The sequence below is a fragment of the Macrotis lagotis genome, chromosome 2 (assembly GCF_037893015.1).
Source record: "Macrotis lagotis isolate mMagLag1 chromosome 2, bilby.v1.9.chrom.fasta, whole genome shotgun sequence".
Lineage (NCBI taxonomy): Eukaryota > Metazoa > Chordata > Mammalia > Peramelemorphia > Peramelidae > Macrotis > Macrotis lagotis.
The window spans coordinates 142,121,340-142,265,518 of NC_133659.1; the positions used below are offsets into that span (position 1 = coordinate 142,121,340).

At 34.1% G+C, this 144,179-nt stretch overlaps 1 long non-coding RNA gene and 1 pseudogene across 1 annotated transcript; both read left to right on the forward strand.

The window, feature by feature from the left end:
* The first annotated feature begins 53,825 nt into the window (after positions 1 to 53,825).
* On the forward strand, positions 53,826 to 106,781 carry LOC141511191 (uncharacterized). Its single transcript, XR_012475285.1, has 3 exons — positions 53,826 to 53,914; positions 103,577 to 103,669; positions 106,620 to 106,781. It is a non-coding gene; the product is annotated as an uncharacterized LOC141511191 (long non-coding RNA).
* LOC141510851 (serine-threonine kinase receptor-associated protein pseudogene) lies at positions 59,498 to 60,523 on the forward strand (annotated as a pseudogene).
* Positions 106,782 to 144,179: the final 37,398 nt, after the last annotated feature.

Sequence of the window (144,179 nt, forward strand, 5' to 3'; positions counted from 1 at the left end):
TAGAAAAAAACCCTGCTTTTTTATTGTATGAGGTTGCTATCTCTTATACTTTATGTTTCTTCCTTAAGGATATGATTTCTCTTTCATCACATTCAATTTGGATCAATGTATACCATGGAACAATGTAGACTGGCAAATTGCCTTCTGTGGGGGATGGGGAAAAATTGTAAAACTCAAAATAAATAAAATCTTTAAGGACAAAAGGTATAGAGTGGTGGACCAGTGGAATAGACTAGTAGAAATAACAGCAAATGATTATAGTAATCTGCTGTGTGATAAACCCAAAGAATCTAGCTATTGGGATAAAAACCTCTCTTCAACAAAAACTGTTGGGAAAATTGGAAGTTAATAACGAAGAAACTTGGATTTTAACCAACACTTCACACCCTACACCAAGATAAGATCAAAATGGATATAGGATTTAGACATAAAAAACAATATTTTGAGCAAACTATACCTGTCAGATCTATGCAAAAGAAAACAGTTTATGTCCAAGGAAAAGATGGAGAACATCATTAAAAATAAACCAGATAATTTTGAATACATTAAATAAAAAAACTTTTACAAAGACAAAAACCACTATAACCAAGATCAAAAGAAATATATTATATTGGGCAACAATTTTTATGACAAAGGACTCATTTCTAAAATAAACAGAGAACTGAGTCAAATTAAAAAAAAAGAAGCCATTCCCCAGTTGACAAATGATCAAAGGATATGCAAAGACAATTTACAGAAGAGGAAATCAAAGTGATTCACAGTCATATGACAAATTGCTCTAAATCACTACTTATTAGAGAAATGCAAATTAAAGCATCTCTGAGGTACCACCTCACACCTCTCAGACTGACCAATATGACCAGAAAGGAAAATGATCGATGTTGGAAGGGGATGTGGGAAATCTGGGACAGCAATGCATTGCTGGTGGAGCTGTGAATTCAACGAACCTTTCTGGAGAGAAATTTGGAATTACACCCAAAGGGCAACAAAATGTGTATTTCTTTTGTTCCAGCAGTACACTACTGGGTCTATACCCTGAAGAGATTATGAAAAAATATCATTTGTATAAAAATATTCATAGCAGCCCTGTTCATGTTGGCAAAGAATTGGAAATTAAGTGAATGTCTTTCAAATGAATGGTGGTATAGGTATGTCATGGTATACGTGGTATATGATGGTGTCATACATACTGTGGTATATGTAAGTCATGGAACACTATTTTTCCTTTAGAAACCAGGAGGGATGGGAATTCAGGGAAGCCTGCAGGTATTTGTATGAACTGATGCTAAGTAAGATGAGCAGAACCAGGAAAAATATTGTACGTCCTAACAGCAACATGGGGGTGATGAACAACCTCGATGGATTTGCTCATTCCATCAGTTCAACAATCAGGGACAATTTTGGGGTATCTGCGATGGAGAATGTCATCTGTATCCAGAGAAAGAATTGTGGAATTTGAACAAAGATCAAAGACTATTACTTATATTTAGGGGAAAAACTTATCTTATTTTGTAATTTTGCTATCTCTTATACTTTATTTTTCTTCCTTAAAGATATGATTTCTCTCTCATCACATTCAACTTAGATCAATGCATAACATGCAAACAATGTAAAGACTAAGAGACTACCTTCTATGGCAGGGTGGGGGGAGTGAAGCAAGAATAGGGAGAAAACTGTAAAATTCAAGGTAATAAGATGTTTCTTTACAAAAAAAGGACCTCAATTTCTGATATTGTCTCCAACCAGGTGATGTTCAGAATCTTCCTAAGACAATTTAAATATTAGTGATTCTGTTTCCTGACATGTTGCTGGTACACTATCCAGATTTCACATATATACAACAATGAGGTAAGCACTACAGTTCTATAAATCTTTAGTCTGGTAGTTACTCTAATACATCTCTTCTCTCACACACTTTCTTTCAGAGGCTCCCAAATAGTGAGCTCCCAAAAATTATCGACATGTCCTACCTGGAGAATACAATGCCAAAGCAAGTGAATTTATTTATTTAATTTTTAATTAATTTTTATTAAAGATATTATTTGAGTTTTACAATTTCCTCCCACAATCTTACTTCCCTCCCCCCAACTCCCCCACAGAAAGCAATCTGTCACTCTTTACTTTGGTTCCATGTTGTACCTTGATCCCAATTGGGTGGGATGAGAAAGAAATCATATCCTTAGAGAAGAGACAAGAAGTCTAAGAGGTAACAAGATCAGACAATAAGATATCTGTGTTTTTCTAAATTGAAAGGAATAGTCCTTGAACTTTGTTCAAACTCCACAGCTCCTTATCTGGATACTGATGGCACTCTCCTTTGCAGACAGCCCAAAATTGCTCCTGATTGTTGTACTGATGGAGTGAGCGAGTCCTTTAAGGTTGAACATCACTCCCATGTTGCTGTTAGGGTATACAGTGTTTTTCTGGTTCTGCTCATCTTACTCAGCATCAGTTCATGCAAATCCCTCTAAGCTTCCCTGAAATCCCATTCCTCCTGGTTTTTAATAGAATAATAGTGTTCCATCACATACATATACCACAGTTTTCTAAGCCATTCCCCAATTGAAGGACATTTACTTGATTTCAAATTCTTTGCCACCACAAACAGGGCTGCTATAAATATTTTTGTACAAGTAATGATTTTACCCTTTTTCATCATCTCTTCAGTATATATACCTAGTAGTGGTATTGCCAGGTCAAAGGGTATGCAAATTTTTGTTGCCCTTTGGATGTAGTTCCAAATAGCTCTCCAGAAGTGTTGGATGAGTTCACAGCTCCACCAAGAGTGGAATAGTGTCTCAGATTTCCCACAACCCTTCCAACAATGATCATTATGTTTTCTGGTCATATTGGCTAATCTGACAGGTGTGAGGTGGTACCTCAGAGAAGCTTTGATTTGCATTTCTCTAATAATTAATGATTTAGAGCATTTTTCATATGACTATGAATTGCAAAGCAAGTGAATTTATCCATAATATTCAAAACTCCATTTGTTACAATCTATGAATCGATATATGGATGGTCTGGTGATGATTGTTGGAGTGACTGTGTTTTCTTGGTATTAATTGTTAGGCCAAATCTAGCACAAATAGCAGAGAATCAATCCATATATTTTATATCTTGACTTCAGAGGCTGCATTGACTGCACAATAATTGCATCAATATTCTCTCCACTTTGGTCTTGGTAGGTAGCCTTTTCAAGTTGAAGATTTATCATCAATGCAGTAGCTGATCTTGATGCCATCTTAATCCTCAGTGGAGGCTCTTGATAGTTTCATGCTAAAAAGCATGAGATGGGAGCAAGAACACAACCTTGTTTCTCTCAATTGGGATCAGGAAATCAAACATGCATTATCTAGAACCTGGGTGAGCACATCATCACGAAATTGAAAAATAGTGATGAAGTTCTCCAGACAATCAAATTTTGGCATAATTTTCCATAAGTCCTCATGACTGACAGTATCACAGGCCTTAGTCAGTTGTTTTCAGATCACTCTTCTGCTCCTGGCATTTTTCCTGAAGTTGTCAGGCAGCAAACACCATAGCAACTGTTCCTCAACCCTTTTTGAAACTACACTGGCTTCAGTGTGGTGACCATCCTTTAGGTAAAGGATGGTCTATTGAGTCTATTGAGAAGGACTCTGGCAAGAATCTTACCAATATTGACTAAAAGAGAAATACCCCTGTGATTGTCACAAAACATTTGCCTGTGTAGAAATGTGCGATGGAGGCATCCTTTAATTCCTGTGGGCTAACCTCTTCATTCCATATAACCTGGAAAATTTTAGTCAGCTTTTGGATAAGCAATGGGTTCCTCACCTTGTAGATCTCAGCTGGCATAGAATCAGTACTAAATATTACCCCAGGAAAGAAGCTGAATGGCATTCAAAACCTCTTCTTCAGTTGGAACTTCAGGTAGGGACAGACTGACTTCAAATTGAGATAAATAGTCAATGACTTCTGCATTAATTGATGATGATCTGTTTAAAACTCTTTGGAAGTGTTCAGTCCATCCCTCTAGGATCATGTCCCCTATCACTAATGAATGTTTCCCCATCAGCACTAAGTAGCTGAGATGTCCCATATGTCTTTGGCCCATAAATAGCCTTCAGGGCATCTTAATAGCATTTGGATTATTATTAGCTGTATAAAAATTAATTTCATCTTCGTTTTTACAAGTCCTGCCTTTTACAAGTCCTCTTTAAGCTTCATTTGTACTTTACTTTTGAAGGAATTACATGGTTCCTTTTTAGAAATAGATGAACTATCCTGCTGGCAAATCCTGTGGAGTTCTCATTTTTTTCTTCTAGAAGCTTCTGTATTTCCCCATCATTTTCATCCCAAGTCATGATGTTTGTTAGTATTCTGACCCAGATGAGCAAATGTATACCAGTTGACTCAGCTTTCCCTTCAAGTTAGTTACACATTGTTCCTGTTCAGGCAGGCACTTCAATCTCTTGACATCAATGATTCTGTTAACCATTTTGCCTTGGGGTCGCCACTTGGTTGAATGTGAATATTTAGCTTGGAGAAGATGTGGTGTGTGTGTGTGTGTGTGTGTGTGTGTGTGTGTGTGTGTGTGTGTATGTGTGTGTGTTTGTGTGTGTGTGTTATAAGTCCATCGTTCTGCACCACCCATAGCCTTTGTCTCCCTAATATCCTGTCTGTCTCTTCTCCTTATACTCACATAGTCTATTATATGCCAATGTTTGCTGTGAGGGTACATTCAGGAAGTTTTATTATGTTCAGTTAAATGGAAGACAGTGTCTGTGATGAGGTCATGAGATACACAAGTCTTCAGTAATAGGAGACCATTTCTATTGCTGTTTTCAATCCATTTCTCCTAAGGACTCCCTGCCATGTCTGGAAGTCTGAGCTTACTCAAAATTATAAATTTGTTTCCTTTTGTTACCTTGATAGTAAGGTCTTCATAAAATTTTTCTTTGATTTCATCAGGGCTCATCATTGTGGGCACATAGACACTGATGATGGTTGCATGGCATTTTCATTCAAGTAGAAATTTTATTGTCATGAGCCTCTCATTCACTCTATTGTTGCCTGGATTAATTTTAATTGCAAAATTTACTCCAGTTTCACAGTGCTCCCCTTCACTGCAACCACTCCAGAAAACATGTATATCTACCCATGGCTTCAGTAAACTGGTCTTCATTTGCCAGCCTTATTTCACTCAGGACTGCTATGTGGATATGATACTTGCTGAGTTCTTTTGAAATAAGAGCTGTTTGCATTTCAGGTCTATTTAATCTTGTTTTGTCTATGAGCGTGTGCACATTACAAGCTTCTGTGGTTAGTGGAATCTTATTTGAAGCTGTTTTTGTAGACTTTTTTGTGTTTCCACCGAAGGGTGGGATACCTGCCTGCAATGGCTTTTAAGGATGTGATCCTTAAAAATACTGCTCAGACACTCAGGGGTTGTTGAATTCCACTGCTGCTTTCATTGGGAAATGACCCATTGGCCTGGGCCATCTGCATGCAGGGTTGTGACCACAGGTCCCTGTCTATCTACAGGTACTGCTTCATCATTTTCTTGTCACTACAAGACTTTGATGTAGGGCTGGTAAAGTGGTATGGTGGTGTCTTTTGATCAATGATGTAAGGCAGAGTACAAAGTCATGAGCCTCAGTCTTTCCTTCAAAGTCACAATTCAGTGGCAAAACAGTCAAATTAACTGGTGCTGGCACTTAATGAAATGGATGACCTTGGCATCTTCAATATCTAACCAAGCTCTAAGCTCTCCAAAGCACCTGCTTTGGCTTCCTTCATGGGCATTGGAATGAAGTATTTTCATCTACTCATCCCACCAATGGAAGACTTCATATGCTTTATGTAGACTCTCTCCCCCAACACACACACACACACACACACACAAACACAAAACTCACTAATGAATTTGAGACTTCCTTGTTACCCTCCACCTGGTTAAGCCTACCTGCTGATATGGCTTACTGGTGTGTGGTTGCTGTGCATTCTGCAGCTTCTTAGAGCCACAAGTAAGAGTTAGTCGGTTCAAGTAGACATAAAAATTGGAAAAGGGTTTGACAGCTCATCCCTGAGGAACTAGTCTACCTTGAACATACCCTACTCCCCTATCTAAAGTATGGATTAGTGCAAGATATCTTCGCAATCTATTTATGAATAACCCTTCTAACACTCCCACCTCTGTCCCTATTATTCTACAACGCCCCTTAAACAAAATATCTAAGAAGTAAAGTCACTTCTTTATGATTTAATTATGATTTGAGCATCAGAGTACTCTCCCTCCCTCTGTTTTTATAGGAAATACCCTCATAATCTGTATCGTTTCACATCTCACTCTTACCCATATCCTCTAAGTACAATTCCTTTAACTATGTTTAATCCATTAGCTATCCTAAGAGAAATGCAATTCTCAAGAATTAAAAGAATTATCTTTCCTTGTGGGGATGTATACAGTTTAATGTTCTTGACAGGGTCAGAAATGACGTTCTATTTACATTTTAAATTTATCTCTTGAGTATTTGAAGATTGATTTTTTTTTCAGCTTGGTCTTTTTTTTCAGGAAATTTTTGGAAGTCCTCCATTTCATTGAAAATACATCTTTTACCCTGACAGAATATGTTGGATTTTGTAGAGTAGTTAATTCTTAGTTGTAATCCAAGGTCCTTTTCCCTCCAAAATATCATATTCCAGGTCCTCCAATCCTTTAATGTTTAAATGAATAAATCCTGCGTAATCTTGATTGTGCTTTCTTTGCATTTAAATTTCTTCTTTTTTACTGCTTGTAGTATTTTCTCCATTAGTTGTGAATTCTGGATTTTGGCTAGCATAGTCCTTGAAGTTTATATACTGTGGGTCTCTTTCTGGAGGTGTGCCGTGGATTGTTTCTAGGACTATTTTGTCTTCTTGATCTAGTATATTAGGATAGTTTTCCATAATAATTTCCTTAGAGATATTTTCCAGGCTCTTTTTTTAATCTAATTTTAAAGGAGTTTATTTCTTCAGTCAAATTTTCATAATTCTCCTGCATGGGTCTCATTTCTTTTTTATTTCCTGGCCATTTTTTCTCTCTTTCTTTGTTTTGTAAAATCCTTTAAAATTTCTTCCATGAATCCTATTCATGATTCCTTTGAGATTTCCCATGTAGGTAATTTGTCACAGCTTTTTTTCTTCTGAATTTGCATTTTTATTATCTCTATCTGAATAGTAGCTTTCTGTGGTTTTGATTTTTTTGCCCATTTTGATAGTTGAATTCTGTTCCCGGGGTATAGGGAATATAGGCCTAAGATTTTTATACTGAGGCTGGTGCCTGGTTCCTTGCTTGTCACTTGCTAGGGTTACCTAAGCAACCCAGGTATTTCCTATGCAGAGATTTGTTTCATCTTTTATGTCCTAAACTTTGCCTTTACTGTCATTTGTTCCCTGCCTAGTCCTCTCTGTTGCCCCAGTGTTCCTAAGGCTTAGACTTTGCCTGGAGTTGGAAGCTCACTTCTGTCCTTCTATCTAGCTAAGCTGGAACCTGTGCTTCTGTCTAGCTGCCAGGACCTGGGTTGCTGTCTAGTTGTTGCTGGAAACCTCCCACTGGCTTTCCACCTAGCTAGGGTCTTCTTCCTCCTTACTTCAGAAGAGAGACAGACCTTCATTGAAGATTCTCTATGATATCTAGAATTGAGAACTTGTTTTGTTCTTTTTGTGGTGGGATCTGAAAATTTAATGTCTGTATAGAGGCTTCTTTTAACACAATATAGGAAAAGCTCTGGGAGTATGCTAACTTCATGCCCCCATTTTGGCTTCATCCCAAACATAATTAATTTAATGAAGATTTACAATGTCTATTTTGATAAAAAATATCTAGGTGCTGTGGGTGATAAGATTTTCATATATTCACTTTTATTTTTCTTTTATGCTTATTGAAAAGTTTTCTGATGTTTGTTAAATTCACAAGAAATGAGAGAATCAAATTTTTAAAATGTTTGGTTCAGTCTCTATCTTCAATGTGTGTGTCAGATCTTCTTTAATTATTAATGTGAAAAAGTTTCAAGAGAAAATATTGCTATCTTGTTATTTCTCCAATTGATTAGAGATATGGATACACATATATGTGGCAGACCAGAAAAGCTTATTCATTTCTGACCTGAGAACCCAACGTAGAACAGCAGCACAATTTATTTCATCCATCCAGATAGTTTATAGGAGCTATAGAAACCTGAAGCACTCAACCATCTAGAAGCAAGATATATCCCCAGAATTCAAATAATACACAAATATCAGCAGCCCCAGCAGTAAGATAAGAAGAGTACATCACCATATCTGACCTAAAATGCTTTTGACAATAACTTATATAAAAATGTTGTTTTAATTTAGGCTATGTAAAATGTAAATGCCTAGTCAGATTTCTATAATTTTAATACATTGTGTGCTTCCTCCAATGTTATGAATGGAAACTTTGCCATGATATAGTAAAATGTCTTCTAGTGATACCAAAAAACCCATTAAACTTTGGCCAACCTATGAGAAACTTAGCCAGGATGCTAGCACCTTCCAGAGTTTACTTTCCACTGATCATGATGCCTAGTACATTGTGATTGTTTAATGAATGTTTGTTGACTGACTAGAATAGTCTTCAGGAACCCAGAGTTGTATATATAATGTGAAGGAGAATTATTAGAACTCTAATAGAATAAAAACAAAAAACTATTAGTTGTATGGCAACTGTGGTAAACCTGTAGTAAAGAGCGATGTTTGTTCAATTCTTCTTCTGATAGTTATTAGCTTTGTGACCAAGGACAACTCAGTAGCAATATTTGCTCTCATTTTATTCCTTTAAAATGAATTTCCAAGAGGTTCCTGTATTGAGGAGTTTAAGAATAGATAAATTCACTATTACTTAGAGGTGAGAGCATTTAAGTTGTAGGGAAAGACTTGTAAAAATGGAGGGAGTGAGCAGAGAATTATACAAGGTGTTACTTGGGTTGACATTTTAATTTATAGACTGAAGATTTTATAAGAATTCCTGGTTTCAGTTTTAAATCTGTGGTTTTTATTTTTCAGTTAGATTGTTTTGCTTTGAAGGACTTCAACAGAGCATTTTTTTCCCTTTTGTTGGTCAACAACAAAACTTAATATTTGGCTCATGTTCCACTGTTAATTGCTTTCTTATCATAAACACTGATTTTGTTTTCATTTTGGGAGCCAATATGATATAATGGATAGTAAATTGTTCCTTGAAAAAGAAAGGCCTACATTTGGTCCTTTCAAAGATATCAATTAGCCCTGTGACCTTTGCCAAGTCACTTAATCACAGGTCTTACTTTTCATATCTGAAAATGAGGAAACCTGAGTTTATGTCTCCTAATCTTAAATTATGATCTTTTTAATATGATATTAGTCAGTAAGCTATTAAAATTGTTAAGCACTTATTATTTACCTGACATTGTGCTAAACTCTAGGAATAAAAAAAGAGGCAAAAATTTCTATCTTTAAGGGGCTAACAGACAATCAAATGGAGAAAACAACAAACAAACAAATATGTGCAAATACACTATGAACAGGATAAATAAGAAATAAGAAAGGGAAAGAATTAGAATTTTTATTGAAATTTAATTTTTTATTCAAATTGCATGCAATGGTCATTTTTGAACATTCATCCATATGAAAATTTATGAGTTCCATATGCCATACTCCTTTCCCTGTCCTCTCTCCTTGGGAGCAAACAATCTAATAAAAGAGGTACATGTATATTTAGGCTTAACATATTTATATATTAGTCATTTAGTAAAAGAGGAATTAGAATTAAGGGGAAAGAAAAAATATGAGAAAGGAATGAAAAACAAAAGAGAAATATTCAGATTCCATGTCCCCTGGATGTGGATGGAATTGTTCATAGCACATCTCTCAGGAATGTCCTTGATCTTTGAACTGCTGAGAGGAGTTGCATCCACCATAGTTTATCATCTCACAATATTATTGTACAATTTGTACACTACTCTTAGTTCGGCTCCCTTCACTCAGTATCAGTTCATATAATTCTTTCTATGCCTTTCTAAAAGTCCTACCACTCATGATTTCTTATAGAAAAATAGTACTCCATAACAATCATATACAAGAACTTTCTCAACCATTTCCCTATTGATAGGCATCCCTCAGTTCTCTAAATTACCATAGTTAACATAAATATTTTTGAATGTATGAGATTTTCCCCATTGTTTATGATTTCTTATGGATGTAGGCTTAATATTGGTATTACTGGGGCAAAGGGTATGATCAGTTTTATTGCTCTTTGGGCATAGTTCTAGATTGCTCTCCAGAATAGCTGGATCAGTTCATAACTCCACCAACAGTGCATTAATATCTCATTTTACCCATATCATCTCCAGTATTGAGCATTATCTCTTTTTTATGTTCTCTTATATCTTCTAATAGGTAATACTTACAGTTGTTTTAGTTTGCATTTCTCTAATCAGTAATGATTGGGAACAATTTTCATCTGACTATATTTGTGTGTGTGTGTGTGTGTGTGTGTGTGTATAGATATATGTAGATATATTAAAGCTATAGCTTTAATTTCTTCATCTGAAAAGTACTTTTTAAACCAATTATCAATTGAGGAATGACTTGTAATCTTAAAATGTGATTCAGTTCTCTTTATATTTTAAAAATGAGTCCCTTATCATAAACATTAACAGTGAAAATTAAGCCCTAGCTTTCTTTATTCCTTCTAATCTTGGATATGTTGATTTTATTAATGCAAACATTTTTAATTTAACAGTCAAAATCATCCATTTGGCAATTTATAATGTTATTTATTTCTTGTTTAGTCATAAATTTCTCCCCTTTTTAGGTCCTGCAGATAATTTCATGTTCTCTTCATTGATAAGAGCATTACCATTTATGTCTAAATCCTACATCCATTTATACTTTATTTTTTATAGAGTATGAGATGAAGGTCTATTCCAGTTTTTTGCCATATTGTTTTCCAGTTTTCCCAGCAATTTCTGTCAAATATTGAGTTCTTATCCCAGAAACCAATGTCTTTGTGTTTGTCAAACAGTATATTTTAGTCATTTTCTATTGTTTCTTTTGTACCTGCTCTAATCCATTGTTCAATTACTCCTTTTCTTAAGTAGTATCAGGCAGTTTTGATGACTGCCATTTTATAGTATAGTTTCACATTTGAAGAGCTAGGCCATTTTCCTTTGCATTTTTTCATTATTTCTCTTTAAATTCTTGATTTTTTGTTTCTCCAGATTAATTTTATTACTATTTTTTCTACCTTTGAAAATAGTTTTTTGGTAGTTTGGTTTAGAAAAGAATATAGAATTTAATTTGGATGGAATTATGATTTTATTATATTAGTTTAACCTAAAAACAATTGACTTTTCTTCAGTTTTTTAGGTCCGATTTTAATTACGTGAAAATTATTTTGTAATTGCGTTCATAGAACTTCTTTGTTTGTCTTGGGATATAGATTTTCAAGTATTGCATGTTTTCTATATTTACTCTAAATAGAATTTCTGTTTCTACTCTTGTCTTGAGCTTATTGTTCATATATATATGTATATATATATATGTAAATGCTAATTATGTGGATTTTTTATAGCCTACAATTTTGCTGAAGTTGTTAATAGTTTCAAGTCATTTTTAGTTGATTTTTTAGGGTTACCTAAGTATATCATCACATCAATTGCAGAGAGTAAGAGTTTTGTTTCCTCATGGCCAATTCTAATTTCTTCAATTTCCATTTCTTTTTTTTATTAGTAAAGCTAGCATTTCTAATACTATATTGAATAGTAGTAGTGATAATGGACATCCTTGTTGCACTTGTGATCTTATTGGAAGTGGTCTTAGTTCATTCCCATTACTTATAATGTTTGCTGATTACGAGATTGATAGTGTTTATTTTAAGGGAAACCTTCATTTATTCTGATATTCTTTAGTGGTTTTTAATTAGAATGAGTACTTTATTTTGTCAAAGACTTTTTTCATAACTATTGAGACAAGAACTTAATTTCTATTAGTTTTCTTATTACTATCTTCAAATATGTTGTTTTCCCAAAAATCAATCCATTCTTGCCTACCTAGTATAATTCCTACTTGACAATCATCTATTATCCTAGGAATAACTTATTATCTCTTGGTAAAATTTTATTTCAGATTTTTGCATCAATGTTCATTAGGGAGATTGGTCTATAATTTTCTTTGCTTTGATCTTTCTGGTTTAGTTATCGGTACCATATTGGTGAAGAATTTGGTAGAATTCCTTCTATTTCTTAACATAGTTCTTATAGAATTGGAATTAAATTTCCTTAAATATTTGGTAAAATTCACTTTGTAAATCTATCTGAGTCTGGAGAACTATTTTTTAGGGGGTCTGTTCAATTTCTTGTTCTGAAATGGGGTTAAGTATTTTATTTCTTCTGTTATTCTGTTAATTTATATTTTTGTAAATATTCACTCATTTCACATAGATTGTCAAATTTATTGGCAACAATTGGACAAAATAGCTCCAAATTATCCCTTTAATTTCCTCCTCATTGGTGGTGAACTCAAGTTTTTCATGATTAATACTGGTGATTTGATTTTCTTCTTTCTTTTTTTAATCAGATTAACTAAAGTTTTATATATTTGATGGGTTTATTCATTAAACCAACTATTTATTAGATCAATAGTTTCTTTGCTTTCAATTTTAATAATTTGTCCTTTGATTTTCAAACTTTCTAATTTGGTATTTAAATTTTGTTTATTATATATTTTTAGATATTTTAGCCCTCTTTCTCTATTTTATCCATATAAACATCTAGAGACATGAAATTTCCTGTAAAACTGCTGTGGTTGCATCCCCTAAATTTTGATATGATGTCTCATTGTTGATATGTTCTAAGAGGAAATTGTTGAATATTTGTATGATGTATTTTTTGAGACACTTATTCTTTAAAATTAGTTTAATTTCCAAATAATTTTTGTTTTATTATCCTATGGTACTTTATTAAATGTAATTTTATTGCCTCATGATCTGAAAAGAATACATTTATTATTTCAGTCTTCCTACATTTGATTGTAGGTTTTTATGCCCTAGTACATGGTCAATTTAGACATGTGCAGAAAAGAAAATATACTTCCTTTCAATGCCCATTCAATTTTCTACAGAGTCTATAATATAATCTTCTTTAAAAATTCTATTTATCTTCTTGACTTCATTATTGCTAATTTTGTGGTTAGATTCATCCATTTCTGAGAGAAGGAGGTTGAGTTTCTCCACTATTATAATTTTGCTGCCTATGTCTCCTTGAAATTCATTTAAATTATCTTCTAAGTATGTGTATGCTTTCCCACTTTGTGCATATATGTTCAAAAATGATATTACTTCATTGCAAATGGAAAATGTTAAGAAAATTTAGTTTCCTTCCATATCACTTTTAAGGAGATCTATTTTTTACTTTTGCTTTTTCAGAGATCAGCATGGCTACTCCTGATATTTTTATGACTATTGAAGCATAATATATTTTACTCCAGGTTTTTACCTTTACCTCTGTGTATCATTGCTTCAAATGTTTCTTGTAAACAACATATTGTATGATTCTGTTTTTCTAATTGATGCTCTACATTTACAAATATATGGTATAAAAGTTATTTTTTTTTTGATTTTTAACATTTATCCATATGCCTATGTTTATTTCCAAGTCATAAAATGTCCTTCCACCCTCCCCGCACTGGGAAACAGTCAGGTTAATTTTTTATTTACACACTTGTGTTAGCCATGTTTACAGGTTAGTCATTTTTGGAATGAGGAATTAGGATTAAAGGAAAGAAACACAGAAGAGATATTTTTTAAGAAGTGAATGTAGTAAAACTCAAAATTAAGAAAAACTTTCTAAAGAAAAAAACATTAAAATAAAAAATAGTGAATGTAGAGCAGTGGATAGAGCACCCACCCTGGAGTTCGACAAGTCACATAACCCCATTGCATTAAATAAATAAAATTTTAAAAAAAGTGAATGTTATGTTCCTCAGATTCTGAAGTATTTTGTTTTGTTTTGTTTTGTTTTTCTTACTCTGGATAAGGATAGCGTTGTCCATAGCCACTCTAATAGGGTTGAACTAGTTCTCTGAACTGCTGAGAGCAGTTTTATCCATCAAGGTTGATCATCTCACAATGTCATTTTTAATGTGTATATTTTACTTATGGTTCTGATCCTTTCATTCAACATCAGATCCTGTAATTCCTTCAGTACTTCTCTGGAGTCTAATCATTTATGGTTTCTTATAGAACAACAGTCTTCCATAATATTCATGTACCATAACTAGTTTAACCATTCCCCAATTGATGGGCAGCCCTCAATTTCCAATTCCTTGCCACTACAAGGAACATGTGAGACTTTTCCCATTTTTTATTATTTCTTCTGGGTATAAACCTAGAATTGACATTTCTTGTGCAAATGATATGAACAATTTTATTGCTTTTTGGGATAATTCCATATTGCTCTCCAGAATGGTTGAAACACTTGAGAACTCCACTAGCAATACATTAATATCCCAATCCTCCCACAACCTTTCCAACATTGTCTTTTTGTTATCTTAGCCAATCTGATAGGTGTGAGGAGATACTTCATAGTGCTTTTAATTTGCATTTCTCTAATCAATAATGATTTGGAGCATTTTTTCAGATGATTATCTATAGCTTTAATTCAATCATTTGAAAACTCTTTTCATAGACTTTGATCATTTATAAATTGAGGAATGACTTGCGACTTTATATATTTGATACAGTTCTCTGTATATATTTTAGAAATGAGACTTTTATAAGAATTCCTAGTTCATAAAGATTGTTTCCCAGCTTTCTGATTTCCTTCTAATTTTGGCAGGATTGATTTTATTAGTTTTGCACTAATAAATTTAGTTAAATAAATTTAATTAATTTAATAAAGTCAAAATCATTCATTTAGCAGTTTATAATATATTTCTTGTTCAGTCGTAAATTTGTTCCCTTTCCATAGATCAGATAGAGTATTGCTTGGTCTATTAATTTATTTATGGTGTTGTCTTTTATCTTTAAATCTTGTACCCATTTTGACCTTACTTCGATACAAGGTATGAGATGTGGGTCTATGCCTATATTGTGTCATATTATTTTTCCAGTTTTCCCAACAATTTTTGTCAAAATTCTTATTCCAGAAGCTAATGTCTTTGTGTTTGTCAAGCAGATTATTGTAGTCATTTACTGCTGCTTCTTTTGAACCTATTCTAATCTGCTTTTGAACCTATCCTAATCCTGATCTATTCCTTTAATTCTTAACCAGTACCAGGCAGTTTTGATGACTGCTGCCTTATAGGGTAGTTTTAGATCTGGAAGAGCTAGGCGAATTTCCTTTAAATTTTTATTTCATTCATCATTTCCCTTCTATTCTTTGTTGCTCCAGATGAATTTTGCTACTATTTTTTCTTGCTTGGTAAAATAATTATTTGATTGTTTGATTGTGGCATTGAATAAGTAATTTAATTTGGGTAGAACTGTAATTTTCATTAGATTAGCTCAATCTAACCTTGAACAATCGACATTTTTCGGATTATTTATATTTGTCTTTATTTGGAATGAGAAGCATTTTAAAACTAGGTTTGTTTTGGGAGGTAAAATCACTAGTATTTAATATTGTCTATAGTTACTTTAAATAGAATTTCTATTCTATCTCTTGTTCTTGGGTTTTGTTGTTCATATATAGAAATGCTGATGATTTATGTAGGTTTATTTTATATCCTGATACTTTGCTGAAGTTGTTAATTGCTTCAAGGAGTTTTTTAGATGATGTACTTGGGCTCTGTAAGTATACAATCATATTATGTGCAGAGAGTGACAGCTTTGCTTCCTTTTGCAATCCTGATTCCTTTAAATTTTTTCTTCTCTTACTACTAAATCTAACATTTATAAAACAATATTGAATAGTAACAATCATAATGGGAATCCTTATTTCACCTCTGATCTTATTGAAAATGGTACAAGTTTATCTCCATTGCATATAATATTTATTGACAGTTTTAGATAGATACTACTTACTATTTGTTTTGTAAGGCAATGGGGTTAAGTGGCTTGCCCAAGGCCACACAGCTAGGTAATTATTAAGTGTCTGAGGCTGGATTTGAACTCAGGTACTCCTGACTCCAGGGTCAGTGCTCTATCCACTGTGCCACCTAGCCACCCCAAATACTACTTATTATTTTTAAGGAAAAAATCCATTTATTCCTAAACTTTCCAGTATTTTAAGAGGAATGGATTTTCATTTTTAAAATTTTTTGTTTATTTATTTTATATTATTACAATAATCTTGTTGTGAGATTAAACATAAACCCCTCTCCCCACAAAAATAAAGATAGAGAAACCTCAGGAATAGTAAGAGAGAAAACAAGTGTACTTCAGTCTGTATTCAGATTCCAATGGCTCTGTCTCTGGGATAAGTTGTCTTCTTTATCATAAGTCCACCAGAGAAGTTGCTTCAATATTTTTCCCACAGTTGCTATTACTAGCTGTGCCTCTACTCTATTCCTCCCCACTCTCATTTATTCTATTTATCTCCTTTCATCCTGCCCCTGATCAGAAGTGTGTTGTATCTGAGTACTCTCTCCCACTATCTTCCCTCTCTTCTATCACCTACTTCCCTGCCCACATTCCCTCTTATCCCATACCATCTGTTCTAATTTTTTCTCTAGGGTAAGATAGATTTCTATACCCTAATATAAGTCTATGTTATTTCCTCTCTGAGCCATTTCTGATGAGAATGAAGGCTCACTCATTCCCCCTTGCCTTCCCCTGTTCCACTCAATTGCAAAAACTTTTTCTTGACTCTTATGTGAAATATCTTAGCCCCTTCTTCCTCCTCTCCTTTCTCTTCTTCCCAGTACTTTCTTTTATTATCCATTGACTCATTTTCGTACTATATTATACCATTCAATTCAGCTCTTTCCTGTGCATTTTCTTTATGCATGCTTCCTGACTGCTCTTATGAATGAAAAAGTTCATATGAGTTATCCATATTTTCTTCCCATTCAGAAATACAAACAATTCAGCATCATTAAGTTATTCATAATTAGTCCTTCTCATTCATCCCTTCTATGCTTCACTTGAGTCCTGTACTTGGAGATCAAACTTTCTATTCAGTTCTAGTTGTTTCAATAGGAAAGTCTGAAAGTCCCCTGTTTCATTGAAACTCCATCTTTTCCCCTAAAAGAGGATGTTCAGTTTTGTTGGGTAGTTGATTCTCAGTTGCAATTGAAACTCTTTTGCCTTCCAGAATATCATATTCCAAGTCCTACAAGACCTTAATGGAGATGCTGCCAAATCCTGTGTAATCCTGACTGCAGAGCCACAGTAGTTGAATTGTGTGTTTCTGGCAGCATTTAGTACTTTCTCTTTGACTTGGGAGTTTTTGAGTTTGGCTAAAATATTCCTGGAAGTTTTTCTCTGGGTATCTCTTTTAGGAGGTGATTGGTGAATTCCCTCAATTTCTATTTTACCCTCAGGGTGATTTTGCTGCATTATTTCTTTTTTTTCCCTAAGGCAATGGGGTTAAGTGGCTTGCCCAAGGCCAAACAGGTAGGTAATTATTAAATGTCTGAGGCCGGATTTGAGCTCAGGTACTCCTGATTCCAGTGCTGGTGCTCTATCCACTGCACCACCTAGCTGCCCCATGCATTAAATCTTGAAATCAAGGCTCTTTTCCTGGTCATGACTTTCAGGTGCCCCAATAATTTTTAAATGATCTCTTCAGGATCTGTTTTCAAGGTCAGTTGTATTTCCAATGAGATATTTCATATTTTCTTCTGAATTTGAGTTCTTTTGATATTGTTTTATTACTTCCTGATTTCTCTCAAAGTCATCAGCTTCTTCCATTCTACAAATGAAAGAATTATTTTCTTCAGAGACCATTTTTATCTCCCTTTCCAGCTGGCCAATTCTGCCTTTTAAGGCATTCTTCTCCTCATTTGCCTTTTGGGCTGTTTTTCCCATTTGGCCTAAATTAATTTTTAATATATTATTTTCTACAGTATTTTTTTTATATTTCTTTCATCAAGCTGCGCTTTGGTTGTCATGATTTATTTGCATGACTCTCATTTCAACTCCCAATTTTTCCTTTACCTCCCTTAATTGCTTTTCAAAGACTTTTTTGAGCTCTTCTATTACCTGAGCTGATTTTCTTTTTCTTTTGGGGGTTTTGGATACAGAAGGTTGAATTTTGTCATCTTCTAAATGCATATTTTGATCTTCCATGGAACCAAAGTAATTTTCTATGGCCAGATTCTTCTTTTTCATTTGTTCATTTCCTCAGCCTATGACTGAATTAATGTACTTCCACGGCTTTGGCAGGTTTTTGGGACATACCACAGGGATCCTATGTCCTCCAAGGTCTTATGAGAGACTCTGACTGCTCTCTTTCCTGTGCTCTGGTATGTGGATGACCACAGGCCCTCCACTCTGGCCTGAAGCTGTGAGGAGTGTCCTTGCTTGCTATAGTAGTATGGGGGCCCAAACTGCATCCTGGATCTGAGTATGGCTAGACAGCTGAGTCCTGCCCCAGGGAGAGCAGAGAGAGACCTCTTCAGTTTCCCCAGATCTCTATACTGTCTTTGGGCTGCAAGGACTGGAAGCACTGCATGGCTTCACTAATTCCTGCTGCAAATTCTCACCCCAGGGCTGCTCTGAGGCTGGTGCTCTGCTCCAGCTCAATCTGGTGTGGCTGAGTTCTCTCACCACCCCTTTAAGCCGTCCCCAGTGATCCCTGGGCCAAGAGTTCTGGAAATGGCACACCCTGCCATGGACCCAGGCACCCCCAGAAAACCAGATGCCCCCTGGGCTGTTCCTGAAAGGCGAGAGTTGGTTTGCTCCAGCCCAGCAGCACTGTGGCTATGCTGCAGCTCTTTCCAACCTCTGGTTCTGGAAAGGTCTGTTTAGACTTTTCCTAAGGAACTTCTAAGTTGTCTCAGACAGGCAAATTGTATCACTCAGACTTTCTGTGTGTTCTGCCCCCTAAATTTTGACTAGAGTCATAATATGAGGGCTTTTGGGTTTTTGGGGTAATATTTTCTGCCTTCACACCACCATCTTGGCTCCTCCCCCAGGGATGGAAGCTGAATTTTATCAAAGGCTTTTTCAGTAACTATTGAGATAATTCCATGATTTCTATTGGCTTTGCTAGTTATATATACTCAATTATGTTTTGTTCCTAATATTGAAACATCGCTGCCTTTCTAGTATAAATTCTACCTGATTATGGGGTATTATCCTAGTAATAATTTCTTGCAATCTCATTGCTAAAATTTTATTTAAGATTTTTACATCAATGTTCATTAGGGAGATTGATCTATAATTTTTCTCTGTTTTGGTTCTTCATGGTTTATGTATCAGTAACATCAGTAACATAAAAGGAATTTGGTAGAGCTCTTTCTTTGCCTAATTTTAAAATAGCTTATGTAGAATAGGAATTAATTGTTCCTTAAATGTTTGTTACAATTCATTTTTCAATCCATATGGACCTGGAGACTTTTTCTTAGGGAGTTTATTGATGATTTTTTTTTCAATTTCATTTTTCTGAAATGGTGTTATTTAAGTATGTTGATTATTCTTCTATTAATCTGGGTAGTTTGCATTTTTGTAAATATTCATTGATTTAATTTAGGTTTTAAAATATATTGACATACAGTTGGGAAAAGTAGCTCCAAATTATGCCTTTAATTTTCCTCCTCAGTGGGGGTTACTTCACCCTTTTCATTTTTGATACTGGTAATTTGGTTCTCTTCCTTTTAAAAAAAAACAGATTAAATCAAATTATTTATTTTATTGTCTTTTTCTTAAAACCAAATCTTAATTTTATTTACTAGATCAATGACTTTCTTGCTTTCAATTTTATTAATCTCTCCCTTGATTTTCAGAATTTCTAATTTGATATTTAGTTGGGGATTTTTAATTTGTTCTGTCTCTAGCTTTTTCTGTTGCATACCTAATTAATTAATCCATTTTTCTATTTTATTCATATAAGTATTTAGCAATATAAAGTTTCCCCTCAAAACTACCTTGGGTGCATCCTATAAATTTTTCGTATGTTGTCTCATCTTTAGAATTTTCTTGGATATGATTATTGACTATTTCTATGATTTGTTGTTTGATCCATTCATTATTTAAATTTGTTATTTATTTTCCAACAAGTTTTTAGTTTCTCTTTTTATGATCCTTTTTACATGTAATTTTATTGCATCATGATATTTCTTCCTTTCTACATTTGATTAAGAGGTCTTTAATGTCCTAGCATAAATAATAGTCAGTTTTGGTATGGGTGCCATGTACTGCAGAGAAAAAAGGTGTATTCTTTTAATCCCCATTAAATTTTCTCCAGAAGTCTATCATATCTAATTTTTCTAAGATTTCATTCACTTTCATAATTCTCCTGCATGGCTCTCTCTCTCTCTCTCTCTCTCTCTCTCTCTCTCTCTCTCTCTCTCTCTCTCTTTCTCTCAGAAAGGAAATTAGGTTAAGTGATTTGCCCAAGATATCATACAACTAGGTAATTATTAACTGTCTGAGACTGGATTTTGACTCAGGTTCACTAAACTTCAGGGTCAGTGCTCTATTCATTGTATACCGAGCTGCCCCTCTCCACATTTCTTTTTTTCTCTTTTCTTCTTCCTCTCTCCTTTGGTTTTTTAAAGTTCTTTTTGAACTCTTCTATGAGGTTTTGGATTTTAGTCCAGTTCATAAACTCCTTTGAGGCTTTACATGTAGGCAATTTGTCATGCATTCTTCTTCTGAGATGGCATTTTAATCATTCTTATCTGAATAGTAGATTTCATCTTTAGCACTTTTTTTTTGCTCATTTTGTTGGTTGAGCTCTATTACTGGGGTCCAGGAAATATAATCCCAGCAATTTGTGGTAGGGCTGGGATCTGGTACCTGCCTAATTGCTTGCTATGGTGTTGCCTATGCAAAGGTTTGTTTCCTCCCTTATGCCTAGGTTTTGTCTATTAAGTAGTTTGTTACCAACCTGATCCTATCTATTGCCCTAACCTTCCCAGGGTTCAAACTTTGTCTGGGATTGGGTCCCCTGCTTACTGTCTTGCTATCTCACTAGGTTTCTGTGCCCAGACCTGAGTGGAGTTTCTTGTTCTTCCACTTATTTTGAGCTATACTCCCCTTTTACCCCCCAAAGAATCAGTAATTTGCTGAATCTCTTCCATGATAATTTGGCTTTCGAACTTGTTTCAGTCTTTTTTTTTGGTGGGATCTGTAGGTTTAAGGTCTATGTAGATGTTTCATTTAAAATTGTATAGGGGAAAAAAACTCTGGGGGCATGCTAGCTTTGTGCCAACATCTTGACTTCATCGCAGAAGTTCTAGACACCAGAATTAATAGTTGAGAAAGTTTATCTTTTGCAGATAGGATTTTACTTGTGACTTCAAGAAACATTGGTAAGTCAATAGATTGAAAAGAAAAGGGAGAACCTTTGAAGTCATGGGTGATAGTGAAAAACCTAGAAATAATAAATTGTGGTGTTGTGTGCAAGCAATACCAAGGAGGGGAGTGTCAATGATTAAAAAGTAAGTGTCAATGAATTAATTATAAGCATTCTAGGTTATGAAACGTTTTGAATGTCAAATAGAGAATGTATATGAACCTGGAGGTTATAGGGAACCACTGAAGTTTACTGAGTAGAAAGAGACAACATTAAACCTGTAGAAAATCATTTTCTTTGTAAAACAGAGGATAAATTAGACTCAGAAAAGAATTGAGGCAATCATGCCATCATCAGACTATTACAATAGTAGAGACATAATGTGATGAGGTCCTGCACCAGAGTGGGGGAAATGTCAGAAAAGGCAGAGAACTCGAACTCAAGAGTTGTTACAAAGCTGAAGTTGACATACCTTGGTGATAGAATAGCTAATAGGACTAGTGAGTCAGAGGAATAAAGTAGTTGAGGATCAAAGCACCTAAGATTTGAACCTAAGGAACTGGAAAGATGGTTTTAACTTAGATGATAATCAAAAAAAATTGGAGGTGGGGTGGGTTTAATGGGAAAATGATTGAGTTATCTTTTGGACATGTAGGTCTATTAGCTATCCAGTTCAAGGTGGTTAAAAAGTAATTGCATAATTAGAGGCTAGTACAGAAGTTACAGCAGAACATGTAGATTTTAGAATCATTAAGATATAGATGATAATTAAATCCTTGGGATTTGATGAATCACCAAGCTAAGTAGTATAGAAGGATCAAAGAAGAGGACTGAGGACAGAACCCTGTAGAGCACTTGTGGTTAAATGTCATAGACTGGATGAGGATCTGTGAAAGAGCCTTAGGAGAGGTCAGATACATTGGAGGAGCACCAGGAAAAAAAGTAGTGTCCTGAAAATCTAGAAAAAAGAGTATTAATATGGAGAGAGTGTCATATCTGACAGAGTTCAGTGAGAATGACAATTCAGAAAAGTTTATTGGAATGCATCTCTATGATTACTGGAAAGTTTGGAGAGAGTAGTTTGGTGCAATGATAAGGTCAGATGTCATTTTGTTAGAGGTTAAGAATACAGAGAAGAGAAAATAGAAACATGTTTTGTTAACAAGGATGGAAAGCTCAAGCAAGGGTTTTCGGAGGCTAGAGGAGGCTTTTGGTATGCTTGGACATGCATTGCTGCATAGAGATCAAAAATAGTGATAGAGTGAGGATGATAAAGGGGGGTGGATATTTAGGAGAACGTGGATTGAAAATGAGATCTCTTGAGCAGGCAGAGAGATTAGCTTTGATAAGGAGTCAGGGTACCTAATCATATGACATTAGAGGGATAAGGGAGAAACTTGTGGCAGAAGGCATACAGGTGATGTGAGATAAGGAAAAAGATAGAAAACAGAGCTCATGAAAGGTTGTTGCATAATCTGTAACATCACTATTGTTAGCCTTTTTCCAGCAACAATCTTCTTCTTCCTTTACCTATAAACTATATTCATAATCTAAATTTCATTTCTTGTTTTTTATTCAAGAAATCTTCGTTTACTACATTTAACTTGGTGTACTAATCTCTTATCAGCAATAAGCCAATATTTTTCAAAATGCTCTTTGATCACTGTAATATTATGAACTACAAGGATTTATTTATGTTTTTTAAAAAGATTTTATGTACTTCATCTATCTAAATGAAAGTCATGTTTTTAAGTCTCTCTTTCTTACCCTCAGTATAAATGTCATAGGACTTAGAGATAGAAACATAATACAGTCCACTTCTCCAGTTTGCCAAATAAGAATCTGAGGGCTACAGAGATTAAAGCATTTGTTCAAGACCACATGAATGGTAGGAACAAAGCTGAAACTAAACTAAATTATTTATGGCTTTATTTGAGCTTAATTTGAAATAAAAATTATTATGCAGGGGAGAAGTTGGTAAAGGATGAAAAGAATAATATCTCTAGAATAAAAATTAAACTATAAGTCAATAATCATTAAAATTATTTGGTATTGGTTAAAAAAATAGAAAAGTAGATCAGTGAAGCATGCTAGATTAAAAAAGAGAGAACCAGAAAGAACTAACCTCAACAATTCATCTTTGGACAAACAGAAGAACTCCCTTCTTATCAAGAACTTCTAGGTAAACTTCAACACAATTATGGAGAAATTAGGTGTAATCAGTCTTTGACCTCATCTACTATAATAAATTCAAAGTGAAGGATTGGTTTGAATTCAAAAGTCACAATAACCAAGAATTTAGAAAAGAACCAAAACAATTACTATTTAATTCCTTGGGGGGAGAAATTTTAACCAAAGGACTGAGTTAAAAGCAAGAAAATTAAACATTTCAATCTAGTCTAATTTTGGAATTGAGGCCTGGATAAATGAAGTGATTTGTCTAATGTCACACAGGTAGTAAATGGCAGGATTCAAATTCATATCTACTAATTGAAAACCCTGTGTCTTCCCATTGAATTTTAGTCAAGGAATAGAAATAAGGTTAAAAGAATTTCAAAAGATTAACAGCCATATGGAAAATTGCTCCAAATAATAACTTATGTAATTACTCATGGTAAGAATATTGCTAATCAAAAGAATGTTGAGATTTTACATGTATCTGATAAATTAACTAGGGTGAAAAAGATAGAAATAGTCAAGGTAGAAGGCACTGTAGAAAAATAGTTACTAATATATTTTTGGTAGAATTGTGAAGTGGGTCAATTACTCTGGAAATAATTTTGATATTATATAAAGAAGGTGATTAAAATGTCAATATATTTTGAGCCAGAGATCCTGCTATTATACATAAAATGAAAAAATCCTACATAAACTAGAAAACATTAATAGTAGCACTTTTGATAGTAGCAAATTACCAGAAGCAAAACAGATGCCCACCTACAGTCAAACAAATTATTGTATAGCAATGTAATAGAATATTATTTTATATTGGAAAAGGATAAATAAGAAGAATTCTGAAATGTATGGAAGTAACCCTATGAACTTTTGTTGAGAAGTAAGCAAAATTGAGGGCAGCTAGGTGGCACAATGGATAGAGAACCAGCTCTGGAGTCAGGAGTATCTGACTTCAAATCTGGCCACAGACACTTAATAATTGCTTAGCTGTGCGACCTTGGGCAAGTCACTTAACCCCCATGGCCTTAAATTTTTAAAAAAGTAAAAAAAAAATAATTTAAAAAAGAAGTAAGCAAAATTAACAAAGCAACATTTGCAGTGCTTTGAACACTATAAATGGAAAGAAGAAAAATACAGTGAATACTATGTAATTATAAGGACCAAGTTTGTTCTTCAAAAGAGAGGTGAAGATCTTTCTCACTCTCTTTTCAGAGGTAAAAATGTTAGTGTAAAACTTCTCATTTATTTTCAGACAGAACTGATGGATTGTTTATTTTTGATCAACTTTTAAAATATGTTTTTAAATTAATTTAACTGGAATTCTATGAAAGGACTATCATTTTAAGTTCTATGTCCTATCACTTTTACAAAATTTATTAATATTGTTTTTGCTCAGAAACTACCATTTTGCTAATTCACTTAAATTCTCCGATACTGTTGCAGTCCTAAGACATGACAATGTATTTAATTGGTCCATTAACCCACATCTTAGCTGTGTTAAAAAATACAGGGCTGCTAGCCAGATAGTTCCACCACTCAAGAAATCTCTTAATGGACCAATAAAACACATCCTAAAGTGTCTTAATGTTTTAAAAGAAATAATGGCAATCATTTATATAGAGAATTTAATTCCCTGATCCCAAAGTACTTAACAAACTTTGTCACCAGATTTGGTGACTGTCTACTTAATTTAAACCAGAAGATATTTTGATTTTGATTGTGAAATATCAATATGATATTTACCATATTCAAAGTGGATAAAGGCAAAATTGATCCTACATTAGATATCTGAAGACAAAACTACATGCTTGGACTAAGAGAAGCCTTAGAATTAATAGCATTGTTTTAGATGATTAATAGATTAATAAACTCTGGATAAGAGAAATAAATGGCCTTGTCTATGACTATTGTCATAACCTTTGGTTGATTTAAGTTTGGAATTCAAGTTTTTGCCCTTTGTCCTTTGTTCTTCACTTTGTAACAAGGAATGAAAAGAATCCATAGGATAGGGAAGGAGAACTAATCCATACTTATATTATTTGACATATAGACTTAATGAAATTGGCTGGAGGAAAAAGACTACTGTCTGATTATGATAGTATTATGAAGAAATAGCCAAGTGGGGTCAGAGGGAAGGGATAAATTTAAGATATAATATTTTTGAGTTTTATTAAGTGTTTCCTTCAAATCTGCCAAAGATAACAATGAAATGAGACATCTTGTAATGGAGAACTTCTTGCTATTTTCCATCTGATAAGGACAAGGATAATATACACTGAAGATTTCTAAAAGTTGACCATGAAGATATCTAGGCTATAATTTCAGAAACTAAAAGTAAGTAAATTTCTATTTGATAAAAAAAATCATTTACTCTCCTTTGTTTTTCTGGCAGGAATCCTGGAGAATGATGTATGGATTCCACATCTAAGTATGGCATAGATAAATGGGATATATGAAAATGCTCTCCATAAACAAAGAACAATCCAAACTTTTAGGGGACACAATATGGAATATATTTTAATGACCATTTCATAGATGTGCTAATAAAGAAAGGAAAATAAGTCTAGGTTTCATCCAAAGTTGATAGTCTTTACAAAGAACACAAAATATGTACAAATTCATCTATTGCTTTAGTCATAAAAGTTTCTCTCCAAGGAAGATAGCCCTTTTTTTTAGGTTTTTGCAAGGCAAATGGGGTTAAGTGGCTTTCCCAAGGCCACACAGCTAGGCAATTATTAAGTGTCTGAGGCCGGATTTGAACTTAGGTACTCCAGGGCTGACACTCTATCCACTGTGCCATCTAGCCGCCCAGGAAGATAATTTTTGCTAATAGCAATAATGTCTGTTTTACTCTGTGTCTCCCTCTCCTTCCCTGCTCCCCATACACACACACACACACACACACACACACACACACACACACACACACACATACACACAAAACCAAACCTGTCAGATCAGGTACGAGTGAAAAAACAAAAATCAAAAATCAAAAAATATACCTGGTTAGGGATTTGGAAATCTTATGAAATGGGAATTAACATATGTTGCATTCAACAATGAAAATTAGTTTTTTGGTTCTAGCATCTTTTTTTCGAGTATAAAACATAAATGTAAGAGTAATGGCTGCCACATGTTTCAAGCATATGTATACTAGTAATATTGTCAAGGAAACATTTTTTTAAGCTTCATTATATAATTCAGTCCATTGAGAAACTGGACCTTGCCAATGAATGATAAAAGTAGTTAATCCCATTTGAAAGCTTTAAAGTAGGGGAAACAGACAAAACTGAATATTTTATTGCAACACAGCAAAATCTGTGACTCTTAGGATTAATGATCTATAATAAAGTTTGGCTAATCACCAGTCATGAGCAGCCAAACTTTATTATTCACCAAGCTAGAAAAAAGAAGGTATTTTCCATTTCAGTTCTTTATACCTAGCAGAGTCACTCCTTGGCGTAAGTGGGGCATAAGTGGAGTAGTTGACCACCCATGTGGTCTGATTGGAAAGGTAACGTAGTTTCCTCCTGTTCCCAATCATTTCCATGTTCAATCTGTTCTCCTTTCTTGTATGGCCTGAAACACCACCACTGGAGCAAGAGAAATCTACAAAGAATATTTGAAGCCAATGTTCATAACAGAGAATGCAAAAATAATCAGGAATGTAAAAACTAACAAGATAATCATCACTTACCCCTGTCACTCTCTAATACTGATTTACTACTGAGTTAGTCCTTAGAAAGGGGATGGAGTGCTCCAGAAGTGATATGTCTTTCAAAATAGCATAAAAGTTTTAAATGGTGGGTCTCTATCATTTTCTCATTTGTAAAGGTTGATTTATTATGTTAGTTAACTCATCTTGAAATTCAAAAAGAAAATACATCAGAGAAAACATGAGACTAAATAGTTCAAAACAAGGCAAGGAGAATATTAGACATTGTCTGATGAAGGAAAACCTAAATGAAGTGATCCAAGAAGATCTGGAGAAGTAGGTGAGGTTGATACAGAGTTATGTCACTAGTAGTCAACTTTAACTAACTCAGTTTTGATTAGAGCTTATCATGAATCTCAATTTAATGAAGTCATAAATATTTAAAACTGCAATGGACCTTATTTATTGGAAGGTTTCTATTTTATAGATTGAGAAAAGTGAGACCCTTTCGGGATTTAACTCAAAACCTTGGCTATTATTGGCATAGAATTATATACAACTTTAAATCTTGTAATTTACAATTGCATAGAAAAATTTCCATTTAGTTTTATAGAAAATCTGTTTAGGTCTCCCTAAAATTCTAAATCTATTATTATTCTAACTTTGCAGATGAGTAAACTGATGTTCATAGAATTTGAATGGTTTGACTACAGCTACATAAATAGTAAGTCCCAGTGGCAAGAGATAAATTCCAGTCTTCAAGAATGTCAAGCTCTCTATTTTTCCACAGTACTACAGTAGTATTTAGTGGTAGAGTCAGAATTAGGACTTGGGTTTTCTTCCACTAGGCATAATGATCTTTCTTTTATTTTAATTAAAAGGTTGAGTCTTTATTAATTTTTTGCTCACAATTTGCCTTTACTTACCTGTCCAAAAGGAAAGTAAGTGTAACTAATCTTTCTTATATCCAGAAAATCATCCAATGTGGAAAAAAAATGAATGAGGAAAAAAAGGAGTAAATAGTACAATAAAGCTAACCAATGCAAACCTGATTTTAATGGTAAATATATATATATATATATATATATATATATATATATATATATATATGTATGTATGTATGAAAAGCACCATCATTCTGGCTGTTTTCATCATTTTTTTTCATTTCTTTAGAGTCAAACTTGACAATGATCATTGCAAAGTATTGTTATGTTCTTTCTATTTTAATTTTTGTAATCATTATGAATACTGTTTTCTTGGTTCTGCTTATCCACCCTGCATCAGTTCTTTATATAAGCCTTTATAGTTCACTTAAGGCTTAAGTACATTAGTTCTTAGGACATATTAATAATTCTTTGCATCCATAGACTGACTTGTTTAGAATTTTCTGCAATCAAATGACATTGTTGTTAATTATTTCATATTACAAAAAAAGTGCTTATTGTGGATATTTTATTTGGGATCATAAATATAAACATATATGTATAGGAATAATTTTGTATGTATATGTACATATATATATGCATTATATATATATATATCTGTATAGATATAGATATATGATATTTCTTTCTGTTTGGACCTTATAACTAACAGTGAAATCCTCTGGTTAAAGAGTATGGCTATTCTAGTAAATTTTATCAACATAATTCCAAATAGATTTCCAGAATGCTGGGACCAATTCACAACTCAGCCATTTAATATTAGTAAATCTTTCTTTCTGTAACCTTATGCATATTGATTATTAATAAATTTACCAACTTAGTCAATCAGCAGAGTATGGAGTGGGAATTCAGAACTGTTTGGATTTACATATCTCTTATGATGAATAACTTAGAGCAGTCTTTCTTATGCCTGGTAATCATTTGAATTTTTTCTTTCAAGAATAGTTTACTCACAAACTTATAGCAGTGGGTTTTTTTAAATTCAGGGTATCCCAAAAATTTTAGTTCAATTTGCAGCTTTGTTAATTTAAAAAAGTAGGTTTTTTGCAAAGCATTGGGGTTAAGTGACTTGCCCAAGGGCACAGAGTTAGGTAATTATTAAGTGTCTGAGGCCAGTTTTGAACTCAGGTGCTCCTGACTTGAGGGCCAGTGCTCTATCCACTGTGCAACCTAGACATCCCAATTTAAAATTTTAGTAAAACACCTTACACCTCTGACTTTTGGAATTCCTAACTACTTTTGCTTTTCTTCCAATTCTTAATATTTCAGTTTTGCAACTTACTTTCTATTTGTTTTCTATTTATTCTTTGTATTTTTTAAAGAAATTCTTAGTATTTTTAATTACATGACATTTCCTTCTCAACAGAATATAAATTCCTTGAGATTAGGAGCTATTATCATTTTTAACTTTGTATAATTGGAGCTTAAATTGAGATATGGAATACAGTAATAAATTAAGTATCCCTTGAAATGAATTGAAGAATATTGCTACTTTAACCTCAAAATGTGGATCACTTAGGAGAAAGAGAAGTTATTACAGAAATAGTATTTTTTGGATTAATCTTCAAACTCTGAGCAAAAGAGATGGAAAAAATCAAATATATACATATATATATATTATGTTGGGAGTCAAAAAACACATAAATAACAGAGATAAAATTGTTTGTGTATTAAAATTTCCAAAGTATTTTTTAAAAATCAAAGAAAGGCAAAAACTGCTGCTCAATAGAAATAAGTTCTTTTGAAACTGCTTTGAATCTCATCTAAGGTACATGGGATGAACTTGAAGTTCTGGCACTGTTACTAAACATATTATTTAAGCAAGAATTCACAATATTATCTTATCTCACCTTACATTCTTTTTCCCCCCAATATCCCATTCCAAACAAGTGGAAGGGATGCTAAGGGTGTATGGAGAAATATGCCTGTAAAATTGCATATGGGGAGATGTGGTTCTTATATAACTGAAAAAATTCTTAAGTAGAGAGTTCTTTTGACACTTCCAGAGTCTAAGGTTCTAGCTATCCTCCCCCTTAAGTACATTCAGAAAGCAATTGTTCTTTTAAACTTCTTAGAAATGAACTCATTGATTTACTTGAGGAGTTCCAAATAAGTATGATCCAATGCTCCTTTTAATGACTGGAGTAGAGATTCTCCATCCTCAATGGTCCAACTCTACTCTCTTCCCTAGATAGGCTTCTGATAGTATGGGCCAGACAGACCTCAGCTCAAATTCATCCATTTTGCCATAGATTGAATCCAAATTTTAGATAGCCAAACATAGACACATATTTTGAAAGTGTTATCTTGAGTACTATATAAAAAAATCATTGAAATATGATGTCAGGTAGACCTGGATTTTATTTCTGTCTTTGTAAATGGTGGATGGATCAGCAAACCCTTAGTTTTCCAGGATTTCCAAGTATCCATTTATGTGTATAAGTTTTCAAAGAACTGACAATTTGTATCAGAGTTGTAGACTGAGCTATAAGGATTTATCTTGACTGAAGAAATATAAAATAAATCTTACACTATAGAATAGGTCTTTTTAGTATATAATAGAAGATATAGTGTTAGGTTCAGACTCACTCTCTCCTTTCACCAAAAAGAAAAGAAAATAATACTAAAAAGTAAGGAGGGTATAAAAAGTTAAAAAGTAAAGAGATGAAAGGGACATTAATGATCATTCTGCCCAACTTATACATGAAAATGATATTCTTTCTAATATACTCAGCTCATGATAATCTAGTCTGTTGAAGACATAAAAGAAGAGAGAAATTACTTCCACTCCTTAATGCCATTTCCACTTCTGGACTGTTCTAATTTTTAGAAAACTTTATTATTTTTCCATGACATCAAATCTATTTTTGTTTCCATTGAAACTTCTATTTATTGTTCAGAATTCTGTCCTCTGAAGTTATAAAGAATAAGTCTAATTCCCTTTCACACGTAACATTTAACCCTTCAACTTTTAACATAGTTCTCATGCCCTCCATGAGTCTTCTGTTCTCTAGGTTAAGCATCTCTAATTCTTTTCCTCACATGACATGGATTCAAATCCTTACACCATCCTGGGTGCATGATGTTGGACAATCATTAGCTTATCAACATCCTTCTTTACAATGCAATTAAACCGAATACTACATGAAGTCTATTGCCTCTCTCTTCCTTGAATCAAGATTTCTCTTATTACAGCACAAGATCAAATAACTTTTTTTGCTGCCCCCCCCCCAAAATGCTGAATTTTATTGAGCTAGGATATATGCTAAAACCTGAAAAATCTTTTGCAGACCAACTGCTCTCTAACCAACTTGGATTTTTGAAGTTTATTTTTTGAATATGTAATATAAGACTTTAAATTATATCATATTAAATTTTACCTTATTAGATTCAGCCTAAGTTGTCAAGACCTTTTTAGATCCTAACTCTATTATTGTCTGTGTTGGCTCTTCCTTCCAGCTTTATGTCATCTGTAAATTTGATAAGGGCATTGTTAATGCCTTTAGCCAAGTCACTGATACAAATGTTACATTGTATTGGGTCAAGCCCAGATCCCTGTTGCTCCGCTGAGTATCTCCTACATTAACTTTGAATCATTAACAGCTATAATTTGAGTTCAGCCATTTAACCATTTCTAATGAATCCATCTAACTAGATTATATAGAATCTATCTTCTTCACATGAATTGTATGAGGTAATTTTGTCTCCAAAAGCTCTGTTAAAATTTTGGTAAATTTAGTTTACCAATTGTATATAATGGAAATAGTTTTAGTCTGCTGTGATTTATTCTTTGTAAAGTCATATTGGTTTTGTTTGATTATAACTTCCCTTTCTAGAAATTCACTGACCATTTATTATGATCTATCTAGCAATTTTCACATAATTTATCTTTAATTTACATATATAAATATAAAATACACATATAAGCATATACATATATCCATGGTATGTATATAGACATACTCATATCTATGCATTTTAGATAAATATGCATGTCAGTATATATTTATCATATATATGAGCATAAATACATATATGAATACATATATTTGAGTATAGTTATTTGCATTTCGTCTCCTCCATTATATTTTGAGTGACTTGAGAGCCAGGATTGTTTTTTCTTTCTCCTTTTATTGTTTCCCTGGGGTTCAGCACTGTTTTTGACACTCATATTATGTACTTAATAAAGCTCCTTCATGTCATAGTAATAACAATCAAACTCATTCGTCTATAGTTTTGAGACTGTTCTTTCTCACTTTAAAAAATAATTGCAACATTTTCTGTTCTCCAATATTGTGGTAGCTTATATTTTCATATTTTTTTAAAATAACACTGATAATAGCTCAGCAATCACTTCCCTTTTATTTCAATATCCAAAAATGCATTTTCTGGTTCCAATGATTTGAACTCATCAATGGCAGTTCAGTTCTCTCTTTCTATAACCTTATGTTATCTTGGATATCATTTTTATTCTCTTGTTTCCAGTACAAAGGTTACTTTCCTTAGCAGAAAAAAAAAATCAACTAGAGAAACTTTGTCTGCACTTTGATTTTAGTTGTTTGCCCCATCCACCTCAAGTAAACATCATTTTTGTTTCTTTAATCTTCCTTTTTATCCCAATTGCCACAATAATCTTTATATTGGCCTTAATTTTTTATGCCACTCTTAGGTCAATCTGAAAGTTAGCATTTTTGTCATTGTTTTTTTTTTCCCCAGGGTCCTCCACTACTTGTACTTGCTTTTATCTTCTATACTTTTTAAAAATCTAAATTAATTATTGAAATTTCAATGTATCATTAGTTTCTAGACAAATCTAATTTCTTCTCTTCATTGCAATCATTTTCATTTCTATCTTCAGAATTCATTCTTGAGCATTTCCATCCCTCTTGTGCTGATTTATTCTATAGCATTTTAGCCCATTTGCAGCCTAGTTATCTTTTCTCTGGATTCTTAGAAACTGACTTTCCAAAGTTCTAGGCTAGATGCCAGCCTACACTCAGATATCATTTCCTTTCATATAATAATTTTTTGTGTGGAGTACTAATTGCCCGACTCCAAGAGCCCCTACATTTACACTTCAAAAATAATTTTATCTGTGTTCAAAAACATCAAATATAGTATAGATTTTTTTCTCCTTAGTAGTCCCTTGATGTTTTAAAGGATGAAATTTCTAATAATATATATTAAGACATTATTAGCTGTTTGATCAAAAAGAAAATTCTAGCACACATTTTGATAAGTGAAATTACTAAACCTTTTTTTAATCAAGCCTCTGTGCCAGACTTGTGTATTATTTCCCAAACTCTATTTGTCTCTTCATTCTGTTCAATTACTTGTAGAAAAAACAAATGACCAAATCACTTCTATTCCTCCAACCATTGGCCATCATCCAAATATTCTCCATTAGATTTACCCCCCTGAATTTCCTTATATGAATAAACTTTCTTAATATATAATTCTATCCCTTCCCTGTTTTACCTATTTTATTTCCCTTTGTATATAATATACCAGTTCAAAGCTATATTCCAGTCATGCATTTAATTCTCCAAGTCAGTGATGGTTTTGAGGTCAACTAGTTCCTCTTATTTGATCTTTAAACATTCTGAATTTATTTAAGCATTGGAGGCCAAGGACTTAATTATGGATTTTTGTCTTGAATTTGGTTTCCCATATACTTCTAGGTCTTACTTCCTTATTGAAGTCGTTTTGTAGTATCTATATTTTGGGATATATTTAAATAGTCTCGCTCTTCTTTCTGTTCAAAACAATTGGAGAAATTATGTCAGCCATTTAATGTTAACTAGGTAAATGATTTGAAAAGGTTGTTATTTATACTAATACATGCTGCCCTTAATTATTGTCAAATGCTTATCATTATTTTTTAAATGATCCAAGAGGAAGATTTATGCCTCACGTGTAATAAGTTCTGTGGATTTTTTAGTGAGATTGGGAAAGTTTCCAATGAGATTAAATAAGAGCATAAACTGCTATTTCCTTCTTTTTTCTCTGTGGGCAATCTGAGAATCATGAATCTTCTGGAAAATCTCAATCATTACCACCAAACTGAACCACGATTATATGAGGAAAGGGCAGGGAGTATTCAGCTGTTGCTTGGCATTTAGTTTAAAATTAGCACATTGCTGCTATAATATGCATCCTTTTGCTACAATATCAGATTGGTACAGGAGCATTCTTATTAATATGTCAATTAGGAAGTTATTTATAAGATATTTGTTGAATAGTCTCAGAAGAGCACACAGTCAAAAGTATTTTTTTCCATCTGATTATGATACTGTGAAAATCCATTATTTTATGTGCCATTCTAATATTTAGAGCATTACTTCTTGTTTTTTGATTTTTTTTTGCAAGGCAATGGGGTTAAGTGGCTTGCCCAAGGCCACACAGCTAGGTAATTATTAAGTTTCTGAGGTTGCATTTGAACTCAGGTACTCCTGGGCCAGTGCTCTATCCACTGCACCACCTAGCTGCCCCTAGAACATTACTTCTTAACAGACAAATAAGTATCTGTTGATAATAGACTGAATTTATTTTATAAAACCTTTTCCATTTTTAGTTGGCAAGTCAGGATATAGAGTATTGTTTGGAAGAATAGGACTTCATGGTAGAACTTTCAATAGATAATATTAAGTGATGTCATTGTAAGGAACAAGGATAAGTATTTGGGGGATAGAATGTAGTAAAGAGAAATAGACTGGCGTGTAGTGAAGAACAATTAAGAATGTGCTAAAAAGCAAAACAGGCCAGGGCATGCATACTCTTTTTATGATTTTATCTATTCTTAATTTTATCTTAATAATTCAATAATAAAACATGTGAGTACATTTATATGTTACAGATCTTACTATAACTCCCATGCAATGTATCCTTTCAAACCCCATTATGCTCATTTTAGAGATTTCATTGTTTAATATCCTTGAACGAAAGAGTTTGGCATTAGACTAAAACAGTGTATTAGTGGTGAGGAATGAGGGCTGAATCAGGACCTTTAAAAGCTCTGAATCATCTAGCTATAAACCTAAAGTGGAGTCAAGAGGCTATCAAGTTAAAGGTGTTTTTTTTTTATTTTGGTTTTAATGTCCTATTCACACCTACCACTGATGAATCATCTTTCAAATGATTCTATTAAAGCAGATGCAATTAATTACCTGCATTATATTTTGTGAGTGTGGTTAGCAGATTTTATTGTTGCCAATCTATCAAATATCCACAATAAACCAAATGCCCCTTCTGCCTTAGGCAAGGTGAAGTCAAAAGTTCACTGGAGTGTAAAACTGTCATTAGATATCATGTAGAATAAAATAATAAATTCTTTGATTTCCCTGTGTCAGTCTCTCATTGCATAGAGACGCAGTAATAAACTTGTAGGAGGTGGTTTGAGTAGAATTGATAAGCCTTGGGTTAGTCTGTCTGACTCTTGTTTAGTTCTTATAGAAGACTAAACCAGACCTCTATCCAGATCTCCTTTATCCTCAAAAACTTTAATCTTCTGTTCTTTTTCAGATGAGTGTTCTGATAGAAATAGAGAGAATATCTATATTTAGGTCAGCATTGAACTTACTGATTGAAAACACGTATACACACACAAAAACAGGGAAGCAGGTGGGTTTTGACCTATCATCATCTCTTTTAGTTCAAAATGATTTTGCAGTTTTAAAAGTAGTAAAAGTTATTAGAAGTATAATACTCAAATTAGAAGGTATGATTTTAATAAAATGCTAAATATAAAGGCACACAATAATTTTTCTCATTTTTAATAGTATAATAATAATATATAGCAGTAATAAAGTAATAATAGTCCATAATTTTATAAATACCAAAAATTATATGTAAGAAAAGCATTCAAAACTTGAAATATTTTATGAAAAACATTAAAAATAGTCTTTTAACAGGAACCTGCCATTTCCCATTCAAGCAACATCTTTGTCTGAGAATGGTACATTAATTTTAATGCATAGTAAGTGGCCAGATCTCTTGATTTAGCCACACCAAAAAGCTATGTAGGGTTTTGAAAGGAAATTAAAAAATAAAGGAAAAATCAACAACAAAAAACCAAAAGCAAGAAAAAAGTAATTGCTTCAAGAAGCAGGAAATGTCACAAGTTATAAACTAAACTACATACATACAAGCATAAACAAAACCAAATATAGATTTATGATTGTATTATATGAAAAATACATCAAAATAATTCCTTATATTTCAAATTTATTCTCCTTATGGATATATGCAATGGAAGTTATTTTGACATAATTTGCTATAAAGTAGAATTCATTCTAGCTTAGTTTGGTCCACAGAAACTTGATTACTGCAGCACTCTAAGATTTGAATGCTCTTATGATCCTTGGGTATGAGTCACAGCTTGCCCAGACTTTAATGACAGAAAATGCCAATCACATGTATACAAAAGCTCTTGTACAGTAGAAAGAATATTGAACTTGGGAATCTGTTGAATTTCAGCTGGGGTAAAATCAGTAACACCTCACAAAATTTAGATTTCCTCATTAGTAAAAAATGTGCAGAAAGGATACTACTATTTATGCTAATCTTACAGGTTAGCTGCTGATAGGAAAGCTTTTTTGTAAACTATTTAAGTGCTATATAAAGCTGTGTTATTTGTAAAACTGAATAATTAATGAAGAACTAGATTGTAAATATTCATTCAGTCATTAATTTAGTGGAGTTGGAACATTTTAAATTTGAGAAATTTTTGCAGCTGTTTTGTTAGATGAAACATATACAGTTCTCCCTCAAAGTAATAACTATGTCTTTCACATGACAGTTCCAATCCACTGTCTGGTTAATTTGCCAATTATATATACAAGTGGCATAAAATCCTTCATGGGGATATTAAAAAAATCCAAACTTCTAGCAAGAATGACAAAAGGCTGAAGATTAAATTCTAGTGATTATAGAGAGTAAGGATAATTTTTTCAATGACCTTAGATATTTGTCTTTATGCTATGTCCACATAGCTTATATTTTTGTTTAAAGTAAAGTAGAATGGTCTTACTTCTAGAAGAGTATGTAAAGATTTTTTATATACTTCTCCAATGTTGACATTAACAAGGAGAATAAAGAGTACATTTAATGAAAAAATATAGTTTTCCCTTAAAATTACCAAGGATATCTTAATGCCTGAGATGGATAGCTGCTGTTAGGGTGAAAATTAATGCAGTGTTCCCTTCATCAGCCTTGGGGAGCCCTGACCCTATCACTGACAGGGACAGATTCATAAGCCAATCACAACTTACCTGAATTTTCATTAGGAATAAGGTAAATAGGAATTAGGTATTCATTAGGAATAAGGTAAATAGAGCAAGCACAGGGGCACTGAAGTCATGTAGCTATCTATGCTCAGGAAACAAGATTCATTATATGAGAAAGCATGGAGGGAAATTTGCAAGCTATGAGATCCTCAGCAGCATACTTACTACAAGGAAGAGGTTGAGTCACTGAAATATATATCAGGGATATGTATCGGTTTGATGGGACTTTTCAAAGACCTGTTATCAGAACTAGCATGCTATCATTCTTTTCCATCCCTTTTATCCTCTCCCTTCCAGGGAGAAGTATGACAGTTGAATAAATCTCTATTTCGTAAAAGGCTGTTTCTTATTATGCTTTGCTTATTAGGGAAGATTGAGATGGTTAATCATTTCATTTTTTTATTCTATGTAATTGTTAGAGAGGCAGTCAATAAATATTTGTTAACTACTACTATCTGAGTAAGATGCTAAGTACTATGTTATGTCCTGGAGATAGAAAAAGAGGCAAAAGACACTCCCTATCATCAAGGAGCACATAATCAAATGAGGAAGATAACAAGCAGACAAATATTTAAAAACAAGCTATATACAAACTAAGTAAGTAATATATGAGACAGAGAAGACTAAGAATTTATAGGTGTGGGTAAAGTTTCCTGTGGAGATATTTTAATTAAGATATAATAGAAGCCTGTGGAGATGGGGAGCTAAAGCATTATAAAAAATGGTGGAGAGGCAGAGAAAACACCCAGTAGAATATCTTGTTTGTTGAAAATAAGGAAGGAGAGTTGCTCTGGACCAAAGAGTATATGATAGGATGAAAAGTATAAGAGACTGGGAAGTTAGGAGGGGGTTAGTTAGGTTATGAAGGGTTTTAAAATATCAAATGTATTATTTTGTATTTGATCTTTGAGGCAATAGGAAACCACTGGAATTTATTGATCAGGGAATAGACATGGTCAGACTTGAAATTTAGAAATTTACTTTCATGACTGAATGGTGAAAGATTTGGCCTGGGGACTATTATATAGTCTATTCTAGGTATGATGTGATGAGGACCTGCACTAAAGTAATGACAGTGATGGAGGACAGAGGATAGAGTATTTGAAAGATATTTTGAAGGTGAAATCAGAAAAACTTAACAAAAAATGAAATTGATATTTGAAGTGAGATATAGTGAAGATTTGAGGAAGACATAGGTTGTGAATCTCAGGGACAGGAAGAATGATATACCCTATCATTATAGGGAAAAGAGAAGATGAGGAAAATCTCGAGGAAAACAATGAGTTCAGTTTTGGATAGGCTGAATTTAAGAAGTCTATTATGCATTTATTTTAATATGTTTGGAGATTCAAGACTGGAGTTCAACAGAGAAGCAGATTGCAAAAAAATGTGAAGATTTGAGAATCATTAGCAGAAAGATGAAAATTAAATCCCTGGCTATTGATTACATCACAAAATAAAATAATATAGATAGAAAGGGGAAAAGAATCCAGGATAGAACTATGTGGGACACCTATGATTAGAAGTAAATTAGAAGATATGATTTAAATGAGGATCCAGAAAAGGAGACCTGTAAATAGGTATAAGAAAGACAGAAGGACAAAGAAAAAAGAGAAAATTTCAAGGAGAAAGGGTGGCCAATGGTATCAAAGGCTCCAGAGAGAACTAGAAGAATGGAGATAGAGAAAATTTTACTAGATTAGTCAGATAAAAGATTTTTTATGCAGAGAGAGCATATAAAATGATGAAGTTTGAAGCAATGTTTTGAGGGGATAGGAAGTAAGAGAGAGAAAATGGAATCTATTATATAGGACTTTTTAAATAATTTAGCCCCAAACAATGATGAACTATGGAATGTAGTTAGGAGGAATAAAAGGATAGAGACTTTTTATGAAAGGGATATTGGTTATGTAGTAAATATTAGAGAAGGAGGCAGTAGAGAAATGATAGAGTAGGCATGACAGGAGGAAATAATATACTGAATATAATTGTAAGGAATAAGGTCACTATTTAGCACAAGAGTGAAAGAGGAGGAAAGCATGCATATAGGTGATTTGAGGTGAGAAAAAGAGGAGGAAAAGTAGGTCATGGTGAATAATGTTATTTCATTTTATCCCTTCAATAACACTGAAAAATATTTGCTATTATCCAGTTGAGACAGACAGAGGTGAAGTGAGTTGCTCAGGGTTACAACTGAGTCTGAAATCATATTTGATCACAATTTTCCTGATTCCAGGCCAACTCTGTATGGCCACCCCCATTGTTTCATGGAGAATAATAAGGAAGATAGAGGAATAGATCTTATACTGTTGCATTTATTTCAATAGGAAAAGATTGTCTGGGTTATTGAACAGTAAAGGAGAATATTTGAGTCATGTTTAATGAATATTTTAGGCAGAGGGAACAATTAGACCTGAGTCTTTCTAGGCTGTAAAAAAGTCAATGGCATTAAGGCAGACAAAATCCAATGACCTGGTTTGTAATGGGAGTTGATATCTTATCCACCACCACTTTCTCTTTAGCGTTCTTTTCTTAATCTGGCAGGAAATTCAAAAGTTGAGGTAGCATATGGGAGGGTATAAAAGGGAACTGTTGAGAGATCAGTCAATCAAATGACTGGGAAGGAGTAACAAGACCCAGGGGTAGGAATGAGTGGGAGTAATATCTTTGTCAAACTTTTATACTTAACCAGAATATCAGCAGACCTTTACAATCCATATTTCCTTGAAAATAAGACTGGGTGATATTGATTTTTACTCCAAAAGATGCATTAGAGCTTATTTTCAGGGGATGTCTTTTTATGTACAATAAGCAACATTTTTTCATGTAAAAAATCTACATATATTTATGTACAATTATTTACATATATTCAAATACAGTCATATCATCTTTTTTCTGAAATATGTCATAAATCTTCAAACTCTGAATTCTGGCCTGAAATTCCTGCAATTCCATTTCCTGCAGAACCATTGATCTCAAACTCTCCTGCCTAACAATAGAACTCTCCTTAAATTAGCACTTCTTGTCCATGTAGCCTACTCATGATCGTTGGCAACACATCTGTCAGTGATTTTATTCTATGAATCCTTCCCCCCAAGTCATGATCTCTTACAAACTGGGCTTCATTTCTCTCCATTCTATTTTCAATGTAGTCATTGATTTCCATGGGCAAATGATCCTTGAATGATTTGTTTGTTGCAATATCAGTAGTTTGGAGAGACAGTCATTCTTGTGGAAAACATTAATTGATATATTATTCTCTCTGCAAGGAAGTTCTTCATGTCTTTAGCTTGGTGAGTGCTGGCTGAATCCCAGACTAGCAAACTTCTTTGGCCACCCTGCAAAACAAGTGAATTAAATTATCTATCCACTTCCTTATAATTGCTTCTGTGCACCAGGCTTTTTTTTTTTTGGTTTCCAGAATATAAAACACCTGAAAGACATTCAATCTTATCTTTCTTGCCCTTAGTGATGATTAGAGGTGCTGTTTCTTTCCATACAGAGGTTATCAAGTGCATTATTCCTTAGTTGAATTTGTACTCTAATTGGTCATTGGGCAATAAGTTTCAAGTTCATCTGTTTAGAGAGGTGTTTACCTCTCATCCAAAAGTACTCTCTTGGGAGATTACAAAAATTTATTTATATTTAATATCAATGATTTTAAGTATTAAAGTCAAAAGTTATTACTTATGATATTTAATATATTAATGCTAATATTTTATAATTCAATACATCTGTTGTGAGTTGCAAGAGACATACTAAATTTAGAAACGACCAATCTATCTGGCTGTGATCTTAACTAGGGCTTATTTTGGGGGTAGGGTTCATACCTGGAGCATCCTGAAAGATCATTCTCGGGCTTATTTTCAGGAAAGTGTGCTAATAGAAATTTAAGAAATATTTAAATACAAACAGAGAAAAAGGATGCTAAAGAAGCAAAGGGTAATCTTCCTTTGTGTAATGAAATGGGTGGGGAGCATATTGTGACATAGAAGAAAGTCTTTCCTTTTATTCAAAGTTTCACTAATAACTCAAAGATAAATAATAGAGATAAGATTTTCCTAAAAAAAAATTGCTAGAAAGCTCAATAAGAAGCAGCTTCTTCACTTCCAATGAATGGCATTAATTCACATGTACTGTAAAATGAGAAATAATCCAGAAAATGTAATAAGGAAAGAGAAGTAGAAGTAGTTGGAGACTACTGCTCAAAGGTTTTACTTAGAGTTTGCCTTCTTTCTGGATCTCTTATCAAAGATATAACAGGGAAATTGTTAAATTTCATGACTATTAAGTTTTTCTCAGTGATGCCTGAGTATACCAAACAAACACTGCATTATTGAGTATTGTAAATGAAACTGAAATTTTAACGGGTATACACGGCACTTTCATAATTCTGATGAATCTAATGAAATGATTTAAAAGGAGAACAGAGAAGAGGGTATGTGAAATAGAAGTCCAATGTTAGGGTACCTCAGTGAATAGAAAGGGAGAAAGGATTTCAGTCCTCATTTCTCTGTTGAAGTCTTCTATCTATTCTGTTTCTCTGTTTAAATCAGCCCAGTCCAGCTCCCACCCTCCCCCATAGAGCCAGAGGAGGAGGAGATGAAGATGGAGTTGGAGATTAGTTGAGGAAACTTTGTCCCTTCCTAGCCCTAAGCCCAGCATACAGTCATAATAATCAGGAAGAAGTTGAAAGTGAAGTTCTACAGCGGTTCTTGGATTTTATCAGAAAGTTGTTGGCAAGTAGTTGCAAGATATTTGTCAATTCTACATCTATTTTATACATGTCTTTGTCTCAGCACTTTCTGTTAAGGAGCTGACAAAGAAATCACAGAAAAAAGGCATGTTGCCTTCCTAACAAATACTGCAAAATGTCATCCACAGTGTATATCCTGGGTTATAAAACACAGGGAGGAGTACCTTGTCAGTAAGAACATTCATTCATTAAGACAGGGATCCAGCCCTAGTTGTCAGAGTTTGTACAGCACTAAGAATGACTTTTATATTTTTTAAACAGAGTAAAAGTTTATTTACAATTATAAAAACTATTCTGCCCACCCTTGCCTTAAGATAAATACTAATTTCAGGGAAAAAAAAAAAACTCTGCCTTAAACCTCCAACTTCCTTATCCATGAGTTTTCTAATAAAAATTTCTGACTAAGATGATAACTGGAATGGAGACTGTCCACTCAGCTCCCATATATATCTGCTCCAGAAAGATCAGAAGTTTGAACTAAACTGAAAAAATGATCAATAATAATAATCATAAAACATCTACTTCAGAACTATTCAAAAAGTAGGCTGTAGGAAAGGGACTCCAAAAAGCAGAACCAATACCTGCATTAGGGGAGCAACAGAGAGAAAGAGACACCCCTATCCTTAAACATTCTGGCAGCCAGAGTGGAGGAATAAACTGAGAACACTTGAGGGGTGAGGACCTTGGGAATGGAGGAAAGTCATGGCAGTTGACCAAGACTGTCCAAATCAAGGGCTGTGATACATTAAATTCATTAAATCTCAAAGGTAGTTCAATGACACTTAGATTAGCCTTCCTTGATCTACTTTCTATATCAGTTCTGTTATGAGATAGTTTATATTTTTCCCATTTTTCCCAGTCATTTAACTTTATTTTAATGTTTTATTCCTTGGAGTAGTTGATTTCTATTTTGTTCACTCTCATTTTCAAAGAGCTTATTGGTTGCACATTAATGGTGCAATTTTTGTGCCAAGCTATTAATTCTCTTTCCAATTCCTTCATCTATAGGTCTCATTTTCCCCAAGTTTCCCCCTTTTCTTAATACATTTAGTGACTTAAATGAAGTTTTTCTTTGCCTTTCTCATGAATTCTAGTTGAATTTTTCACAAGCTGTTTTCCTTTCTTTGCTTTTAGATGTTTTGAGATGATTCTCTTCTTCAGGGTTTGTATCATTTATTAAGTTTCTCTGTGCAAGGCATTCTGCATTCCAGATGTTATCTCATTTAATCCTCATAAGAATACTGGGTTGTTTAGTTATTTCAGACATGTCTGACTCTTTGTGATTCCATTTGGGAATTTCTTGGCAAGGCTAATGGCATAGTTAATTATTTTCTTCTTCCACTTATTTTATAGATGAGATAACTTAGATAAGCTAAGTTAAGTGACATGTCCACAGGTTGTAAGTATCTGAGGCAAGATCTCAACTCATGAAGATGATGAATCTTTCTGATTCCAGATACAGTGCTCCCTCTATTGTGCCACCCTGCTGTTGAATGCTGCCGTTTTTATCTCCATTTCACTTTTGATGAAATTGAAGTAGGAAAATACTTAAGTTGACTCATTTAGGATCACAAAGCAAAACAGTGTCTGAGATGACATTTGAACTCATGTCTTTCTGACTAGAGACCAAAACTTTATTTTGCCACAAATAAACTGCTTTCTTGCTAAAAGTTTGCAATCACTGCTACCCCCTCCCCAAATCCTGTTCACAAAACCAGCTCTTGAATCATCTTTTCTGTAACTTTACTAGGAATTGAAGTCATACTTACTGACCTAACTCTTCTTCATTTTGAACATTAAGCCAGTTCTTTTCTGATTTTGCACTACTTCTATTCTCCTTGATCTCTGAAATGTCACTACAGTGATTCACAAGCAACATTCTCCATTTCTTTGAAGAACTGATGATGTAGTTCATTAGGTCCAGATGACTTGGATTTATCTTCTAATACTAATTTTTGTTTTGCTCTTTCTGGGGCATTTTCCTTTCAGAGAAAAGAAAAAAATAGTAATTGAGTGACTTTGAATTACTTCTTCATTAGTTATCCTATCCTATCCCCCTATCCTATCCTGTCCACCTCAAGAGGTTGTTCTTACTCTCATTTCCCTCTTTCACTTCAAATAATGAACAAACAAAACAAAAAACCCCCTCAATTTCTCATTTTTATTAACTTTTCTTGTGATAGATACTGTACTCATTTTCAACTATAGCAATGTGTAATGCTCATATTTATTTTCTTTTGGTAACACTTATTTCTATCTTCTGTTTGTTTCTTTTCAAAATCTAAATGTTAGTAGGTGAATTTCCTTAAAAATCACATCAGTTCTTCAAACAAGAAATGATGTAAAAACATGTTCATATTTTTACCTTTCTGAAATTTTTCTTTCCTCCCTTTTCTTTTTTATTAGGTTTTATTTTTTTAACATTTATATATTTATTTTCATCCATATATACATGCATATTACAAAATTTCCCTCCATCCTCCCTTCCCATCCCACCCCCCTCCCTTCAGCAGGGAACAGTCAGATTAATATTTTACATATATATTTTGTCAAACATATTTACAAATCAGTAATTTTTGGCATGAGGAATTAGGATTAAGGGAAAGAGATACATAAGAAATAATTTATTAAAAGTGTTCATCAGATTCAGAAGGGATTTTTTTTCTGTGTGTTTTGTTTTGTTGGGGATAATATAGTACATAACCAGTCAAATGCAGTCGTCCTAATTCTCTTGACTGCAGAGAGAAGCTGTGTCCATCAAAGTTGTTCATTTCATAATGTTGTTGTTGATGTGTACATTGTTCTCTTGGTTCTTTCCTCCCTTTTTGATTTCATTATTTAGAGTTTCCATTCCTTCTAATCAAAGTCCTTGCCCAGTAGGACTTTAAACTACAGGATCTCTAAACCTTGTTTAGGCTAAACTGATATTTAAAGGATGAGAATGAAATGACACTTTCTTGGAAAATTCTGAAGTTAATAAAAGGAAGTTCACTTCATCATAATAAGGGGGAAATATTCAGCACTAATCCAGCTAAGTACAATTTACCTATATTGGTCAAAATGATGGTCTATCCCTCAGAAGGCTCAGAGAAGAGCACCTGACTCCTTGTGTATGTTTTTTGCCCTTTTTATACAATCAGAAAACTGAACAATAGTCTGCGCCTTAGTCCCTTGAAACAAGAGCCTCAGGATCAGCTGTCTTAAGGAAATATTAGTGAAAATTGCATTGGAGATTTAGGAAAAAAACTGGTTCCATGGACTAAATCAGGGTTAACAAATGATGCCTTCAAGTTCAAATATGAACCACTGCCTACTTTGGTGTAGCCAATGAGTGAAAAATCAAAATCTGTTTTTCACATTTTCAAAAATGATTATATTTATACTACAGCTGATTTTATAAACTGATGGACTAAACAATAGGAAACCAGGAGATATTAATAACTGAATGAAATTTAAGAATACAAAATGAAAAAGCTATGGAAATTGGAAAGAAAAGGGAGATAGTCAAGAGAAACTATTAAGGATATTCAAAGAACTCAACAATTAACTTAGATAAAAGAAAAAATAAAAGAAATGCATAGAAAATGAGAGCCAAGGGACCAAATAGAGGAATACAAGAGCATGGTATCACCTTTAAATATTATAATGAATTATCTCAAGATATTTGGAGATACTGTTTCTCAAAACTAAAGTCTCTGAGCAGACTGTGACCTGAAATTTTCATAGCTGCAATCTTTTGCAATCTGGTGATCTCACCCTCTGACAAAGTGAATTGCTTTGACTAGTGTCAAACTTTGACTAGTCAAACTTTGACTAGTCTTGAGTCATATATACTCCCCCTATTTCCCAGGTACTTGAAAGTCAATTTTCTGCAGTCTAAAACCATCCATCATAGCAGCTCACAATCCTTATTTTCTTGAACTGAACCAGGAACTGCACTCCTCTTCCTGCCAGACTAACTGATTCTGTACCCTGCTTAACCAGTCACAAGAAGCAGTGATCCTTAGGCAAGGATTCTGATGATTTAAGAACTGTTTCCAGGGGACCCAAGAACACCTGAATTGTCCCAAAAAAGTAACAACCTGTGAACTGTTATTCAAGACCTAAGAATGATAGTGTTGTGGTCCAGCCCACTTGTGTTTTTTATGTTTATAAGCCCTATATTCCTTTGCCCTAGCATGTTAAGCCATTCTTCTTGGTAAAGGGGTGGAGGAGGGTGTTGGAGATGGTTCTGCTTAAAAGCATTTTCCTCATTCTGAAATAAATTAAATATCTATTTGATTCCCGATTCTCCTCTCTACTCCGGCTCTGGTCAGTTCTGGTCCAGTTGACATTAATTGGTATTAGAAGTGGAATTGAAAAGAACTGGGTCAATGGACTTTCTGATTCCAATAGGAATTGACTAGGTACCACCAAGGATTTAGTTCTCTGGAGTCCAACCACTTTTGTTTGATGGGTCCTTTGCCCTTTGTTCCTACTTCAATATCCAATTTTATCCTTTCATTGAGCTCTACTTTATTTGTGAGTAAAATACCAAGGCTCCCTCCCATTCATTCAGGGTCCCTCTGGGCTCTCTGCACACCCTGTAAAATTGTAACAGCTTGAGTGCCCATACCAAACCAGTTCTGTTTCTATTTGTTTTGTCATTTTGTTTGTGTCTCTGTCTTTGTAAAATGTGACAATTTATTTCATGAACTACCCTGAAAGATTTGAAATGAAGCTAGCCAGAAAAAACTTCTAAGGGTTGTAGCCAGAGAATTTAGAACATTGGAAAGATTACTAAATTTCCTTAGTTCAAGTTGTTATCCCAGTAAGCAGGAATACCTCCCATTTTTTAATTTCTATGAAATATTAGGTTATAAAAAGAAAAAAATCCTGATAGCAGTTTTTTGTCACTTCAACATTGACCAAGTTGTAATTACAGAAATAAAGTTAGATAATCAATATTTGTAGAATCACTAAAAGAATCGTGTAAGATTTTAAGATTTGAAAATTAATCTTTTTTATAAATCAGTTCATTTTCTAAGATTCTTTTTTGTTTAAATTTTATTTACTTAAGTCAATGGGGTTAAGTGGCTTTCCCAAGGTCACATAGCTAGGCAATTATTAAGCATCTAAGGCCGAATTTGAACTTAGGTCCTCCTGACTCCAGGGACAGTGCTCTATCCACTGTGTCACCTAGCTGTCCTCCTGGAAATTAATCTTTAAGGAATTTGGAAATTAATCATTTTAAGATTGCAAGAGAGAACTACTTAGACTTTGGAGTAATTTCCAGAATTCATACCAGTTTGAAACAACTTAGTAACTTTTGGGGTACCACTCTGCAGAATTTGTTTTAAGGAAAAATGAGGATTTAATCATAAAAAAATTAAACATATTTGGTAAAAAAAAAAATGATAGTTTCAGTGTTCCAGGACAATGAAGGAAGTAGTTCCAGAATGAAGAAAAAATAGGTAGCTTGCACCATATAGCAAGGAAAGTGTTCCTTAACCTTTCACTTTTTACCCTATTTTATTAATAATCTTCTACTACACAAATTAAACTGACAGTTTTTAATTGACAACATTCTGACATGAAGTATTGAGACTTCAGCAATTACTTGCAGAGGAGAATGAAATTAGTAAGAAAGAAGTTAGAGATGTTAAAAAAGAAATTTTTCCTTGCAACTTTCCTGTAATTATAATGTCCTGTCTCTCACTGAATCTATTCTGCACCATTAGGACAGGTAAGTATATTCCCTTTAATCAACAATAGATGAAAGCTAGAAGTTTTTTTTTTTAACTGTAAGAATTCTAGTCACTGAAAAGCAGAATATAGAATAAAGGTTAGGGTACATTTTTTTTGCTTTAAAAAAGGGCAAAGCATCTCAGGAAGTATTGGGGGTGCCCCCAAAACCAGTGAAATGTGGCTCTGGGGAGGAATGACAAGAGGAGGGTGATATTCAATCAACCTCTCTGCTTTCCCCACTCAGTTCCCCTGAGTCATGCATGTATCTCACTTGTGGGATTGCTAACAAGACCATTGCAGCCTATGTCTTTCTGGTATCCCCTCTTATCTCAGAACAGATTTAGAAAAGAGAATGCTGGAGACTTTAAGGAAAACTAATTATTATCTATCTAATAGGGGTAGGGCAGCAGCTACAGTGGGGCCCCATACTGGCAGTGGCCTCAGTGGCCTGTACTCATGGGCGTCCTCCAACCTATCTCTTTAGGCAAGCCTGAAGGATCATTTTGATGCAGGACAAATTGTCCATTCTGCTCCAACAGCTACAAGTAGCCCCAAAGTTGCAACTATATAGGGATCAAGTCCTACATTTACACTGCTACCAGGAACAACTATTAATGGGAAGAATCTGGTATCAGCCATCCCAGCCCCTGGCAATATCCTCTGCAGTATCCTCTGCAGTATCCCTGCAAAATCCATTTTGTGTCTCCAAAGGGGGCCTAAATTTTGGTTGGTCCTCTGTTTTGGTTGTATTAACTTACTAGTTGTTCAGTCTTAGCAATTGATCTTAACTCTGTTTGCCACAGTTTACTCATCTGTAAAGAGAAAAAGAATAATGGTATCCACCTTCCAGGGTTTGTTATTGTGATATCAAAATGACATAATGATAGCAAAGTGCTTAATACAATGACTGGTATTTGCTGAGCACCATATTATAATATCTAATTGAACATAATTGTTCCATGCCTGACAACTCAAAAATAGTTTAAAAAATGTCAAAGGTAATAAGATCAATAACCTTTGTATACTAAAATTTGGAAATGCAATTGATATCTAAAATTTATTTTTATATTATCATTGTATTTTAAAATTGTATTATGTTTCTAAATATTAAAATCTATATTGTAGATCTAATTGTGATTGTATTATTTCTCAATCTACATTTTAAAATTTAAGAGACCAGTGGAAAACATAAACACTATTAGACAAAACTTCCCTTTTAGTTTAGGAACTTAGTTTATTTTTTTGGGGGGGTTGCAAGGCAAATGGGGTTAAGTGCCTTGCCCCAGGCCACCCAGCTAGGTAATTATTAATTGTCTGAGGCAGGATTTGAACTCAGGTACTCTTGTCTCCAGGGCTGGCACCCTATCCATTGTGCAACCTAGCTGCCCCCAGGAATTTAGCTTTTAAAAGAATGTGATAAAAATTTAATATTTGAAAATTGTGAAATGTTTAAAGAGATTTATTTCATTATAAAACAATAGTAATATTTACTATAATAGCAAATTTACAATTGAAAATGTTGACTATATGAAAGCGAACAAGGTGGTTTAAAGGTGTAACTTCAACGTAATAATGGGTCAACTACAACATTTGCTGTAGATCCAAAGCCCCAGAATAAAGGTAATTTAATTTATAAATAAAAGATGAATAATAGCATTACTTCTTAGGTAACATCAGGAAAGTTATTCAAGTCCTAAGTTATAATCAGTGAAATTTTTCTATTTAAGGTAGCTTATTATGGTATTCCTGGAACTGTAATTTACTATTTTTTGAGCTTTGTTTACTGACATAATTGTCCGAATTCTCATAAAACCAATAGTAGAAAATGGCAAGTGCTATCATCTGGGAACTGCTAAAGATGGAGCTTTGTGCTTGAGAAAGGTATTGGGGATGACCTAGGTCATGGCCTCTGTAGGATCCTCCTGACTCTATTTTCCCATTGGGCTATTTCTTTGCTAAAAAAAAAAATTCTCACCTAATCCTTGCTTTTAACTCTCTGTAACTCCATGATTAGCTATCAGTTATGACTCATGCCTGGAATCAAACAGAATAAAGGAAAGTTTTTTTCCCCTCAACAGAGGAAGATTTTCCTTGTTATAATATATGAAACTGTTATAACTATGTCCCCTTTTCCCTTTAATAGAAAACTTCTATAATAAAGAAGTTTAATTAGTATAATACTAAATCTTTTAAATAATAGATTGATACTGGGACAGCTCTGAATTACATAATAAGGTGCAAATATGAACATGCTACAATTTTTGTGATAAAATTATAATATATGGATGATCTCCTAAAGAGGAAATGATTAAAGAAAGTAATGCAATGTGCGAGTTTTCTAATTAAATGGATTAGAAAATTTTGAGAAAAGCAATTGAACTAGATTGCTTTCTCTAAGATAAATATATATGTAAAATAATCTAAGATTTTATCAATTAATGATTAGATTTTACACATAAATTATATGTGTAATACTACATAAAGTGAACTTATTTTCCATTTTTAAAATGTTTATGTGATAATTTTAAAAAGCTAAACAGGCCATTAAAAAAACCCACTAGGATCAGATTTAAAAAAAGATAGATTTACAAGTGAATTCTGTCTGCCATTTAAAGATCAACTAAAAGACTTCTGACCAAGATGGCGGGGAGAAGATAGACACTAATAGGTGCTTTCTCTTTCCCCTCAGAAATAACATGAAAGAAACCTCTCAATAGAAATCTGATCAACAAAACCCAGAAAGAGAAGCTAGGAGAAGATCACAGACCAAGAAGATCTGTCTCCATGGGTGAAGTGGGAGACGAGAGCAGAAGATCAGTGCTGGCCATGGCAGCTGGGGGAGGCCAGAGGATCAGCCTGAGCTGTGGAGACTTCAGTGAGTAACTGGTGCAAGATCCAGCTTTAGCTGAGGAGTCTGTAGTTGGGGGAGAAAAGTTACAGGAGGGTGAGTTCCAGCAGAGTCTCAGAGCATGTCTGGAGAACCACTAGCTGGACCAGGGACCTGAGCTCCCTACTATTGCCAGGGCCCTTTGCCCAGAACAAACAATAAACAACCCCTTCCCCCCACCCCAACCCCTCTGGGAGGCAGAGCTCACTTAACAGAAACAGGGCCCAGCCAAGTGCTCAAGGTCAACTCAGACCCTGCTGCTGAGGACCTCACTCCAGAGAAAGCAACCAGCACCCCCTACTGTATGGCCCTCGGAATTACTAAGCCAAGTGAATAAAACCTCTAGGATCCTCAAAAGCAAACCTCTGAGAGCCAGTTCCCTGCCAACACAAGATGAAAAAGGCCAGAGAAAAGGGGGGGCCCATAGAGAAATACTTAGAAGTGACAGATTCTAACCCAAAGAGATCCAGCACTGCTGAGGAGAATATAAATTGGTCTCTAGCACAGAAAGGCTTCTTGGAAAAAATCAGGAAGGAGTTTAAAAATCAATTGGAAAAATTGGGAAAATAAACTCAAGAGAAAATTAACACATTGCAAGAGAAAATTAACATCTCACAACAAGAAATCAAACCCTTATAAAAACAATTGGACAAATAAATAATGAGAATAACTCTCTCAGATCCTCAGTTGTGCAAATGCAAAAAGAAAATGATTCTCTCAAATCCTCAAATTGAGAAAATTCAATAAGAAAATGATTCTCTCAAATCCTCAACTGGGTAAATGCAAAAAGGAAATGATTCTCTCAAAACTACATTTGGGCAAATAGAAAAGTCCTTCAAAAACTGGAATGGACCAACTGAAAAAGAAGTCACAAAAAATAAATGAAGAAAAATCTTCTCCTCTAAAAAAAAAGAATGGCACTGGTGGAAACTAATGACTTCATGAGACAACAAGATTGTCTTAAACAAAACCAAAAGATGGAAAAAATAGAAAAAAATGTAAAATGCCTCACCAGCAAAACCACTGACCTGGAGAATCGATCGAGAAGGGAGAATCTGAGAATTATTGGCCTTCCTAAAAACATTGAAGAGAAAAACATTGGAAAATTAAGTGAATGTCCTTCAATTGGGGAATGGCTTAACAAACTATGGTATATGTATGGAAGGGAACACTATTGTTCTATTAGAAACCAGAAGGGTTGGGAATTCAGAGAAGTCTGGAAGGATTTACATGAACTGATGCTGAGTGAGATGAGCAGAACCAGAAGAACATTGTATACCCTAACAGCAACTTGGGGGTGATGATCAACCTTGATGGACTTGCTCATTTCACTATTGCAGGAATCGGGGACAATTTGGGGATGTCTGCAATAGAGAATACCATTTCTATCCAAAGAAAGAATTGTGGAGTTTGAACAAAGATCAAAGACTATTATCTCTAATTTTTTTAAAAAAAAAAGTTATTTTATGTAATTTAGCTATCTCATACTAAGTATTAAACAAGTATGCCCACTGTCACCAGTATTATTCAGTATTGTATTGGAAATTCTAGTAATAGCTATAAAGAAGTATCAAATATTCTGGTTCTGGCTAAGAGATAGAAAAATAGCTTGATATTTTTGTTTTGCTTTTATTTTTAAAACATATTATATCAGGCACAGGACATAGGTAAGGACAGAAATAGCAAATGGTATATAATTTGAGATTTTCTGAAATTTCAAAATTGAGATACAAATTTAAATGAGTGAATTAGAAAATATACTAAGTCTGAACCTCTAGAAGCAAAGCCCCTCTTAGAGCTGTCATGAAAATAAGCATATTGTTCAAGAAAATATGTGGGAACCAGATAACTACATGACATATCTATGACTCAAAATGTGTTGAGTAAATAGAAATACAGAATGGGATACAAAGATCCCAGGAGACTTGAATTTACCTTTGATTTTTGACTCAAGATGCTTATGTTTAAGTTTTCTAAATAACCTTGCTGACATGTAAATATCCCCCTTTTCAGAACTAAGCCATTGTGAGCCCTCTAAGTATTGTGAAATGTACCTGGAAATGTAATTATGAAATTATGGGAATTGGGTGAGAAACTTTCTTTGAACCTGACCCTGCATGACTGGGAAGCTGTATATGTCTATATGCACAACTGCACATCAGAAACAACCCATTTGTCTTATCTGAAAACTATCAATCATTGCTTTTAAGAACTCCTACTAGGTCTTCCCACAGCTGCCAAACTTGTGGGTATGAAGTTATGTGCCCTCCCACCAAGGTTCTGATTCAATTAGGTACTGGAATTTTCTCCCTCTATATTCTTTTCCCCTTCCCCAGCCCCTTTTCTGTTTATGAGCAAACAATGGCTAGCAATGATACCTGGGAATCAACATCCCCAATAGGTCCCTTTGAGGATCCAACTCCATGGGCAACATCTCAGCCAGGTCTAACTGGCCTCTCATAGCATCTTGGTTTATATCTGCTTGTTCTTTATTGGCTAAAAATATAGAGGTTTTTTCAGACCTTTCTTTAATTAAAAGGGGGAAATGTCAACATATTAAGAGACATACTGTTTCTCAGAACTAAGGGCCCACGAACAGGCTATGCCTTGAGTTAGACATATCAATCCATTGCACTCTGGATGATCTCACCCTCTGGCAAAGTAAATTGTTTTAACTAGTACCTGGTGTTCCCTGAGGAATTTAGTTCCCCCTATTTCTCAGGGACCTGAGAATCAATGTGCTATGGTCTAAAACCATCCATTACATCTTATAACTCCCAATTGAAATGAACCAAGTACTGCACTCCTCTACCTTCCAGACTACTCTGATTCTGTACCCTACTGAACCAATCATAAGCCTCAGTGACCCTTATGGAAGGATTCTTAAGAATTGACTGTTGCTATGAGATTCAAGAATTCCTCCCTTGTCCCAAGAAATATCAACCTTGAACTCAAGACCTAAGAATGATTATATTGTAATACAGCCCACCATAGGGTTGCTTGAAGTCCAGTTGAGAATGTTTAACCTAAGAATCAGGTTAGGCTGATAAAGAATATTGAAGTAAGTAAAATAAGATTTTAAAATTATAGGGGGGAAAGGGGATAGTATATCTTTTGAGGTATGGAATGATGATAATAACAAAAAATGTACAACAATTTAACATTTTACTTCCATTTCAGAATGGTTTTTAGACTAGACTAGAAAATGCAGAAAAATTGTTAATCGAAAATTGAAATTCAAAATAACTACATAAAACAATATCTAAGTTATAAGATCCAATTACTAGACATAGGGAGATTACATACCAGTTGTAAGAGGAAATTATTGTGTGACTTTAACAAATAGCATCAGTACTTGAAGTATCTTGAGAATAGGAAAAGTATCAAGTCACTAGCAAAGGGAAAATGTTTAAATTTTAATAAATGAAAGAGTGGAATTTGCAAACTAATGCTCAGAAAGACTTGTGTAAGAAATCAAACAAATAATTAGCAAGTTAAAAAGTTACTTTGAGAGATACCCTGTCCAGGATTAGAAAGGTGCTAGTTCAATTATATTTTGCCCAAGTCAGACCGCTTATTATATTTATTTTTGGACATCATATTTAAGGAAGGACACATAAATCAGATTTTGATCTCAAGATGACAACAACATGATAATCTATAAATCATGCTATATGAGGATTAGGTGGAGGATCATAAATGAGGAAAACTGAATGAATGCTTGGAGGTGTCATGATAACTATTTTAATCTGTAGAGACAATTCTTGTTCAATTATTCATTGAATTGGATGGCCTCTTCTTGAGTTTTTGTGACTCAGAAATGTGATTTGGAAGATAAAAAAGATAGAGGCTAAGTAGTTTAATACAAAAGTATCAAAAACAAAATATTACTATATATTTCAAAACAGATTAAAATGGAATTGAAGCACTTTATACCAAGATAAGATTGATATGGGTAAAGGATTTGGTACTGTACAAATTTAGTACTATACTAATTTAGAAATTAGTACAGATTTACAACATAAAAGTTGATACTATAAACCAATTAGAGAACAAGGAATAGTCTCTCTGTCAGATCCATTGAACAGGGAGAAGTTTATGATCAAACAAGAGATGGAGAACCTTATGAATTACAAAAGGGATAAATTTGAATACATTAAAATTTTTGTTCAAAAAACCCATGCAACCAAGTTTAGAAGAAATACAGAAATTTTTCTGATATAGGACTCATTTCTAAAATATGTAGAGAACTCAGCTAAATTTATAAGAACACAAGTCTTTCACACACACATACACACACACACACATATATATATGTATATATATATATATATATATATACATATATATATATATGTATATATATATATATAGTAAAAGGATATGTGTAGGCAGTTTTCAGTTGAGGAAGTTACAGTTATCTATAGTCATTTGAAAAAAAATGCTCCAAACCATTTGATTAGAGAAATTCAAATTAAACCAACTGGAGGTGCTACTTCACTATCAGATTGGCTAAAATAACAAAAAGGAAAATGATCAATGTTGAAGAGGATATGAGAAAAACTGGAATACTATTGAACTGTTAGTGGAGTTGTGAACAAATCCAACCATTCTGGAGTGCAATGTATAACTATGACCAAAATGCAATAAAATTCTGCATACACTTTGATTCAGCAATACACTACTAGGTCAGGGGTGGCTAGGTGGTGCAGTAGATAGAGCACAGGCCCTGGAATCAGGACTACTTGAGTTCAAATCCAGCCTCAGACACTTAATAATTACCTAACTGTGTGGCATTGGGCAAGCCACTTAATCCAATTGCCTGGCAAAAAAATACCTAAAAAAAATACACTGTTAGGACTCTATTCCAAAGAGATCATAACAAAAGGGAAAAGATCTACATGGATTAAAATATTTATAGTGGCTCATTTTGTAGTGGCAGAGAATTGGAAATTAAAGGGACGCCCATCACTTGGGAAGTGAGTGTACAAGTTATGGTATAAGAATGTGATGGAGTACTATTGTTCCATAAGAAATCATGAGTGGCTGAACTTCAGAAAAGCATAGAAAGACTTGCATGAAATAATGCAGAATGAAGTGCACATAAATAGGAGAACATTGTACACATTAACAGAAACATTGTGAGATAATCAACTATGATGGCTCTAGCTCCTCTCAGCAGTTTCAGCGATCAAAGATAATCCTAAGAAACCTGTTATAGAAAATGCCATTCACACCAGAGGGGGGAAAATACCTATGGATTCTGAATATAGAGCAAAGAATAATATATATACACTTTTTAAAACTTCTTTGTTTTTTTCCTGTCTCATGTTTTCCACTCCATCCCTTGGTTCTAATTCTTCTTTCCCAATATGGCTAAAATGAAAATATATTCATGGCAATTTTACATGTATAACATATCAAATTGTACACTATCATGGGGTGGATTGAGGAAAGGGAGGGTAGTAGAAAAATGTGGAACTCAAAAGCTAAAGGACAGATGTTAAAAAACTTCTCTGCATATAATTGGAAAAATAAAATAAATAGCCATATATATCAAAAATGGAATTAGGAAATATTTAATTAAATAAAGTGTTATTGAATATAGGAATGCTGATATTTAGTTTTCTAAATCCATATGCTGGCCAAAGGGATCCTCATATGTGGAGATATACATATACATATACATATACATATACATATACATATACATATACATATACATATACATATATAGACATATATATAGACATATATATAGACATATATATATATATATATATATATATATATATATATATATATATATATATATATATATACAGGTTTCAAAGATGTAGTGAATAGAGTCAGGATCTATAGTGATGTCAGAGACAGGAAGACAAGAGTTTGAATTCTATCTCAATTAATGTCTGTGGAAATGCCATTCACACTCTGATAACTTAAGTTATCTCAGGCATACAATGAGTGAAATGATAGTTCAAATTGCAAAAATACCTTTAGAGGTTATATGTAATGTGCTTTGCAAAACTTAAAGTATGCAAATGTTAGTTGTTAGTTAGATAATTCTGACTTGAGTAGCCACTTTAGCCTGGAAGAGGGAGTTTCAATACATTTTGCTTTTGCTGCTGCTGCAGTTGCTATTGCTGTAAGGCAGGGAATCAAATTCAAATAGCATTTTGGTTAGTTCCTAAGTTTTAACAATCTGAGATCTATAGTCTCTCTTCAACAAACATGTGTGAGTCTAGTCTTCCTGTAGATCTGCTTAGAATCTGAGGAACAAATTTGGACAGATTTTAAGAGATTGTTTTACATTTCAATTATTTTTGATGCCCTCCATAGTAATTGGTTCACTGGATATTTGAAGATTTCTACTCTCAAAGAGATTTAGCATATATATATATATATATATATATATATATATGTATATATAATAAATATATGGATTAACATGTAACTTTCTGCTGTTTTCAGATTCAAATTTTAAGTTGATGAAATCTTTTACTATTTAAAAAGTTTTTAAAAATAATTCATAGCTTTAACACATATTTACTATTTTAGAATTAATAAATATTGATTCAAGAAGGGAATCTGATAAATAACTAATGATCTAAATAAGGAAGCCTAGGTACTTCTGGGCTTGCATGTACCATGTATTTCCCAGGTATGGAGAACTCCAGATTCAATGTATTCTATGGTTTGTGCTCTGAAGGCTAAAATGTATGAACCCTAAAATAAAGTTTTTAATAGGAATTGTGTAGTCAGAGAACTAGCCTGTATTAAGTGTCAATTATATGCTAATTGCTGGGGATGCAAAGAAATGAAAAAAAAGACATTTCTGCTTTCAAGAAGCATACAGTTTAATGAAGCAAAAACATGTAGACAAATGTACAAACAAGATATAGGTAAATAAATATGGGAAAGTTGTAGATATTCCATAGAAGAAAAGAACTAGACTAAAGGGTCTGGGAAGAATTCTTGCAGATGATTATTTAAGTGAAATTTTAAGTAAGTCAAGAATCAAATATGAAGAGGAATGGAAGGAAGCTGGGAAAATTATCAGAGCCAGGAGACGAATTGTCTTGTTTATAGACTATCAAGGAACAGATGCACATCCTAGATGGCAGAGAAAAGTCAGGGATGAGTCTGAGTTCTTTTTAAATTCTCTTCAAAAAGCTTTAAATAAAAAAAAATTCTAAAATGAATTCTAGATTAGCAGAACCCACAAAAATACAGGGTTGAATACTTTTCTACCACAAGATAACTTAGGTCAACTGTACCAATGCAGTCCATGACCCAGGAAACCAGTAACAGGGCTTGAGAGTGTGTGTGTGTGTGTGTGTGTGTGTGTGTGTGTGTGTGTGTGTGTGTGGTGTGTTTCTGAATTAGTGACAGAAGTGGAACTTCTGGATGTCTGAGGCCACAAATGATAAGAGAATGGGACAGCTGGTCAGAAATGGATTAGAGGGTCCCTTTATGGGCATTGGATGCAGCATTCTGTTGTATGATCTATACTCAGATACAAGTCATAGTCCTGGGGAAAGTAAAGCACTAACATATCAGAGCTTGATGCTATAAGGGAGTGGGACCTTGGTCACAGTTCTAGGTAGAAAAGAGTGCTTGTGGTCACTCACAGTCTAGAGTACAGTGAAGGAATATAGTAAATATGTATCTCATCAGTTCATACCACCTTGGAAAACTAAAAACTTACACACACACACACACACACACACACACACACACACACACACAAACATACTCAGAACAAGCTCTGAAAATAGCTACACAAGAATCTGAAGCTTGGGACAATGTATAGACCATACAACAGATGCTGAATCCAATGCCCATAAAGGGGCCCTCTAATCCATTTCTGACCAGTTGTCCCATCCTCTTATCATTTGTGGCCTTAGAGCAAACAACAACAAAAAACCTTGCCAAAGAAAGTTACTAGGAAGGCAGGAAACATCAAAATAAAGACTCAGAAGACAGGAAAACATCAAAACTATTATGGGCAAAGGATCAAAGGAATAATGTGAATTTGTCTGAGACCCAAAAAGAATTCCTGGAAAAAGCTCAATAAGCATTTCAAAAATAAAGTAAAAGAGGTAGAGGGAAAAATTTAGAAAAGAATTGAATGAAACGTGAAAACCATGAAAAGAATGTCAAAAACTTGTCAACAAATGCAGGAAAAATGCTGAAGAAATCACATCTTAACAAACTGAGTAGTCCAAATGGTAAAAGGGTCACAAAAATCCACTGAAAAGAAAAAAAATCCTAAGTAGAATTGACATGATTATGGAGAAAATAGTGCTAGTGGCACCCAACTCTTCACTTACCTCTCCTCTTCTCCCTCCCTTCCTCCTCCTCCTCCATCTCCTCTCTTTCTCTGGGCAGGCAGAACCTACCCTGTGCTGACCCACCCACTCTCCCACTGGAGGCTACTGATCTCAGTTCAGAAGGCCCAATCTCTTGCCCTTCCATGCCACTGAGCCCTTGGTGTTCTGTCTAGGGTTTTCCTTAAGCAGCCAGAGCTTCTGTCATCACCCAGTGGTGCAGCCTCTGGAAGACATCAATGACTGACCCATGGAGCTTCCCTTCATCTGCAAGCTGAGGGGCAGCCACCTCTCTGGTTCCAACCTCCACTATGGTGTTGAGATCAACCCTGCTTATGTATTCCTAGCATATCCAGTCTATGGAGAATCTGGTCTTCAGTGTCATCACCCCCCTGCACTGATATTTTCTAATTAGTGCCTGCAAAGATGGTAAATCTATGTTATGCCAAGGAGATACAGGAAACTGGATTGGAGGATTTTTGCATCATAAGGGTGTTGTGTGGGGTGCTATGTTGTATAAAGATGCTACAAAAGCAGCTACAGCAGCTGTAGATTTTACAACCAAAATATGGAATGCTGCTTCAAAAGATGAACTATTGACTCATCTAAAGTGTGTATTTCACTCAGGATAGCAACTCTCTATTGACAGGTGGACAGGATAAGCTTTTATTGCATGTATGATTTGAACAAAACTAAAGCAAACTTAAGGAAATCAGTGTTCATACCTCTGGTAAGAAAAAGGTTTTAGGGCACATAAAGGATACACAGATTCTTTCAGTTGATAACAAACTGTCCTCTGGGATAGAGCAACAAAGACTCTAACTTTTTTTAAGTCTCTAATTTTTATTATGTCAGCATTATGGAACATATTCCAAAAGGAGAGATTCTGAAACAACCTATGGAATATCTATTAATTTTCATAGTATAGCAAGTCTGGCATCAATTAAATCCTTTGAAGTTGCCATTCCCATCAATTCTACATCTCTTCATCCTGAGAAAGAATATCTTAATTTGAGTGGTGATGATTTTATGTTATATGAGTATGATTATAATAGTAGAGAACTAGATTCCTGCAAAGGCCACTTTAGTTCTATTCACTGTGTGAGGTTTATTACTGATGAAGACCTTATATGCTACTTGCTTTGATGACATTGAAATTAGGGAAGACTGTAGTAGGGAAAACATATGGCCTTTAGGAATGTGTGCTTCCTCAAGAAGGGGGTGTAGAACTGGCAAAACCAAATCAGTTTTTCAGAGACAACAAAAGAGGAGCTAGAAAATCTTGGCTTAGAAAATTCAGATCCATTTACAGTTTGACTCCTGAAGTGAACACCTGAGCATCTGGAAAATGCTATTTCACTTGTCGACTAAAACAAGCAGCAATTAGTAGAAGCCTTACAGAGTTATTCTCTACATAAGACAAACATGGCAGCTTACAATGGAAAATGTGATAGCTCCATTTTGGAACTACCTTGGTGTTATCTCTAAGTGAAAAACAATGAGAATTTCCAAAAGTATAATTGTGCTCATTTAATCCACTATCCTATTGCTTTTTTGAATGAATGTATGCAAGCCAACATCCTATTTTTCCTATTCAAATTTGATTATTTTTAGCCATTTTACTTTATTATAGAGGTAATATCCTATATTTTTTTCTGAAAGCAGAAAGACCTTTGCTTTAGTTGTAAAGAATATGTGATGTTGTATTTATTTTGATTTCTCTTTCATTCTATTCTGCTACTAAACATGAAATTATTTTCAGTAGTCTAAATAAAATGCCTCTACAATGGTGAAAAAAAAGAGAAGTGGAAGTAGTCAAATGGAAAAGGAAACTCACTGAAGAAAATAATTCCTTTAACATTAGAATTGGCAGATAGAAGTTAATAATTTTATGAGACATTAAAGAACAAAAAAATAATGAGGAAAAAATAGAAGGTGTGGAACATCTCATTGGAAAAGCAACTGAACTGGAAACTAGATCCAAGAGATATAATTTAATAATTATTGGACTATCTAAAAGCCATGATAAAAAAATAATCCTAGACATCTTCCAAGAAATTTTCAAGGAAAACTGCCTTGATATTCTAGAACCAAAGGGTCAATTAGAAATTGAAAAATCTACTAATCAGTTCCTGAAAGAGGTTCCCAAAATAAAAACTCCCAGGAATATAACCAAATTCCAGAGCTTTAAGCTCAAGTAGAAAATTTTGAAAGTAGTAAAAAAAGAAGTAAATTTTTAATATTGTGGAGTCACAGTATAATCCAAGATTTAGCAGCTACAATGCTAATGGATCAGAGAGCTTGGGATATGGATGTTTCAGATGGAAAAGGAGCAAGGATTACAATCAATAATTACCTACTCAGCAAAACTGAATATAATCCTTTTGGGGGAAAATGAATACTCAGTAAAATAGAGGACTTCAAGCATAGAGCTGAATAGAAAATTTTAAATATCAGAATCTGAAGAAGCATAAAAAAAGGTAAACAGGAAAGAGAAATCATAAGGAATTCAATAGGTTATAATATTTGCATTCCTACGTGGGAAGAAACTACTTGTAATTCCTAAGAATGTTCTCATTAGGGCAGTTGGAATATTCAGAAACAGAGAGCACAAATGTGAGTTGACTATACTGAGGTACTAACTAATAAAAATTTAGGATGAGAAAGAGGAATGCACTGAGAGTAGAGAGAAGGGAGAGGTAGAATAAAATAAATTATTTTACATAAAGGAAATGCAAGAAAACTTTTGCAGTGAAGGGGGAATGAAAAGGGGGGTTGGAATTCTTGACCCTAAGGGTTTGGTATTTTTTTCTTTTCCTCCTATCTTTTAGTTCAGATAGTAGTAATTGAAAAACTTTTTAAGGAAATTAACTCTGAGGAGCAGCAGGATCCAACATGTCATTGATAGTCATGGTCTAATTAAGATAGGAGGCAAATCAGGTGGTTCTCCCACTTTCTATGAGAGTAACATAGCTACATAGATTCTCACACAGTCTCTGAGAGTAACATAGCTACACAGATAGTGTACAGAAGGAAAGCATTAACAACTATAATAATTACCATACTAGTATATTTTTTCAATAATTCATGTTTAAATATGTTGGAAAAATAGAAAACTATAAAAGATGCCTTTGGAACTCATGTACATTAGGTGCTGAGTTCAACAAACTTTACGTGCATTATTACACTAAAGGTCTAAGAAATAAATGTAAAAATGAAACAGTACCTGTCTTCATGAAATTTATGTTCTACTAGAATAACTCAAGAATCACTTTTTCCTCCTCTTCTATTTTCCACTAAATCCAAAATTTCTTAGAGATTTTAGTGTCTCTTCCCTTTATGAAATATCTATAGTGTAAAAATATTTGCACTTCTGTACTTTTGGAAATGAAACTGTAATGGGACTTTAATTGAAGAGGAAATAACATGAGAATAGCATTTAGTCTTCTGTTTTGTCAACTTGGTCTTCTTACAGCCCCTTTCAACTATGTGCTATTTCCCATCTTTGTGACTTTCCATGGGCTGTTCCCACACTGTGCTCACTTCTTAGTTTGGGATGTGCTCCAATCTTACCCTCTGCCTCTAAGGATTTTTAGTTCCTTCAATCTATATCAAAAATGGAGGCTTTTTTTAGTTTAAATATGACACTAGTTGAAACAAAACAGATTTTCAGGAAAGGGAGGGGAAGTTCAGAGAGATAAGTATAAAGAAGAAAATAGAATGGAAGTTAACTACATGGTAATGATATTTGTGAATTTGAATGAGAAGAAATCACCATAAAATAGAAGTGGATAGAAAAATGGATTAAAAACCAAAAACAATAATATGTTGTTTACAAAAAAACACACTTGAAGCAGAGAGACACACAGAGTTCAAATAAGGGCCTGGAGTAGAACTTATTATGCTTCAGCTAATTTTTTTAAAAGGCAGTGATCACAATTTTAAGCAAAGCAAAAGCAAAAATTATTGCTGACACTAATATATTGTTGGTGGAGCTGTGAACTCATCCAGACTTTCTGGAGAACAATTTAGAATTACACCTAAAGGGCAACAAAAATGTGCACACTCTTTGATCCACCAATACTATTACTGGGTCTATACCCTGAAGAGATCATGAAAAAGGGTAAAAACATCACTTGTAGAAAAATATTCATAGCAACCCTGTTTGTGGTAGCAAAGAATTGGAAATTGGGTGAATGTCCATCAATGGGGAAATGGCTTAATAAACTGTGGTATATGTATGTGATGGAACACTATTATTCTATTAGAAACCAGGAGGGATGGGAATTCAGGAAAGCCTGGAAGAATTTGTATGAACTGATGCTGAGTGAGATGAGCAGAACCAAAAAAAACACTTGTATATGCTAACAGCAACATGAGGGCGATGATCAACCTTGATGGACTCACTCATTCCATCAGTGTAACAAGCAGAGACAATTTGCGGCTGTCTGCAATGGAGAATACCATCTGTTTCCAGAGAAAGACCTGTGGAGTTTGAATAAAGACCAAAGACTATTACTTTCAATTTTTTTAAAAACCATTATCTTAATATGTAATTTTGCTATATCATACTTTATTTCATTAAGGACATGATTTGTCCTTCATCACATTCAATTTAGATCAATATATACCATGGAAACAAAGCAAAAACTAAGAGACTGCTTTAAGGGGGAGGGGGAGAGGGAAGTGAGATTAGGGGAAAATTGCAAAATTCAAATGAAATAAATGAATTTAAAAAATATTTTTTTAAAATATTGCTGTCCAGTCATTTCAGTCATAACTGACTCTTCATGACTCCATTTGAGGTTTTCTTGGTAATGATTCTAGAGTGGATCATCATTTCCTTCACCAGTTCATTTTATAAATGAAGAATGGAGAGAAACAGGGTTTTGTGACTTGCTCAGGGTCATACAGCTATGGAGTAGAACTCATGAATATGAATGTTGCTGTTTCTAGGAAGGCAGTCCAGCAGTTCCAGATTTTAAACTATGTTATAAGGCAGTAAAATCAAAACAATCTGGTACTATTTAAGAAACAGAGTGGTGGATCAGGGGTAAAGATTAGATACACAATGCAAATTAACAAATGGCCTTGGTTATCTAATGTTTGAAAAATGTAAAGGTCCAACCTGTCCAACTTTTGTCAACAATTGTTAGAGAAACTAGTAAGTATTTGGTAGAAATTATGAACATGTCAGCATCTCATGCAGTATACTAAGATGAGGTCTAAATAGGTAAATGATTTAAATATAAAGAGTGATTCCATAAGTAAATTAGGGAGAATACAGAAAAATGTGTCATCAAATCTATGACTGGGGAAGTTTAAGACCAAGGAAGTGATAGAGAGAAGTATAAATATAAATTTCCAACCCCCCCCAGAATTACTTCTAATAATAGCAGTCTCTCCCCCAAAAATCCTGAAGCTGGTACGATTTCTCTCCACCCCTAAGTGAGTAGAGCCTAATTTCAATATAAATTTACAAGTAGATAAATGTGCTGGAAAAAATGAACAAAAAGCATCCCAAATGTTGACCATTAAAATGCAAAATGTTGCAGGGGAAATAAAAACTAGATCTTAGAAGAAATGAAGTCAGAGTCACAAAAGAAAGTCTCAAAAATGCTAAATGGATACAATACCAGTAAGGATTATTGGAGGAATTTAAAAAAATAGAGTGGTAGAAAAAAATGAGGACAATTAAGAGCATATATGAGTTCTTTATTTTTACCAATGACTGCCTGGGGGCATTAGGCTAGAATTGGAATTATTGGATATGGATATGATATTAATTTTATTTTCTTAACTTTTCGGAATTATGCAAATAAATTGTTTTAGTGTGACTATCTTTCTACAACCTCCACAGTGTTTTAGTGTGACTATCTTCCTACAAGCTCCACAATATCAGCTATTTCCATTCTTTGTTATCCTTGCATTTTGTTGAATTTAAGATGAAAATTAGGTGTTGGGATCAAGGGTGTGTTCAAGAAAGACTAGTACCTTGGTGGGAGGGCTGCTGAGCCCATTTCAGGACTGCTTTCCACATCTGATGTTCACCTGAGCCACATAACTCTCACGTGCTGTTCCAAGAAGCTATAGCATGCACAGCAGCCATACCCTGGTAAACCAATTCGGCAGGCCGTTTAAACCAGGTTGAGGGTTATCAAGAGAGTCTCAAACTCATTGGTGAATAGTTGGGGATATCTGCCCCAATCATGTGAAGTTTTCCACTGCTGGAATGGGTAGATGAGAACAATTCATTCCAATAATTCATTTGCCATGAAGCCAGTAGAAGCAGGAATTGTGGAGTGCTTAGAGCTTAGGTAGACATCAAAGACACCAAGGACATTCACTGAATGTAGAGCCATCACCAGTTGTCTTGACTCTATCTTGCTATGCTGGATCATGATGACTTTACAACAGAGAGTGAGGCAGATGACTTCATGTAGTTCTACATCACATAAATCCCCAATTTATGCTCACAAGAAAAGACATCACTCACAAGCATTCTTCAAAGTCCTATGGTGAGAGGTGAATAACTAAGCAGCAGATGCAGATACATTGGGAGCTGAAAAGTCCTTAGACTTTTCCTTTTGGGCAGTTGGGTCATACCTTATTTCCAAGATCTTCATGGCGCCAATGGACACAACCAGAGTGTTCAATAATGAGAGTTCAACCAGGAGAGACATGTAACAAGTTTTATTAACAGGCCACTACATCTCTGCCTTTGCAAGCAGATAGTCCTTTTTATACATGTAAGACCACTCCTTCAGGCACTTTTAGAAAACAATATAACTCAAAGATCGTTCCTAGGCTTCCTCTTTCACACTAGATGTTCTCTTTTCTATCAACTTCAAAGGAGTAAGATAATGGTTAAGTGAAGAAGGACCAGAGCTCCTGCCTGATGACAGAGCACACTCAGATATTTGCTGTTGTCAGAGCATTCTGACCTTGTGCAAACATCTGGGTCTCATGTTTTCTCAAGGGAACTTCATGGACAGCTTTCTTAACTTTAACCCTTACAGGGAGCTATAGTCACAATCATGCCCAGGCCATAGGGTCATTTTCCCACTGAAAGCAGCATTGAGATTTGGCAGATCCCTGGGTGCCTGAGCAGCCTATTAAAGATCATACTGCTTACCTTCTGATATGAGGATGGGGCTAGAAAAGGGGCCCAAATTGTCTGCTTACCCAAACCTGGACTGATTACTCCAGCAGGCTGGAAATCCTACAGTAGAATCAAGATGCAAAAAACCCACAAAAACTTATTTAAAGAAGATTCTATTCACCATTCAGTGCATGGACACAGGCACATTAATGGATAACATAAGATCCAATAAGCCTGAAAAATGAACAGCTCCAGATGTGAGAGAACTCAGCAGGAATGATATCCAAATAGCAGCCCAGAGTGAGACAAGGCTGACGAATGAAGCCCAGCATAATGAAGTCACACATGGATACACATTTTTCTGAATAGCCACAGTGAAAGGGAACACTGTGAAGCTGGCATAGGTTTTGTAATCAAAACTAATCTAGTCAGCGCAGTAGGTGGCACAAAGGATAGAATACTGGCCCTGGAGTCAGGAGGACCTGAGTTCAAATCTGGCCTCAGACATTTAAAAATTACCTAGCTGTGTGACCTTGGGCAGGTCACATACCCGCTGCCTTGCAAAAACCAAAAACAAACAAACAAAATCTCCTGAATGCCTACCAAAAGAGTGAATGACAGGCTCATGACTTTGAGATTGCCACTTACAAGAAAAACACTTTGATAGCATCATCAGTGCCAATATTCCCACCATGATGAGCACTAATGAAGTTAAAGAAACATTTTGTGAAGACCTGGAGGCCCTTATCATCAGTGTACCAAAAGAGGACAAGCCTCTAATTCTGAGAGACTTTAATGCTAGAGTACGCTCAGATTACAAGATCTGGTAGGGAGTCTTTGGGAGGAATAGATTTGAAAAAAAAAAACAACAGCAAAGGTCATCTACTACTAAAAACTTGAAAATCTCATGGCCTTCTTATTACAAAGTTTTTCTTCTGTTTACCCAACAAAATGAAACTTCCTGAATACACTCTTGTAGCAAACATTGGCATCTATTAGACTATGTGATCCTAAAGAGAAGAGACAGACAAGATGCAAGTGATAAAGGCAGTGTGTGGTGCAGAGTGCTGGACTGATCACAGACTCATTCACTTTCAACTAAAGTAGCACCCCAAGGCAAAATGAATACTAGAAAAATTAATGTCAAGACATCAGTGTCTACTTGAGATGGAACAGTTTGTTTTTAACTTGGAGGGAAAACTGAGCTAAAACATAGTGAGCAAAAGTGGAGCAGAAAAATACTGGGCAGCTTTCAGAAATCTGGTGTAAAATTCTGCATTTCCGCATCTGGGTCAGAATACCCACAAATATCAAGAGTGGTTTGATGAAAATGATAGGGAAATACAGAAGCTACTATATGAAAAATGAGAACTCTATGGGATTAACCAGCAGGAAATTTCATCCATTTCCAAGAAGGCAGCATTTAATTTCATGAAAAGTAAAGTACAAGGGAAGCTTAGAGAGATATAGGATTTGACTCAGTAAGAAGGCAGAAGTCATTCAATTTTATCCAGATAATAACATACCAAAATAATCTTATGATGCCCTGAAGGCTATTTATGGGCCAAAGACAAATGGTGAATAACAGCTACAATGAATCCACATTGATTAATGACAGGAACATGATCCTAGAGAGAGATGGGCTGAACACTTTCATGGTGTTCTTAACAGACGATCATAAATCAATACAGAAATCATTGACCACTTATCTCAAGCTGATGTCAATCAGTCCCTAGCTGAAGTTCCAACTGAACAAGAGGCTTTGAATGTCATTTGGCTCCTTTCAGGTGGCAAAGCAGCTGGTGCTTAGATCTACAAGGTGGGAAGTCCATTGCTCATCCAAAAACTGACTGAAATTTTCCAGGTTATATGGCATGAAGAAGTTATCCCTCAAGAATATGAGGATGCCTCCAATATCCTTCTCTATAATAGTAAAAAATAGTAAAAAATAGTAAAATAGTAAAAAATTGTCCTGTGACAATCATGGGGGGATTTCCACTTTAGTCATTTCTGGTAATATTCTTGCCAGTGTCCTTCTCAAAGGGCTGATCCTTCACCTGGAAGATGGTCAATTCCCTGAGAGCCAATGTGGCTTCAGAAATTGTAGAGGAACAGTCTAAACATGGTGTTTTCTGCCCAAGAGCTTTAGGGAAAAGCCAGGAAGAGAACAGAGGTCTGTAAACAATGTTTGTAGATTTGACCAAGGACTTTGATACCATTAGTCATGAGGACTCATGGAAAATCATATAAAAATTTGGTTGCCTGGAGAAGTTCAATGGTATTTTACATCAATTTCATGATGGCATTCATGCCTGGGTTCTGGATAGTGGATAATGCTCTCAAGATTTACCAGTCACCAATGGAGCAAAACAAGGGTGTCTTTGCTTTCAAACTTTTTATCATGATCTTTTTTAGCCATGTTATCTAACATCTTCACTGAGGATGAACATAGCCTCAAGGTCTGCTACCATACTGATGGCAAATCCTTTAACTTGAAAAGGTTATAAGTCAAGACCAAAGTTGAGAGAGTATAGGTGCATAATCTGTTTGCAGATAATTGTATATTCAATGTAGCCTCTGAAGCTGAGATGCAACAAAGTATGGATGCATTGTCTTCTTCTTGTGCTAATTTTGGTCTAACAATTAAAACCAAGAAAATACAGGTGCTCCATCAGCCAGTACCACACTATCCACATGTTGAACCATCAATTACAGCAAGTGGAATTTTTGAGTACTGTGGATAAGTTCTCTTCTTTGGCAGTGTCCTTTCCAAATAGGTACACATTGACAATGAGGTTGACACATGTATTGCCAGAGCTACCTCAATATTTGGGAGACTGCAAAAGAAAGTGTGGGAGAGGTCTACAGAGTCATTGTACTGACCTCACTGCTATATGCCTATGAAATATGGACAGTTTACCAGTGCCATGTCAGGAAACTGACTCACTTCTATTAGGAAGATTCTGAAGATCACCTGGCAGGAGAAAGTACCAGACACAGGTCTTTTCTTGAGCTAAACTAACTAGAATTTCAACATTATTACAGAGAGTGCAACTATGATGGGCTGGACATGTTGTTAGAATGCCAGATATGTACTTGCTCAAAAAACTCTTTTATGGAGAACTCACATAGACCAGGTGCTCATAAGGAAGTCAGAAGAAGCAATACTAAGATACTCTAAAGGTCTCATTGAAGAAATTTAGTATTAATTGTACATCATGGGAGACACTGCCACTGGACTGCTCAGCAAGGCATGCCCTTATCAATGAGGGTGCTGCACTCTATGAGAAGGACAGAATTGAAACAGCTCAAAGGAAATGTATCCTTTGTAACACACCAGGTTCTCCTGTGAACTATTTGTGCTCTACTTGAGCATTCCAAGCTTGTAATGGTCTGATCAGTCATAGTTAGATACACTGTAATTTCTCTCAAACATAGTGATGTCATTTTAGTCTTCTTCAATAATGGAGAAGGACCAATCTGTCCACATGGTTTTAGTTTTTCTAGATTTTTAATTATTTAGCTATTTATTTATTTATTTTCTTCATATGCACATGAATATTTTTAAGTTACAAAATTTCCTTCCACCTTTTCTTCCCACCCACTCCTTTCAGTGGTGAACAGTCAATTTAGCATTTTATATATACATATTTATGATAAATGTTTACAGATTATTATTTTCTTTTTAATATGAGGAATTAGGATTAAGGGACAGATAGATAATTTTTATAAAGTGTTCATCAGATTCTGAAAGTTTTTTTTGGGGGGGTGTATTGTGTTTTGTTTTTCTTCCTCTGAATGGGTATAACATTGTCCATAGTCAGTCTAATATAGTTGTCATAGCTCTCTAAATGGCTAAGAGCTACTTCCATCAAGGTTGATCATCTTACAGTGTTGTTGTTAATGTGTACATTGTTCTCTTGTTCTATTCCCTTTGCTCAGCATCAGATCCTGTAAGTTATTCCACATTTCACTAGAGTCTGACCATTTATAGTTTCTTAGAGTACAATAATATTTCACTAAATTATTTTTATCAAAAAAATTTACTTATTTAAAGCAATGGGGTTAAGAGTGACTTGCCTGGCAAATGGGGTTGGGTGACTTGCCTGGGGCCACACAGCTGGGTGGTTGTTGGGTGTCTGGGGCTAGATTTAGACCCAGGTGCTCTTGGCACCATGGCTGGTGCTCTGTCTGCTATACCACCTAGACACCCCTACTATTATTGTTATTATTTTATTTTATTTTGTGTTTTGGGGGGGTTTGTGGGGCAAAGGGGTTGGGGTGGCTTGCCCAGGGTCACACAGCTGGATGATTGTTGGGTGTCTGGGGTTAGATTTCGGCTTTGGGTGCTCCTGGCTAAAGGGATGGTGCTCCATCAGCTGAGCCACCTGGATGCCCCATTCTCCTTCTTCTTCTTCTTCTTCTTCTTCTTATTATTATTATTATTATTATTATTATTATTATTTAAATTTTATTTTTTTCTTTTTCCTTTACTTTATTGCTCATGAGGGTCTATATTTTGGGGGAGGGGTTATTATGTTTACTCTTAAGCTATAATATTTCAGTAATGTATAAAAAAACATTATTTGTACAAAAATGAAAACAAACAGAATGAACAAAGAGAAAAAACAATAGAGTTACTTGCCTGGGCAGCAAGGTGATGCAGCAGATAGTGCACTGGCCCTGGACTCAGGAGTACCTGAGTTCAAATCCAGCCTCAAGCCACTTAACCCCATTTGCCTTGCAAAAATAATTACTTGCACAAGGTCACCAGCTAAGCAATTATTAAGTGCCTGAGGCTGGATTTGAACTTAGATCCTCCTGACTCCAGGGCTAGTGCTCTATCCACTGTGACACATACCTGCCCCTCCATTGAATTCTTGTACCATTCCCCAATTGTTTGACATCTCCTCAATTTCCAATTCTTTGTCACTAAATAAAAGCTGCTTTGAATGTTTTGGAATATGTAGGACTTTTCCCTTTTTTTTATAATTTTATCTGGATATAGACCTAGGATTGGAATTGCTGGGTCAAAGGATATGAAAAGTTTTATTGTTCTTTGGGCATAGTTCCATATTGCTCTCCAGAAAGGTTGGATCCATTCACAATTCCACCAGCAATGCATCAATGTCCCTATCTTCCTATAACCTCTAATATTGATCATTTTCCTTTTTCCTCATATTGGCCAAATCTGTCAACATATCAAACACAACTGTGTATATCCAGTATTCACCATATTGCTCACTGCTGAGTAGAAGGGGAATAGGAACAAAGGGCAAAAGGCAATTATGTAAATTAAAAATATGTGGATGAATGTTGAAAAACGTTCATAATATGTATGTAAAAATAAAATAAAATATCAATTGAAAAGAATTTGGATGCTAATCACTTGGTATATAAATGTTTAATAATGATATATCTTCATTGCCTATGGTGGCTTTTAAGATGATGAAATTTCCTTCATTATGCATTTTAATGAAATGCTTTTGCTTTGTCTGAGATCAGGATTGCTACGCCTGAATTTTTGTTTTCACTGAAACATAATATATTTTGCTCCAGTCTTTCACCTTTACCCTACATGTTTCTATGTGCTTTGAATGTGTTACTCGTAAACAACATATTTTAGAATACTGGTTTTTAATCAATTCTGCTATTCACTTATGTTTTTATGGGAAAATTAATCTCATATACATTTATAATTAAGATTACTAATTTTGAGGGGCAGCTAGGTGGCGCAGTGGATAGAGCACAGGCCCTGAAGTCAGGAGGATCTGAGTTCAAATCTACACTAAGACACCTAATAATTGCCTAGCTGTATGGTCTTTGGCAAGTCATTTAACCCAATTGCCTTAAATAAATTTAAAAAGAAAAAGATTACTAATTTTGTATTTCCTGTCTTTCCCATTTATATTTTTTTATTTCCTTTCCTCTTACTCCTCTCCAATAATGTTTTTTCTCTCTTTTCCCTTTGCTTTTCTTTTAAATTTTAACTTTAGCATTACTTTCACTCATACATCCTCTTCTCTTTTATCCTTCCCTTCTTCCTTTTTCATTAGAATGCTCTTCCCTCCCAAATTCCCTGTACGTATGATAGATTTTTAAACCCTATTTGGAATGTATGTTATTCCCTTTCAGAGCCAAATCTACTGAGTAGGATTTACTCAGTGTTGACACCCTCCCTTCTTTCCCTCTACTATAATAGGTCTTTGTGCCTCTTTACTAGTGCTATTTTTCCTTAAGACAGTGCCTTTCCTAGTGTAGTCTTTTCTATATTTTGATTGTTGCAACCCAATCTCAAATTAACAACCTCTTTGTCATAATTTGTTCCTTTTCTCTATCCTTGTGAAACTAATATTCTCAAATACTTATTCTTTGAATGATTGATAAATGCCTTATAGTCATTATGTAACTTCCCCACTGTCTCTTTAGAAATATACTTCTCAGGAGTCATAAGTCATATCAAATTATAATCATATTATAACTTACCCCCCTTTCAAGTACCCTCCATGAATACACAATCCTCATAAGCCAAAGCATCCTGCAAAATCAAATCTTTCATGAAACTTTCATATCCCCTCCTCAAAACACCCCCCTTCCTACTGTAAGCAAAAACAATCTCATCATGATATTTTTTGTTTTAATTAATTTCTTTATTTATTCTTATTTTGTACAAATAATGCTTTTTATACATAACTGAAATATTCTTGTTTAATAGTAAACATGATACCCCCTCTCCCCGAAGAAAATATAGACCCACATAAGAGATAAAGTAAAGGAGAGAGAAAAAAATTAAAATTAAAATAAAAAATAATGATAATGATAATGATAATGATAATAATAATAATAATAATAATAATAATAATAATAATAATAATGATAATAGGTATGGCCAAGTGGCACAGAGGACAGAGCACTGGCCCTGGAGCCAGGAGTACCCAAGACCAAATCCGGCCCCAGACACCCAAAAATCACCCAGCAGTGTGACCCCATGCAAGCCACCCCATCCCCATTGCCCTACAAAAACCAAAAAAAAGACCCCAAATAAAATAAAATAACAATAATAATAATAATAATAATAATAATAATGGAGGCTGGGTGGCAGACAGATTACTAGCCCTTGAGCCAAGAGCACCCAGGTCCAAATCCTGCCTCAGACACCCAACAATCACCCAGCTGTGTGGTCCCAGGCAGGCCACCCAGTCCCATTTGCCCTGCAACACCCCCCCCAGAAAATAATAAAAATAAAAATAATAATAATTAATAATAATAATAAATGTGCTTAAGTCTGTGTTCCAAAAGCACCAGCTCTGTCGTGGGTGGATCACATTCTTTAGGATAAGTCCATCATGAAAGTTGCTTCCATATTTTTCCACCATTCATTGATGATTGCAACTCCCTCCATTCATACTTCTCTACTACCATGATCTATATTTTCTCTCTCCTTTCACTCTGTCTCTGCTGTAGGGTAGTTGAGTGGCACAGCAGACAGATATCTAGCCCTGCGGCCAAGAGGCCCCAAACCCACATACCACCCCTTACTCAGCATCCACCCAGCCCTATGTTCCCAGACAAGCCATCTAATCCCAGCCCCTTGCAAAACCTGAAAAGAAAAATGTGTTTTATCTGACCACTCTCCCTCCATGGTGCATCCTCTTCTCCATCACTCACATAAGCCCCCTTCCCCCTGTCCCCCTTCTTTCCTTCTTACTACAGATGTCTATACCCCATTGAGTATATATGCTGTTTCCTCTCCTAACCACCTCTGATGAGGACAAAGATTACCTCATTCCCCCTCACCTTCCCTCCATCCATATCATTGCAATAGCTCATTGTAATAAAGAAAAATCTTATTATATGAACTATCTTAGCCTGTTCCTCCTCTCCTTTTTCTTTCTCCCATTACATTTCCCTTTTATCTATTGATTCAATTTTTATACCACAATATATCTTCAAATTCAGTTTTCTCCTATGCTTCATCTATAAAAGCTCCTTCTACCTGCTCTATTAAATGAGAAGGTTCATATGAGTATTATCAGTATCATTTTTCTATACAGGAATGCATGTAGTTCATCCCCATTAAGTCCCTCATATTTTCCTCTTCTCCTCCACTCTCTATGCTTTGCCTGAGTCCTGTATTTGAAGATCAAACCTTCTGTTCAGTTCTGGCCATTCCAACAGGAACATTTGAAATTCCCCTGGTTTATTGAAAGTCCATATTTTTTTTTCCTGGAAGAGGATGTTCAGTTTTTCTGGGTAGTTAATTCTTGGTTGCATTCTAAACTCTTTTGCCTTTGTGAATATGATATTCCAAGCCCAATGAGCTTTTAATATAGTTGGTGCTAAGTCCTGTGTGATCTTGACTGCAGCTCCATGATATTTGAGTTGTGTCCTTCTGGCTGCTTGCAATATTTCCGCTTGGACTTGAGAGTTCTGGAACTTGGCTATAATATTCCTGGGGGGTTGTTTTTTTTGGATCTCTTTCTTGGGGAGATTGGTGGATATTCTCCATTTCTATTTTGCCCTCTCCTTCTAGGATATCAGGGCAATTTTCCTATAGTAATTCTTTGAAGATGATGTCAAGGCTCTTCCTGGTCATGATTTTCAGGTATTCCAATAATTTTTAAAATATCTTTCCTAAACCTGTTTTCCATATCAGTTGTTTTTTTTTTCAATGAGATGTTTCACATTTTCTTCTAATTTTTCATTCTTTTTATTTTGATGTATTGAGTCTTTATTTCTTGTAAAATCAGCAATCTCCCTGAGTTCTCTTCTTTGATTGAAGGATTTGTTTTCCTCAGAGAGTTTTCTTATCTCCTTTTCCATCTGGCCATTTCTGATTTTTAAAGCATTCTTCTCCTCAATAGCTTTTTGAACTGTTTTATCCATTTGACCTAAGCTGGTTTTTTAACATGCTATTTTCTTCAGCATTGTTTTGGATCTCCTTGACTAAGCTGCTGACTTCATTTTTATGTTTTTTCTTGCATCTCTCTCATTTCATTTCCCAATTTTTCCTCTATCTCCCTCACTTGATTTTCAAAGTCTTTGTTGAGCTCTGTCATAGCCTGAGCCCAATTTCTGTTTTCTTGGTGTCTTTAGATGCAGGAGCTTGTACCTCCTTATCTTCAGATTGATTATTTTGATCCTTCTTGGGCTCACAGGCAAAGTATTTCTCAATGGTGTTCCTCTTTTTTTCCTCTGCTTACACATTTTCCCAGCCTGAGCCTGGTTTTGGGGTGCTTCCTGAGGTTTTGGGACAACCCCACAAGGATCTCAGTGTGTGAGGCTCTGTCCTCCCTCCTGGCCTGTAATTGACCATAATCACCCCCCCTCTGCCATGGGGGATGAGGTGGGGGGGTCTGATGTTCTATGGGGGGCCTGGACTGCAATCAGGATCTGAATGCGGTCCAAACCCCAGAGTCATGTTCCAGGGGCAGAGTACAGAACTCAGCAGTCTCTCTCTTCACTCCCCTCCCTAGGCTCAATGGGTTCATGCCTGGAGGCTCCTGTTTACTCACTCTGCCTGCTTCTGGTTCCTGGATCTGGGCTGCCCAGGCCACACTGCTTGCTGTTTGCCCTGAGGGCTGGGCTTCATGTGCTTGCTCTGGCAGAGGTTCCCCCACTGTTCTCCCAAGTTGTGGCTGCTGCTCCCCAGAATGTAGGTCAGGAAACTGCCCCCGCTGCTGTGAGCTGTGGCTCCCAGCACCCTGGGGCTGCCTCCAGGAGGCTGAAGTTCCTTTGCTCTGATGGGCCACCCCTCTGGTCGACCACCCCTCTGATCTCATGGAGTCAAGCCTTTCCACTGTTTTCCAGGTTACCTTGGGTTGGAGAATTGCCTCACTGGATCCCTCTGTGGGTTCTATCTCTCAAAAATGTAGTCAGAATCCTTAGTTTATAAATTTTGATCCAGAGCAACTGAGAGAAGGTCCTCTCCTGTTGCCATCTTGGCTCTGCCCATCATCATGATATTTTCATGTCCAGTCCCTCTGAGTATACTCTCTTCTGAACTTTTAGTACCCAACCATGGTACTAAAACCCTCCTTAACTAATGTATAAATTAATGCAAGATCATTTCTTAATCTATTTATCTCCATCTTTTTTAAGTAGTTCCCACCCTCTGCCCAGACTATATTACTATATTAGTATCTAATAAAGTAAAGTCACTTCTGACTTAATTATGTTTAGAGCTTCTAAGTACTTATAAGTACTTTGACATCCTGAAGGTCTTGCCTGATGAACAATAGAATTGATTGTAAGATTATGGGAGACACTGACACAGGAACCACCCAATATGGGGTGTCCTCATCAGAGAAAGTCCTGAGCTCTATGAGCTAAGAAGAATTAAAGTAGTTCATTGGAATTGTAAGATAGGTAAGTCAAGCCTTTCCACTGTTTTCCAGGTTACCTTGGGTTGGAGAATTGCCTCACTGGATCCCTCTGTGGGTTCTATCTCTCAAAAATGTAGTCAGAATCCTTAGTTTATAAATTTTGATCCAGAGCAACTGAGAGAAGGTCCTCTCCTGTTGCCATCTTGGCTCTGCCCATCATCATGATATTTTCATGTCCAGTCCCTCTGAGTATACTCTCTTCTGAACTTTTAGTACCCAACCATGGTACTAAAACCCTCCTTAACTAATGTATAAATTAATGCAAGATCATTTCTTAATCTATTTATCTCCATCTTTTTTAAGTAGTTCCCACCCTCTGCCCAGACTATATTACTATATTAGTATCTAATAAAGTAAAGTCACTTCTGACTTAATTATGTTTAGAGCTTCTAAGTACTATAAGTACTTTGACATCCTGAAGGTCTTGCCTATGAACAATAGAATTGATTGTAAGATATGGGAGACACTGACACAGGACCACCCAATATGGGGTGTCCTCATCAGAGAAAGTCCTGAGCTCTATGAGCTAAGAAGAATTAAAGTAGTTCATTGGAATTGTAAGATAGGTAAGTTTAGAGAAAACACCTCAGGTGTTCACTTGGACTGTTTGTGTCCAATCTGTGATAGAACATTTTGAGTTCATATTGTTTTGATTAGCCAAAGCCAGACACATTGAAATTTGTATCAAACTTAGTGATGTCATTTTGGTCTTTAGTACTGAAGGACAAGAACAAATCATACTTAAATCTTTTAATCTCATTTCTTCAACTATATTCAACCCTTTAACTATCCTAAAAACATGCAGTTCTCAAGAATTACAAGTATCCTCTTTCTTTGTAAGGATGTATGCAATTTAAGGTTGACTAGTATTTTTGCCCCTGGCCATTAAACCTTTTTATGCATCTCTTGAGTCTTATATTTGAAAATCAAATTTTCTGTTCAATTCTTTTGGAAGTCCTCTATTTCATTGAAAACTCCTGTTTTCCTCTGACAGAATATGCTGAGTTTTGCATGGTAATAAATTCTTAGTTGTAATCCAAGGTTCTTTTCCCTCCAAAATATCATACTTCAGGTACTCCAATCCTTTAATATTGAAGCTGATAAGTCCTTTGTAATTGATTGTGCTTCCCTTGTAATTAAACTACTTCTTTTTGACTGTTTTCAATATTTTTCTCCTTTATTTGAAAATTCTGGAATTTATCTATGAAAATCCTTTTCTATCTTAGTCCTGGGGTCTATTTTGTAGGTGTTCCATGTGTTCTTTCAAGGACAATTGTGTCTTCTTGATCTAGTATATTAGGACAGTTTTTCATGATAATTTCCAGGTTCTTTTTTTGTTCTAGACTTTCTAGTAGACCAATAATTCATGAATTATCTCTTCTGGATCTATTTTCCATGTTGTTTTTTTTGTAAAAGTATTTTATGTTTTCTTCACTTTTTTCAGTTTTTCGATTTATTTGATGTAATCTTGATGTCAATGTTCAATTCTAATATTTAGTTTTTTATTTTCTTCAATTAGCTTTTTTGTTTCTTTTTTCCACTTGGTTAATTTTACATTTTGTTGAATAGCATTCCCTTTATAGTTGGGTAATTTGACATTTAATTGACTTATATTCCTTTTCCTGTTGGTCAATTTGACTTTTAAATGAGTTGGATGACTTTTTATTTGGTTGATTTTATTTTTTGGTGAGTAACATTCTTTTTTCCAGTTGGTGATTTTTACTTTTAAATGAATTGATTTCTTTGGTCAATTTTTCATACTTTCCCTACATGGCTCCCATTTCTTTTTTCTGTTTTTCTTCTTCCTCTCTTCTTTGGATTTTTAAATCTTTTTAAAGCTCTTCTATAAGGTTTTGGATTTGAGTTCAGTTCATACACTCCTTTGAGACTTCTAATGTATGTAATTTGTCACTGCTTTCATCTTGTGAGATGTCATTTTTATTTTCTCTGTCTTAATATTATCTTTCTATGGTTAGCACTCATAGGGATGTTTTTTGTTCATTTTGATTATTTGAACTCTGTTACTAGGGTATGAGGAGTACAATCCCGAGCTTTTTGTGCTCAGACTGCCCTTTAATTCCTGGTTTTTTGCTTGCCAAGATATTAACCATGCAGCCTAGACATTGTCTATGTAGAGGTTTGTTTCCTCCTTTATGTCCAGCCCTGCCTATGCAGTGGTTTGTTCTCAACTCTGTTCTTTCTGTGGCCTCAGTGTTCCCAGGAATCAGATTTTGTCTTCTCCTCCTTGCTGACATGATATTTAGCTGCTGGGGCTTTTGTTATACTATGGCTAGAAGCCTACTGCTGGGTTTCTTGCTCTTCTGTCTACTAGGCTTTATTTCCCCTTCCCCCCAAAGAGAAAACCTTCACTGAAAATACTCCACAATGTCTACACTTGTTTTGATCTTTCTAATTTTTTTGTGGTGGGATCTGTAGCTTTACTCTCTGTATAGATATGGCTTTGGTATTGTGTAGGGAAATGCTCTGGAAGCAGGCTAGTTTCCTGTTGTCATCTTTACTGCCCCCTGCACCTGAATTTTTAAAAACTATGCAAACTGGTTTTGACGACTACTTCTTTGAAGACAGTTTGAGGTCTGAAAATGCTATTCCCTTTTCTTTCTTATTTTTTGCCATTATTTTCCTTGGTATTCTAAATCTTTTGTCCCACTTAGTAGATTTTGCTATTATTCTTTAGATTTGTTAATTTGGAATTCTACAAAGTTATCATTTTAATTGTTTTATTGGTATAACAATAAAAATATATTGACTTTGCTGGTATTGGCATTTTTTTATGGTATGCACCTTGTATGAGCATTGAATATATGTAACTATTGAGGGAAATTAATATCTTGATTCCCAAACAGATTACATTTTAGTGCAATTTTTAATGAGATTGTAATTCCATTTTTTCTTATTGGATGTTATTACATACATATGTAGCTGATTTTTGTGAATTTACTTTGTAATCCATAAGGTTTCTGCAGCTATTAATTGTCTAAATTATTTATCTGTTTATCACCATGATTTTCTAATTAATTCCTCGTGTCTTCAGAAAATATGGATAATTTAATTTTTGTCTTTGTTTATCCTTATATCTTTTTAAAATTTATTTTATTTTTATTGCTAATTTTTCTATGCCTTCTTACTTTACTTTTAAAATTAATGTAAAAAACTTCTAGCATAATCTCACACTCAATGTTTGGATATGGCTTTAGATAATTTTATGGATTAAAAATATCCCTTTATAATAGCCTACTCCCATAGCTGCTCCAATGTTCATGTGAACTTTTTGTGTCTGACATGTGATAGAGTTTCCTGAATTCATATTGGTCTGATAACTAGACTCCAAAAATAGTGATGTCATTTCAGCTCTCTTCAAAAACAAAGGATAATATCCAACCAACTGAATTTTCAGGTTTCTTTATTTGTTTGATCATTTAGCATAAACGAGTATTGTACTTCGAATATTTTACAGTGTCTTTTGAGATAAACATGAGACTTAGACATTTTAAAATCACGATTAATTTTGTTATTTTTCCTATGTCAAATCATCTTTTTTATATACTAAAACACACACACACACACACACACCACACACACACATGCACACACACACAGACTTTATCAAGTGCAATGCTTTATGGATAAATTGTTATTGTTTGATAGGATTTTATTTATTTTCAATATGATAACTCCTAAATGATATTCTTCTATGGTGTTTCTTTACTTTCCTCTTTCATTGTTTCTACTCTCTTGTACAATATTTTTCTCATAAAAGGAGTGTTCAGAAGTTTTCATAATTTTTGAGAATTACTTATGTACTATTTTTATTAATACATTTTATATAATTTTCACGTAAATCCTTCAGGACCATTAACAAATATTTTTTGATTGAATAGCTAGTTATCATTCTTTCCTTTTCCTCTTTGACTTGCTCATATTTCTTCCTTGTTTTCTATTTTCTTTCTTTCATTCTTTTATTTTCTACTGATGTGGTCAAGGAGCTATAATCTGTTAGGAATAACCTGGATGTTTTAATAAACAGGGCATCTAGTAGAAAGGATGAAACCTTTAGGGGACTCATATTTAGCATGGATCATATATTTAACATGCAACACAGAAAGGATTTTTTTTATTTTTTCATTTCCTTCCTAACTTTTTTAGCAATGACTTTGTCTAGGACTTAAGCATAGTAACTAAGGATTCTGAAGGACAAATATTGTTGATTAAAATCTCAGAGAGTCACCATCATCATAAATTTCACTTTTAAGAAGGGCCCAGGCCTCTTGCAATCACTTCTCTTAAAGATATCGAAGAAAAAATGTATTCATATAGTAGGAAAAATGAACACTTTCTTTTCTTTCTCTATATTCTTCTCTCTCTTTCCCAGGTCTTAGTCAGTATACATATCACAGCAAAAAGATGGTAACCAAAAGGCAGATTATCAGTCAATAAACATTTATTATTTCCTGTTCTTTAGCAAACACTCTATCAAACACTGGGGATACAAAAAAGAGGCAAAATATCAGCAAGAAATATACATAAACACACTATATGTGTGATAAATAGAAAATGATTAAAATAGGGAGGACACGAATTAAATTAAACTGAAAAAGGTTTCTTGCAAAAGATGTGACTTGGGCTGAGACTTACAGGAAATCAATGAATGCCAGGAGACACAGAGGAGAAAGAAGAGTATTTCAGTCATAAGTGATAGCCAGACAAAGTGCCTAGAATTTTTAGATGTGGAACATAAATGGGGAAAATAATTGGATTTAAGAGGACATGGAAAGGTAGAAGGTAATCACAAGACTGGAAAATTAGTTGTGAGGGTATAGGTTTATGAAGGGCTATGAACACCAAACAGAAACTTCTGCTTTTGACCTTTGAGTCAAGAAAGCCACTGAAGTTCACTAAGTGGAGGGATGATGTGATTCAATTTGCACATTTGGAAAAACATTCAGTAACTTTGGTTGCTGAGTACAGGCATGAGGTGGTAGGGTCTATCTCAAAGTGGTAGAGTATCAGAATAGAAAACTAGATAAATTTGAGACATGTTACAAAGGTAAAATCATAGGTCTAGGGGGTTTGAGCTATAGTGATGTGTTGGAAGATGACATTATTTGTGAACCTGAGGGGTTGGTAGAACAGAACTTGCCAAGGACTGCACATAGAATTTAATGCTTGCAATGTACAAACATATTAATGAATATATTAATGAAATGTAATAATAAATAAAAATACAATAAAGTATAATAGCAAAAATAATGATTTTAATAATATAACTTACTTTTTAGCAAAAAATAAGAATATGCCATTTTTTAATGTGAATACTGATTTATTACGCTAGTACATCTATTCTGGTTTGATAGAGGTTGTAGTGCTGCAAAGACTATTTTCAAGATACTTGTCTGAAATTTTTAATTTTTACTATTTGTATGCTTCATATCAGGAAAAGGTTGCTTGCAAATATATATATTCCTCAAAAGAGACATCATGGACAGATGAATAGGGCATGTTTGTGAAATGCCAGATATTTTTTCCTTTTGTTAGATACAACTTAAAAAGTTCCAATAAAGAACCTCGATTAAATTTTTCTTTAAGTAGCATATTTGATTGAAACTCTATACATTCTATCTGCAAGTTTGTAGGCAACATGTTTACATCAACTGAGAATAGAGAAGAAATATATACTGAAATGCAGTTGGTATTTTCTAAAACCTTGAAATCTATATTCATAGCCCTGTGGGAAAATAGCAATTAATGCTGCATACAGAGCTGTTGCATATGAAGAGATGTCATATAATATTTTAAAATAAAGATACTAATTCCCATTTGCATACCTTTTGTAAAAATAATCTGTGATGGGGCAGCTAGGGCTGCAGTGGATAGAGCACCAGTCCTGGAGTCAGGAGTACCTGAGTTCAAATCTGGCCTCAGACATTTAATAATTACCTAGCTGTGTGGCCTTGGGCAAGCCACTTAACCCCATTGCCTTGAAAAAACTACCAAAAAAAGCCAACAACAAAAAAATCTGTGAGACCATTCAATATTATTTATGTGAAAAAGTCAAACCATGTTGGTTAAGAATTAAGTTGGTCTGGGATGTATCTGGTCTATGATGCAGCAGTCTTGGCACATGCATTCACACATTTCTTCATTTTTTTAGCTATGGTATGCAGGACACATGAATCGGTTTGGAGGTCCATATGTGACCCAAGGTCACAGGTTGGACATACGTGGTTCAGGAGGAATATAATTAATTCAAATGTTGGATGGGACTGATGGTTGTTGAAATAGCCCATTAATTCACAGGCATTCCAGGAAGAAGAGTTAATGGTGGCTTATGATAAATGCAGTAGCATAGAAGTTCCAGCTATAAAATATTGTTCCCTCTATAATCAACTCAAGAATGATTTTTTAAAAACTGTAATATGAGGCAAAAGAATTACAGAATCAGAAAATTTGTGAGTTGAATAGTACCTCGGAGGGATTTAGTCCAACCAAATAGAACATATGGACAAGTGATTATCTAGTTGGTTTTTGGAGACCTCTCATGTTTCCAAGAAACATAACATTGACAAGATAATCAGAACAAAAACAATCTACAATAAATTTAGGCTTAAGAAAAACAAAACAAACAACTACAACTGCAGCAAAGAACTACAATATAGGCCTGGATTATTATTGGTTCTGCTTTAAGAAAGTGTTGAGAGAAAAATTGGAAACATCTCATTCTTTCAGTTAGTTCCACTCTAAGCCATTATATCACATAATGATCATTGACCACAATCTCTTCCTAAGAACAACATTGACTTTAAACTGGCCACTGGATCCTATACCTGTCATGACTGTTCTTTTTGATAATAACATTTACATGACTCACTGCTCACCATATGTATACTGGCACAGAAAGTATAAATGTCAAATACTATAATTAACTAGACCTATTGACTTCCTTCTTCCAAGTAAAAATTTGAGAGGTCTGCATAAGTTTTAAATTATCTTTTCTTTTGGTTCTGTACAATTTGTAACTTTATCCAAAGGGCTCTAAAATCGAATATGCTCTTTGACCTAGAAACAGCACTTCTAAATCTAATGAGATAATGACATCAAAGAAAAAGGAAAAGGACTATTTATATAAAAATATCTATAGAAGCTCTCTTTTTGATGACAAAGAATTATAAATTAAGGAAATTATCCATCAACTGGGGATGTATATATTCCTTCATATAATTATGAAGGAATTCTATTGTTCTATAAGAAATTACAAACAGGATGGTTTCAGAAAAACTTATATAAAAAAACTTATATAATCTAATTCAAAGTGAAGTGAGCAAAATCAAGAGATCATGATCAACTGTTTAAAAATCAACTGATTAAGAAACTGTACCAATCAAAGGATATGAATAGACAGTTTTCAAATGAAGAAATTAAAGCTATATATAATCATCTGAAAAAATCCTCCAAATCATTAGTTATTAGAGAAATGCAAATTAAAACAGCTATGAAGTATTACCTAAAACCTATCAGATTAGCCAAGATGAGAAAAAGGGAAAATGATTAATGTTGGAGAAATTGTTGGAAGATTGTGACATTAATGCATTGTTGGTGGAGTTGTGAAAGGATCCAACCATTCTGGAGAGCACTATAGAACTCTACCCAAAGAGCAATAAAATTGTTCATTTCCTTTGACTTAACAATTCCAATTCCAGGTCTAAATCCAGAAGAATTCATAAAAAAATAGGAAAAGTCCCACATGTTCCATAATATTCATAGCAAGTCTTTTTGTAATGGTAAAGAATTGGAAATTAAGGGGATGACTATCAGTTGGAGAAATGTTAAACAAATTTTGATACATGAATATTATGGAATACTATTGTTCTATAAGAAACCATAAATGGTCGACTCCGGAGAAGCATGGGATGAATTATAGTATGTGATGCTGAGTGAAGGGAGCAGAACCAAAAGAACAATGTACACATTAACAACAACATTGTGAGATGATCGATTTTGATAGAATCAGCTCCTCTTAGCAGTTCAGAGAGTTAGAACAACCATTTTAGATAAACTATGGGCAATGTTATTATCCCCATCTAGAGAAAGAAAAACAAAATGAAACAAAATAAAAAAAAAATAAAAACCAAAAACCGAAAATTACCCTTCCAAATCTGATGAACACTTTATATAAATTATCTCTTATGTATCTCTTTCCCTTAATCCTAATTTCTCATACCAAAAATGATTAATCTCTAAACAAGTTTATCAAAAATAGGTATTATACAATGCTAACTTGACCATTCCCACTGAGCAGAAGGGGAGTGGAAAGGGAGGGTGGAAGGAAATTTTTTTAACTTAAAAATATACATGTGCATATGGATGAAAAAAATAAAAAGAAATTAAAAAAAGAAATTGATCCAAAACAATTTCAAAGGAATTATGATGAAAAGCACTTTCCACCTTTAGAGGAAAAACTGATGAACTCTGAGGGCAGATTGAAACATGCTTTGTCACTTTTTCTTATTTGTGTGTTTTTATAACAAAAATATTAAAGTACTTCACATACATTTATATATATATATATATAAATATAATTGATATAATATTGTTTGTCCTATGGGATACGGTGAAGGGAGGTAGAGAAATAGAAATTCAATTCAAAGTTTTAAAAATGAATATTTTGTTCAATGTAATTGTGAATTATTTAACAGCATAAATAAAATATATATATATATATATATATATATATATATATATATTTTAGGTTTTTTGCAAGGCAAATGGGGTTATGTGGCTTGCCCAAGGCCACACAGCTAGGTAATTATTAAGTGTCTGAGACAAGATTTGAACCCAGTTACTCCTGACTCTAGGGCCAGTGCTTTATCCACTGCACCACCTAGCCACCCCATATATATATATATATATATATATATATATATATATATATATATATATATATTTTAAAGAGAACTTGAGTTCTACTAAAAGAAATTAAAGAAGGAATCAAGGGTTAACTCTTTTAAGTAATTAAATGAATTAAATGGGAACTTTCACAAAGTTTTGGGAGGAGTCTTGAAAACTAGGGGGAAAAAAAGCTGAAAAACTTACCAAAGACACTTTGAATATAGAATCAAAGAAGTGAAACTCCAAAATTAAATGGTTTGATAAAAAGTATTAATGTTCAAAGAAAAAAATGAAAGTTCATATGAACTATCTGTTCTCCAAAACATATATGCATAAAAAGAATTAGGAAATAGAATTTAAAGTGTAATCAGACTCCCAAGAAAGTATAACAAGGCAAAAGTTTCCAAAATGATTATTAGTGTTCAGAAATTCACAGGATGTGAGAAACAATTGGAAAACAGAAATCAAATGAAAAATAACAGGAATCCATGGGTCATTGAGTAAATGTGTCCCCACTTTTAACATATGCAGAAACATGACTTCTTAACTGCAGCATTTTCACATGAATCAAAAAAATTACTGCCAGTAGAAAGGCAGATAAAAATCAGAAAAATGTGATCACAATCATATAATATGACAAAATGAATAAGAGAAGTAAAAGAGTGACCAAAGACTTTAAAATGGCAAAAAGAGAAAAGCCTAACATCTGATATAATAAAGTAATTTTTGAACTTAGTTTAACAGGAAAACACAATGGTAGAATGTAGGAATGTGCAAACTTCATGAATTGCTTTTGAAAGAATAGAAACTAAACAGTTTTTGAAAGACAAAATTTGAAGATATGAGACACCTACAAATAAATAATTTTGAACTAATTGAAAGTAGGTAAAATGGAACTTTGGGGACTGTGCCAAGATGGCCCTGTGAAGATAGCATGTTAATGGAGCTTTTCCCTGTATAACACAAAATGAAGTCATGAAGTCTCTGCATACGCATTAAAGCTCTAGATTTGACCAGACCAGATTGAAAGAACTTTTCAATTGTATACATTGTGGATGATCTTCAGTGAAGGTCTGCCTCTTTTGGGGGAAAAGGGAAGTAAAACATAACTGGGTAGAAGAATGGTTAAGCCACTGGGAGGCTCTTAGCATTCCAGGTTCCAATAGCATGACAATAGCATAAGTCCTGGCAGTTATATAGCAAGTCATCCCCAAAGTCTGAACTCTGGGAAAAATGTGGCAAAAGACAGGATTCAGTTGGGAACAAACCAGTGCATAGGCAAAACTAAGACATAAAGGAGGAAACAAAACTCTGCAAAGGAAAGTCCTGTACTGTAGAGTCAACATCTTAGCCAACAAAAAGCCAGGGATAAAACCCCAGTCCTAGTGTATAAAGCTTGGTTCTACTCTCCCTATACCCCAGGAGCAGAGGTCAAACAAGATGAGCAAAAAAGCTAGAAGAGTACTCAGCACAGAGAGCTACTATGCAGCTGAAGGTTACAAAAATGCCACCCCGGAAAAAAAAAAACACAGGGGAAGTCTCAAAAGAGTCTATGAATTGGACTCAATTGAAAAGCTCATAGAAAAGCTTCAAAATGAATGGAAAAAACTAAAGAAGAGAGGAAGAAGAAAATTTAAAAAAATGAGAGCCAAGCATGAAAAATTGACCAAAGAAATCAGCTCCTTGAAATGTTCAAATAATCAAACAGAAAAAGAATGAAACTTCAAAAAATAAAATTGATCAACAGGAAAAGGAATGTAACTCATTCTAAAACTCCAGTCAACCAAATGGAAAGGGAATGTAACTCAGCAAAGAACAAAATTAACCAAGTGGAAAAAGGAAATGCATAAGCTAACTGAAAAAAATAAAACTCTTAAAAACTAGAATTAGACAAATAGAAATCAATGAATCTATGAGACTAAAAGATTCCATCAAAAAATTAAAAAGGCTGGAAAAAAGAGAAGAAAACATAAATTAACTTTTAGTAAAAACAAACAACCTGTAAAATACATCCAGAAGAGATAATTTAAAATTATTTGACAACTAGAAAATCTAGACTAAAAATAAGATCTATTATAGTAGGGGGAAAGAAGGGAGGGTATGAGTATATACTATTCAATAGATTCCCCAGAGAGGGAATAAGATGCATTCCCACTTGAGTTTAAAAAGCTCTCCTAAGGGGCATCTAGGTGGCACAGTGGATAGAGCACCAGTCCTGGAGTCAGGAGTACCTGAGTTCAAATATGGTCTCAGACACTTAATATACCTAGCTGTGTGGCCTTCAGAAAGCCACTTAACCCCATTTGCCTTGCAAAATCCAAAAAAAAAAGAGCTATCCTAAACTTCCAGCCAAGATGGCATAAAGAAGCCAGGTTCTGGTTTAAGTTCCCATGGCCTTCCCTCAAAACTAACCAAGTCTCTTAAGAGACTTTTTATCCACAGAACCCATGGAAAAATCAAGGAGAAGAATATCTACTAACAGCCCAGAGGCAGCAGGGTGAGGCCAGGGAACTGACCTGAGAACAGTGGGGGGGCAGTGTTTGCTTTGTGTCAGTGGGCAGATGGGAGAGATTTATTGCTGTGGCCCAGACATCCATCAAATCAGATCCACTGGTCTGGAATACCTGGGTCACTACTTTTCAGTTCAGTCTCCATGTTTCCAGATGAGTCCTCCTCCCTCAAACTCCATTCCTATAGGAGGGTGTGACTTTCTCCAGAAAAAACTCTGGAACAGCCCCCAGGTATTTATACCTTGCCCCAAGATCAAGGTGTGGGCCATAGATCTCTCCCAGCTGATTGCCAATTAAATTGATTAGCTGTCCAGTCCAAGAGCCCAGGAGAAACTGCCACTGCCTCTCCCATGCCCCCCCATAGGGAGTGGCCCAACAATCAATCACAGACAATGCAGATAAAGCTTTTGGATTCCCCTACTAGCCAGCCCCCTTGGAGTTCCTAAGCCCAGGGAACAAGGTTAATCAACACCAAAAGTTTGTCAATCAGGTCCTTCCCTGTCACAGGATCCTAGGAAAGGGACTCTAAATGATGAAAGGCCAATGGAAAACTGGGTCCATTGAATGTTACCTTGAAGATAAGAAGACCAGCTCAGAGGAGAATATAAATTAGTCTGCAGTCCAGAAAGACTTCTTAGAAGAGATTAGGAAGGATTTTAAAAATGGAATAGAAAAATTGGGAAAAGAAACACAAGTGAAAATAGAGAAAATTAGCATCTTGTAAGAAGAAACCAAACCCTTTGAAAATATAATTGGACAGGTACAAAAAGAAAATAATTCTCTCAAAAACACAATTGGACAAATGGAAAAAGACAATAACTCCTTCAAAAAATAGAGTTGACCAATTGGAAAAGGAGATGCAAAAGGTAGATGAAAACTCTTTTCTAAAAAAAAAAAGATTGGATTCTGTGGAAACTAACAACTTCATGACACCAAGAATCTGTTGGAAAAAAAAAACAAAGAAATGAAAAAAATAGAAGTCAATATAAAATATCTCATCAGTAAAAAATAGACCTGGAAAATATACCTAGGAGTGACAATTTAAGAATCATAGGATTGTGAAAACCTTGAAGATAAATCCTGGACTCCACAATTCAAGATCGATTAAAGGAGAATTACCCTGATATCCTGGAATCAGAGGGCAAAATAGTCATTGAAAGAATACAGATCCCTTCCTGAAATGGATTCCAAAATGAAAACATCATGGAATATTGTGGGGACAAAAATCCAGAACTATCAGATCAAGGGAAAAATCCTGCAAGTGGACAAAAAAAGAAGCAATTCAAATATCAAGGAGCACAGTAAGGATTATACAAGACCTGGCTGCAGCAACATTAAGGAATCAAAGGTCCTGGAATATGATATTCTGAAGAGCAAGGAAGCTCAGAATGCAGTCAAGAATTTATTATACAGCAAAACTGAGCCTTCTCTTACACAGAAAAAGATAGATATTTAATGAAATAGAAGACTTTCAACTTTTCCTGATGAAAAGACCAGAGCTAAACAGAAAATTTAGTCTTCAAAAAGGAGACTCAAGAGATACATGAAAATGTAAAAAGGAGAAAAAAAACCTTTTATCCAATAAGATATCCACCTGGGAGAGAGATTCTCATAACTCTGGAGAATAGTAACTCTTTAAGAGACAATATACTAAGCTAGAAGTAATGGGCATTTATCACTTGTCTGTGACTCTGATAGAATGATTTAAAAATAATATATCCTTAAAAAGGGGTACAGAAAAGAGACAGGTAGAAGGAGGAGTTGGGATGGTGTAAATTATATCACATGAAAAGGTGCAAAGGACCTATTGCAATAGAGGGGAAGGGAAGAGTTAAGTAGACCAGAATCTTACTCTCATCAGATTTGGCTCAAAGACGGATTAACACACACATCCACACTCAGGTTGAGTTTAGAAACTTATCTCATTTTTCAGGGATTAAAAGGGCAAAGGGGGAAGAGGAGAAGAGAGAGGAACTGCTAGAAGGAAGGGAAGGAAGAAGCAAAAGGGGAAGAAATGGGGAGGGAGTTCAATAGAAAGAGACAAGCACACTGAAGGAGTTGGTGTTCTGAAGCAAAATACTAGGGAATAGGGATAAGGTAAAAAATAGTGAAAATACAAACAGAAGTAGGATATCATGGAGAGCAATAAAAAGTTAGTGATTAGGCTTCTGACCAGGATGGTGGAGAGAAGACAGGGCCTGTACTAAGCTCTCCTGATCTTGTCTCATATATAATATGAAGCAAATCTTTTATTAGAAATCTGATTGATAAAACCCAGGAAGGGAAACAAGGAGAAGAACCCCTACCTCAAGGTCTGTCTTTAGGGATCAGGGGTGAGCTGGGCTCAGAGAACATAGAGCCAGTAGCAGTGGAGTGAGAACTGGATTAACCTAAAATCAGCCCTGGATGCTTTCATTATGGGAACTGCTCTGAGAAACAAATGGAGAGTTGTTGGTGTTGGTGTTGACAGAGGGACTGACTGGTGCTTATCAGAAGGACTGAAAGGTTAGTTTCAACCACTATCACCCCCTACTAGACAGGTAGAGATGTTATACTCAGTGAGTAAAGCTTCTAGCACCCCCTACTGGCTGACCCTCATGGAGTTACTAAATCCAGGGAGTAAAGCCTCTGGGGATTCCAATACCAACCTCTGTAAACTACTCCTCCCCCAACACAAGATCTTAGAAAAACAAAGAAAGGCCAATGGGAAGGGGGATCCATAGAAAAAATTCTGGAAAGAAAGGACCCTAACTCAGAGAGATGTAGAATGTCTCAGGAGAATATGATTTGGTCTCAAGCACAGAAAGACTTTCTTGAAGAAATCAGGAAGGAGCTTAAAAATAAGTTGGAAAATTTGGGAAAAGAAACCCAAGAGAAGATTAACACCTTGCAACAAGAAAACAAATCCTTGGAAAATACAATTGGGCAAATGTAAAAAGAAAATTCTCTAAAAGTCTAAATTCGTCAAATGGAAAACTGTTACAAAAATTGGAACAAGTGTTGTAAAAATTAAATGAAGAGAATTCTCTTCTAAAAAAAGAATGGAGTCTGGAAACCAATGACTTCACGAGACAACAAGATTTTGCTAAACAAAACCAAAAAACAGAAAAAATTAAAGAAAATGTAATATACTCATCAGCAAAACCACCAAATTTGAGACCAGATGAAGGAGAGATAACCTAAGAACTATTGGTATTCCTGAAAACATTGAAGAGAAGAATGGCCTGGACTCAATAATATAGGATTTAGTAATGGAAAACTTCCCTGTTATCATGGAAGCAGAGGGCAGGATAGTTATTGAAAGAATACATTGATTCCCTCCAGAAAGGGATACCAAAATTAAAATGCCAAGTAATATTGTAGCCAAATTAAAGAACTATCAGATAGAAGAGAAAATCCTACAAGCAGCTAGAAAGAAACAATTTAGATGCCAAGGAGCCACAGTAAGGACGTGGCTGCTTAATGTTGATGAAGGGATTGAAGGGCCTGGAATGCAGTATTGCAAAAAAAGCAAGGGAGCTTGGAATTCATGAAAGAATTCCTTATCTGCTAAAACTGAGCCTTCTCTTCCAGGGCAAAAGACAGACATTTAATGAAATAGAAGACTTACAACGTTTGCTAATGAAAAGACCATAGCTTCATAGAAAATTTGGACTTCAAACAAGAGATTCAAGAGACACATGAAAAGGTTAATAAAAAGGGGAGGGTGGTAAAAAAAGAAAACAATCCTGTTAGCCAGTAAGATGAAACTGGCTATATTCCTATCTGGGAGAAAGACATTAAACCTTTTGAGAATTTTAATTCTGTTAGAGAGAATTTAATTAGTCAGAAGAGATGGACACTTATGACTTATTCAAGAAACTGCTATCCAATAAGATGATACTGGCTAAAACCTTATCTAAGAGAAAGACTAGTGTCTTTACCAATATTTGTAATTCTATTAGAGAGAATATACTTAGCCAGAAGTAAGGAACACTCATGACCTTTATTTAACTCAGATAGAATGAAGTAAAAACAATATCTTCTTAAAAAGGAGGACAATAAAAAATGGAAGGATGGAGGAGACTGAATGGGGTAAATCTCATTACATTAAGAGGTACAAAGGACCTATTGCAATAGAGGGGAAGGGATGTGAGAACTACTTGAATCTTACTCTCAACAGATGGGCTTAAAATTAACATAAATACATACACTCAGTTAAGACACTTATACCTTTAAAGTGTTAAAAGGGGAAAAGGGAAGTGGGAGGAAAGGGGGAACTAACAAAAGGAAGGGAAGGAAGAAGGGGCAAAGGGAAAGTGGAAAAAAGGGGAGGGGTTTGGATATAGGAGGACAAATACACTTAAGGTGGTGGTATTCAGAAACAAAATACTGGGGAATAAGGATAAGAGGGAAAAGGAGGAAAATACAAACAGAGGGAAGATAGCATGGAGGACAATAAGGAGTTAGTAATTATAAGTTTGAATGTGAATGGGATGAACTCTCCCAATCTAACCCTACCCAAAATAAAATTATATTATGAAGCATCAGTCATCAAAACTGTCTGGTAGTGGCTAAGAAATAAAGTGGTGGACCAGTGGAATAGATTAGGTGCAATAGCCAGAAATGATTATAGCAATCTGCTGTTTGATAAGCTCAAAGAGTCCAACTATTGGGATAAAAAACTCTCTTTGATAAAAACTGCTGGGAAAATTGGAAGTTAGTATGGAAGAAACTTAGATTAGACCAACAACTCATACCCTTTACCAAGATAATATCCAAATGGATACAGGATTTACACATAAAAAACAATACTATAAGCAAATTAGAAGGTCAAGGAGTAGTTTATCTGTCAGATCTATGGAAATGGGAGCAGTTCAGTTTATGACTAAGGAAGAGATGGAGAACATCCCTAAAAACAAACTAGATGATTTCAATTACATTAAGTTAAAAATCTTTTGAACAGATAAAACCACTCTCACCAAGAGCAAAAGAAATGTAGTAAACTGGGAAACAATGTTTACAACTAATGTGTTTCTGACAAAAGAGTCACTTCTAAAATATTTAGTCATATTTAAAAAAGCCATTAACCAGTTGACAAATAGTCAAAGGATGTGCAAAGGCAATTTACAGAAAAGGAGATCAAAGCAATACATAGTCATATAAAAATTGCTCTAAATCATCAATTTTTAGAGAAATGTAAATTAAAGCTTCTCTGAGGTACCACCTCATACCTCTCAGACTGACCAATATGAACAGAAAGGATAATTACCATTGCTGGAAGTGTTGTGGAAAATATGAGACACTATTACACTGTTGGTGGAGCTATGAACTCCTCCAACCTTTCTGGAGAGAAATTGGAACTATGCCCAAAGGGCAACAAAAATGTGCATACCCTTTGATCCAGCAATACCGCTAATGTGTCTATACCCTGAAGAGATGATGAAAAAGGGTTAAAAAATATCACTTGTATAACAATATTCATAGCAGTCCTGTTTGTGGTGGCAAAGAATTGGAAATCAAGTAAATGTCCTTCAATTGGGGAATGGCTTATCAAACTGTGGTATATGTATTTATGTTATAGAACACTATTGTTCTATTAGAAACCAGGAGGGAAGGGAATTCAGGGAAGCCTCTAGTGATTTGCATGAACTATTGCTGAGCTAAATGAGCAGAAACAGAAAAACCACTGTACAACCTAACAGCAACATGGGGGTGATAATCAACCTTGATGGATTTGCTCATTCCATCAGTGCAACAATCAGGGACAATTTTGTACTGTCTACAATAGAGAATACTATTTGTATCCAGATAAAGAACCATGGAGCTTAAACAAAGTTCAAAGACTGTTCCCTTTAATTTAGAAAAAAAAACTGATATCTTATTGTCTGATCTTGTAATCTCTTATACTTTTTTTCTTCCTTAAGGATATGATTTCTCTCTCATCACACTCAATTTGGATCAGTGCACAACATGGAAACAATGTAAAAGCTGACAAACTTGGCCTTAGACACTTAGTAATTACCTAGCTGTGTGGCCTTGGCCAAGCCACTTAACCCCATTGCCTAGCAAAAACCTAAAAAAAAAAAGACTGACAAATTGCTTTCTGTGTGGGGTGGGGTGGGGGAGGGAAGTAAGTTTGGGGAAAAATTATAAAACTCAAAATAAATAAAATCTTTAATTAAAAAATAAATAAAATAAAATAAAAAGATAGCCAGGAAAATTTTTTAAAAATGTAAGCCAATAGCAGAGTGGATTAAACACCAGAATCCTACAATATGCTGCTTACAAGAACTCATTTGAAACAGAGAGATGCATATAGAGTACAGGTAAAAGGTTGGAGAAAAAAATATATTTTGCTTCAGCTGAAGACAAAAGAGCAGGGATAGCAATCCTTATCTCAGACAAAGCAGCTGCAAAAATAGAGTTAAAAGAGATAAGGAAGGAAACTGTATCCTCCTAGAAGATACCATAGACAATAAAGTAATTTCAATACTAAATATGAATGTACATAATAGTATAGCATCCAAATTCTTAGAGGAGAAGTTGAAGGAGTTATAGGAAGACATAGACAGCAAACTCTATTATTAGGAGACCTTAACCTTCCACTCTCAGATTTAGATAAAGCTAATGATAAAACAAATAAGAAGGAAGTTAAGGAGGTAAATAGATTGTTAGAAAACCTAGTTATGATAGACCTATGGAGGAAACTGAATGGAGAGAGAAAAGAATATACTTTCTTTTCTGTAGAACATGGCACTTTCACAAAAATTGACCATGTATTAGGGCATAAAAACCTAATAATCAATTGCAGAAATAGTGGATACATCTTTCTTAGATCATAATGCAATAAAAATCATTTTCAATACTGGGCAAGGGAGATACAGACCCAGAACTAATTGAAAACTAAATAACTTTATTTTAAGGAATGAGTGGGTCAAACAACAAATTATAGAAAGAATTAATTATTTCATCCTAGATAATGACAGTAATGAAACAACATACCAAAATCTATGGGAAACACTCAAGACTGGCCATCAGGGGATATATTATATCTTTTAATGCTTATATGAATAAATTAGAGAAAGAAGAAATCAATGAACTGAATATACATGTAAATAAATTAGAAAAAGAACAAATTTAAAACCCCCAATTAAATGCCAATTTGGAAATTCTAAAAATTAAAGGAGAAATTAATAAAATCAATAGCAAGGAAACTATTCAACTAATAAATAAAACCAACAGTTGGTTTCATGAAAAATCCAATATTATATGCAAATTAGGAGAAAAGTAATATTTACCTGTCAGATCTATGGAAAGGGGAGCAGTTTATGAACAAGGAAGAAATAGAGAACATTATAATAAAAAACAAACTGGATAATTTTGATTACTTTAAAATTAAAAAACTTCTGCACAAACAAAACCACTCTAACCAAGATCAAGAGAAATGTAGTAAATTGGGAAAAATTTTACAACTAGTGTTTCTAACAAAGGACCCATTTCTAAAATATATAGAGAACTAAGTCAAATTTATGAAAAATAGTAAGGAAAACATTTGAATCCCCATTGACATTCCCCAATTTACAAATGGTCAAAGGATATTCTTTTTTTTTAAAGATTTTATTCATTTTGAGTTTTACAATTTTCCCCCTAATCTTATTTCCCTCCCCCATTACCCTCAGAAAGCAATTTTCCAGTCATTACATTGTTTCCATGGTATATATTGATACAAATTGAATGTGATGAGAGGGAATTCATGTCTTTAAGGAAGAAATATATAGTATAAGAGATAGCAAGATCAAACAATAAGATATCAGTTCTTATTTCTAAATAAAAGTCAATAGTCTTTGGTCTTTGTTCAAACTCCACAGTTCTTTCTCTGGATTCAGATGGCATTCTCCATTGTAGGGAGCCCTAAATTGTCCCTGATTATTGCACTGATGGAATGAGCAAGTCCATCAAATTTGATCATCACCCCCATGTTGCTGTTAGGGTGTGCAGTGTTTTTCTAGTTCTGCTCATCTCACTCAGCAAATCCTTCCAGGTTTCCCTGAATTCCCATCCCTCCTGGTTTCTAACAGAACAATAGTTCTAGAACCATACCACATGTATACCACAGTTTGGTAAGCCATTCCCCAACTGAAACACATTAACTTGATTTCTAATCCTTGGTCAAAGGATATTCAATGGCAATTTTCAAATGAGGAAATCAAAGGTATCTAAGGTTATATGAATAATTGCTCTAAAGCATCTGATAAGAGAAATCAAAATTAAAGAATCTTTGAGGTACCACCTCACACCTCTCAGATTAGCCAATATGACCAGTAAAGACAGTGATAGATGCTGGAAGCAATGTGGGAAATGTGCGACACTAATGCATTGTTGGTGGAACTGTGAATTGATTCTATAGAGCAATTTGGGATTATGTCCAAATGGCAATAAAAATGTGTATTCCCTTTGATCCGACAATACCATTACTGAGTAAAAAATCATGAAAAAGGGTAAAAACCTCACAGGTACAAAAAACATTCATAGCAACTCTATATTTGCAAAGAATTGGAAATCAAGGGGATGTCCATCAACTGGGGAACAATAAAACAAATTATGGTATATGAATGTAATGGAACTCTATTGTTCTATTAGAAATCAGGAGTGATGGGATTTAAGAGAAGCTTGGAAAAACTTGCATGAATTGATACTGAGTTTGATGAGCAGAACCAGAAGAACATAGTATACCTTAACAATGTGCAATGATGCTCAACCTTGATGGATTTACTGATTTGGTCAATGTAATAATCAAGGACAATTTTAGGGGATCTGTAATGGAGAATACCATCATTATCTAGAGAAAGAACTGTGGAGTTTGATTGAACAACAGAGATTATTATCTTCAATTTTTAAAAAAGTCTTAAATATTACATAATGTTGATATCTGTAATATTTTTCTTTTTTCTTTAAGGATATATTTTGACTCTCAACACATTCAATATTGATCTATACATATCATGGAAATGATATAAAGACAAAAAAATTATCTTCCATTGAGGGGAGGGTGGAGGAAAGGGAGGATAGGGGAAAAAACTGCAAAATTCTAAACTTTGCAAAAAATGATTGGTAGGGGCAGCTAGGTGGCACAGTGGAAAGCTCACTGACCCTGGAGTCAGGAGTACCTTAGTTCAGATGTGGCTTCAGACACTTAATCATTACCTAACTGTGGCCTTAGGGAAACCATTTAACTCCCATTGCCTAGCAAAAAACCTAAAAAAAGGATTGGTAGAAACTACTATTGCATATAATTGGAAAACAAATAAAATATTTATATAAAAAATAAACATCTATCCTAGTCTACCTGGAATTGAGGAGGGGATGAGGTAAAAAAAGAAAGAAGGAATTGATAAAAGGGAAGGCAAAGGTATAAGTGTAAAACTGAAACTTAAAATTTAAAAGAAAAGTTAAAGGGGGAAGGGAGTAAAACTGGTAAGGTGGAATAAGAGGAAAGGAGAGAGAAAATATAGTTAGGGAAAGATATCATGTAGGAAAATACAGAATTAGTAATCTTAATTGCAAATGTGAATGGGATGAACTGTCCCATAAAACAGAAGTGGTTAGCAGGATGGATTAAAAACCAGAATCCTACAAAATGTTTATATGAAAGACATTTAAAGCAGAGAGATGTACATAGGGTAAAGATAAAACACTGGAGCAAAATATATTATATTTCAGCTGAAACAAAAAAAAATCATAGCTAGGGATCCTGATATCAGACAAAACAAAAGCAAAAATCAATCTCATTAGAATGGATGAGGAAGGAAACTATATCTTCTTAAACTTCTTAAAAGGTACTATAAGCAATGAAGATATATCATTATTAAACATGTATGCCCCTAAAGGTATAGCATTCCAGTTCCTAGAGGAAAAGTTGTATGAATTACAAGGAGACATAGACAAACAAAAGTTTAATAAGGGAGTGTCCTCAACCTCCCTTTCTCTGAACTAGGTAAATCTAACCACAAAATAAACAAGAAGGAAGTTAAGAAGGTGAATAAAATCTTAGAAAACTTAGATATGCTAGATCACTGAAGAAAACTGAATGTACAGAAAAAGAATATACCTCTTTTCTCTACCAAAAATGATCATGTACTAGGCTATAAAAACATTATAATCAAATGTATGAAGGCAGAAGTAATAAATACATACTTTTCATAACATGATGTAATAAAAATTAATAAATTAATAATACATAAATGATAATGTAACAAAATGTCATGGAAAAATAAATAAAAAAATAATTGGAAATTAAATAACTTGATTTTAAAGAATGAGGGGATCAAACAACAAAACAAACATGAAATCAAGCATTTCATCCAAGAAAATGATAGAAATGAGACAACATACCACAATTTATGGAATGCAGCAAAGGCAGCTTTTGGGGGGAATTTTATATCTTTAAATGTTCATATGTATAAAATAGAGAGGGAAGGAATCTATGAATTGGGCATGCAACTAAAAAAGCTATTAAAAAGAACAATTAATGATCCCTAATTAAATGCCAAATTAGAAATTCTGAAAATCTAGGTCGAGATTAATGAAATTGAAAACAAGAAAACTATTGACCTAATAAATAAAACTAAGAGTTAGTTTTATGAAAAACCAATTAAATAGATAAACCATTAGTTAATCTGATTCAAAAAAGAAAGAAAACAATCAAATTACCAGTATTAAAAATGAAAAAGGTGAACTAATCACCTATGAGGAGGATAGTAAAGACTCAATTTGGAGCTATTTTGCTGAATTGTATGCCAATAACTTTGATAAGCTGAGTGAAAGAATTGAATATTTGCAAAAATACAAACTGCCCAGATTAAGAGAAGATGAAATAAAATATCGAAATAACCTAGTTTCAGAAAAAGAAATTGAAGAAATTATCAATAGAAACCTTAAGAAATAGTTGACATTTCAAGATGAATTTACAAGTGAATTTTACCAAACACTTAACGGAAAATAATTCAAATACTACATAAACTATTTTTAAAAATAGGAGAAGGAGTTCTGCCACATTCCTTTCCTGTCACCAATATGTGTTAATACCTAAACCGGGAAGAGGGAAAATAGTCAAAGAAAATTGTAGACCGATCCCCCTAATGAATATGGAGGCAAAAATTTTAAATAAAATTTTAGCAAAGAGATTATAACAAGTTATTTTTAGGATAGTACATCACGATCAGGTGTATTTACGCTAGGTAGGTAGAGTTGTTCAATATTAGGAAAACACTCAACATAATTGAACATATCAACAATAAAATCAATAGAAATCATAGCTCAATAGATGCTGAAAACACTTTTCACAGAATACAACATCCATTCCTAATAAAAGCACTAGAAAAAATAGGAATAAATGGAATTTTCCATAAAAATAATAAGTAGCATCTATCTAAAATAATAAGCGGTATCTATCTAAAACCATCAATCAATATATGTAATGGAGATAACTACTAGCACTTTTAATAAGATCAGTGGTGAAACAAGGATGCCCATTTTCACCATTACTATTTAATATAGAAAGGGCACTAGGTGGTGCAGTGGATAGAGCACTGGCCTTGTAATCAGGAAGACAGGAGTTTAAATCCAGGCTCTGACACTTGACACCTACTGGTTGTGTGACCTTGGGCAAGTCACTTAACACTGATTGCCTGTCTTCAAGGACCATCTCCTGTCATCCCAATTCTTATCTGGCCACTGGATCCAGATGGTTGTGGAGGAGAAAGTGAGGTTAGTGACTTAGCACAGTACCCCCTGACTCAAATCTAATTCATGTGCTAATCATGGCATCACCTCCCTGATGTAATGCTCTTCTTTGAGAATGAAGGACAAAAACCCAACAGTAACATGTATTAGAAATGTTAGCTTTAGCAATAAGAAAAGAAAAACAAATTGAAGTAATCAGAAATGACAATGAGGAAACAAAGCTTTCACTTTTTTTCAGATGATAAGATGATATATTTAGAGAACTCAAAAATTACTTGAAACAATTAACAAATTCATCAAAGTAGCAGGATATAAAATAAACCCACATAAATCATCAACATTTCTATATTTGAGCAACAAAACCCAAAAGTAAGCTGTAGACAGAGAAAATCCATTTAAAGTAAATGGAGATAACATTAAATACTTGGGAATCTTCCTGCCAAGACAAATCCAGAAACTGTATGAACACAATTATAAAGCACTTCTTACCCAAATAAAGTCAGATTTAAACAATTGGAAAAATGTCAATTGCTCATAGTTATGTCAAGTTAATATAATAAAAATAAAAATTCTGCCTAAATTAAATTACTTATTCAGTGCCATACAAATCAAACTACCGAATAACTATTTTACTGAGCTAGAAAATGATAGTAACAAAACTTAACTGGAGCAACACAACATCAAGAATATCAAAGCATCTGATTAAAAAAAAATTGTAAAAGAAAGTGGCCTAGCTCCATGAGATCTAAAATTATGGTATAAAGCAACTCAAAACTGCCTGAAATTGGTTAAGAACTAAAGTAATGGATCAATGGATTAGGATAGGTTCAAAAGAAACACCAGAAAATGACTACAGTAATCTACTGTTAGACAAACTCAAAGATATTAACTTCTGGGGTAATAACTCACTATTTGAAAAAAAATTGTTGGGAAAACTAGAAAAGAATATGGCAAAACTAGGCATAGACCCACATCTCGCAACCTATCCCAACATAATCTCAAAATGGATGCACGATTTAGACATAAAGTATGATAACTTAGACCTATTAACAGACCAAGAAATGCTCTGTCAGTTTGATGGAAAGGGGAGAAATTTACAACCAAGCCAGAAAGAGAGTACATTATAAGTTGCAAAATGAATTATTTAACTATATTAATTAAAAAGTTTTTGCACTAATAAAACCAATACTCCCAAAATTAGAAGGAAAAATGGAAATTTGGGAAACAATTTTCACATCTAGAGGTTCTGATAAAGGTCTCATTTACAAAATATATAGAGAGAATTGCATGAAATTTATAAGGTTTATAAGTCATTCCCTGATTGATTAATGATCAAAGGACATGAACAGTCTTCAGATGAAGAAATTACAGCTATATGTAATCATATGAAAAACATGTTCCAAATCATTACTGATTAGAGAAATGCCAATTTACAAAACCATGAGGTTCCATGTCATGCCTATCAGATTGGGAAAGATGACAAAAATGGAAAATGAACAATGTTGGAGAAGTTGTGGGAGCATTGGGACATTGATACATTGCTGGTGGGGTTGTGAAATGATCCAACTATTCTGGGGAGCTATATATAACTAGGCTTAAAGAGCAACAAAATTAATCATACCCTTTGACTCAGCAATACCAATACCAGTCCTATATCCAGAAGAAATTATACAAAAATAGGAAAAGTCTCACATGTTCCAAAATATTCTTAGCAGCCTTTGTTTTAGTGGCAAAGATTTGTAAACTGAAGGGATGCCCATCAATTGGGGAATGGCTGAACAAGTTATGTTATATGAATGTTAAGATGTACTACGGTTCCATAAGAAACCATGAATAGTCAGACTCTAGAGAAGAATGGAATGAATTACAGGAACTGTTGTTGAGTGAAGGGAGAAGAACCCAGAAAACATTCTACACAATAACAACAACATTGTGAATTGATCAACCATGATGATTGCAGCTCCTCCAGAACATCAGAGAGCTAGGACAATCCTAGGGGATTGGCTCTGGACAATGCTATCCTCATTCATAGGAATGAAAACAAAATAAAAATTAAACCCTACAGGAGCAGCTAGGTGGCATAGTGGATAAAGCACTGGCCCTGGAGTCAGGAGTACCTGGGTTCAAATCTGGTCTCAGACACTTAATAATTACCTAGCTGTGTGGCCTTGGGTAAGCCACTTAATCCCATTTGCCTTGCAAAAAAAAAAACCCTAAAAAAAAATTAAACCTACAGAAATTGAATGAACATTACCTTCACTTTTTAAAAGTTTCTCTTATGTATTTCTTTCTATCTCATGGTTTTCTCTCTTTTTTCTTAATCCTAATCCCTCATACCTAAAATGACTAATCTAGAAACATGTTAAACACAAATGTGTTTGTACAATATTCACCTGATTGTTTACTTCTGAGGGGAAGGTAATGGAAAGGGAGGGTGGAAGGAAATTACATAACTAAAAAAGAATGCATATGCATGTGGATGAATGTGGAAAAACTTTCATAACATATAATTGGAAAAATAAAGTAACAATTGGAAAAAAGAAAGTGGGTAAAATGTGATCAAATTCATATCTATAGATTACAGATATTGATATATCAAGATATGACAAGAAGTATTAAAGTTAAAAGAAAAAAATGAAAGAACATATGAGTTATCTAGTCTCCAAAATAGAAATGCCTAAAAATAGAATTAGGAGAGAGATTATCATCCCTATTTTATATAGTATGAACATAAAGATAAAATTGACTAAGTGAACTTTCTAGTTTTGCACATATAGAAAGAATTTAACAAAAGATTCAAAAAATCAGATCTTCCTGACTCTAAATAGTGTATCATATTGCCTCACATCATGAAAATGATGTATAAAGTATAAATGTCAATGAATGAATAAAAACAGACACACTCAGTGTCTGGGTATTTTGTAAGGAAAAAAATTGAGAATCCATGGCCAGAATCTATGACTATATTTCAACTTGACGCACAAGGTTCATCTTAATCAACTGTCTGAAATCCACACAATGATTTGCATTGACAGTATAGGCACCTGCCAGTGACTTTAAAATCAAAATACAAAGAAATAAAAGTAATTTTTTTTCTAGAAAATTTGCTGAACCCTGATTTATTTAACATGCCAAGAAATGCATCTTTATCTTTCCAATAATTCATATGAGATATATTTCAAAAATTAACCTTTCTCCCTTTGCAGTCTTGTGAGCTAATACAATTATTTGAATATATATGAGAACAAAAAATTTTCCCACATATAAATATACTATTATTTTCTTTTGTCCAATTAACTGAGGAAAATTAAGCCATTATTACCAGTTTAGTAAACTAAGCATTTAAGTAAAGTCAAAGGAATTCAAATATTTCATGTCCTATAAAGGCTGAAAAAGTGCGGTAGAGAGGAGAATGAAAGTATGTGGCAATCTATTACTTCCTTGATAGCTTCATTTCTCTGAGGTGCATAGTGCTTCAGAGAACCACAGTTAATTTCCTCAGTCACTTATTCCTCCTAATTTTAATCTCTTCCATCACTTTCCCTTTGCTGCTAAATTCAATAAGATATATGTCAGGAGGCATCATCATAGATTTGTGAAAGTAACCATCCAGGGGACCATTTTTGGCTGTTCATCATATATGGACAATGCGTCACAGATTAACAGAATCCAACTTTTTTTGTGAGGGAAGGGCAAATATTTATTGAGGCCATACTATGAACCATGGACTCAACATTGACTCATTCTATTTCATTTCTCTTTCAGTCCCTGTCAAAGGATGTTCTGCATAATATCCTGGATGAACTGGTGGCACTTCAAATTCAGCATGTCCCAAAGTGAACTCATACTTTCAGAGTTGTAAGCCAAGCACTTTGCAAAACTTAAAGCACTATGAAATTTATAAGCAATATTCTCTTCCTATCCTCTCCCTGACACCTGTCTGCTTTTTCCAGACACCCACACTCAAAATTTTGGATGCATCTTTGATACTTCTCTCTCACTCACTGGCCAAATAAAATCATGTCCCAAATCCTGTCTAGTTCTCCATTATCACTTATATCTACTTCCTCCTTTCCAGACCTAAGACAATCACCTCAGTTCTGAACTCAGTAACATTCATCTTGACTATTTTAATAGTTTCCTGTTTTCCTCAGTCCTTTTTCAATTACTCCTTTCTACCACTTCCTGAATGATTTTTATAATTATGTCTAATTGCATCATAGCTCCATTAAAAATTATTAAGCCAAAGTTCATTGAGTGCAGGTATTTGTGACCTTCCAGGATCTAAATACTTTTCTAGTTTGTTCTCATATTACTCACTTAATAATAGTCTATATCAGAATCAATGGGTGCTGAAAAACAATGCCAGAATCCATTAAGCAGTAAGACTATTAAAATACTAATTTAACAGCTATCACTGTGCTATCAGCTATACTATTTAGACATCAGACCCTATGGTAGCCTTTGTGAATTATTTCTTTATTTCTGCCTTTAAGGACAGAAACATAAATCTGTTGTTTAGTTGTTTCAGCCACATCTAGCTCTTTACAACTCCATTTGGGCATTTCTTGTCAAAGATATTGTGTGCTGAGTCATATTCTTCTCTTGCTCAATTTATAAATGACTCTCCCAGGCTCACATATCTAGCAAGTGTCTCATGCCATATTTGAACTCAGGAAGATGCCTTACTGATTCCATGCACTTTATTATAATGCTGTACAGTGGATCAATCCAATCAGATCAAATTTCAATTTTTATACCTATCTAGAAAATGCCTTCTGTTCACTATTTTTGTGTACTTCTTTTGCCAAGCTATTGGATGTTCCCCCCATGATTTCTTGTATCATTCCCATTTTTATTCCCAGTTTTTCCTCTATTGCTCTTACTTAATTTTGAAAATCCATTTTGAGATCTTCCAAGACTTGAGACCAATTCATATTTTTCTTTGTGGCTTTGGATATGGGAGTTTTGACTTTGATATCTTCTGAGTGATCTTCCCTGTTCCCATAGTAACTGTCTAATGCCAGATTTTTTTTCTGTTGTTTGCTCATTTTCCAGTCTATTTCTTGAAATTTGACTCTTCCAGGGTGGATGGTGCACTATCCCAAGGTTCAGGGATTTTGTGCAGTTGTTTTCAGAGATACTCCTAGGGACTGCTATGTTTTCAGTTCTTCTGAGGTGGTATGTTTACTATTCTCCTGGTCAGTGCTCTGTTCTTTGAATAACTAAAAACATTCTTTTCTGCCTGAAACTGTGATCCACAAACTTTAGTAAGCTAGTGCTCCTTGCCCTGGTATTGTCATGCAGGATGTACCCAGGGTTGAGTATGGATAAACAAGAGTCATGCCCCCAGCTACAACAAAAAGACCCCTCTGATCTGGAAGCAGTTGTTGCCACTGCTGTTTCAGAGGCCATCAAGACCCACTCCTGATCAGGATTATGCTGGTATGGTTTGCAATAGACTGGAGTCCACTCTCATCCTGGTGCAACTGATCTATCTTGCTGACCTTCTAAGTTATCTTGAGCTGAAAGGAATATTCCTCTAAATCCCTTTGTGGATTCTGACATTCCAGAATTGGTTTTAGGACATTACTTAAAAGTCTTTGAAGGGATTTCAGTTAGAGTTCAGGCAAGTAAGTTCCTGACTTTTCTCTGTCATCTAGGCTTTGCCCCATAAAAATCTTCTCTCATCTTTATCTCTGTCATGTTTCAATAGGAACACAATCTTATCTTCCATCTGGTGCCATCACACTGGTGGAGTCCCATGCCTGGAGTGCTCTTGCTCAAAACCTCCAACTGATTCAAATCAAAAATTGTCTCCTGCAGGCAGCCTTAGTCTATTTCCTTCCCTTCATTACTCCAATGACTTCCTAGCCCTCAGAAATGGTCTTCCATATACTCTCCATTTGTTTTGTGTGTACTGGTTCATGTGCCTTCCCCTTCAAAATGGTAGCTCTTTGTGGATATGGACTTAAAAAAAATGTTTTTGTTTTATCCTCAACACTTAGCATAGTGCTTGTTGTCATAGAAATGAGTCATTAATTGCCTCAAGTGATAGAACATTGCATCTGGAATCAGGAAGACCTGAGTTCAAATTTCACAATGTAAACTGGATCAAGTCACATTTGCCTTAGTTCCTTATCTGTATATACCCTCATTTATACATTCATTATATATATATATATATATATATATATATATATATATATATATATATATATATATATAATTAGTTCTTTCTCTGGAGGTATACAAAGACATGTTGATAGATTAATTGTATTCAGCTTTTTTTATATTACTAGAAGAGAATGAAAGCAAATTCATCAATTTAACTACAAAAAAGGCACCTTCACCTACTCTATACAATAATCATTTAGGCTAAATACAACTGCATTTTAGCAAACAAAATAAAATAATTAAAATATATATTCTCTCATTCCAGTTGCAACCAAAGGAAATGCATAGGCTATGTAATTTTTCATTCTATGAAAAATGTTAGAGTTCTACCTAATGGAAATGACTTATGAACACAGAGCTTGTCCATTGATCTCACTCCATTAAGGTAGAATAGATTCAGCTTTTTCCAGTTGTTTGAAGTGACTTGATGCTATTTTCTAAATGATCCAATTTGGTTAATCTGTAAATGAGCCTTAAGTCTTATTTTTACATAAGACTCCCATCACTGGTAAAGATTGATCCATATCTACCTTCATAAGAGAGTAAATTATAGAGATTTTTGAAGAGAATTCTTGTGGCTTTGGTGTTTAGTTTTGAGTGAGAATATATATGGTTCATGTTCTCTTCACAGAAAAATCTTTGGAGGAAGGAAAAGACTGAGAAGACTATGACACCTGCTTGTCCTTATTGGCAGCTTGAGTCACAAAGGATATGCAGAAATTTCCTCTAAAGTGAGATTGTAGACTTTTTCTTGATCTGACATATCTTGCTCCCAACATATTTATTCATGTATTGCCTGGTATATTCTAAATTATATAACTTCTCTGACTTCTGCTTGCTATTGGTTTAGATAAATTAACAATTTGTAATTGCAATGATTTTTTGCATAATTACTATTGGTGCCAAGGGAGTCATGCCTTCCATATGCCTTGAGGCACTTCCTTTCCATTAATAGATACTAGAAGAACAACTTAAACCTAAAAAAAATTCCCTGAACTAATGATATTAATGGTGGCACACAGAAATAATTCTAACTTGATATTTCCTCTTTGAAGAGAACAGAATAGCCAGGTGTGTAGCATCAATCTTCTGCTCTTTTTCTTGCAAGAGTCAAAATCTCCCCTAGGAGTGGGATGGGTGGGGAGAGATTCTAGAGATATCTTTATATTCTTTCTGCATGATGCACTGAAAGAGACCCATGTGGGTACACAAATATCTGAGCATCACTTCTCTCTCTCTCTCTCTCTCTCTCTCTCTCTCTCTCTCTCTCTCTCTCTCTCTCTCTCTCTGTCTCTTTGTCTCTTCTCTCTCTGTCTCTCTCTCTCCTATCTCTCTCTCTCTCTCTCTCCTCTCTCTCTCTCTCTCTCTCTCTCTCTCTCTCTCATTCTCTTTTATACTGCCAAATGCAAAGGTTTCCCCCCAGAGGTAATAAACAAGCTATGTCTTTCATTTCTATCCAAGTTTCTGAGAAAATTCTGCCAAAATTCTCATATCCTGGGAGTCATTTCTCCAAGACTCTCATCTTCCCACTTTTAAATTAATTACCCTTTTAACTTTTTCCATCAGCACTCCATCTTTGAAGCTTTGCTGGCAGGTCACATGTATTTGCTCCCTGTTCAAAGGGATTATATATGTTTTACACAAACTGGATTATTCACCATGTGCTATTTTCATTCTACTCTCTTCATTTCTATGTTTATATCATTTTGTCATCTTGAAATAGCTCTCGCATATTCCTTCTTGCATTATTTTTTACAAAATATTTTTCAAATATTTTACTGAAATATAATCAAACTATTTTTATTGTACCCCATTCTAAAATTCTAATTATCTTTTAAAAAGACAACTAAATTAGTCTATGATCTGTTCTTGATGAAGTTATTCAGATTTTAATGATCATTGCTTCTCTTTCTAAGTACCTATAAACTATCCTTTTAATAATGTCCTCCATTTTTTTGCCAGTATTCTACCTCAAAAATTAGTGTTAGAAGCTCAGCTATCTTATATGTCAGAAAAAACATAACTACTAAGATAGAATTGAGTTTTGATTGAGACATAAGCATCTAAAATGGAACAAGTTTATTCATCAAAACTCCATTGCCTTCTCATAGTAATCTGTATTTCTGAAGCTTTCATTTTAGCTCTCTAGAGAGAAAAATTACAATTCCTTCCAATGGAGCTCTGTACAGGATAACCTGTCTTAGAGAAACTGAATCTGTGGTGATCCTCTCATCTGTACAACTAATAATTGTTATAGATCTTCTTTTTGATCCTCCCTTACTCCCCAACTAGCTAAAATTCCTTTTTTTAGTTATCCTTAATATTTATTGTCAATTTCAGCTCACTTTAACTCATACTAAAATATTCTTACAGAATTGAACTTGTATTCTTTTCTAAGCTATTCCAAGATGGCAAAATGATATCAACAAAGAAATGAAGAGGAGAGAATGAAAACAGGAGGTGAATAATTCATTTTGTGCGAAACATATAAAACCCCTTTGGACAGGGACTTGTCCCTGTATTTTCCCCCTTGATTTCATTTTTAAATGCTATGTGTATATATATAATACCACATATAATGGTTAATAAATTCCCTGTATAACCAAAATTTTTATTTGCTAACAGCTTCCCTTTTATTCTTTTCAAAGGTACAATATCTAGTCTTGTTTTCAAAATTCAGTCCTTTGGAATCTCCCAATTCTCTTTAATAAACTTCTATAAAATACTAGAATTTCTCATATTTTGACTGAACGTTTGAAAATTTGTTTTCCCTAAATCTATAGTGTATGTTAAATTCATTTAAGCTTTTCTTTAATGAAGAAGTCATTTGTCCCCAAAGTTCTCATCATTTCTCCAATAGTAGCCAGTTCCTCCATGCTAATCAGAATCAGGTTTAGAAAGGCAGTTCACTGCCTTGTTTCCTCTACCTCAAGACCATTTCAAGGTCATTACTTTTTGATCTCCTATACCAATTTTCTTGAATTATCATAAATTTTGGAGTAAAGGTAAGAACAATAGACTTGTTTACCTCCTTTTGATCTAGAAGATATCAATTAAATCCCATTTTTTTTAATTTAGAAAGTCTGATAACCCTAGAAAAAATGCCAGGAGCATAACAAAGGTCTGTGTATCATATTTGTAGATTGGACCAAGACCCTTGATACTGTCAGTCATAAGAGCTTATGAAAAATTATGACAAAATTTTGTTTCCCAGAGAAGTTTTATGAATATTCTACTTCAATTTCATGATGGAATACTTGCCCAGGTTCTTAACAGTGGAAGATCCTCTCATGACTTTCTATTTACCAATGGAGTGAAACAACCCTGTGTCCTTGCTCCCATGCTTTTTAACATGATATTTTCAGACATGTTATCCAACAACTTCACTGAGGATAAACACAGTACCAAGGTCAGCTACCACAGTTAAGGTAAATTCTTCAATTTGAAAAGGCTACAAGCCAAGATCTGAGTGGAGGAAGTGTGGGGCATAATTTTCTATTTGCAGATAATTGTGTGTAGCCTCTAAAGCTGAGATGCAACAAAATATGAACTGATTTTCTATTGCTTGTGCTAATTTTGATCTAAAAATTAATACCAAGAAATCCCAAATGCTCTATCATTCAGCACCATACCATTCATATGTAAAACTATGGGCTATAGCAGAAAGGAGAGGTTTAGAATACTGTGGATAAGTTCATTTACTTTGGCAGTATACTTTTTTAGGGAGGCACACATTAATAATAAAGTTGACTAATACATTGCCAAACTCAGTGCAGTGTTTCAGAGACTCTAAAGAAAGTGTGGGAGAGAAAAGATATTAGACTGACCACCAAACTGAAGACCTACAGAGCCTCTGTGATGACCTCATTTTTATGTCAGTGAAACTTGAACAGTCTACTAGCATTATACTTTTATTTAAATTTTCTTAGTAAGATTCTGAAGATCATCTGACATGATAAAATACTGGACACTGAGGTCCTGTCTTGAGGTAAAATACAAAGTATTCAAATGTTATGCAGAAGAGTGCAACATACATTGAGCTGGCCACTTTATTCAAATGTCAGATGTATTCTTGCCAAAAAGATTTATTTTATAGAGAACTCACACAAGGCAAGCACTAATGAGGGCATCAGAAAAAAAAGCAATACGATGATACTTTCAAGGCCTCTCCTAAGAATTTTGGAATTTATTGTGCAGCATACGAGACACTGGCACAGAACGGCCCAGCATGGTGTGTCCTCATCAGAGAGGTTGCTTTGCTTTATGAACAAGGCAGAATTAGAACAGCTCAAAGGAAACATGAGATGCACAAGTTTAGAGACCCTATCCAGGTGTTCACATGGACTGTTTTTGCCTGGCCTAATATTGGTTTCATCAACCACAGTAAGAAACACTATAACCTGCCTATAACATAGTGATATTTTTCTATTTTCTTCAATAAGGAAGGACAAAATTCAACTGAACCATGGGATTTGAAGTAAGTCATTTGATCACCAAGGTTTACTCAGAAGTCAATAAGTATTTTTAAATAGTTACTATATGTGCAATTGAGGCAAAGGGTATAATTTATGGATTTTTGCTTATGATCAAATGAGATAATATATGGTGAAAATCCTTATTTCTATAAAGCTCTCTATGAAAGTGAATGGTTAATTTTATGATCATTGTATCTTATTTTTAAATTGTTTGCTATTCTAATTTAGGATGAACATATCAGATTTATAAAGTTTATATTATGGTAAAGTCAATCATTATTCACTAGTTTGACAGGATGAATAAAGGAAAAAAATTATTATTTAAGAAAATAGATTGAATTACTTCATCATGTCCAAAAGAAAGGGATTTAATGTACCTATTAATTAATCTAGAATTGCCAGTGTTACAGTATGTGTATTCAAGATTTTAGTCACCCAGGCCAAAATGCCACATTGTCTGTACAATGATGGGATTGTTGAGATGTGTTGGGAAAATTTGCAGCCATCTGCCTATATTTGGCTAAGTTCTGCAACAAGACTGTGCTTGGCTTCTTCCTAATCTCTCACATAACTATTAAAAGGAAGATGAGTGGGTCAGCCAAGTTACACAAATTCAGAAGACATTGGAGTTGTGTATTTTAAGGACCACAATTAAAAGAAGAAACATCTAATGATCAACCGAGAAATTCAATTATAACCTATTCCCTCAAGATTGGACAGTTTACATAAAGCATTGTCATTTGAGCTAAATGATTCCAACTAGGAGACTTTAGATTATGAGCTCCTATGATAATTTCATAATACCAGGTCACTAAATAGAAACATTTAGCAGCATTAACTTTCCATCTACTTTCATCTTCTGATTTTAAAAATGAAAATGCCTAGCATCCTCATGGGTTGTATGACCATCATTCTCATTGAAATTCAACCTGAGTTTTGTTTGCAGGAACAAGCTAAATATTTTGACCTTGGTTCAAATCTAAATTTTCATGAGACCTCTCCCATTCTAGCCCCTTCTCTCTAAGATTAACTTCTAGTCACACTGTATAATTTCTGGGAATATAATTAAAGGGCAAAAACTGTCCTTGACTTCAAGGTATTTAAATTCTAATTGGCAAGACAATATGTGCCTAAATAAGTATATAACTAAAGCTAGCATGTCTGTAAATCTTTAAAATTTGCAAAAAAATTTATCAATAGTAACTAATACTTTATTCATATAACAACCCTGGAGTTTAGATGCTACTTTTATCTAAATTTTACATATGGGGAAACTTAGACTTTCAGTGAATGAGGAAATTGTTCAAAGTCACATAGCTAGGATGTGTTTAAGGCTAGATTTGAACTCAAGGCCTTGAATTCAGATCACAGTGGTTTATCTGCTATTAAAAAAAACCTAGCTGCTCTGCAAGAAATACCCAGTAGTCTTAGAAATGACAGAAGAACTGATAATATGATAAACAGATAATGAATTGATGAATCAGCAGATATCACTAAGACAAGGGAGGTATTCCACCACTTCCAAGATTACTTAATAAATATTTATTAAACATTATGTGAAATTACCCTCATCAGGCACATACTGAAATAGTCTTTAATCTTTCTTTTCAAGTTTTTGCAAGGCAAATGGAGTTAAGTGGCTTGCCCAAGGCCACACGACTAGGTAATTATTAAATGTCTGAGACTGCATTTGAACCCAAGTACTCCTGACTCCAAGGCCAGTGCTCTATCCACTACACCACCTAGCTGCCCCTATAGTCTTTAATCTTAAGAGTTTCCCATTTGCTGGAGGGATATCACTTATACAAGATTAGGTAGAATATAGGGTAGAGATAATGAGAAAAAATGAGAGATTTAGACAAATTATTCTAGGAATATTTGAGGATAAAACATTTTCAGTAAGGGGCATCAGTGAAGGCTATGAGAAAGAAGCAGTATCTCAGTTGAAATTTGAAGGAAGATAAGAAACCTAAAAGACAGTGATATGGAAAAAGGAAATTCTAGGCATGGGCCAACAGACTGCCTAGATGTATCAAAATTATATGTAGTTTAGTCAATAAAGGGTAATATATTTAAGTCAAGAGTGGAGTCTTAAGGTCACTTAATCCAACAACCTCATTTTACAGACACAGAAACTCAAACCCATGGAGGGTGACTTTAAACCTCCCTAATCAATTTGCTATTTTACTCAACACAGAAGCTGTTCTAAAAATTCTCAACTCTCTTCAAGTACGCCTTAGCATTTATTCCCTCAATTCTTTCCTTGTCTTTTATCTCACAAGATGGAAAGACCTTTTTCCTTCCTTAGGCAACCTCTTCTATATGTAACTTTATTCCCATTCTACTTCTTCTACAACAGGTTATCCCCATATCATCCCTCCTCTGCTCTTCAATCTCTCAGTCTATTGGTTACTTCTATATTGCCTAGCAACATGCCCATATTTTCCTGGTTTTTAAATAAAATCTTCATGTGTGTCTAGCATCTACTCTACTTACTACCCTCCATCTCTCCTTCCATTCTCAGATAAACTCCTTGAGAAAAGATTCATCCTATGATCTCCTTCCTCTTCTCTCTTTTCAATTTTAAATACTCTGAAATCTGGCTTCTAAACATATGATGCAATTAAAACTGTTCTCGCCAGTTACTAATTTTGTCTTAATTGTCAAATCTGACATCCTCATCCTCATCTTTGACTTGATTATCATTATTATTTCTTTGCTTTCTTCCATGTGTGTACTCTACAATTCAATTACACTGGTGTTGCTAATTGGTATATAGATCATTTTATGTTCCAACTACCTCCTTTTACCATGTTCATTTCCCATGTCTGCCTCCTGGATTTTCCCTAATTATCTTCAAACTTCTACTCAAATCTGACCATGCTTGATTCTCTTGCCTTTAAATGCTAGTGTATTCCCACTGATATCTCCTCTATTAGAATGTGAGTTCCTTCGAGGCAAGGAATAGAATTGCCTTTCTGTGGTGTCTGGCACATGGTAAGAATTTAAAAGTTTGAAGATTGAGTGACTAATCCAATCCATGGTTGTACAGGTTTAAAGTGTCAGAGATAATATTCTTTGAACTCAAATCTTCAGATTCCACTTAGTGATTTTTAGAAGTTAACATGCTCCTTCTCTGGTCATCTTTGGTTGGAAAGCATAGTATGTATGCAGGGACCCATGTGAAACAAAGGTGCAAAGGCAATCTGTAAACCTGATTGTTAATTGCCTTAAGAATTAAAGGTTTTTATGTTTGATCCTAGAGTTAACAAGGAGTCACTGAACTCTTTTGAATAGGGAAGTGATAAGGTAAGACCTATGCCTTTAAGAGAATTACTTTGGCTACTATGTTTAAGGAGAATAAATTTATAGTGTCAATAGTCTTTGTGAATACTAAAATACTTAAAATTAAAATTTCATTTTCTTCACTGTTATCATAGCACTTTGCTTATTTTTCAACCAAACAAATCAAATTCACTCCTTATTAAACTGTAGGGTTGAAGAAAGGAGCAATGAATATATCATTATTTGTGTTTGCTTCCTTTCTGAGATATTCACACATATTCACACTCTTAGATCATCATGGGATTATAGATTTAGAGACTTGTAATCAATCTTTTATAATTCTCTCATTTTAACAGAGAGAAAACTGAGTACAAGAGGTAAAATGATCTATAGAATGATGAATTTGATCAGTTTCTAAAGCTAGTGAAGAAAAGTGTATGCTATTGCCTATTAAAATATTTAGGAAGTTTGTTTTGGAAAAGAAAATTCATTGTACAATTTTATACAGTTTGGCATATTACATCATCCAGGGAGCCCTAATTTGATGGTCTGGATTATTATCATTTTCTGTTTATTTTAACAGATCTGTCTCTTGGAATAAAACATTTCAACTCTTGAAATAAACCAGAAAAAAGGAACTATGTTTTATTTTAGATTAAAAATGATAATTTGTTTCACTTAATCAGAACTGCACAAATGGAACTTCATCTCTTTTTGTTGCTTTACAAATTTAATCCATGACTGAAACCAGCTTTCTTCTCTTTTCAGGAAATTAGAGCAGATTCCCTTAGATAAAGATTATTGTTTAAACCCTCTCACAGATTCCATATTCTGTCCATATATTTTTTATATCAGCACCAACATTGTTTATATGTAGTCTGACTTTCATTTACTTTGACAAACTTGACAATTCCTACTTGTAAAACTCTTAGTTTTTGCTACTCATTTTTGTTGTGCCTGTGCCAATTTACTTCTTCCTTTTAAATTAATACTTTTTTTAATCTCCTTATGCTTTTTCTATGTTAGGAAAGATGTCTAGATTTGATACTAGCAATGTGGTTCAGCAAATCACTAATTATTGGTAAGTAATCTTTAAGGTAATCTAAGAAACAGTCTTTTAACAAAAAGTCACCATGTGTATTTGGTCAATTTCCCAAGTCAAATTTTGGAACCCTAAATTAAGCTCTATTGTGATTTGACATTAAGCATGTTTGAGCATATAACCAAAATGATCTGATAATGTTGAAACTAGGGAGATATCTGATATCAAAAAAAAGAGATATCAAAACATTTATCATCAGGTATCCATCTAGAAAGATTAACGGAACTAGAATCAGAGACACTGAATTTGGATCTCAATTCTTCCATTTGTTACTTATGAGACCTGTATGAATTTCAGTTTTCTCACTGGAAAAATGAATATGTTGGTCTAGATAAATTTTAATTGCATTCAGTGAAATGAAATGCAATAGACTAGTTTGTATTAAGCACCGATTACATATTGAAGGTCCCTTCTAACTCCAGTTTAGTATTCTTTTCATAAATTTAATTTATTTAAGGCAATGGGGTTAAGTGACTTGCCCAAGGTCACACAGCTAGGCAATTATTACATGTCTGACACTGGATTTGAACTCAGGCCCCCCTGACTCCACAGCTGGTGCTCTATCCACTATGCCATCCAGCTGCCCCTCAATTTAGTATTAATAGATTTAATCAGCTTAATATTCCATCAACTTTCCAAATTAAAGGGAAGTAATTTGATTAATTTTATACTGTAGAAAAGAAAGATTAATTTTGTACTTTAGAAAAGAACAGATATATAACATAAAGTACTTACAGAATCAATCTCTCAAATATTAACTGGATTCATTTCATATAAGCTGTTTTTATGATTATTATTTTTCATAAGGATACATTTTAATATGATCATACTTTGAAAATTACAAATGCACCCACACATGCAAACATATACCTAATAAAGCCAACAGCAAATTACTTTCCTTAATATCTAGATTTCTTTTATTTATTTAAAGGATCAACTTAGAAACAGTGCTATATCATCTTTGCATTAGGATAATGCTAGAAGATATTTTCCAAACTATGAAATACTGATTTTAAAATTCTAGGTTTCCTGATAGCATGTGGTTTCCTTTTGATTTATTTAGTTTATTTATTTTTCAATTACAAGATAATTTTCAACATTTATCCTTTTGACAGTTTGAGTTCCTTTCTGCCATCCTTCTTTCCTTATCTTTTCCCATGGCAGCAAACAGTTTGATATAAGTTGTACATGTATTATCATGTCCAACATATTTCCATACTAGTCATGTTGTGAAAGAAGAATTAGTACTAAAGGGAAAACAACCATGAGAAAGAAAGAAAAATTAATAGTTTCAAAAAGTGTCTTTACTCTGCATTCAAAGTCCATAGTTTTTATGTAATGTGTACAATGTTCTTTTGGTTCAGCTCATTTCATTTAGCATCTATTCATGCAAGTCTTTCCAGGCTCCTCTGAAGTCAGGAGGAGCCTCCTTTTGAGAAAGATAAAAATATCAACAACTAAAAAGAATAGATTACTATGGATTAGGTTTGTCACAAGAAAGGTAAAATAGAAGTGAGGAAGAGCACTGTAATGTTGTAATATATTTGTTCTCATTGAAGACAAAAATTTATTAAAAGCATTCATTTTATATCCCTTCACAATTTGTCTCCAGTCCACCTTTCCAAGACTTACTAAACATTACTCACTTTCACACACTTTTCATATCAGCCAGATTGTTCTTCCTGTTTCTAGAAGTGATAATCTTATCACATCCTTAGGTTGTCCCCTATGCCCAAAATGGTCTCCTCTATTCAGTTCTGATTCTTAGAAGAACTCAAAGGGCATTTCATGGCTTGATGCAAATATTTACTGCTATAATAAGTTTTTTCTGATCCATTTCCTCAAATGCTTAATGCTCCTATAATTCTACCTTTAAAATTTGTATTTCTTTTTTTATTTTAACTTGTACAAGTATTGCCCAGTTGAATATAAACACCTTAAAGGCAGGGATAATTTCATTTTGTCATTGTAATAATAATAATTAAGCATTTACATTGCATTTGAATGTTTGCAATCCACCTTATCCATACCTCATTTGATTTTCACAGCAACTCTGGTAATTAGATGTTATTAACATTTCCATTTTATTTGATGAGGCAACTGAAAAAGGTAGATGTTGAAAGTGTCTAAGGCCAATTTTAAATATAGGGTTTCATGAGTGCAGGGATCCAATAATTGCACCTCTTACATTTCTTTATATCACCATCATTCTTGGTACATATTTGTTGAATTGAGTAGAATCCCTGTTAAACTGGAGGTAGGGAGAGAAAGTTTTGGGTTGTTTTTTTTTTGCCAAATAACCTAGTCTTACAAATTTTTTCAACAATGACACAAACCACAGAAGGGAAACCAACATCAATAAACTGAACCGTACTTCAGATAATGTCCTATTTGGCTTAATTTTCCTCTCAGCATAGGGAGGTGGAGATTAAGGGAATTGTGAGGCCCTTATTCTATTTCCCCTTATGCCCTGCAATGAACAATGATAAGTTAATCAACAGAGAAAGTAATTGAAGAAGACAGGTTTCTGATAAACTGCAGTGAAGGGAAACCTCTCTTAATTTAATTCTCTTAGATAACAAAAGAAATTTTATGAAAGTTCAGGAGAGAGAGGAAAAAAGCCAAAACACAACTCTCAGCCAGACATGCTGTAAAAATATTTAAGGGGTCTAAGAAATCCAAACATTTAATCATCTAGTATTTTGGCTTTTTGGCTACATGTTCATTTGCAGATATGCTTAAGTTTGGGTTCAGCTGGTATGATTTTTCATTTACTGAGGAAGCATCAAAGGTTGACCATTGTTCTTTATCATTAAGGAACAAGCATTTATTAGGCCCCAAATACAGGTTCTTTATTGTTATCTCTTTGATCCCCATAACAACCATGTTAAATAGGCACTATTATTATTCCCAATGCAGATGAGGAAACTGAGGTGGACTGAGGTGAAGTAATTTGATCAGGAACATACATCTAGTAACTACCTAAAGTCAGGTTTAAGTAGTCTTTTCTGATGCCTTGCTCTACCCACTGTACCACCTTCTTTATAATGAAAGAGAACATTATTTCAAAGAAGTTGATATTTTTTTTGATTCACTGTAAATAGAGACTAGACTTTTGTCTTGTGTATTTCTGATGTGGGGATAGTTTCAAACAGGTCATGTGTTCTTGTTCAGCTATCCTAGTTAGAACTAATATTTAACAACAATAAAAACCAAAGCATGAGTAGTAGGGACTGGATGTAGATTTTTGCTGAATAAATGTAAACATCTTTGAATGATACACTTTACAGCTAGGATTATACCTGGCCCTTATCATCAGGATGAGAGGACCCATAAAAATGTTTACCTGATGATGTCAACAGAAGGGGCCAAGTTCAATGTGTTTTAGACAACTCTTGAGGAAGCATCTACTAAATCTTAGATATATTGTGATCTGGGTTGTAGGAGTAGGTCTTCCCCTAAAAAAACAAAGTTGTATACCCCTTACCAATTTACCTATAATATAGTCTTAATTTAAACTTTACAAGACAGCTCCAGTTTTTCCACAGCTCTGACAGAGGCAGAACTAATATCCTTGTGGAAGTGTTCAACAATGAGACATTCAATGCAGATAGAAGATTGTGTCAACTGGGCAAAAAACTTGACCTAGAAAAATAGGCACATGAAAGAGAAGAGTAGGAAGGAGTCAGCATAAACAGGAAGAGAAATATCTGCCAAGAGGAGTAAGAAAATGAAGAGACTTGGAAGAAGGAAAGGGCAATCTATAATCTAGAAAACAAGGAAAAGGTGTTCCTTGTGTCCAAAAATATGGGCAAAAGTAAAGAGTAAGAAAACCAAGGAGAGAAGAGATAGAAATCTGGCATTGAAGAAGCACAGCTTTCACTCTTTATAGATGATATGATAGTAAACTTAGAGAACCCAAGAAAATCATCTATAAAATTTCTTGAAACAATTAACAAATTGAACAAAATAGCAAGATATAAAATGAACCCACATGAAGAATAAGTATTTCTATATATGAACAACAAAGACTAAAAGCATGAGATAGAAAGAGAAATTCCACTTAAAGTAACTGTAGACAACATTAAATACTTGGGAATCTACCTCCCGAGACAAACCCAGAAACTGTATGAACACAATCATAAAGCACTTTTCTCCCAAATAAAGTCACATCTAAATGGAAAAATGTCAATTGCTTATGGTTAGGTCGAGCTAATATAATCCAAATGACATTTCCACCCAAATTAAATTACCTGTTCAGTGCCATACCAATCAAACTACCAAATAACTACTTTACCAAGCCAGAAAAAAAAAATAGTAACAAAATTAATCTGGAGCAACAAAAAAATGAAGAATAGTAAAGGGACTGATTAAAAAATGCAAAGGAAGGTAGTCTAACTCTACCAGATTTAAAACTATACTATAAAGTGGTAGTCATCAAAACTGCCTGTTACTGGAACTATAGTAATGGATCAGTGGATTAAGATAGGTTAAAAAGAAATAGTAGTAATTGACAACAGCTACTGTTTGACAAACCAAAATATATAAGCTTCTGGAATAAGAGTTCACTATTTGACAAAAATTCTTTGGAAAACTGGAAAATAGTATCACAAAAGCTAGGCATAGATCCACATCTCATACCCTATAACAAAATAAGATCAAAATGGGTACAGGATTTAGACATAAAAATCCACATCATAGATAAATTAATAGACCAAAAATTATCAGATCTTTGAAAAAGGGGCAAATTTACAACAATCAAGATTTAGAGTACATTATAACCTGCAAAATTAATGATTTTGACTATATTAAGTTGAAAATTTTTGCACTAATAAAACCAACGCTGTCAAAATTAGAAGGAAAGCAGAAAGCTGGGAAATAATCTTCACAATTAAGAGTTCTGAGAAAGGTCTCATTTCTAAAATAGATAGAGAGAATTGCATCAAATTTATGTTTACAAGTCATTCCTCAATTGATAAATGGATGAATGATATGAATAGTTTTCAAATGAATAAATTAAAGCTATATAAAATCATAGGAAAAAATGCTCCAAATCATTATTCATTAGAGAAAGACAAATTGAAAGAATAATGAGGTATCATCTCACAGTTATTAGATTGGTCAAAATGACAAAAAGGGAAAATAATCAATGTTGGAGAGGTTGTGGGAGATTGGGACATTGATGCATTGCTAGCGGCATTGTGAATGAATACAACCATTCTGGAGAGCAATATGGAACTATGCCTAAAGAAAAATAAAAATGTTCATGCCCTTTGATCAAGCAATTAAAGTTCTAGGTCTATATCCAGAAGAAATTATTAAAACATGGGAAAAGTCTTATATTTTCCAAAATATTCATAGCAGCTCTTTTTTGTAGTGGCAAAAAACTGAAAACTGAGGGGATGCCCATCAACTGGGGAATGGCTAAGCAAGTTATGGTACATGAATACTATGGAATATTATTGTTCTATAAGAAACTATAAATGGATGGACTCTAGAGAAGCATGGAATGCCTTACAGGATCTGAAGCTGAGGGAATTAACAACATTGTGAGATGATCAACCTTAATGAAAGCAGCTCCCCTCGGCACTTTAGAGAGTTAGTACAACTGTATTAGACTGGCCATGGACAATAGTACCCCAGCTCAGAGGAAGAAAAACAAAAGAAAACAAAACAAAAGAAAAAACCCTTCAGAGTCTGATGAATACTTTATAAAAATTATCTCTTGTGTATCTCTTTCACTTAATACTAATTTTCCATACCAAAAATGGCAGATTTATAAAAAATATGAATGTACAATGCTAACCTGAATGTTTTCCATTGAAGCAAGGTTGGGGGGAAGGAGGGTGGAAGGAAATTTTGTAACTTAAAAATATACATGTGCATATAGCTGAAAAAATAATTAATTAATTTTAAAAAGAGCACCCCAGTATTTAGAGAACTTTCAGATTCCTATAATTAATTAAATCAAGGTTGGACTTAATCCACTAACTACAAATCCACAAATTTACTAGCAAAGGATTAAATACCCTGGGGAGTGGTGGGAGAAAATATGCTTGGGGTGGGATACAAAATGTTCATTAAATTATTTAGCTTTGAATGACACTGACTCATGAGGATTGTATGTTCTTAGAGGATATTTGAAAGGAGATAAGTTAAAAACAATTATAATTTGTTGTAATTCAAGGTTCTTGAAAAGTGTACTTCTCATGAGACAGAAGAGGAGAGGGTACTTAATGGCTTTGAGGTAATATTTCCTATCAAATAATCAAGCAATCAGTCAATCAGTCTCTGATGGTACTTATATAACACTTTGAACTTACCAAGCAATCAATTAAGCAAACTGTGATTGATGATACCGAATTAATAATACTTAGCTAAATAATACCAGATGAAGAGGCACAAAGGTTTATAATTTTAGAAGAAAAGAAAGGAGAATGTGAACACTAAGTAAATTCTATTCAATAAATTTTGCCCAGAGAAGGAATAAGATGCATTCTCACTTGGGTTTAAAAATCTATCCTTACTATACAGGGAAGGATGGGGACAGAGGAAGGGAAAGATTAGGGAAGAAGGGCCTGAGAAAAAGGAAGGCAAAAGTACAGTGAAAATAAACTGAAAGTTAATTTTTAAAAGTTAAAGCAAAAATGGAATAAACCTTTGGTAAGGAGGAATAAGAGGAAAGGAAAGAGAAAAATATAAATGGGGAAAAAAGCATGGAGGGAAGTACAGAATTAGTAATCTTAAATGTAAATGTGAATGGGATGAACTCTCCGATTAAACAGAAACAGATAGCAGAATGGATTAAAAACCAGAATCCAACAATATGGTGTTTACAAGAAACACATTTGAAGCAGCAAGATACACAAAGGGTAAAGGTAAAAGGACAGATCAAAATATATTATGCTTCAGCTGAAGTACAGAAAAATCAGGGGTAGCAATCCTGATCTCAGATAAAACAAAAGCAATAATGGACATTACTAAAAGGGATAAGGAAGAAAACTACATCTTTTAAAAGGCATAATAAGAAATGAAGCTATATCATTATCAAAAATGTATGCACCTAATGGTTTAGCATTCAAATTCATAGAGGAAAAGCTGAGTAAATTTCAAGGAAACATAGACAGCAAAACTTTAATGATAAGTCACCTCACCCTTCCTCTCTCAGAACTAGATAAATCTAACAGCAAAATAAACAAGAAGAAAGTTAAGATGGTGAATGAAATCTTAGAAAACTTAGGTATGATGGACCTCAGGAGAAAACAATGGAGATAGAAAAGAATAAAGCTTTTTTTCTCAGCAATACATGGTACCTATACCAAAATTGACTATGAACTAGGGCATAAAAACCTTATAATCATATGCAGAAAGGCAGAAATAATATATGCATTCTTCTCAAACAATGGTGCAATAAAAATTACATGTAATAAAAGGTCATGGAAAGATAACCCCAAAAATTAATTGGAAGCTAAATAACTTAATTTTAAATAATGAGTGAATCAAAGAGCAAATCATAGAAGTAATCAATACTTATGTCCAAGAAAATGATAAAAATGAGACATCATACCAAAATTTATGGGATGTGGTCAAAGCAGTAATAAGGGGGAATGAAGGGGAAATTGAAGGTGAATTACTTTATGTCTCTAAATGCTTATATGATAATATTTATCCTTCATTTCTAAAGATGACCATAACATCAAGGAGATGATGACATGACAAGCACATAAATATGGATTTAAGTCACCAGCCTTACTTTCTTCTCCAGATTCATCTGGGTCCAGTGACCAAATAAGAATAAAGATGACTGGACATGGCCCTGGATGTAAGCAATCAAGGTTAAGAAACTTGCCCAAGGTCACAGAGCTAATAAGTGTCAGAGGTTGGATTTGAACTCCTGTCTTCCAGAATCCAAGGCCAGTGCTCTATCCACTGTACTGTCTAGCTGTCAGGTTGAGCAGTGGATGGAGCACAGGTTTTGGAGTCCTCAGTAAGTTGAGAATTAGAATTCAGCTTCAGATACTTGACTTACTTTCTGTGTGACCTTGGGCAACTCACTTAACCCTGATTGCCTCAGATCCAGGGCCCTCTCTAATCATGCTGGTTCATATATGACTACTGAACCCAGATGACTCTGGAGGAGAAAGTGAGGCTTAGTACAGCACTTCCCCTTCTCCCTTCACTCAAATGCTAATATGAATAAGAATCAGTGGATTAGGATAGGTTTAAAAGAAAGAGTAGTGATTGATGACAGTAATCTACTGTTTGACAAACCCAAAGACATTTCTTCTGGGACAAGAATTCACTATTCTTGGGAAAACTGGAAAATAGTATGGTGAAAACTAGGCATAGATCCACATCTCATACCCTATGCCAAAATAAGATCAAAATGGGTACAGGATTTAGACATAAAGGTCAACACCATAGATAAATTAATAGACCAAGAAATTGCTCTTTCAGATATATGGAAAGGGAAAAATTTATGACCAAACAAAAATTAGAGTACATTACAACTTGCAAAATGAATTATTTTGATTATATTAAATTAAAGATTTTTGCATTAATAAAATTAACACTGCCAAAATTAGAAAGAAAGCAGAAAACTGGGAAACAATCTTTACAACTAGGAGTTTTAATAAAGGTCTCATTTCTAAAATGACAGACATCTGAAGAAACACAATTTTTCTCATGCAAAGTGTGAGTAAATGAATGCAACTATAGATTGTTAGAATGAATGGATAGAAAACGTCCACAACTCTAAAAGAACCTGTATAAGGACAGAGAAATAATTACCCTTTATCTCATTTACATGTGGCTGTTTTTAAGAAGGTTATAAATCACAAAATGATAAATCAAATAATATGTTTGGACACTGTAGGATGATTACATAAAACAATTGGTTTCATAAATGAGGAAAAAGAAAGAGTTCTATAATTTTTTATATCATAAGGGATAAATGAGTCACTAATTAGAAGTAGGTTTTGTTTTGCATCATTAGAAGAATTGAAGTACATAAGAGGAGAGTGTTTAGGCTGATAATAGGATGAGTTAAGATGCTAACAGGATCTGAGTGTGAAGATAACATCAGGAATATCTATGTGACAGAAAAACTTTAACTGCTATACTTGGAGCCTGATGATTTACTTTCAGAACAACTGAATACAAGACTGAAAATCTGGTTATTATAAGAGAAGCAAATTCTGTTGTGAATTATTGTTCTCTATAATCCCATTCAATTTTAGGTGGAGAGACAGAGGGAATGTTAGGCTTTGAAGGTGCTTTGTTGTAATTTTATTTGGCTTATTTTTTTTAAACTGCCAATGCTTAGAATAAAGAAAACAAGGTGGAAAAGTAGAAAGATCAATAAACAAGGAGTTAAAAGATTTGGATTAGAGGTCTTAGTTCTATAGCAAGTTATAAAGAGGAATTTCTTTAGTTTCAATATCCTCCTTTGTTGAATGAATATATTGGATTAGTTGACTTCAAAGCTGTCTTCCAACTTGGACTCTGATAATTTATTTTAAAGTATAATTTATCTGCTTTTTCAAGTCAATGATTATGATGAATTAAATTTCTATAGTATAAATATTTTTAAAAATAATGTTATTTGAAAGTGATTGAGTTATAGTGAAAAAAATATTTTTATTGTCACAGAATGACAGAATTACATGTAATTAAGAAGTTGAAGAGACCTCAGAATTTATTTAGTCTAAATCAGATCTGAATAGTTATCTCCAAAATATCATCCTGTTAAGTGTTCACCCAGTCTTTACTTGAATCCCTTCATTGATAGTACAATTTACTTTGTATAATTCTAATTATTAGGAAGTTTTTCTTTACATCACATCAAAATTAGTTGTTTAGTGATGTCCAACTCTTCATTACCCAGTGGACCATACAGTTCTTGAAATTTTCTTGTCAAGGATATAGAGGGATTTCTTATTTCCTTCTCCAGGGGATTAAGAAAAACAGATGTTGGGGCAGCTAGATGGCATAGTGGATAAAGCACTGGCCCTGAAGTCAGGAGTACCTGGGTTCAAATCCGGTCTCAGACACTTAATAATAACCTAGCTGTGTGGCCTTGGGCAAGCCACTTAACCCCATTTGTCTTGCAAAAATCTAAAAAAAAAACCAGAAGTTAAGTGACTTGCCCAGGATTACACAACTATTAAGTGTCTAAGGCCATATTTGAATTCAGGTCTTGAATTCTTGACTACAAGCTCAGCACCTTGTTCATTGAGCCCAAGTGCCTTCACACATCAAAATCAATGGTATAACATAGTTGTGATGATGACATGAAACCACAAATAGGTTATCTACCTTTCAAATGGAAGTTCTCATAGTAATTGGATGTAAATACAATATTCTTTTAAAGCAGTATTTTCCAGAGTAAAGACCTACTTTGATTTCTTTAATCAGTTCACATGTAACACAGTTTTGAGGCACCCAGAGATGGTTAGTATTCCTCATGTTTTTGACTAGGATGAAGTACAAGAAGACTGTGATATTATGATTTATTCATACAACCTAAGGTCATTTTAGTTTGTATGAAGAACTGTGGGCTCATGATGACTTAAATTCTCTTAACCAATAGTTCTTCACATAAACTGTTTACCTATATAACTCATGTACTTTGTATGTAAAGAATTAATTTTAAAATTAATTAGTATATTAGTTATTTCTCTTCAATTTCATGTTGTTAGATTGTAGGATCACATATTTAGAGACTGAAGAGTACTTAGAATATATCAAGTCCCATATATTTAATTCGTAGAAGAAACTAAATCAAAAAATGATAATGACTTGCTCAGTTTTATTTGACTTATAGTGCCTTTACTCCCCAAATCAACTTGTATTTATTTTGCATATGTCCTTTCTATGCTTCTCTATCTACCAATCACAAGATCTTTGAGGGTTTTTCACTATCATATTTTGCAAAGATGCTTAATAAAAGTTTATTAGTTGATGATTTGTGGTAAGGTCTTGAGGAAACATCTTAAAAGCAACTATGTATATACATGGGTGAATCAAATTCCAATCCTATCTGAGCAACCTCATCATTAGGTCTGCTAAGTGACCCAGTGCATAGAGCACTGACCTTGGAGTCAAGAACACAGGAGTTCAAATCCAGCCTCACACTCTTGTCATTTACTAGCTGTGTGGCTTTGGGTAATTCACTTAAACATGATAACCTCACATCCAGAGCCATCTCCCATCATCTTGATTCATACCTGGCCAAGAAGAGAAGAGAAAGTGAGGTTGGTGACTTAACACAACACCCCCTCATTCAGATCCAATCCAAGTGCTTATCATGGTGTCACCTCCCCTGATATCTTGGTCTTCTTCAAGAACAAAGGACACAAATATCTAACCATAGTTTATTCAGTTGCCTCAGTCTTGGTTTCAATATAATCCATAGGTATTAATATTCCTAATAGTACTACATAAATTATGTAATATGGTAATCCTCACATAGATTAAACCACATTTTCTAAAATGGAAATTAAAAGAATGAAATATAGGCTTATAATATTGGAGATGGATGGGACCCTGAGGTACTTTGAAATCTCAACTTCTTTTACTATGACTTTGATGTTATTCTTTTCAGCTACTTCCAAAAAGTTAGTAATTGCCTCAAAAAGTGCCTCCTGGAAGGTAAAGGTTATGAATATGTTCACTTTCTATTTACTAAACCTGCCTCTTTCCATCTGGAAACTCTTATATTGTCACTCAGTAGCTTTATGGGTTTTTGTGGACTTCTCTCAGTGTTATCTTCTTCTGGTATTGTTGCTTGAGCTATGATGGGAGGCAAGGAAAATAGAAAGAAACAAAGTGACTATTTCTTGAACATATATTGTGAGTTCAAAGCCCTTGTAGCCTAATAGCATGAGTCCCCGGAAATGATCATGGTAAAGTAAGAAATCTCTTAATTTCTCTCTTAAAATTCCCACTGTAGTTCAAACCTCTTCCCATCATCTAATTTAATCCTTTACTTCAGATGAGCACTTTCCTCTCTCATTCCCTATCTTTCATTCTTTCATAGTATTCTAATAGAAAAATAGAGGGGGAGAAATGATGTGTACCCCTGGATTATGAAAGACTGATACACTGATGCTTCTAAAGTAAGTAAACAAGCAAATAAAAACTATAAATGGACAAAATTAAGGTTAATGTCTCAGACTATGGACAAACATGGACAAGAAGCAGAAAAGGTGAGAATGTGTGTAATAAGAAAGTCCTAAATTGATGTTCTTGTCTTTGACATTTATTGATTTTGAAGAAGTGACCTTAGGCAGATCAATAATCAATGAATCTGGTAACTTTCTCAGATTCTAAATTTCAAAGAAGATTTCAACTGGAATTAGTAGGAGAGCTTCCTCACCAGGATTTCCCTGTAAGACAGAAATTGCTTCTGCTTTGCTTTTTTTTTTAAGAATGCACATTAAAATTAGGCAACATTTTTGAAAGTCCTTTAAAAACAGTTCACGGAAAAAAAAGATTAATTTGGAATCAGAAAACTTAGATTCAGATCCTGACTATACTTATTAACTTTGTGATGTTGGGTAAGTCTCAATTTAAATGCTTGGCAATTCCTATATTACTTTAGGAAGGCAGTATTTTTCAGTGAATAGAGAACTGGCCTCCCAGTCAGGAAAATTCTATACATATTAGCTGTGCAATCCTGTTTGAAGTCACAATTCCTCATTTTTGTATGTAGTGCTCAAGATTAGAAATTGCAGAAAAGTATCAGTCTGCTTTGAGAAAAAGATTTTCATCACTTTGAGAACCCTCTGCTAATGAAAATCACAACTTCAAACTCTATCTCCTATTCATATAGCATTGAAGATTATTGAAAAGCTATAAAAGAGTAGTTCTGGCTCATTCTAACTGTTGGCTTTCTACCAGCTTGTTATTCCCTGTTCATTATCTCCAAATAGATAAAATAAATTATACAGTCTAAATGAATATGTAAATACAAATGTGCAAATGCATGAGTATAGGTTTGTATGTATGTATATATTATATATAAAATTCTATACATCATATATGTACATATATAATCTGTCTATCTATCAATCTATCATTTTGTAAATAGTTAGTTGCTATTCTTGAAGAGGAACAAAATGGTCCCATTATCTTGGGGTCAAGAACTTTGTGTTTGACTATGATGCTTGGAAGGCTTTACCTCAGTTCAGGCATAAGAAGTCCTTTTGAACATTTGGAGTATGAAAAATATACATATATACACAAATAATTATTTAACAGAGTATAAAATGATGAAAACTCTAGGAAGGTAGAGAGAATTAAACAATGTTGGGAATTCTCCAGGTGTTATGGCTCAGATTCAATATTATTCTGGGGAAATGCTGCTACATAAACCTCCCATCAGTTTCCTCTCATTTCTCATCCTGATGTCAGGATATCCTGAGTACTCTTGCATGCTATATTAGTGTTTCCACTTTTCACCACTTTCCCACAACTGGCAAATGGAAAAGTAATGCTATGTTTTTGTTCTCACAACTAATTTTCTTTTTCAAAAGCATATATTGTCATGGTAGACAGATCTGAAACTTCAGCTCCTGGAATCTAGGTAAAGTTAAGGTGTGTTATCTTGCCTCTGCTGTATGAATAGGCAGCATGGTAGTAAGGCATGAGAAGAATATCAGAATAAAAGTACAATCCTTCAGCTCACTAAAACAAATGTTAAGATACAATTTAAAGCATAAATAGTTAGTATTAAATCCTATATGTCTCTATGAGGCAATGTGGTTCCTCCAAATTGAAATACGTAATATTTGTGCACTTAAATATTTTTGTATTTTTCTATTCCTCTGTACTCACATTGCTGAGCAGATGGTAAAATGGGAATGCAGGCATTTATGCAGTATGTATGGCAAGACCAACAAACCACTAAACAGCTCATTAAGTCACTAGCCAGATTCAGTTTTTAGGAATAATTGGAAATGATGCATTGGTGGCAATTTTGTAAACACAAACAAGAAACTCCCTAAATTTCACTTTTCAGAAAGACCATCCCCTACAGCTGGGATTATAGGAAATGAACATTTTCAAATGTTTTGGTCTGAATTATATCTCATTGAAGTATTAGAATTTTCATTATTCAATAAGGGGTTATTTAGCCCATAATGTATACTCAACACTGTCATATATGTATGAGTCATTTAGAAGTGCAAGATCATGCTTTACCTTTCAGAAATTCACTGTTAAGTGTGGCATTTAAACAGACATTGTAGAAACAGGTAATGGATATATAGTTTTCACCCAGATGGGGTGCTGGGCTTATCAGCCAGTTATTTCTCTCAGTCAGGATCCTGATGAGAGTTTTTTGTCAATCACTCAATAACCAGACTCATTGCAAGGAATATACTGGCAATGTGTCTGTATGCAACAATCCAAACTGGCTTGAACTTGCCTTGATTAACTACTCTCCTTTCTACATTCTTTCTAAACTTTTTTTTTTTAATTTAAGGCAATGCGGTTAAGTAACTTGCCCAAGGTCACATAGCTAGGCAATTATTAAGTGTCTGAAGTTGGATTTGAATTCAGGGTCTCCTGACTCCAGAGCTGGTGCTCTATCCAATATGCCACGTTACTATCCCCAAAGTTTTATCATTTAGGTCTTTTGAAACATTTTTTTTGAAATACTCTCCTTTCTTCTGATTCCTTGGGTGCATTTCATATTGTCATTTTACCAAGGTCAATAATTTATAATAAACTTAAGAGACTAAAATAAGTTATATTTTATCATTGGAATATATATATATATATATATATATATATATATATAGAGAGAGAGAGAGAGAGAGAGAGAGAGAGAGAGAGAGAGAATATTTTGAATGACATGTCTCTAAGTGGAGAGACTGTGACCATGTTTCAAGAAAAATTGATGATGTGTAAAAAAAATGACTTATAGAGATTGTCTAGAATGTGCAGACATTCTGCAACTGATGTGATAGCTCTTGGCTTAGCTGTAGTGCACTTTAAAAAGTCTGTCCACTTTAGTCATTTGTTGATCTTCAGTTGCTTCTTTGTTCACGTCTGCAGAGACTGTAATGCAAGAAAAGAGATCATGAAGTCTTCTCCCCTCTGTAGCCAGAAAACCCTATGAAAACATCTTCGTCCTTGTCCTTTGTCTTTTCTCTTATTTTCTTCCTTGGATGAAAGAGATGGAAATCTCTAACTTTATGAGTCTGAGAGATCAGGAGTGTACTCTAAAATCCCTGTGTTCCAGAATCTAGGTTTTAGAAAGGTCTTCCAGTCCAGAGATAGCTCAAACTAGAAGTAATCCTGCAAAAGGATCTGAACTTAGTGAGACCAATTCTATATGGGAACTGAGCTAAATATATCCTACTTCCCTCAGAGGCTGAGAGAAAGGGGGAGTATATGATCTCCAAATTTTGAGGGAAATGTTGATACATTAGTTTTTGCTATTCCTTAGAAGTAAAAAAAAGTCAATTGCTATTAAGTGGTTAAATGGAATTTGGGTGAAGCTTTAGATACTGATACCTAACAATGGGGAGAATTGGACCAGTGAGAACTTCAGTTCAAAGAGAGAAAAACAGTAATTTCATTATATCCTATAATACTGAGATGTGGATGTAATAGAGCTGGCTCTTGTATAGAGGAAGTTAGACCCAGTTAAAGAATGCTAATTTTTTTTTCTTTGCACCCCATCATAACTCTCTTAGAAGTTCAATCTCAACTTCTCTATGTTAAGGGATGCCATTCTAGGTACTCTTTGTTAGGACCAGACCCTACTTACAAAGATTAATATCAAGAGTATCTGCCACACAGGGCAACTAGATGGCACAGTGGATAGAGCATTGGCCTTGGAATCAGGAGGATTGGAGTTTGAATCCAGCCTCTGACATTAACCAGCTGTATGACCTTAGGCAATTCACTTAACACTGATTGCCTCACATCCAGGGCCATCTCCAGTCATCCTGATCCATATCTGGCCACTGGACCCATATAGCTCTAGAGAAGAAAGTGAATTTGGTGACTTAGCACAGCCCCCCCCCCACTCAAATCCAGTTCATGTGTTTCTCATGGCAGCACCTCCCTGATGTCATGGTCTCCTTCAAAAATGAAGGACAAACATTATAAGTCACACATGTTACATATTGTGAACATTGTTCAGTTTCCTCTCCAACCTCAAAGGAAGTTTCCACTAAGCAATCTAGATAGGATAACTCAGATTGAACTGACAGTGGCCAGAGTGAGTGGTTCTACCAAATGTAGAAGTCCAGTCAAGGAGGAATCCATTTCAATTTCCTCTATAGTGTCATCCTCAGTCACTTCCTATTACCCAGGTTCTACATCTTGCTTTTTTGTATGCTATTAAGTTAACATTTCTATCATAGTACCTCTGATCACTTAGCATTAAAATAGTTTGTTGAATTCTTCCAAAAAGAAGTAAAACTGACAACTTTCTCCTCCAAAGGTAAATACAAGTTGATTGTATTTGTCCAAACACCACCATTCTCTCTCTGCTTTCCCAAAAATCCTCTTTAAAAATTGTCCATCTTCACCCACAGTTGTTATTTGAACTGATCTTCTCTGACCCTGGGCACATAGCCCATTTAATGACATGCCCTTTACAAACAATATAAAACAGCATAAGACTGTGTATTTAAATGATAAAGGATAAACTCTAAGTTCATTCTAATATCTAAACTTAGGTGTTTTTTTAAGTGCACTTTGTTTCTTAAGCTCCCTCTCTACCACCTCTCCCCGCCAATCATTAGTGTTATTTCATTTGCTGAATAAAAAAATCATTTGCTATTGCATATGTAGCAATGTCTGACAAGGGGATGTGCAGTTCTTTCCAGCTTGGGAAGAGGGAAAACTAAATTGAGATCAGTCATTGAGTGTTTGAGAAGAGGAAGGTGTTCATTCATGACAACATTGAGAGTTTGGGGGCTTTGGAGGAGACAGGACAGGTGACAATTGACCCATGTCAGGCTATTGTCCTGCCACACCTACAATTTCCTTTTTTTTAATAAGGCAATGGGGTTAAGTGGCTTGCCCAAGACCACACAGCTAGGTAATTATTAAGTGTCTGAGGTAAGATTTGAAATCAGGTACTCCTGACTCCAGGGCTGGTACTCTATCCACTGTGTCACCTAGCTGCCCCCAATTTCCTTCTTAAGCACATAATGAATAACTTCTAAATGGACAAGCTAGGAGGCATGTGATTATACTTTTGTAGTAACAGTGCTAAGAAAGAAGATCAATCAGTCAATCAATATTTATCAAGTGGTCCTTTTATATGGCTAGCACCATGCAAAGGACTGAGGATAGGAGGGTCCTTCCCTGACCCTCTCTTATTACCATTTTATTCATGGCAGCATATATTTGTCATATTTAATATTATTTCTATATTGCTGGGTATTCGCTTTTTTGTGGCATGTGCTTGAAATGGGGCACACACACAGGGAAGAGGGATCTTTCAGTGCTGAGAGTTCAAGCCCTAGTCTATTGTTCAAGAGTTTTTCCTCTCTAACTGGAGAGTTAAGTTTATATTTATAAACAACTTTCTAAATTCAGAATTATTATAAATTTAGGCAAGATTATATAAATTTGCCTTATAGACACAAACCTGAATTACATGTAGTCTCAACTTTTGGTGTCTTAAAAAATAACCTCTCAAAATAGGAAAAAATGTGTAGAAAAATTTCAAGTTCTTTCATGTTATTTTTTTCTCATTGTGAGGTCATAAAGTGGGTTTGGAATAAGTCTTTGAAGAGAGGCACATTGAAAGGTTAGGCCAACAGTCAGATTTGTGGGAGTGGGAAGAGTTGGAAAAAAGAGATCCATCAGACTAGGGTAATTAAGGTCAACATCCCAAAGAGTTTCAAATGAAATAGTTGACTGAAAACACTAGGTAAAAGGCAGAGGAAGTTAAAACCTTTTCCTGTTGCTAGACAGAAGAACATTATAAGATGTGTATTTGTTGAGAAATTTAATTGTGCTCTTTAGGGCCCCTAGCAATGACAATATTTTTTTGAATTCTAGAGGGATTAACACCTCTATATAGGGTTATGATTATGGGAATTGTTGTAAAATTTTTGACCTAGTGTTCCTTAGACAACTTTTCTCTTACCTCTTTTGAGGGAAGTAGGATATATTTATACATGAGAGAAGTAAGATATTTCTGGGAACATTCACTGGTCACCTGCACACTGAAGGTGTTAGTATGTTTCAGGTGCCTGGTATTTATGCTATGATGACTTCAAGTATTCTACCATGGTCAAAGTTTCTTTGGGCATTAATTCCTGCATTTAAAAAAATCTTCTTTGCTATTAGTTTCTTTAAAGATTTCAGGTTCAAGTTTCAGAATCATATCAACAGTAACAAAGATCAAAGGAAAGCAACTTTACCTACATTGTGTGAAAGAAACCAGGTGAAAGATGCCAGAATGACAAACAAAAGCTTGGGAATTTTACCTTTACTTACTCAAAAAATTAGTTTAAAAATAGATGCATTGATAAACAGTTCATTTTGTCAAGTCTGACTGCAACTTTTGTAATACACTCACAAAATTTTAACTAATGTTGAGAGCATGGAATGCTAAACACCTGTTTTGTCTGAGTAGCCCGTCATTACCTTGAATAGTCCAGGAAAGAGCTTTAAAAACATTAAGAATTCTTTGTAGTGGATCTCAAAATTGCACTCACATCTCCAGATATCTCAGCATTTTTATTAAGCTATACAATTACATTTTCTATTCTACCTCGTTCTTAGTTGGTAAGGTATAAAATTGATACTAATTTAGCAAGATCTAAGAATATTATATGAAGTATAAAATGTCAAAATAAAACCTGCCTGTGATACAGTGGAAAATTAATTAGATTCATCATCAAAATCCAAGGTTTGAATCTTGACTGGTAGTTTTACTGCAGGTAGGATCTTGGGTAAGTCACTTCTGTTTCGGGGGCCTCAACTTTCTCATTTGTGAAATGAAGGAGATGGACTAGATCTCCAGAGCTTTAAATAATATAGAGGAGGATAAATGCTACTTCTAAGTCAGTTTTGAAATAAAGTATACATTCATTGTTTCTACCCTCTCCCTCAGATGTCCAGTGATTGTTGCCCATGTTTGGTGACAATCCTGGTTTTTAATTTTGCTTAGAGGTAGGAAATACAACTATTTTTACTCATCTGGCTCCTGGAATGCTTATTAGTTTAGCTATACTGCACCTGAGGTCCATGCCACCTATCACTGTGATATAGTTATACCTAGCAAATCATATGCCAGATATCTCATTTATAATACCAACACATTTCTCACACATATTTATGGGAGAACAGCAATATGCCTTTAGAAGAATTACTCTTTTATTTTCTTATGGACTTCAGCCTTGACTTAATTGTTTTTTTTAATGACTTCATATATTCCTTCTGTTCTTTCATCTGATTGTTCCTCCAATAGAAATGATATTCTGGCAACATATTCTGCTGTACAAGTAAGGAATATGCTCACATTGGCTCAGCTTCCTACTGCACCTGAACTCTTGAATAAATGACAAAAAAAAGTAAGATATTTTTTCTACCGAGTTTGATTCATATAAGCATCTGAGACAGAAGTTAGGGGACTTTTCTAAAGTGACAATGAAATGATTTAGATGCACATTTACATGAATTCTTGAATACAGTGTAGGTTCTTTCGAATACTTCCACTCTTGAATCAAGTCTCTTGAGGTACAATTGAGCAATCATTCTTTCCCTTAGCAAGTGCTTGTATAGGGGCAGTGAGAAGGCATAGTGGATAGAACACAGGTCTGGGGGTGCTTAGGGTGAACTTAAGGAGAAACTAAGTTCAAATCCAGCCTCAGACACTTAATAATTCCTTATCTGTGTGACCTCAAGCAAGTCAACCCCATTGCCTTGCAGAAACAAAGACAAAAAACAAATCCAAGTGCTTTTGTGAACTAAGGCAGCTTCCTAAGACTGCCATCTTTTCCTTGTCTGAAAAATTAAAAGAAGATAAAATAATCTAATAGATAAACATCTCTTCTATTTCTAACTGGTGGACCATCTGCTACAAATGAACAGCAGGTAACAGGAAAACCATTTAAGACAAGGCCAAGGAGGAACCTTAATTCAAGATCTCCTTAGTCTCCATTTGGCCATGGAATCTAATCTGAAAATGGCCTCCTATTTTTTTTCCTCTTCCAGATTTTCCCTTGATGTTTATGTAGCATGCTGCTAGAGACTAAGCAAGTTAAACAGGCTGATAAGATAAAGGTTAAGTCGCCTCAAGATCTTATAGAATAGGGAAACATTGGAGCCACCTGCTGATAAGGTAACTAACTGGAACAGATAACAGCTATTTAGTGATCAGTATTGTAGGTAGAAGGTAAATAATCTGAGTGTCTGAGCTAGTTCTACTTGAGAAAGATAGTTGGGTTTCCAGATCAGAATTCTATAGTCAGTATTTATTATTTTATCACCTTTTGTCATCTTAAGTAAATCCTAGAAGTCAAATAGAGGTTGAAAGAGAACTGAAAAGAAATATAGAGGCAACAAAAAAAAAAGAGGAACTTAATTGAAAAGAAATTGTTACTGGCCCCTTCAGGTAAATAAAATCACTCAAATGCCATTAGGCCATTAGGTATATCATAGCAATTATTTTTAGAACATGGGGGAAAATACTGAAACAATTTGAAGTGAAGAATCTTTTTTTTAACAAAATAGATTTTGTGTTATCAGGAAAGTTACTCTAATATTTATTTTTTGATGTTAAATTTAGGAGTTATTGCCTCATTCATTAGAGCAATTTTAAGGTAGGAAAATTTTTCAGTGATCTGAAGGAGAAAATGATGCTGATAGTTGTATATGAGTTGAAATTAACTGTTTTTAATAATAATTTTAAAAGTAAGCATATGATAATTTTTTGTTTTTTCTTTTAAACTTCAATTTCATATGGTATGTGATAAAAAAAGATTATTACTACAATTCAAAACCATCAACAATAATCATCAAAGTACTTACAGTGTTCCAGGCACAAGGAGGACAAAAGGCAGTTTCTATCATCAAAGAACCTATGTTCTAATGGGAAAAGACGGTGCATACAAGTAGGTTAAAAGGGGATTGAGAATAGGTACAAGGCAGAAAAACTTTTACATTAAAACTTACTGAGGAAAGGGATATATAGATGACCTTCCTAGACAGAGGCTCTTTTAGGAACCATTGAATCAGAAGGATGTGTAAACTTCCATGAATAAGAGGTTTCTGGGATATGGTATGAAAAAAGTCAAGTACAATTAAAAATAAACTAATAAAATAAAATTAAGAGATATAGTACTTTGTCAATATACTTTAAGTTTATCATTAATTTTTTTTGCACTTTGAGGTGGGTTGTATGCATGTTAACATTCACATTTTCATGCAAGGAAAGTAAGGCTAAGAGAGGTTCAATTTCATAGTTATCAAATTGCGGATATTGCAATGATTAATATAGTTCCCACTTCATAGTGATTACTCAATAAATATTTAATATATTAACTTATAAAGAAAGGAAAAATAATATTTATATTAACATCTGGTGAGCAAGAATGAAAGACAAACCAAAGGGATACATAATAATCTGGAGTACAGAGATGGGGCATCTCCAGTCTTTCTAATTGTTTGTGCAGTATTTTTTCTAGAAGTACATTCATTATACATATACATTTATGTGCACATTTATGTAATGTATTGAATTTACATTATTATGATTAAAAGAAAAGAAAAAATGGATAGCAGAAATGAGGTGGAAGAGAAGATGACTAGACATAGGGCAGAAGGGAAAGAAGAAAGAATAAGGAGAATATAGCATTATATCTTTATTTTTAAAATAATTGATTAATGCTAGAATGAAAGATTTAGACCTGGATTTTAAAATTCTTTTCATCTAAATTCCTTCCCTATTTTACAGTTAATAAGAGTGAGGCTTCAGAAAGTTTGCTCCTTGCCAAAAATCAAATGCAAAGCCCTTCAATCAACTCTATTGTGACTCAAATCAATTCAATTCATTTAACATTAAATATTTACCAGTCACTATGCTGATTTCTCTGGCTAAGAACAAAAGCAAAATAATGTCTGTACTTAAGGAGATTATATTCTTTTGTCTGTTCAGGGTAAGTTGGGATTGATACTCAATAGTGACCAAATTACCAGAATTTATTTTTAGACACGTTGATTCAATTAGTGAAGCTTCCTTATAGCAAATATAGTTCTTCAAAAGGACCTACTCTTATTTCTCAAGGGTCTTATAACTGTGTGTAGTTGGATTGCATGTTCATTTTATTATGTACTTTAGGAATATAGTAATAGTTGAATCAATATACCTGAAATGCAGTGCCAATTTCAATATATATCATCAACTCTATGCTAAGCACTGGGTAGACTGAACTTTTATATGAGAGTCCTTGTCCTTAAAAATCCTACAGTCAGGATGGAGTCAAGATGTGGGGTAGAGAAACCACTTAAGTAAACTCTCCCAACATTCCCCTCCATGGGTATGGGGACCAGGTAGCTACAAAGTAATAGCTTCAGGAGTCCTCAAGCAAGAAATGATAAAGAGATATAGAAATTGTTCAGAAAAAAGATAATGAGGACCACCATGGTACCACTATTTTCCAGACCAGGTACTGTTTGGCAAATTGCCCTCATCCACTTCTAGGTCATAGGTCAAGTGTGAGAGAGACACATGTGGTCAAGAAGGAGTAGTAATCCTGAGTTGAAGCATTATTATGGTCACAACACATCAGGGTTTTTGAGGAACAGTATCATTTCTGTTCTCAATGGAGCAGGGGCTCTGAGTAGCAGTATCAAATGCAGTCCCAAGGGAGCAGGGATCTTTCCTGGGTAAGGAGGAAAGTTCAGAAAAAGAGAGCATTGACTACACATGTCTCCAGATCACATCAACTTGAAAACACAAAAACTTCCAAAATCAAAAAAAGTAGCTCTGAAAAATATCAGAGCAAAACAGTCTCAAGCTTGCAACAATGTTTCTGAATCCCCCCAATGTTTGCAATAGAGTCCCAAAAAACAATAAAAAAAAATCAAAATAATGAAAAAATGTGAAATATTAGAAAAATAACTGACCTGGAAAATAAGATTGATGGGAGAAAACTTTCAAATTTTCATGCTACCTAAGATACATGATCATAGAAACGATATCATAGACATCATATTTTAGGAAATTATCAAGAAAAGCTGTCCCAAAATCTTAGAAGACAAAATAGAAATTTAAAGTATTAAATAAACATTCAAATATTATGGAGTCAGAGTCTAGATCACACAAGATTTAGTAACTATCACTTTAAAGGAGCAGAGGGTTTGTAATATATTACATAAAGCAAAAGAATTGGAATTACAATCAAGGAAATTAAGAAAAATCATCCTCCAAGGGAAACTTGAATATTTAATGAAATAGAGGACTTTCCAGCATACTTGATGGAAAGATCAAAGCAAAATAGAGAATTTGACTTTCAGATTCAAGATTCAAAATAAGCATAAAAAGTTAAACATAAAATGATAATCATTGGGATTTAATAAAGTTAAACTATGTATTTTTCAATATGGGAAGATGACATATAACTTTTTAGAACTTTTTCATTATTGTAGCAATCATAAGGATTCTATATAAAAAAATTGTATAAGACAAAGTCAACTATGTAGGAATAATATAAAAAATTGTATAGATGAGTAAGAAAGATCTTTTGAGAGAAGAAAATGGGAGAGGAAGAATGGGGAAAGTTATCTCACGTGAGATGAACATGCAAGGAGAAGCTTTTATAATGGAGGGAAAACTGAAAAGTGGGTGACTGGCAATGCTTGACCCTCACATCTAAATTGGTTCTAAAAGGGAAAATTATTTGTAACTTCTAAATTCTTCTTTCAAAAATTTTTTTTTTTATTTAAGGCAGTGGGGTTAACTGAGTTGCCCAAGGACAAATAGCTAGGCAATTATTAGGTATTTGAGGTCAAATTTAAACTCAGGTCCTCCTGACTCCAGGGCAGGTGCTCTATCTACTGCGCTACCTAGATGCCCCAATTTCTAAATTCTTAATAGAAATCTATCTAATCCAAGAGGGTAGTAGAAGGTAGAAAATATAAGAAAAGAGGGAATCAAAATATTCTAGAGAAGAGAGAGAGAGAATGAAAAGAGAGAGGAGTAGAAATAACAGAAAACAAGGTTGAGGAAAATGCAAAGTTAGTAATGATAACTGTGGATGTGAATTATATGAACTCACTCATAAAATAGAAGCAGATAGCAAAATGGAATAGATACTAGAATCCAACAATATGTTGTTTACAAGAAACAAATATGAAACAAAAGAAACACGGCAAACTAAAAAAAAAACACAGGGGTAGCAATAATGATATCAGATTAAAAAAAGTAAAAAGCAAAATCATTCCTAAGTAAAACTGATAAAAAGAATGTAACCTCTTCAAAAAAGACTTGATAGATAATAAAATAATATTATTATTAAATGTATTTGAAAATGGCATAGCATCCAAATATTTAAAGAAAATGAGAAATGTATTAGGAGGAACTAGACAAGAAAACTGTATTAGTGGAGAATGGAAACTTTCTCCTATGAAAGTTAAATCTGATCATAAAATAAATAAAAAGGAAATCAAGGAGATATATAGGTTTTAAGGAGTTAGATATGATAGACCTCTAGAGAAATTAAAAAGGAATGAAAGGAGTGTTTGTTTTTCCTAGCTTTACATGCCACTTTTACAAAAGCTGAACATGGATTAGGGCATTATAACCCTCACAATAAAATAAAGAAAAGCAGAATAAATATATGCATCCTTTTTGGATGATTATGGAATAAAAATTGCATTTAATTGAATACCATGAAAACAAATTAAAAATGAATTGGAAAATAAATTATCTAAATTCAATACGAGTATAAAAGAAGAGATTAAAATTGCTTATTAAAATACCCAAATAAAGATTTTGGAAATCAAAGAATACATAAATAAAATTAAAAGAAAAAATTGAAATAAAATATGAAACTAGAAATTGGTTTTATGAAGCAAGCAAATCATTTGATTATATGGGAAAAAAGAACATCAAATTAATAATGTCAAAAAATGAAAATAATGAATATACTGCCAATGAAGATAACATTAAAGCAATTTGTGATATTTGGCAAAAATATATGCAAGTAAAACTGACAATTTAAGTGAAATGGATGAATAGTTACAAATATATATACTGTCAAAATTAATGGAAGAATGAATAAAATGTTTAATCAAAACTATATTAGAAGAATAATTGAACAAGCCATCAATGAACCCTCTAAAGAAAAAAGTCCCAGAGCAAGATTGATTTACTAGTGACTTTTACCAAACATTCAAGGAGCAATTAATCCCAATGCTATGTAAGCTATTTGGGAAAAAAATAGGTAAAAAAGGAAAACTACCAAATTCCTCTTATGACACAAATATAACTTTGATAACTTTAATACCTAAACCATGGAGAATAAAAACAGAGACAGAAAATCGTAGACTGATTTTGTAATGAATATCAATGCATAAATTTTAAACAAAGTATTAGTAAGAAAATTTTACTAATATATCACAAAGATCATACACTATGAAGAGTGGAATTTATACCAGGATTGCCAGATTGAGTCAATATCAAGAAAATTAGTAGCATGATAGGCCATATCAATAACAAAACACAAAAAATTCACCGAATTTTATCAGTAAGTGAAGAAAATGTTTTTGACAAAATGCAACTTATTCCAAATAAAATTTTTTAAAAGTATAATATGAATTTTTTTTCTTAAATGATAGGTTGCAGCTATATAAAATCAAGAGTAATTATTATCCAAAATGGGGATAAACTTTAGATCTTCCCAATCAGAACAAGGGGGTAAAGCAAGTTTATTCATTATCACCATATTATTCAATATTTTACTAGAAATCCTTGCTATAGCATTAATAGAAGAAAATGAAATTGAAGGATAAAAATAGACAATAAGGGGAGCAACCAGGTGGCACAGTGGATAGAGCAATGGCCCTGGAGTCAGGAGGACCTGAGTTCAAATATGACTTCAGACAATAATTGCTGAACTGTGTGACCTTGGGCAAGTTACTCTTAACCCTGTTGCCTTAAATAAAAATTTAAAAAAATAGACAAGGAAACAGTAGTCTTACTTTGCAGATGATATGATGGTATATTTAGAGAACCAAGAAAATCAACTTAAAAAAAAACTGGTTGAAACAATAAGCATTGCAAAGTTGCAGGACATAAAACAAACCCATGTGATCATCAGAATTTCTAAAAAATTCATCAGAAAGAGAAAAAAGAGATTTCCATTTTAAAGCAAGGGGAGATGATATAAAATACCTGGAAATCTATCAGCCAGGGGGAAAAAATATTAGGAACTTAGTGAAATCAATTATAAAATGCTTACATAAATAAAGTAAAACCTCAAGAGTTGGAGTAAATATTAATTGCTCATGGATAGAACAAGTCAAAAGAATAATAAATGATAATCTAAGTCAATTAACTTATTCAGTACCATACCAACCTAATTACCCAAAAATAGTTTTTATAAATGAAAAAAATCATAAGGAAAAAACATCAAGGCTAATAAGGGAATCCATGAAAATAAATGTAAAGGAAAGTAGCCTAGCTCTACCACATTTAAAAAAAACATATTATTGCAAAGCAGGAATCATCTATTCTAAATAATCTGGTACTGTCTAAGAAATAGAGTGATGGAGAAATGGAATAGATTAGGCACACAATATACAGAAGCAAATGACCATATTAATCTATGTCTGATAAACCCAAAGATTCAAGGTTTTGGTGTCAGTATTTAACATTTAAAAAATTAGTGGGAAAATGGGAAAACATTTTGGAAGAAATTAGGTGGAGAATAATATTTTGTACTGCATACTGAAATAAGCTCAAAATGCATAAATCACTTAGATTTAAAGGGTGATATAAGTAAATTAGAAGAGTATGGAAAAATGAACATGTCAGATTTATGGATAATGGAAGAGTTTATGATGGAGCAAGTGCTATGGAGGCTCAAGAGAAGTAAAGAGGAAAATTCTTTTTACATGGAATTAAAAACTGCTGCAAAAACAAATCTAATCCATTTAACTTTAGAAGGAAAAAACATTTGCTACTAGCAAAAGAACTTTACAAGTTTCTTTAATAAAAGCCTCGTCAAATATGTAGAAAACTGAGTCAAATGTATTAATAGAATGATCCATTTTTTGATAGTCAAAGGATATGAATAGGCAGTTTTAAGAAAAATTAAAAACAATCAATTGTCATGTAAGAGAAATTAACTAGGAAAACTGTGCTGATATCCAAGAATTAATAGCTAAATAGAACTAAAAAGAATCCTTCAATCACTTCCTGAAACAGATCACCAAATGAAAACTAATAGGTATATTATAGCCAAATTCCAATGCTTCCAATTCAAGGAGAGGATATTAAAGCCAGAAAGAACCATTTCAAATCACATGGAGCCATAGCTAGGATGACAATTATGCAATTTTACATATACATATGCATGTGACTGAATGTTAAAGGAAAACTATTATAATTTTATAATATAATTGGGAAAATAAAATAAAATATCAATTCCCCAAAAATTTTGAATTGGCCAAATAGAAAAGGAAGGTAAAAACTCTCAGAAGAAAATAATTCTATAACAATCATTATGAAAGTGAAAACTAATGACTCCATGAGATAATAAGAAATAAACAACATCAAAAATAATGAGAAAATTGAGTAAAATGTGAAATATCACTTGGGGGGGGGGAAAGTAATTGTAAAATTGCATAATTTCCTTTAACCCTCTGTTCCTGATTCCCTTCCCTCAATGCGAACAGCTTGGTGAACATGGAACATATATATTTGTTTAACATGTTTTAGATTAGTCATTTTTTTGGATGAAGAATTAGGACTACAGGAAAAGAAAGAAAACCATAAGACAGGAAGGAAAAAATATCAGAGAAATACAAAAAAAATTTGATGAAGAAAATAATTTCTTAAAAATTTGAATGGAGAAGGCAGCTAGATGTCATAATAAATAGACTACTGGTCCTAGGTTCAGGAGGACCTGAGTTCAAAGATGGCCTTTATCCATTTGACACTTACTAACTGTGTGGCCTTTCCAAGTCTGACTGCCTCACAAACAAGACCAAAAAAGCTCCAATCAAATAAAACCTAAAATTGGATAAATAGAAGCTAATGATTTCTAGAATCAATAAAAAAATGAAAAAAATTTAAAAATAGAAAAAAATGTTCAGTATCTCAAGTGACCAGAAAAATAAATCTAAGACTGATAATATAAGAATCACTGGACTAACTAAAAGCCAAGAATATTTAAAAAAGAACCATTTAAATAAATTATCAATGAAAAATTATTTGATATCCTAGAACCATGGAGTAAAATAGAAAAAGAATTCACTGATAAATTCTGAAAAATATCCCAAAATAAAAATTCCCAGGAATATTATAGTTAAATTTCAAAATTTGCAGATCAAGGAGAAAATGTTGCAAGCATCCAGAAAGAAAAAAAAATCAAATATTTTTGAGTCAATCAAGATTACACAAACTTTCACATTAAAGGAATTTCAGGCTTGGAATATAGTATTCTTGGAGGCAAAAGATTTAGGATTACAATCAGGAATTACCTACCCAGTGCTGAGTATAATCCTTCAGCACAAAAATGGATATTCAATGAAACAGAGGACTTTTAAGCAGTCCTGATGAAAAATCCAGAGTTTTGAAGGAAATTTGATTTTTAAAGACAAGACTTGGTACAAATAAGAAGGAAAAAAGAGGGGGAAAGGTAAATTGAAAAGGGACCATAAAGGACTTAATAAAATTAAAATACTTATATCCCTAAATGGCTGTAGATGATACGTTACTCTTTTTTTTTAGGTTTTTTTTGCAAGACAAATGGGGTTAAGTGGCTTGCCCAAGGCCATAGATCTAGCTAATTAAGTGTCTGAGACCAGATTTGAACCCAGGTACTCCTGACTCCAGGGCCAGTGCCTTATCCACTGTGCCACCTAGCCGCTTCTGTACCTGTTACTTTTAAGAACTTTGTCACTATTAATTAGTCAGAGGGAATATACATGATAAACAGGGTAAAAAAATATGATGGAGGAAAACATACAATAATCATAACTGTGAATGTGATTGGGATGAACTCACCCATCCAATAAATGCAGATTAGCAAAGTATATTGAAAAACAGAATGTGACAATATCTTCTTTACAAAAAACACTTGAAGCAGAGCCACATATACAGAATAAGGAACAAAAT